The following is a 144179-nucleotide window of genomic DNA, read 5'->3' on the forward strand; positions in this document are numbered from 1 at the left end:
ACTACTGCATGGCATAATGTATTATAAGAGACGCTACTACTGCATGGCATAATGTATTATATGAGACGCTACTACTGCATGGCATAATGACGACAGCTACAGCCGGCCGAATGGTCATGCGGTATGACCGTTCGTACATGGCCCTGCTGCTCGGCGCTGCTATCTTGTAGATAGCAGCGCCGGTAATGACAGGGGCGCATAGCGCCCCTGTCATTTACCGCCCAGACCCCCGATCATACATCGGGGCAGAGCCGAATTTCCCACTATGCAACAAAGGCACCCGCCTAGGGCCGGCCGGCTTCTAGAGGGCCCGTTGCCAGGGTTGGACGGAGGGTATTACCTGGGGATCAGGCGGAGCGCCTGAAAGTGTCAGGTGGTTCACATTTACAGCACACTGTGTTGACTAGCTGAGAACTCCGGCAGGCGGAAGCAGCCTGACAGGTGCCGGCTCCAGGACCAGGGGAAAATGCTGTGTTGTGCATGTGACTAAAGGGGGTCGCGTGACGTCACAGGTCACGCTGCGTACCCTGTCCCACCCAGGCCCGAAGACAGGGGGGGTACAAAGGCTACTCCCATCCTGGGCCCAGAGATACAGAGGGGCCCCGAGGAGCCGCGGCAGCTACATGCACTTTTTATCAAACAAGGAAGCCACCAGAATAATCGCCCCGGTGACTTCTTCCCCGGCTACCCCCATCGCCTAGAGAGTACTGTTCTGTGCATGCGCGGTGTAGTAGTATTGAGTGACGCCGCGGTGTCTTTGAGTGTGATGTTCCGCCCGCACTGGACTTTCTGTCCCTTCCTCCCACCCTGCCACCGCGCCGGCCTCCAAGGACGAGCAGTAGGAGGAGGCAAGACAGTATGCGGAAGCTGAAGTAGCAGAACCATGGTGCTGTCTGCTCCAATGACTGCAGCCACCTTCCCCAGCCTAGAGGCAGCCGCAGCAGCTATTCACTGACTGGCTGACAGAATCATCAAAACAGGGAGTTCTGAGATACTGTAAGTGGATTTTTACTTTATATATACACACTCTTTGTGTGTGTGTATATATATATATATATATATATATATATACATAGTGTATGTGTGTGTGTATATATATATGTATATATATATATATGTGTGTATATAGTTATACACACACACACACACACATATATATACACATAGTGTATGTGTGTATATATATGTGGATATTGTTATACTCACACACACACATATATATACATATGACTGTGTATATGTATACTGTATATTTATAAACAGTATAAACAATATATCTGTATGTTTGTGTGTGTGTGTATATATATATATATATATATATATATTTGTATGTGTGTGATATAGTTGATAAATTTGTGAGATGTGGGTGCAGACTCTTGTATAGGGTCTAGGCCAGTCATCTATTAGGCAGAGCAGGCTACTTCCTAATATTCAGTGATACAGATCAAAGGGATATGTAAATGGGGGGCACATACATTTAGCCGTGGGACGTGCTGCATGTGCAGCTCTGCCATGAGCTATTCAATCACTGGAGCTAAACTGTGCGATAAGTTTTAGAAGTTACACTTAGGGGCATATTCAATTTGGAGCGAAAAGTCAGTTGCGGACTTTTCACCGTCATCGCTGGTTTCAGGGACAAAAAAGTATCGCGCTTGTACCCGCATATCCCCGTATTCAATTCCAAATTGGCGAAAACTAAATCAGCAAAAAGTCCTGTCATTTTTGGGGAAATCAGCCTGACAGCCCCCAAAAGATGCTCTGACATGGGGGATCACTATGGGTACCCCTGAATAGGCCTGCTAAAGGTATTTGAGGTCTTTAAATTATCTCATTGGCTGCTTTTTTGCGTCTTTGAGAAAGTGGTGAAGAATAGCATTTAGCAACTTTTTATGGAAAAATAAGTAGTCCCATCAAATTTGGGGTACATGAAAATGGGTGCAAGCATATTTTAAAGTTGCTAATGTGAAAAATCCACCTGCCGCAAGCACCTGCAATCCAAAAACACCTGGGGTGTACTTGGGAATCCCCCTGAGTCTATTTTGCTAGTTTTAAAGTTTGTCCCCCACCTTTTTTTTTTTGCCCCCAAAACAAAAGTACTGTTTTTGGGGTGTCCTGTGGAATTTTTTTTTTTGACACGATTACCTTTGGAGGACTGTCCAAGGGGTGCAGAGTGGTTATGCACTTATTTTCGCCACCTATTCATAGGTGATACTTTATCGCTGGGACTGAAGCATTAACTTTTCGCACCGGCGGAAAGTCGTAAAAATTGAATACGGGAATAAGTGAAAACTGTGAAAATGACGTCATCGGCAATAAAGTATCGCCGATAACGGCTTTTCGCAGCCTATTTGAATACAGCCCTTTAAGTCCTTCTGGGCCTTTACCGCGTGGGGTAAATCCATAATTGTGGGCACTATGGGTTCACACTCGTTATCAACGGGATAACCATGCATGAAAATTAGTAAGTGATTGAATAGCGCCTGTCATTAAATGTGGGGGTTCAAAGATTTTAGGTCGAGGGGGCTGGCAGGGGGAGTTTCAAGCGGGGGTCCCCAGAGACATCAGTGTGTCAGGCCCCAAGATTTCTTTTGCCGGCCCTGGTCCCACCCACGCACACATTGCAAACACAGCCAGTGCAGCTACTGCCTGGTAATCATTGAGGTTGCTGCTGCTGCATACCGGTGCTACAACGGGCTAAAGGCAAGTGAGGGTCATTACGGAGGTCCTCCTGAAACTTTCCCTGCAGCTCTGTGAGGTGAGGTGACGTATATTGTTTTCCTGTGACGGATGTAGTGTGTATATTTTTTTCCTGTGACGGATGTAGTTTGTATATTTTTTTCCTGTGACGGATGTAGTGTGTATATTTTTTTCCTGTGACCGACGTAGTGTGTATATTTTTTTCCTGTGACGGACGTAGTGTGTATATTTTTTTCCTGTGACGGATGTAGTGTGTATATTTTTTTCCTGTGACCGACGTAGTGTGTATATTTTTTTCCTGTGACGGACGTAGTGTGTATATTTTTTTCCTGTGACGGATGTAGTGTGTATATTTTTTACCTGTGACGGATGTAGTTTGTATATTTTTTTCCTGTGACGGATGTAGTGTGCATATTTTTTTCCTGTGACGGATGTAGTGTGTATATTTTTTTCCTGTGACCGACGTAGTGTGTATATTTTTTTCCTGTGACCGACGTAGTGTGTATATTTTTTTCCTGTGACGGACGTAGTGTGTATATTTTTTTCCTGTGACGGATGTAGTGTGTGTATTTTTTTCCTGTGACGGATGTAGTTTGTATATTTTTTTCCTGTGACGGATGTAGTGTGTATATTTTTTTCCTGTGACGGATGTAGTGTGTATATTTTTTTCCTGTGACGGATGTAGTGTGTATATTTTTTTCCTGTGGCGGACGTATTGTGTATATTTTTTCCCTGTGGCGGACGTATTGTGTATATTTTTTCCCTGTGGCGGACGTAGTGTGTATATTTTTTTCCTGTGACGGATGTAGTGTGTATATTTTTTTCCTGTGGCGGACGCAGTGTGTATATTTTTTTGCTGTGACGGACATAGTGTATATGTTTTTTTCCTGTGACGGACATAGTGTGTATATATTTTATCCTGTGATGGACGTAGTGTGTATATTTTTTCCTGTGACGGACGTAGTGTGTATATTATTTCTCTGTGGTTGACATAGGGCCTGATTCAGACCCGCTCGGAAGCGGGTCGATGGCCAGCGCTCACATCCAAAAGGGGCGGCTGTCAATGTTGATCGACAGCTCGCCCCGTTTGCAAGGCGGGCAAGGGGGGTGGCTGGCCAAACGGAGGCATTCCCGAAGGAACGCCTGCCATTTGGGGGCAGCCCCACTGACATCACAAGTGATGTCAATGGTGAGCTTCCGGCTCTATTAGAGCCGTAAGCTCACTGGGGATTGCCGCAGACAAGACCCTACCACAAGGGTCTTGTCGCAAGCCCCGATGGTCGCGACCATCGCGACCATCACCTGGCCGCTCACTAAAGCTGTGGGTGGTCACCAAAAAAAAAAAAATGCCCATCAGACCTGCGAGCTGCCTGCGGCAGCAAGCGGGTCTGAATTAGGGCCTTAGTCTGTATTTTTTTTCTGGAGCAGATATTGTGCACATTTTTTTCTGTAGCGGACAATGGGCCTGATTCAGACCCACTCGCAAGCGGCTGTCCGCTCGCAAGTGGGTCGATGTTGTGCACTGCGCATGCGCACGACGGTGGGAGCCCTGTCGTGCGCATGCGCCAGACGCGACGAGCGAAGGAAAGTCCTTCGCTCGTTGTGTCTGATCAAAGGGGGCGTGCTGTCGATGTTGATTGACAGCACGCCCCCTTTGGTGGGCGTGCCTCCCTGACGGGGGCGTTCCCAAGGGAACGCCTACCGTCAGAAGCCGGCCCACTGACATCACTATCAGTGGGAGTGATTTTGGCTCTGATAGAGCCAAAATCACTCTGGGCCTTGCGGTTGAAAACCTCAACCGCAGGCTCCGGCTCGCAGTTTCGATGGTCGCGATGGTCACGACTATCGCGGCCATCAAACTGCACGCTCGTATAGGCTGTGGGTGGTGACCCACAGCTATACGAGCGTACAGGAGGGCGCTCCATTTTTATGGAGGGCGGCCCTCATTCAGAGCGTGCGCTCTGCTCAGAGCGTACGGCTCTGAATGAGGGCCAATGTGTATATATTTTTTTTCCTGTGGAGGAAAATGTGTGTATTTCTTTTTCTGAGGTGGACACTATATATTGACTACTTGGTATTTCTCTACTTGTCTTCTGTGGAATAACTTGTTATATTAAAAAAAATGGATTGTTTGGGGGAGGGGGCCCCAAACTGGTATCTTGCCTAGGGCCCCATAAGGTCTAAATCCGGCTCTGCATCGGGGAGAAGCGGTATCTGCTTCTAGGCTTCGTACATCTACCCCAATGTCTTATAAGAGGCACTACTACTGCATGGCATAATGTGTTATATAAGTACTGTTGTGTGGCATAATTTATAGGGTACTACGGTGTGCTACACTAATACAGACTCACAGAGGCTGAGCTGCATTCAGGATCTAAATAAAAATAGTATGGATGTAAGAATGATGAGTGAATGGGGCCGGGGACTAAGAGCCCGTAAAAGGAAACTGGTGGTGACGTCATGCCCCCCCCTGTGTCACGTGGTAATAGCTCCCTCCCTCCTGGTGCCAGTCGCAGCGCTCCGGATGTCGGTGACGCAGCAGGTTGCCGGTAACCAATCAGAGGGCGGGGCGTGTGAGTCTGTGACCGGGCGGCTCCGCCCATGGAAGGTGCCCGCTGCAGGTGAGGTCGGGCTCGGAGTCAGGTGAGTGACCCGGGCTGGGTGTGAGTATTCCGGTACCCTTCTAACCTGCTGCTACTGCTTGTCCCACTTCTTTTCTACTCTGCTGCTGCCGGGGCCTGGGCGGGGTCACTCTGATTACTGTCACATAATCTCTGCCTGTCTTTCTGACACATAAAGGAAAATACTGTTTATGCCTCTTTCTAAACTGACTTAGGAAAATAAGTGGGCAAAGCAGAAGCAGACCTGACTGTGCTAATACCTTCTCATTGCTATGGCCACAGTCTCTGATCAGCCCTGTGCTCTATAATAATCCTAATCATGCCTGCCAGGGCTGGGTCTGTTATTGGTGTGGGAGTAAATTGCCTTGTTCCTATATATTGGGGAGGGGGTGGGGGGTAGGTGGTAGGTGGGCTGGTAACTGATTGGAGGGGTTATTTCATATAGGGATCTAGGAGAATTCCTCTTGGTGGTGGGCAGCGAGGCTCCCCAGGTATCACTGTAATGTGGGGATGGGGTACTTTGTGGATAAAGGGTCTGTAGGATCAGCTTTGGAGCAGGTAGCAGGAGTAGAATGCTGAGTATTACTCTGCATACAGGAGTGTGCGTCTGTGTGGGATATGGCAGGAGCCTATTACCTTCTGGGTTGGCATATTACTAAGTTATTCCTTTTGATGGGAGTACCTGCAGGGTCTCCTCAGTGCACCAGTAACTATATACAGGGATTCCTCATAGCCTGGACCGTGGCAGCGTCTTACTTCCTGGCTCTCTCTGTCCCAGGCACATATAAAGTATATGGTATGCGCCTGTGTCGTTGAGTCAGGTTACCTGTCGTTGAGTCAGGTTACCTGTTACCAGCTGCCCCATTGGACTTCGGTCAGGAACATGAAATAAAAATAATAGAGGTTAATGCAGTTTTCTGCAAACCCCTGATATGAATGTACCAGGCCTAGGCGGGTGTCAGGATGGCAGGAAGTGATGGCACGTTCCGCCTGCAACTAGGTCAGCAAGTGTTCTCAGGTTGCAGCAGCATATTTATAAATATGGATTTGGTGGATCAAATGTATTTGGATGTTTCTCTTAATATGTGTCTGCGTGTTCAGTGGCGTAAGCCATAAGCGTGCTCCATTTTCAAGGAATGGCCTAAAATAATGACTACATTACTTCCAATTATTAACCTAATTCTAACTAAAAAATTAGTGACTTCTGTGTTTACAGGGAGTACTGACATTTGCTTTCATTATTAGGGGTAAATTTACTAAAGTGTGAGTTTTAAAAGTGATGTTGCCCATAGCAACCAATCAGATTCTACTTAACATTTAACTAGCACCTTCTAGAAGATAATAGCTAGAATCTGATTGGTTGCTATGGGCAACATCACTTTTAAAACTCACTTCTAAAAACTCTCACTTTAGTAAATTTACCCCTTAGAGTGATGGTCACCATATGTTAGTCAGTGGTATGAATGCTGGGCCCAGAGCACCTTACTGTATTCAGTCTCCTGCTTGCCTGGAACTATCCCCAATTTATTAACCAAAACCCATTACTGGAGTTCACAGCAGCACAAAGTATCACAGCAGATGTGGGTGCTCACACTGTCCACAGTTTTGAGCCCCAGACCGGTCTGGCAAACTGGTTTCTACATTTTATTGGAATTACTTGTCGAACTAGAACGTCAAACTAGCTTGGAGATGTTACAGCCGCTTCTCGCAGGCTGGAGTCACATTTGAAACTTTTTTTTATTATTTACTTCAAACAGTATAGTGTTCCCTGTTCAATAATTAAAAAAAAAAAAAGTCTAAATAAATGTATTTAAAATTATTTTAACATGAGTGAAGGGTGTAACGAAGGCAAGCAGGCGCCCACAGACTTAGTAATGGAGGGAGCAGGGTCCCCAAGCTACATAACGATGTGGGGCTTCTATCACACTAATGCAGGGAGTGTGAAAGGTAAGCCGTAAGGTCTAGCCTGACTGACCGTGAGATGGTTTGAAGTGTAGACATTTCTATTTCCGGTGTAGCGAGTGAGAAAACACAATGAGCTGTGCGCAGTACAGTTATTGTAGCGCTCACTACGGGTTGTTTAGTAACAAAGTGCAACCAATCAGACACCTTGTTTCATTGTATAACTTAAGGTACATAGAAATACTGTCACGTAAAGTAGAATGTCAGTGGTGTAAATCTTGCTCCAAATGACTTCCTTACATACTGTAAAATAGGAATCCACCCATCTGTCATCCTAACCCTCTGTCCACCCCTGTGTCACCACTGTCTGTCTGCCCTCCCCATTAGAATGTAAGCTCTCACGAGCAGGGCCTTCTCCCTCATGTGATTTTTCTTCCTTATATTATCTACTCTATACTCCTTACAACAGCACCTAACTCTTGACACCCTGCTACTGTTGCAGCAATGTTTATATGCCATGTACTTGTCTTGTACTGTATGTCACTGTTTTCTTGTTCTGTTCAACTGTTTCTGTACTTTGTTTCTGTACTTTGTTTGGCGCTGCGGAACCCTTGTGGCGCCATATAAATAAAGGATAATAATAATCATACACACTTGCCGATTTTTTTGAACAAATGAATGATAAAGATATTGTTATCGTTCAGTCATTCACTATATCGGCCAGTGTGTACGCTAAAAAGATGAACGATAACGACCAACGTTGCGGGTTCCCGCGAGTCGTTGATCATTGTCGTTCATCGCCCGAACATGCAGGCCAACCTGACGATGACAGGTTGTTGCATGCTCAGGGATGAGGGAGGGAGCCCGGCAATATCGTTCTTGATATCGTTGTGTGTGTGGTCAGTGTCGTTAACAACATTGAGGACACCCCTGCCGGGAACACACTATAGACGATATCCACATCAATGAAAGCTATTTGATAGGTTGTGATGAATTGCTTTGCGTTTTCTCTGTAAGTAACCCCCACTGAATTCTACTCAGTGAAATTGGCCATGTTACTCATTATTATTATTAATGGATGACCACTCTCTGTCCCTTATCTGTAAAACGAATTGCAGCGCTTGGGTGCCAGCGAAGCTTCGGTGCCCAGAATGCACACGCTGCGTACTGTTCGCAATAACATATTGTAAATAATATGTGAAGTGGGCAGACCTGGGGGTCGATGGTGCTATGCGCTGCGAATCGCACCACCTCCCCCAAAGCACAGTGCCACAAATTATGGCATTGTAAAGTGGAAGGCCACCCGTGATGTCACCATTGACTGGGCTACCCCCCCTCCCTCCCAACACCTGTACCTTCCCCCTCCGGGATCTCTTTCAGATGGGGCAAGGGAAATGTTAGCGAGCGTAAACGAATAACTCTGCATGCAACAGCTCCCACGTATTTTATTAGATACAAATGTCCTGAAAAATGCAGTTGTCAGGCCGGAATATATTGCTTTTTTGTATACACAGCGTAATTTGCTGCAGGCCAGCATGAAGGTTGTTGTGATTCAGTTAGCACCATCGTGTTCCACGGCGAAGCTGTTTATAACCCCAGCAGGAAGGAGGTGTAATGTTACTGTACTCATGCTGTAATCAGCGTCACTGAAGATGTTGTACCAGCGATCGCTCTATGGCAGTGCAGGCGTTCAGTAGAACGACTGTAAAATAATACTGCCTAGATCCTGGGAGAACTTGTGTCTGACATACAGAGCTGAGCAGCTCAAATCCTGTCCTGCTAGAACAGAGTCATTCGTCCCATTAACCAAATTACTAAGTCCAAAGTTGCGCCTGTGTGTCCTGACCTGATTCTGTAACATGATAAACTGGAATTTCTGGTTGTAGACGTCAAAGGGCCTCAGAACTATTTATAAGATAAGAAAATCCGTATGTGAGTCAGTAATAGAGGCCCTTGTTATGTGTATTACTGTTGCGGTTTGCCAGGCGCTGGGCTGTGGTTTGATGTGATCGGTTGCAGCTCTAGCACCAGCAGATTATACTATACTTCTTATTGTGTGGTTAGGAAGATCTGCAAATCTTTCTGGATGGTATGCAGTCACCATGTCTTCCAATTCGGAGTTCTGTGCCACTCTGTTTTGCGGACAGGTCCTGTATTAAGATGCACCATCGGAGATTGCACCAGCCTTATGTAGGCACAGAATCTCCGTCTCAACCTGGCCGCAGTCACTGACCGCAACACACCTGTTTCTGGCTAGCCCCCCCCCCCCCCCCCTCGTTACCTCGCAGGAATGGCCACTGAAATCCCCAGCTCTTGCATTTAAAATTGGTTCTGTAGCTTAGGGCGGCAAACCATTGGGACGGATGCACAGTGATACTCGGACGCATGCCCAGACTGAAAACACCGGCCGCTTGCGTGCGGCATCGACATAGCCAGGCCCTAAGTGTTCCGAGGGCGAGTAAGCTGAACTGAGAGCTATTCAGAGGGGTACATGATGCAGATTCCATGGGCGCCGATAGTGATGACGGCTACTCTCACAAGCGGATGGCAGGTGGGGTACGGCCGCATAAATGTACCTGCGAAGATCTGCATTTATTACCGCGCATGCAATGCGGCTGACTGGCGAGCAACTCTGAACCTGCCCCAATGTAATATGAGTGTATATAAAGTGTGTCCTTTACTTTAGGGACAGTTTATATAGGCAAAACGTGTGGTGGTTCTTATCTTCTGTTTCTTGTGATCACACTTTGATTAGTTTCTAGTTAGAATGTTCCTCAGTTAGAAAAGACAGCAACCGTCTGTTTGCAGTAACTAGAGCTGCTGACCTGAGCTAGCTCCTATGCAGACTGCACCGTGTTCTATTGAACGCTGGCTGCCATGTGTATGTGGCTTAAATACACAGTAAGCCATTACCTACAAAAAGCATTGGTTAAGTATAATGGGGTTAATTAAAAATGGTAATAAAATAAATGTAAGCGTATAGGTGCTGTGTATATACGATGCACTTTATCATACTCTTGGCTGAATTAGATGGCGGTTGCAGCCCATTAAGCCAAGTGTGCCAGATCATCCGGTGACCACATCGCTATAATTAGTAAAGCTAACAAGTTTCCTCTGTACATTTTTATTAATATACTTTATATTCATTCGTAGATATTCTGCACTGGAAGATCTTGCAAGATGTATGCAGCGGCCTTTGCACTAACCGTTCTGCACGGACTTGCGCTCTGCAGCGGAGAGACCTCGGGGAACAGCTCCACACCCAGACTAATCCTCCTATCGTTTGATGGATTCAGGGCAGACTATTTGGGAAACTACTCGCTGCCTAATCTCCAGGACTTTATCAGCGATGGCGTATTAGTGACTGAAGTGGAAAATGTCTTCATTACAAAGACGTTCCCCAATCATTACTCACTGGTGACGGGTTTGTATGAGGAGAGCCATGGGATTGTTGCCAATGCCATGTATGACCCAGACACCAACATGACCTTTCAATTATCCAACTTTACTTCTAAGACAGACCCGGTGTGGTGGAATGAAGCCACGCCCATCTGGGTGACCAACCAACGCGCAGGACGAAGGAGTGGTTCTGCGATGTGGCCGGGCAGTGATGTGCGCATTAAAAATACCAGCCTCAGCGAATTTATGATGTATGACAGCGAAGTAACCTTTGCCGAACGGGTAAACAACATCACCGCTTGGTTTACAAGAGCCGATGACCCAATCAACTTTGCAACGCTTTATTTTGAGGAACCTGATGCTAGTGGGCACCGCTTTGGTCCTGAGGACACAGGAAACATGAATAAAGTGCTCAGCGCTGTGGATAGAAATATCGGATACTTGGTGTCGAAACTAAAGGATGCAAAACTTTGGGATACAGTCAACGTCATCATTACCAGTGACCATGGAATGGCTCAGTGCTCCAAGGAAAGGGTTATTGATTTGGACGAGTGTATCGGTCGCGGAAATTACACCCTTGTGGATTCAACGCCTGTTGCAGCAATATTGCCCCATAAAGGTTTGTATAATCTGCTGCCTAGAGTCAAACACATTATACCTTGTTGTACAATGCAGCGCTGACCATTATCCAATGTTTTTTTTTTTTTTTCTCTCCTCTTTTGAAATCGGGCAGGGGGCGCGGCACCCCACTAAAACAGCCTAGCGGAAACTCTAAAAGGGTCCCTAAAGGCTGCCGCCAAGTATAGGGTATGGAACGTTTTCAGTCTGCGCCGATATACCAGATCACGGGTGCAATTGCACATACCTGCTTGCACCTTAGGAATAGAAATAGTGACTAGGTGGGTTGTACCCAGTGTCCTTTCAGATGTCACAACATTAAAGGTCATTTTTTGCATTTTGACAAACTCCAGAAAAGAGAAAAGGCATGAGATGCAGTCTGTACAAGGGGTGTGCTATAAAAGATCGATAGTGTAGAGGCAGACCATCGATTGTCAATAAAAGCCTGTGACACTTATGAAATGCTTGTAATTTTAAGTCAGTATACCATAGTAACATATGACAAAAAGGTCTAAAAACACTGAAGCAGCAAACTTTGTGAAAACTAATACTTGTGTCATTCTCAACTTTTGGCCATGACTGTAATAGATTTTCATGCCTCATCTAGATCTCTAACTTCTGGGGCAGCTGGAGCCACATTAAATATTTATAGTGTTAATTTAGATGGGTGTTTCTGCAGAGACTTTTTCCTGCAAGTTGGTAATGGAGTCTTTCAGGATCTGTTATCCAGGTCCTCCGAGTGTGACGTCACTTGGTTATTAACGTGTTACAGCTCCGATGTCTGACTTTCCAGGTATTTCTATGGGGTTCAGATGTGTCCACACATATACACTGCAGAGATCCCTGGCCACTGTAGATTTAGGATGGTGGTTTTTTTATGCTATTTGTTAGTATAGAAAAACATTTACAAAAGCTAATTGTAACCAGCAACTTGCTCTGCACTACTGTATTCTGATATAGACTGTAAGATGCGGTGGGACTGAGAGATTGTCCCCGGGATGGATTGAGCACTGTGGGCCTGTGTGACTGATGCCAGTATTCTAGTAACACATGGGGATGACTCTATAGCATGGGATGGAGTGAGCACTGTGGGCCTGTGTGACGGACGCCAGCGTTCCAGTAAATTATGGGGATGACGCTATATAACATGGGATGGAGTGAGCACTGAGGACCTGTGTGACGGGCGCCAGCGTTCCAGTACATTATGGGGATGACGCTATATAGCATGGGATGGAGTGAGCACTGTGGACCTGTGTGACGGGCGCCAGCGTTTCAGTAACTCATGGGGATGACACTATTTATCATGGAATGGAGTGAGTACTGCGGGCCTGTGTGACTGATGCCAGCGTACCAGTAACACATGGGGATGACTCTATAGCATGGAATGGAGTGAGTACTGCGGGCCTGTGTGACTGATGCCAGCGTGCCAGTAACACATGGGGATGACTCTATAGCATGGAATGGAGTGAGTACTGCGGGCCTGTGTGACGGGCTCCTGCTTGCCAGTAACTCATGGGGATGACTCTACATATAAAGGGATGGAGTGAGCACTGAGGGCCTGTGTGACAAGCTCATGGGGATGACGCTATATAGCATGGGATGGAGTGAGCACTGTGGGCCTGTGTGAAGGGCGCCAGTATTCCAGTAACACATAGGGATGACACTATATAGCATGGGACGGAGTGAGCACTGTGAGCCTGTGTGACTGCTCCTGCGTACCAGTAACTCATGGGGATGACACTATATAGCATGGGACGGAGTGAGCGCTGTGGGCCTGTGTGACGGCTCCTGCGTACCAGTAACTCATGGGGATGACGCTATATAGCATGGGATGGAGTGAGCACTCTGGCCTGTGTGACGGGCGCCAGCGTTCCAATAACTCATGGGGATGACGCTATATAGCATGGGATGGAGTGAGCACTCTGGGCCTGTGTGACGGGCGCCAGCATTCCAGTAACTCATGGGGATGATGCTATAGCATGGGATGGAGTGGGTACTGTTTGCCTGTATGATGGGCTCCAGCGTACCAGTAGTTCATGGGGATGACGCTATATAGCATGGGATGGAGTGAGCACTGCGGGCCTGTGTGACAGGCTCATGGGGATGACCCTATATAGCATGGGATGGAGTGAGCACTGCGGGCCTGTGTGACAGGCTCATGGGGATGACGCTATATAGCATGGGATGGAGTGAGCACTGAGGGCCTGTGTGACAGGCTCATGGGGATGACGCTATATAGCATGGGATGGAGTGAGCACTGAGGGCCTGTGTGACAGGCTCATGGGGATGACGCTATATAGCATGGGATGGAGTGAGAACTGAGGGCCTGTGTGACAGGCTCATGGGGATGACGCTATATAGCATGGGATGGAGTGAGCACTGAGGGCCTGTGTGACAGGCTCATGGGGATGACGCTATATAGCAAGGGATGGAGTGAGCACTGAGGGCCTGTGTGACGGGCTCCTGCTTGCCAGTAACTCATGGGGATGACTCTATATATAAATGGATGGAGTGAGCACTGAGGACCTGTGTGACAGGCTCATGGGGATGACGCTATATAGCATGGGATGGAGTGAGCACTGCGGGCCTGTGTGAAGGGCGCCAGTATTCCAGTAACACATAGGGATGACGCTATATAGCATGGGACGGAGTGAGCACTGTGAGCCTGTGTGACGGCTCCTGCGTACCAGTAACTCATGGGGATGACGCTATATAACATGGGACGGAGTGAGCACTGCGGGCCTGTGTGACGGGCGTCAGCGTTCCAGTAACTCATGGGGATGACGCTATATAGCATGGGATGGAGTGAGCACTGCGGACCTGTGTGAATGGCGCCAGCGTACCAGTAACTCATGGGGATGACGCTATATAGCATGGGATGGAGTGAGCACTGTGGGCCTGTGTGATGGGCTCCAGCGTACCAGTAACTTATGGGGATGACGCTATAGAGTGAGCACCGAGGACCTGTGTGACGGGCGCCTGCATTCCAGTAAGTTATTGGGATGACGCTATATAGCATGGGATGGAGTGAGCACTGTGGACCTGTGTGACGGGCGCCAGCGTTCCAGTAACTCATGAGGATGACGCTATATAGCATGGGATGGAGTGAGCACTGCGGCCTGTGTGACGGGCGCCAACATTTCAGTAACTTATGGGGAAGACGCTATATAGCATGGGATGGAGTGAGCACTGTGAGTCTGTGTGACGGCTCCTGCGTACCAGTAACTCATGGGGATGACTCTATATATAAATGGATGGAGTGAGCACTGAGTGCCTTTGTGACAGGCTCATGGGGATGACGCTATATAGCATGGGATGGAGTGAGCACTGCGGGCCTGTGTGAAGGGCGCTAGTATTCCAGTAACACATAGGGATGACGCTATATAGCATGGGATGGAGTGAGCACTGTGAGCATGTGTGACGGCTCCTGCGTACCAGTAACTCATGGGGATGACACTATATAGCATGGGACTGAGTGAGCACTGTGAGCCTGTGTGACGGCTCCTGCATACAAGTAACTCATGGGGATGACACTATATAACATGGGACGGAGTGAGCACTGCGGGCCTGTGTGACGGGCGCCAGCGTTCCAGTAACTCATGGGGATGACGCTATATAGCATGGGATGGAGTGAGCACTGTGGGCCTGTGTGACGGGCGCCAGCGTTCCAGTAAATTATGGGGATGACGCTATATAGCATGGGGTGGAGTGAGCACTCTGGGCCTGTGTGACGGGCGCCAGCATTCCAGTAACTCATGGGGATGATGCTATAGCATGGGACGGAGTGGGTACTGTTTGCCTGTGTGATGGGCGCCAGCGTACCAGTAACTTATGGGGATGACGCTATAGAGTGAGCACCGAGGACCTGTGTGACGGGCGCCAGCGTTCCAGTAAGTTATGGGGATGACGCTATATAACATGGGATGGAGTGAGCACTGCGGGCCTGTGTGACGGGCGCCAGCGTTCCAGTAACTCATGGGGATGACTCTATAGCATGGGATAGAGTGAGTACTCTATCCCATGCAGCCTGTGTGACGGACTGCTGCTTGCCAGTAACTCATGGGAATGACTCTATATATAAAGGGATGGAGTGAGCACTGAGGGCCTGTGTGACAGGCTCATGGGAATGACGCTATATAGCATGGGATGGAGTGAGCACTGAGGGCCTGTGTGACGGGCGCCAGCATTCCAGTAACTCATGGGGATGATGCTATAGCATGGGACGGAGTGGTTACTGTTTGCCTGTGTGATGGGCGCCAGCGTACCAGTAGCTCATGGGGATGACGCTATATAGCATGGGATGGAGTGAGCACTGTGGGCCTGCGTGACGGGCGCCAGCGTTCCAGTAAATTATGGGGATGACTCTATATAACATGGGATGGAGTGAGCACTGCGGGCCTGTATGATGGGCTCCAGCGTACCAGTAGTTCATGGGGATGACGCTATAGAGCTTGGGATGGAGTGAGCACTGTGGGCCTGTGTGACGGGCGCCAGCGTTCCAGTAAATTATGGGGATGACGCTATATAACATGGGATGGAGTGAGCACTGCAGGCCTGTGTGATGGGCTCCAGCGTACCAGTAACTTATGGGGATGACGCTATAGAGTGAGCACCGAGGACCTGTGTGACGGGCGCCAGCGTTCCAGTAAGTTATGGGGATGACGCTATATAGCATGGGATGGAGTGAGCACTGTGGACCTGTGTGACTGATGCCAGCGTACCAGTAACACATGGGAATGACTCTATATATAAAGGGATGGAGTGAGCACTGAGGGCCTGTGTGACGGACTCCTGCTTGCAGTAACTCATGGGAATGACTCTATATATAAAGGGATGGAGTGAGCACTGAGGGCCTGTGTGACAGGCTCATGGTGATGACGCTATATAGCATGGGATGGAGTGAGCACTGCGGGCCTGTGTGACAGGCTCATGGGGATGACGCTATATAGCATGGGATGGAGTGAGCACTGCGGGCCTGTGTGAAGGGCGCCAGTATTCCAGTAACACATAGGGATGACGCTATATAGCATGGGACGGAGTGAGCACTGTGAGCCTGTGTGACGGCTTCTGCGTACCAGTAACTCATGGGGATGACGCTATATAACATGGGATGGAGTGAGCACTGCGGCCTGTGTGACGGGCGCCAACATTTCAGTAGCTCATGGGGATGACGCTGTATAGCATGGGATGGAGTGAGCACTGTGGGCCTGTGTGACGGGCGCCAAAGTTCCAGTAAATTATGGGGATGACGCTATATAGCATGGGACGGAGTGAGCACTGTGGGCCTGTGTGACGGGTGCCAACATTTCAGTAGCTCATGGGGATAACGCTATATAGCATGGGATGGAGTGAGCACTGTGGGCCTGTGTGACGGGCGCCAGCGTTCCTGTAAATTATGGGGATGACGCTATATAACATGGGATGGAGTGAGCACTGCGGGCCTGTGTGACGGGCGCCAGCGTTCCAGTAACTCATGGGGATGACGCTATTTAGCATGGGATGGAGTGAGCACTGCCGGCCTGTGTGACTGATGCCAGCGTACCAGTAACACGTGGTGATGACTCTATAGCATGGGATAGAGTGAGTACTGCGGCCTGTGTGACGGACTGCTGCTTGCCAGTAACTCATGGGAATGACTCTATATATAAAGGGATGGAGTGAGCACTGAGGGCCTGTGTGACAGGCTCATGGGGATGACGCTATATAGCATGGGATGGAGTGAGCACTGAAGGCCTGTGTGAAGGGCGCCAGTATTCCACTAACACATAGGGATGACGCTATATAGCATGGGACGGAGTGAGCACTGTGAGCCTGTGTGACGGGCGCCAACATTTCATTAACTCATGGGGATGACGCTATATAGCATGGGATGGAGTGAGCACTGTGGGCCTGTGTGACGGGCGCCAGCGTTCCAGTAAATTATGGGGATGACTCTATATAACATGGGATGGAGTGAGCACTGCGGGCCTGTGTGATGGGCTCCAGCGTACCAGTAACTTATGGGGATGACGCTATATAGCATGGGATGGAGTGAGCACTCTGGGCCTCTGTGACGGGCGCCAGCATTCCAGTAACTCATGGGGATGATGCTATAGCATGGGACGGAGTGGGTACTGTTTGCCTGTGTGATGGGCGCCAACATTTCAGTAGCTCATGGGGATGACGCTATATTGCATGGGATGGAGTGAGCACCGAGGACCTGTGTGACGGGCGCGTGCGTTCCAGTAAGTTATGGGGATGACGCTATATAGCATGGGATGGAGTGAGCACTGTGGACCTGTGTGACGGGCGCCAGCGTTCCAGTAACTCATGGGGATGACGCTATTTAGCATGGGATGGAGTGAGCACTGCCGGCCTGTGTGACTGATGCCAGCGTACCAGTAACACATGGGGATGACTCTATAGCATGGGATGGAGTGAGCACTGAGGGCCTGTGTGACGGGCTCCTGCTTGCCTGTAACTCATGGGGATGACTCTATATATAAATGGAGTGAGCACTGAGGGCCTGTGTGACAGGCTCATGGGGATGACACTATATAGCATGGGATGGAGTGTGCACTGCGGGCCTGTGTGAAGAGCGCCAGTATTCCAGTAACACATAGGGATGACGCTATATAGCATGGGACAGAGTGAGCCTGTGTGACGGCTCCTGCGTACTAGTAACTCATGGGGATGACGCTATATAACATGGACGAAGTGAGCACTGCGGGCCTGTGTGACGGGCGCCAGCGTTCCAGTAACTCATGGGGATGACGCTATATATAAATGGAGTGAGCACTGAGGGCCTGTGTGACAGGCTCATGGGGATGACACTATATAGCATGGGACGGAGTGAGCACTGCGGGCCAGTGTGACGGCTCCTGCATGCAAGTAACTCATGGGGATGACACTATATAGCATGGGACGGAGTGAGCACTGTGGGCCTGTGTGACGGCTCCTGCGTACCAGTAACTCATGGGGATGACGCTATATAACATGGGACGGAGTGAGCACTGCGGGCCTGTGTGACTGATGCCAGGTTACCAGTAACACATGGGGATGTCTCTATAGCATGGGATGGAGTGAGTACTGCGGGCCTGTGTGACGGACTCCTGCTTGCCAGTAACTCATGGGAATGACTCTATATATAAAGGGATGGAGTGAGCACTGAGGGCCTGTGTATCAGGCACATGGGGATGACGCTATATAGCATGGGATGGAGTGTGCACTGCGGGCCTGTGTGAAGAGCGCCAGTATTCCAGTAACCCATAGGGATGACGCTATTTAGCATGGGACAGAGTGAGCCTGTGTGACGGCTCCTGCGTACTAGTAACTCATGGGGATGAAGCTATATAGCATGGGACGGAGTGAGCACTGTGAGCCTGTGTGACGGCTCCTGCGTACCAGTAACTCATGGGGATGACACTATATAGCATGGGACGGAGTGAGCACTGTGGGCCTGTGTGACGGCTCCTGCGTTCCAGTAACTCATGGGGATGACGCTATATAGCATGGGATGGAGTGAGCACTGCGGACCTGTGTGAATGGCGCCAGCGTACCAGTAACTCATGGGGATGACGCTATATAACATTGGGATGGAGTGAGCACTGCGGGCCTGTATGATGGGCTCCAGCGTTCCAGTAGTTTATGGGGATGACGCTATATAGCATGGGATGGAGTGAGCACTGTGAGCCTGTGTGACGGGCGCCAGCGGTCCAGTAAGTTATGGGGATGACGCTATATAGCATGGGATGGAGTGAGCACTGTGGACCTGTGTGACTGGCGCCAGCGTTCCAGTAACTCATGGGGATGACACTATATAGCATGGGATGGAGTGAGCACTGTGGGCCTGTGTGACGGGCGCCAACATTTCAGTAGCTCATGGGGATGACGCTATATAGCATGGGATGGAGTGAGCACTGTGGGTCTGTGTGATGGGCGCCAAAGTTCCAGTAAATTATGGGGATGACGCTATATAGCATGGGATGGAGTGAGCACTGTGGGCCTGTGTGACGGGCGCCAACATTTCAGTAGCTCATGGGGATGACGCTATATAACATGGATGGAGTGAGCACTGCGGGCCTGTGTGACGGGCGCCAGCGTTCCAGTAACTCATGGGGATGATGCTATAGCATGGGACGGAGTGGGTACTGTTTGCCTGTGTGATGGGCTCCAGCGTACCAGTAACTTATGGGGATGACGCTATAGAGTGAGCACCGAGGACCTGTGTGACGGGCGCCTGCGTTCCAGTAACTCATGGGGATGACGCTATTTAGCATGGGATGGAGTGAGCACTGCCGGCCTGTGTGACTGATGCCAGCGTACCAGTAACTTATGGGGATGATGCTATAGCATGGGACGGAGTGAGCACTGTGGACCTGTGTGACGGGCGCCAGCGTTCCAGTAACTCATGGGGATGACGCTATTTAGCATGGGATGGAGTGAGCACTGCGGGCCTGTGTGATGAGCTCCAGCGTACCGGTAACTTATGGGGATGACGCTATATAGTATGGAATGGAGTAAGCACTGTGGACCTGTGTGACGGGAGCCAGCGTTCCAGTAACTCATGGGGATGACTCTATAGCATGGGATGGAGTGAGTACTGCGGGCCTGTGTGACGGACTCCTGCTTGCCAGTAACTCATGGGAATGACTCTATATATAAAGGGATGGAGTGAGCACTGAGGGCCTGCGTACCAGTAACTCATCGGGATGACGCTATATAACATGGGACGGAGTGAGCACTGCAGGCCTGTGTGATGGGCTCCAGCGTACCTGTAACTTATGGGGATGACGCTATAGAGTGAGCACCGAGGACCTGTGTGACGGGCGCCAGCGTTCCAGTAAGTTATGGGGATGACGCTATATAGCATGGGATGGAGAGAGCACTGTGGACCTGTGTGACTGATGCCAGCGTACCAGTAACACATGGGAATGACTCTATAGCATGGGATGGAGTGAGTACTGCGGGCCTGTGTGACGGACTCCTGCTTGCCAGTAACTCATGGGAATGACTCTATATATAAAGGGATGGAGTGAGCACTGAGGGCCTGTGTGACGGGCTCCTGCTTGCCAGTAACTCATGGGAATGACTCTATATATAAAGGGATGGAGTGAGCACTGAGGGCCTGTGTGACGGACTCCTGCTTGCCAGTAACTCATGGGAATGACTCTATATATAAAGGGATGGAGTGAGCACTGAGGGCCTGTGTGACAGGCTCATGGGGATGACGCTATATAGCATGAGATGGAGTGAGCACTGCGGGCCTGTGTGAAGGGCGCCAGTATTCCAGTAACACATAGGGATGACGCTCTATAGCATGGGACGGAGTGAGCACTGTGAGCCTGTGTGACGGCTTCTGCGTTCCAGTAACTCATGGGGATGACTCTATATAACATGGGACGGAGTGAGCACTGCAGCCTGTGTGACGGGCGCCAACATTTCAGTAGCTCATGGGGATGACGCTATATAGCATGGGATGGAGTGAGCACTGTGAGCCTGTGTGACGGCTCCTGCGTACCAGTAACTCATGGGGATGACTCTATATATAAATGGATGGAGTGAGCACTGAGTGCCTGTGTGACAGGCTCATGGGGATGACGCTATATAGCATGGGATGGAGTGAGCACTGCGGGCCTGTGTGAAGGGCGCTAGTATTCCAGTAACACATAGGGATGACGCTATATAGCATGGGATGGAGTGAGCACTGTGAGCATGTGTGACGGCTCCTGCGTACCAGTAACTCATGGGGATGACTCTATATAACATGGGACGGAGTGAGCACTGCGGGCCTGTATGACGGGCGCCAGCGTTCCAGTAACTCATGGGGATGACGCTATATAGCATGGGATGGAGTGAGCACTGCAGCCTGTGTGACGGGCGCCAACATTTCAGTAGCTCATGGGGATGACGCTATATAGCATGGGATGGAGTGAGCACTGTGAGCCTGTGTGACGGCTCCTGCGTACCAGTAACTCATGGGGATGACTCTATATATAAATGGATGGAGTGAGCACTGAGTGCCTGTGTGACAGGCTCATGGGGATGACGCTATATAGCATGGGATGGAGTGAGCACTGCGGGCCTGTGTGAAGGGCGCTAGTATTCCAGTAACACATAGGGATGACGCTATATAGCATGGGATGGAGTGAGCACTGTGAGCATGTGTGACGGCTCCTGCGTACCAGTAACTCATGGGGATGACACTATATAGCATGGGACGGAGTGAGCACTGTGAGCCTGTGTGACGGCTCCTGCATACAAGTAACTCATGGGGATGACACTATATAACATGGGACGGAGTGAGCACTGTGGGCCTGTGTGACGGCTCCTGCGTACCAGTAACTCATGGGGATGACGCTATATAACATGGGACGGAGTGAGCACTGCGGGCCTGTGTGACGGGCGCCAGCGTTCCAGTAACTCATGGGGATGACGCTATTTAGCATGGGATGGAGTGAGCACTGCCGGCCTGTGTGACTGATGCCAGCGTACCAGTAACTTATGGGGATGACTCTATAGCATGGGATGGAGTGAGCACTGAGGGCCTGTGTGACGGCTCCTGCTTGCCAGTAACTCATGGGGATGACTCTATATATAAATGGAGTGAGCACTGAGGGCCTGTGTGACAGGCTCATGGGGATGACGCTATATTGCATGGGATGGAGTGAGCACTGAGGGCCTGTGTGAAGGGCGACAGTATTCCAGTAACACATAGGGATGACGCTATATAGCATGGGACGGAGTGAGCCTGTGTGACTGCTCCTGCGTACCAGTAACTCATGGGGATGACGCTATATAACATGCGACGGAGTGAGCACTGCGGGCCTCTGTGACGGGCTCCAGCTTTCCAGTAACTCATGGGGATGACGCTATATAGCATGGGATGGAGTGAGCACTGCGTGCCTGTGTGACTGATGCCAGCGTACCAGTAACTTATGGGGATGATGCTATAGCATGGGACGGAGTGAGCACTGTGGACCTGTGTGACGGGCGCCAGCGTTCCAGTAACTCATGGGTATGACGCTATTTAGCATGGGATGGAGTGAGCACTGCGGGCCTGTATGATGAGCTCCAGCGTACCAGTAACTTATGGGGATGACGCTATATAGCATGGGATGGAGTGAGCACTGTGGACCTGTGTGACGGGAGCCAGCGTTCCAGTAACTCATGGGGATGACTCTATAGCATGGGATGGAGTGAGTACTGCGGGCCTGTGTGACGGACTCCTGCTTGCCAGTAACTCATGGGAATGACTCTATATATAAAGGGATGGAGTGAGCACTGAGGGCCTGCGTACCAGTAACTCATGGGGATGACGCTATATAACATGGGACGGAGTGAGCACTGCAGGCCTGTGTGATGGGCTCCAGCGTACCTGTAACTTATGGGGATGACGCTATAGAGTGAGCACCGAGGACCTGTGTGACGGGCGCCAGCGTTCCAGTAAGTTATGGGGATGACGCTATATAGCATGGGATGGAGAGAGCACTGTGGACCTGTGTGACTGATGCCAGCGTACCAGTAACACATGGGAATGACTCTATATATAAAGGGATGGAGTGAGCACTGAGGGCCTGTGTGACGGGCTCCTGCTTGCCAGTAACTCATGGGAATGACTCTATATATAAAGGGATGGAGTGAGCACTGAGGGCCTGTGTCACGGGCTCCTGCTTGCCAGTAACTCATGGGAATGACTCTATATATAAAGGGATGGAGTGAGCACTGAGGGCCTGTGTGACGGACTCCTGCTTGCCAGTAACTCATGGGAATGACTCTATATATAAAGGGATGGAGTGAGCACTGAGGGCCTGTGTGACAGGCTCATGGGGATGACGCTATATAGCATAGGATGGAGTGAGCACTGCGGGCCTGTGTGACAGGCTCATGGGGATGACGCTATATAGCATGGGATGGAGTTAGCACCGCGGGCCTGTGTGAAGGGCGCCAGTATTCCAGTAACACATAGGGATGACGCTCTATAGCATGGGACGGAGTGAGCACTGTGAGCCTGTGTGACGGCTTCTGCGTTCCAGTAACTCATGGGGATGACTCTATATAACATGGGACGGAGTGAGCACTGCGGGCCTGTATGACGGGCGCCAGCGTTCCAGTAACTCATGGGGATGACGCTATATAGCATGGGATGGAGTGAGCACTGCAGCCTGTGTGACGGGCGCCAACATTTCAGTAGCTCATGGGGATGACGCTATATAGCATGGGATGGAGTGAGCACTGTGAGCCTGTGTGACGGCTCCTGCGTACCAGTAACTCATGGGGATGACTCTATATATATAAATGGATGGAGTGAGCACTGAGTGCCTGTGTGACAGGCTCATGGGGATGACGCTATATAGCATGGGATGGAGTGAGCACTGCGGGCCTGTGTGAAGGGCGCTAGTATTCCAGTAACACATAGGGATGACGCTATATAGCATGGGATGGAGTGAGCACTGTGAGCATGTGTGACGGCTCCTGCGTACCAGTAACTCATGGGGATGACACTATATAGCATGGGACGGAGTGAGCACTGTGAGCCTGTGTGACGGCTCCTGCATACAAGTAACTCATGGGGATGACACTATATAACATGGGACGGAGTGAGCACTGTGGGCCTGTGTGACGGCTCCTGCGTACCAGTAACTCATGGGGATGACGCTATATAACATGGGACGGAGTGAGCACTGCGGGCCTGTGTGACGGGCGCCAGCGTTCCAGTAACTCATGGGAATGACGCTATATAGTATGGGATGGAGTGAGCACTGTGGGCCTGTGTGACGGGCGCCAGCGTTCCAGTAAATTATGGGGATGACGCTATATAGCATGGGGTGGAGTGAGCACTCTGGGCCTGTGTGACGGGCGCCTGCATTCCAGTAACTCATGGGGATGATACTATAGCATGGGACGGAGTGGGTACTGTTTGCCTGTGTGATGGGCGCCAGCGTACCAGTAACTCATGGGGATGACGCTATATAACATTGGGATGGAGTGAGCACTGCGGGCCTGTATGATGGGCTCCAGCGTACCAGTAGTTCATGGGGATGACGCTATATAGCATGGGATGGAGTGAGCACTGTGGGCCTGTGTGACGGGCTCCAGCGTTCCAGTAAATTATGGGGATGACGCTATATAACATGGGATGGAGTGAGCACTGCAGGCCTGTGTGATGGGCTCCAGCGTACCAGTAACTTATGGGGATGACGCTATAGAGTGAGCACCGAGGACCTGTGTGACGGGCGCCAGCGTTCCAGTAAGTTATGGGGATGACGCTATATAGCATGGGATGGAGTGAGCACTGTGGACCTGTGTGACTGATGCCAGCGTACCAGTAACACATGGGAATGACTCTATATATAAAGGGATGGAGTGAGCACTGAGGGCCTGTGTGACAGGCTCATGGGGATGACGCTATATAGCATGGGATGGAGTGAGCACTGCGGGCCTGTGACAGGCTCATGGGGATGACGCTATATAGCATGGGATGGAGTGAGCACTGCGGGCCTGTGTGAAGGGCGCCAGTATTCCAGTAACACATAGGGATGACGCTATATAGCATGGGACGGAGTGAGCACTGTGAGCCTGTGTGACGGCTTCTGCGTACCAGTAACTCATGGGGATGACGCTATATAACATGGGACGGAGTGAGCACTGCGGGCCTGTGTGACGGGCGCCAGCGTTCCAGTAAATTATGGGGATGACACTATATAGCATGGGATGGAGTGAGCACTGCGGCCTGTGTGACGGGCGCCAACATTTCAGTAGCTCATGGGGATGACGCTGTATAGCATGGGATGGAGTGAGCACTGTGGGTCTGTGTGACGGGCGCCAGCGTTCCAGTAAATTATGGGGATGACGCTATATAACATGGGATGGAGTGAGCACTGCGGGCCTGTGTGACGGGCGCCAGTGTACCAGTAACACGTGGTGATGACTCTATAGCATGGGTTAGAGTGAGTACTGCGGCCTGTGTGACGGACTGCTGCTTGCCAGTAACTCATGGGAATGACTCTATATATAAAGGGATGGAGTGAGCACTGAGGGCCTGTGTGAGGCTCATGGGGATGACGCTATATAGCATGGGATGGAGTGAGCACTGTGAGCCTGTGTGACGGCTTCTGCGTACCAGTAACTCATGGGGATGACTGTATATAGCATGGGATGGAGTGAGCACTGAGGGCCTGTGTGACGGGCGCCAGCATTCCAGTAACTCATGGGGATGATGCTATAGCATGGGACGGAGTGGTTACTGTTTGCCTGTGTGATGGGCGCCAGCGTACCAGTAGCTCATGGGGATGACGCTATATAGCATGGGATGGAGTGAGCACTGTGGGCCTGTGTGACGGGCGGCAGCGTTCCAGTAAATTATGGGGATGACTCTATATAACATGGGATGGAGTGAGCACTGCGGGCCTGTGTGATGGGCTCCAGCGTACCAGTAACTTATGGGGATGACGCTATATAGCATGGGATGGAGTGAGCACTCTGGGCCCCTGTGACGGGCGCCAGCATTCCAGTAACTCATGGGGATGATGCTATAGCATGGGACGGAGTGGGTACTGTTTGCCTGTGTGATGGGCGCCAACATTTCAGTAGCTCATGGGGATGACGCTATATAGCATGGGATGGAGTGAGCACTGAGGGCCTGTGTGATGGGCTCCAGCGTACCAGTAACTCATGGGGATGACGCTATAGAGTGAGCACCGAGGACTTGTGTGACAGGCGCCTGCGTTCCAGGAACTCATGGGGATGACGCTATTTTGCATGGGATGGAGTGAGCACTGCCGGCCTGTGTGACTGATGCCAGCGTACCAGTAACACATGGGGATGACTCTATAGCATGGGATGGAGTGAGCACTGCGGGCCTGTGTGATGGGCTCCAGCGTACCAGTAACTTATGGGGATGACGATATAGAGTGAGCACTGAGGACCTGTGTGACGGGCGCCTGCGTTCCAGTAAGTTATGGGGATGACGCTATATAGCATGGGATGGAGTGAGCACTGTGGACCTGTGTGACGGGCGCCAGCGTTCCAGTAACTCATGGGAATGACGCTATTTAGCATGGGATGGAGTGAGCACTGCCGGCCTGTGTGACTGATGCCAGCGTACCAGTAACACATGGGGATGACTCTATAGCATGGGATGGAGTGAGCACTGAGGGCCTGTGTGACGGGCTCCTGCTTGCCAGTAACTCATGGGGATGACTCTATATATAAATGGAGTGAGCACTGAGGGCCTGTGTGACAGGCTCATGGGGATGACGCTATATAGCATGGGATGGAGTGAGCACTGCGGGCGTGTGTGAAGAGCGCCAGTATTCCAGTAACACATAGGGATGACGCTATATAGCATGGGACAGAGTGAGCCTGTGTGACGGCTCCTGCGTACTAGTAACTCATGGGGATGACGCTATATAACATGGACGAAGTGAGCACTGCGGGCCTGTGTGACTGGCGCCAGCGTTCCAGTAACTCATGGGGATGACGCTATAGAGTGAGCACTGAGGGCCTGTGTGACAGGCTCATGGGGATGACACTATATAGCATGGGACGGAGTGAGCACTGTGGGCCTGTGTGACGGCTCCTGCGTACCAGTAACTCATGGGCATGACGCTATATAACATGGGATGGAGTGAGCACTGCGGGCCTGTGTGACGGGAGCCAGCGTTCCAGTAACTCATGGGGATGACGCTATGTAGCATGGGATGGAGTGAGCACTGCGGACCTGTGTGAATGGCGCCAGCGTTCCAGTAGTTCATGGGGATGATGCTATATAGCATGGGATGGAGTGAGCACTGAGGGCCTGTGTCAAGGGCGCCAGCGTTCCAGTAAGTTATGGGGATGACGCTATATAGCATGGGATGGAGTGAGCACTGTGGACCTGTGTGACGGGCGCCAGCGTTCCAGTAAATTATGGGGATGACGCTATATAGCATGGGATGGAGTGAGCACTGTGGGCCTGTGTGACGGGTGCCAACATTTCAGTAGCTCATGGGGATGACACTATATAGCATGGGATGGAGTGAGCACTGTGGGCCTGTGTGACGGGCGCCAGCGTTCCAGTAAATTATGGGGATGACGCTATATAACATGGGATGGAGTGAGCACTGCGGGCCTGTGTGACGGGCGCCAGCGTTCCAGTAACTCATGGGGATGACGCTATTTAGCATGGGATGGAGTGAGCACTCTGGGCCTGGGTGACTGATGCCAGCGTACCTGTAACACGTGTGGATGACGCTATAGCATGGGATAGAGTGAGTACTGCGGCCTGTGTGACGGACTCCTGCTTGCCAGTAACTCATGGGAATGACTCTATATATAAAGGGATGGAGTGAGCACTGAGGGCCTGTGTGACAGGCTCATGGGGATGACGCTATATAGCATGGGATGGAGTGAGCACTGAGGGCCTGTGTGAAGGGCGCCAGTATTCCAGTAACACATAGGGATGACGCTATATAGCATGGGACGGAGTGAGCACTGTGAGCCTGTGTGACGGCTTCTGCGTACCAGTAACTTATGGGGATGACGCTATATAGCATGGGATGGAGTGAGCACTGAGGGCCTGTGTGACGGGCGCCAGCATTCCAGTAACTCATGGGGATGATGCTATAGCATGGGACGGAGTTGTTACTATTTGCCTGTGTGATGGCCGCCAGCGTACCAGTAGCTCATGGGGATGACGCTATATAGCATGGGATGGAGTGAGCACTGTGGGCCTGTGTGACGGGCGCCAGCGTTCCTGTAAATTTTGGGGATGACGCTATATAACATGGGATGGAGTGAGCACTGCGGGCCTGTGTGATGGGCTCCAGCGTACCAGTAACTTATGGGGATGACGCTATATAGCATGTGATGGAGTGAGCACTCTGGGCCTGTGTGACGGGCGCCAGCATTCCAGTAACTCTTGGGGATGATGCTATAGCATGGGACGGAGTGGGTACTGTTTGCCTGTGTGATGGGCTCCAGCGTACCAGTAACTTATGGGGATGACGCTATAGAGTGAGCACCGAGGACCTGTGTGACGGGCGCCTGCGTTCCAGTAACTCATGGGGATGACGCTATTTTGCATGGGATGGAGTGAGCACTGCCGGCCTGTGTGACTGATGCCAGCGTACCAGTAACACATGGGGATGACTCTATAGCATGGGATGGAGTGAGCACTGCGGGCCTGTGTGATGGGCTCCAGCGTACCAGTAACTTATGGGGATGACGATATAGAGTGAGCACTGAGGACCTGTGTGACGGGCGCCTGCGTTCCAGTAAGTTATGGGGATGACGCTATATAGCATGGGATGGAGTGAGCACTGTGGACCTGTGTGACGGGCGCCAGCGTTCCAGTAACTCATGGGGATGACGATATTTAGCATGGGATGGAGTGAGCACTGCCGGCCTGTGTGACTGATGCCAGCGTACCAGTAACACATGGGGATGACTCTATAGCATGGGATGGAGTGAGCACTGAGGGCCTGTGTGACGGGCTCCTGCTTGCCAGTAACTCATGGGGATGACTCTATATATAAATGGAGTGAGCACTGAGTGCCTGTGTGACAGGCTCATGGGGATGACGCTATATAGCATGGGATGGAGTGAGCACTGCGGGCGTGTGTGAAGAGCGCCAGTATTCCAGTAACACATAGGGATGACGCTATATAGCATGGGACAGAGTGAGCCTGTGTGACGGCTCCTGCGTACTAGTAACTAATGGGGATGACGCTATATAACATGGACGAAGTGAGCACTGCGGGCCTGTGTGACGGGCGCCAGCGTTCCAGTAACTCATGGGGATGACGCTATATAGCATGGGATGGAGTGAGCACTGCGGACCTGTGTGAATGGCGCCAGCGTTCCAGTAGTTCATGGGGATGACGCTATATAGCATGGGATGGAGTGAGCACTGAGGGCCTGTGTGACAGGCTCATGGGGATGACGCTATATAGCATGGGATGGAGTGAGCACTGCGGGCGTGTGTGAAGAGCGCCAGTATTCCAGTAACACATAGGGATGACGCTATATAGCATGGGACAGAGTGAGCCTGTGTGACGGCTCCTGCGTACCAGTAACTCATGGGCATGACGCTATATAACATGGGATGGAGTGAGCACTGTGGGCCTGTGTGATGGGCGCCAGCGTTCCAGTAACTCATGGGGATGACGCTATATAGCATGGGATGGAGTGAGCACTGCGGACCTGTGTGAATGGCGCCAGCGTTCCAGTAGTTCATGGGGATGACGCTATATAGCATGGGATGGAGTGAGCACTGAGGGCCTGTGTCAAGGGCGCCAGCGTTCCAGTAAGTTATGGGGATGACGCTATATAGCATGGGATGGAGTGAGCACTGTGGACCTGTGTGACGGGCGCCAGCGTTCCAGTAAATTATGGGGATGACGCTATATAGCATGGGATGGAGTGAGCACTGTGGGCCTGTGTGACGGGCGCCAACATTTCAGTAGCTCATGGGGATGACGCTATATAGCATGGGATGGAGTGAGCACTGTGGGCCTGTGTGACGGGCGCCAGCGTTCCAGTAAATTATGGGGATGACGCTATATAACATGGGATGGAGTGAGCACTGCGGGCCTGTGTGACGGGCGCCAGCGTTCCAGTAACTCATGGGGATGACACTATTTAGCATGGGATGGAGTGAGCACTCTGGGCCTGGGTGACTGATGCCAGCGTACCTGTAACACGTGGGGATGACTCTATAGCATGGGATAGAGTGAGTACTGCGGCCTGTGTGACGGACTCCTGCTTGCCAGTAACTCATGGGAATGACTCTATATATAAAGGGATGGAGTGAGCACTGAGGGCCTGTGTGACAGGCTCATGGGGATGACGCTATATAGCATGGGATGGAGTGAGCACTGAGGGCCTGTGTGACGGGCGCCAGCATTCCAGTAACTCATGGGGATGATGCTATAGCATGGGACGGAGTGGTTACTATTTGCCTGTGTGATGGCCGCCAGCGTACCAGTAGCTCATGGGGATGCCGCTATATAGCATGGGATGGAGTGAGCACTGTGGGCCTGTGTGACGGGCGCCAGCGTTCCTGTAAATTTTGGGGATGACGCTATATAACATGGGATGGAGTGAGCACTGCGGGCCTGTGTGATGGGCTCCAGCGTACCAGTAACTTATGGGGATGACGCTATATAGCATGTGATGGAGTGAGCACTCTGGGCCTGTGTGACGGGCGCCAGCATTCCAGTAACTCATGGGGATGATGCTATAGCATGGGACGGAGTGGGTACTGTTTGCCTGTGTGATGGGCTCCAGCGTACCAGTAACTTATGGGGATGACGCTATAGAGTGAGCACCGAGGACCTGTGTTACGGGCGCCTGCGTTCCAGTAACTCATGGGGATGACGCTATTTTGCATGGGATGGAGTGAGCACTGCCGGCCTGTGTGACTGATGTCAGCGTACCAGTAACACATGGGGATGACTCTATAGCATGGGATGGAGTGAGCACTGTGGGCCTGTGTGACGGCTCCTGCTTGCCAGTAACTCATGGGGATGACTCTATATATAAATGGAGTGAGCACTGAGGGCCTGTGTGACAGGCTCATGGGGATGCCGCTATATAGCATGGGATGGAGTGAGCACTGAGGGCCTGTGTGAAGGGCGCCAGTATTCCAGTAACACATAGGGATGACGCTATATAGCATGGGACGGAGTGAGCCTGTGTGACTGATGCCAGCGTTCCAGTAACTCATGGGGATGACGCTATATAGCATTGGGATGGAGTGAGCACTGCGGGCCTGTGTGACTGATGCCAGCGTACCAGTAACTCATGGGGATGACGCTATTTAGCATGGGATGGAGTGAGCACTGCCGGCCTGTGTGACTGATGCCAGCGTACCAATAACACATGGGGATGACTGTATAGCATGGGATGGAGTGAGTACTGCGGGCCTGTGTGACGGACTCCTGCTTGCCAGTAACTCATGGGGATGACGCTATTTAGCATGGGATGGAGTGAGCACTGCGGGCCTGTGTGATGAGCTCCAGCGTACCAGTAACTTATGGGGATGACGCTATATAGCATGGGATGGAGTGAGCACTGTGGACCTGTGTGACGTGAGCCAGCGTTCCAGTAACTCATGGGGATGACGCTATTTAGCATGGGATGGAGTGAGCACTGCCGGCCTGTGTGACTGATGCCAGCGTACCAGTAACACATGGGGTGACTCTATAGCATGGGATGGAGTGAGTACTGCATGCCTGTGTGACGGACTCCTGCTTGCCAGTAACTCATGGGAATGACTCTATATATAAAGGGATGGAGTGAGCACTGAGGGCCTGTGTGACAGGCTCATGGGGATGACGCTATATACCATGGGATAGAGTGAGCACTGAGGGCCTGTGTGACAGGCTCATGGGGATGACGCTATATAGCATGGGATGGAGTGAGCACTGCGGGCCTGTGTGAAGGGCGTCAGTATTCCAGTAACACATAGGGATGACGCTATATAGCATGGGACGGAGTGAGCACTGTGAGCCTGTGTGACGGCTTCTGCGTACCAGTAACTCATGGGGATGACGCTATATAACATGGGACGGAGTGAGCACTGCGGGCCTGTGACGGGCGCCAGCGTTCCAGTAACTCATGGGGATAACGCTATATAGCATGGGATGGAGTGAGCACTGCGGCCTGTGTGACGGGCGCCAACATTTCAGTAGCTCATGGGGAAGACGCTATATAGCATGGGATGGAGTGAGCACTGTGAGCCTGTGTGACGGCTCCTGCGTTACCAGTAACTCATGGGGATGACTCTATATATAAATGGATGGAGTGAGCACTGAGTGCCTGTGTGACAGGCTCATGGGGATGACGCTATATAGCATGGGATGGAGTGAGCACTGCGGGCCTGTGTGAAGGGCGCTAGTATTCCAGTAACACATAGGGATGACGCTATATAGCATGGGACGGAGTGAGTACTGTGGGCCTGTGTGACGGGCGCCAACATTTCAGTAGCTCATGGGGATGACGCTATATAGCATAGGATGGAGTGAGCACTGAGGGCCTGTGTGACAGGCTCATGGGGATGACGCTATATAGCATGGGATGGAGTGAGCACTGAGGGCCTGTGTGAAGGGCGCCAGTATTCCAGTAACACATAGGGATGACGCTATATAGCATGGGACGGAGTGAGCCTGTGTGACTGCTCCTGCGTACCAGTAACTCATGGGGATGACGCTATATATCATTGGGATGGAGTGAGCCCTGCGGGCCTGTGTGACTGATGCCAGCGTACCAGTAACACATGGGGATGACTCTATAGCATGGGAAGGAGTGAGCACTGAGGGCCTGTGTGACGGCTCCTGCTTGCCAGTAACTCATGGGGATGACTCTATATATAAATGGAGTGAGCACTGAGGGCCTGTGTGACAGGCTCATGGGGATGACGCTATATAGCATGGGATGGAGTGAGCACTGTGAGCCTGTGTGAAGGGCGCCAGTATTCCAGTAACACATAGGGATGACGCTATATAGCATGGGACGGAGTGAGCACTGTGAGCCTGTGTGACGGGCGCCAGCGTACCAGTAACTTATGGGGATGACGCTATATAGCATTGGGATGGAGTGAGCACTGCGGGCCTGTATGATGGGCTCCAGCGTACCAGTATCTCATGGGGATGACGCTATATAGCATGGGATGGAGTGAGCACTGCGGCCTGTGTGACGGGCGCCAACATTTCAGTAGCTCATGGGGATGACGCAATATAGCATGGGATGGAGTGAGCACTGTGGGCCTGTGTGACGGGCGCCAGCGTTCCAGTAAATTATGGGGATGACGCTATTTAGCATGGGATGGAGTGAGCACTGCGGGCCTGTGTGACGGGCGCCAGCGTACCAGTAGCTTATGGGGATGACGCTATATAGCATGGAATGGAGTGAGCACTCTGGGCCTGTGTGACGGGCGCCAGCATTCCAGTAACTCATGGGGATGATGCTATAGCATGGGACGGAGTGGGTACTGTTTGCCTGTGTGATGGGCGCCAGCGTACCAGTAACTCATGGGGATGACGCTATATAGCATTGGGATGGAGTGAGCACTGCGGGCCTGTATGATGGGCTCCAGCATACCAGTAGCTCATGGGGATGACGCTATATAGCATGGGATGGAGTGAGCACTGCGGCCTGTGTGACGGGCGCCAACATTTCAGTAGCTCATGGGGATGACGCTATATAGCATGGGATGGAGTGAGCACTGTGGGCCTGTGTGACTGGCGCCAGCGTTCCAGTAAATTATGGGGATGACGCTATATAACATGGGATGGAGTGCGCACTGCGGGTCTGTGTGATGTGCTCCAGCGTACCAGTAACTTATGGGGATGACGCTATAGAGTGAGCACCGAGGACCTGTGTGACGGGCGCCAGCGTTCCAGTAAGTTATGGGGATGACTCTATATAGCATGGGATGGAGTGAGCACTGTGGACCTGTGTGACGGGCGCCAGCGTTCCAGTAACTCATGGGGATGACGCTATTTAGCATGGAATGGAGTGAGCACTGCCGGCCTGTGTGACTGATGCCAGCGTACCAGTAACACATGGGGATGGCTCTATAGCATGGGATGGAGTGAGTACTGCGGGCCTGTGTGACCACCTCCTGCTTGCCAGTAACTCATGGGAATGACTCTATATATAAAGGGATGGAGTGAGCACTGAGGGCCTGTGTGACAGGCTCATGGGGATGACGCTATATACCATGGGATAGAGTGAGCACTGAGGGCCTGTGTGACAGGCTCATGGGGATGACGCTATATAGCATGGGATGGAGTGAGCACTGCGGGCCTGTGTGAAGGGCGCCAGTATTCCAGTAACACATAGGGATGACGCTATATAGCATGGGACGGAGTGAGCACTGTGAGCATGTGTGACGGCTCCTGCGTACCAGTAACTCATGGGGATGACACTATATAGCATGGGACGGAGTGAGCACTGTGAGCCTGTGTGACGGCTCCTGCATACAAGTAACTCATGGGGATGACACTATATAGCATGGGACGGAGTGAGCACTGTGGGCGTGTGTGACGGCTCCTGCGTACCAGTAAATTATGGGGCTGACGCTATATAACATGGGATGGAGTGAGCACTGCAGGCCTGTGTGATGGGCTCCAGCGTACCAGTAACTTATGGGGATGACGCTATAGAGTGAGCACCGAGGACCTGTGTGACGGGCGCCAGCGTTCCAGTAAGTTATGGGGATGACGCTATATAGCATGGGATGGAGTGAGCACTGTGGACCTGTGTGACTGATGCCAGCGTACCAGTAACACATGGGAATGACTCTATATATAAAGGGATGGAGTGAGCACTGAGGGCCTGTGTGACGGGCTCCTGCTTGCCAGTAACTCATGGGAATGACTCTATATATAAAGGGATGGACTGAGCACTGAGGGCCTGTGTGACGGACTCCTGCTTGCCAGTAACTCATGGGAATGACTCTATATATAAAGGGATGGAGTGAGCACTGAGTGCCTGTGTGACAGGCTCATGGGGATGACGCTATATAGCATGGGATGGAGTGAGCACTGCGGGCCTGTGTGACAGGCTCATGGGGATGACGCTATATAGCATGGGATGGAGTGAGCACTGAGGACCTGTGTGACGGGCGCCAGCGTTCCAGTAAATTATGGGGATGACGCTTTAGAGTGAGCACCGAGGACCTGTGTGACGGGCGCCAGCGTTCCAGTAAGTTATGGGGATGGCGCTATATAGCATGGGATAGAGTGAGCACTGTGGGCCTGTGTGACGGGCGCCAGCGTTCCAGTAACTCATGGGGATGACGCTATTTATCATGGGATGGAGTGAGCACTGCCGGGCTGTGTGACTGATGCCAGCGTACCAGTAACACATGGGGATGACTCTATAGCATGGGATGGAGTGAGTACTGCGGGCCTGTGTGACGGGCGCCAGCGTTCCAGTAACTCATGGGGATGACTCTATATATAAATGGAGTGAGCACTGAGGGCCTTTGTGACAGGCTCATGGGGATGACGCTATATAGCATGGGACGGAGTGAGCACTGAGGGCCTGTGTGAAGGGCGCCAGTATTCTAGTAACTCATGGGGATGACGCTATATAGCATGGGACGGAGTGAGCCTGTGTGACTGCTCCTGCGTACCAGTAACTCATGGGGATGACGCTATATAACATGCGGCGGAGTGAGCACTGCGGGCCTGTGTGACGGGCTCCAGCGTTCCAGTAACTCATGGGGATGACGCTATAGAGTGAGCACTGAGGGCCTGTGTGACGGCTCCTGCATACCAGTAGCTCATGGGGATGACGCTATATAGCATGGGATAGAGTGAGCACTGCCGGCCTGTGTGACGGGTGCCAGCATTCCAGTAACTCATGGGGATGATGCTATAGCATGGGACGGAGTGGTTACTGTTTGACTGTGTGACGGCGCCAGCGTTCCTGTAAATTATGGGGATGACGCTATATAGCATGGGATGGAGTGAGCACTGAGGACCTGTGTGACGGCGCCAGCGTTCCAGTAAATTATGGGGATGACGCTATATAGCATGGGATGGAGTGAGCACTGAGGACCTGTGTGACGGGCGCCAGTGTTCCAGTAAGTTATGGGGATGATGCTATGGCAAAGTTTTATCCTGACCATTTGTTTTTTCCCCCTAGATGTGAAATACGTCTATAATCTGCTGAAGAACTGCAGCGATCACATGAAGGTCTACCTAAAAGAAGACATTCCAGATCGCTACCACTACAAGCACAACAGCCGCATCCAGCCCATAATCCTGGTGGCTCACGAGGGTTGGACGATCGTGCAGAATAGGTCGTCCTCTATCAGATGTAAGACCTATGCTCTGAGACGCACGCACAGTGAACGCAGCAGCGCGTATTGGCGGTGACCCGTCTGCGAGTTTATGCGAATGCCGCTACAAGCTCCTTCCTCTGCGTACATCCATGCTGCCGAATGGGCCAGGACTGAGAAGCCCACTTTTAGCGCCCGTGCCCACTGTAATACTGATTTGGGCGCCCATATACCCCACCATCGTTCACACAATCGAAAACTGCATCTGTGGCAGGTGCAATTACCCCATCTGAGTACGGCCTCCTATGCAACATCGACACATCGATGACACTCCCATAGTACTCCTACGCCACGGCCCATTTTTGCGTGCTCTAGTAGCCACCGCCCAGGAACACATCATTTTACCGCCACATTTCTGATACCATCTCTTCCAAATAATCGGGAGGATCAGCAGTGGCGGATTTTGCCTAGGGCTGCAGGGCACCTCAGTGAAGTAAGTGCGGTCCGTGACTGCACTGGCTACACTGTGACTGGCAGTGGCTTGCTATTGGAAGCGCCACCTGCCAGTCAGATATACAACAGGCAGTCTCGGGCGGAGGTGTCTCCTCCCCCTGAGACTGCCAGTCCGGGCTGCCATTACCAGTAGGAAGCCGCTTCTCTGCCTTTCCGCCAGCCCTAACCGGCTCCTAGAGGCTGCATACATTGTGCGGCTCTCCGCTGCTAGTGTGCATGCCCCAGGCCCGGCGCCTGACAGATCGATTGCACAGGTGCTGGGACCCGGCCAGGAGAAGCCGGTGAGTGACCATCTAGTTCTCAGCGGCGGCAGCCCCCTCATCTAAGAGGGTAGCAGCCCTTTGTGTATTTTTCTGTTTGTAGCTTAGCTTGCAGCTTGGAAATTAGTCCTGTATATTGGATGCACTTCTGCCATCTCAGAGCTGTTCCTTCCCCTTTGTGGCTTAGCAATCACACACTAGGCTTCTGCAATCGTAATGTTACTATTTAGGTCTCGCTCCATTGTTCCTCAATTCCACGGGTGAGTTTTCAGCTAACAGCTCTCAGCACATAACTTCTGACAACTTCTCGCTCTCTTCAGGCTGTTGGGACCTATTATCTGGCATAACCAGCTTAAAGCTGGGTACACACTGATACAATTGTCGGGCCGTACTTTCGATATGGAGAGACTGGCTGTTGGATTGTATAGGTGTGTAGGCTGTCCCGATGCAGGGGCGTCAGCCGATTAAACTGCTTTTAACGTTCCTGCAACGATCTGGAGGTCGCATCTTATGTTCTGTTTAATATTTGTCGGCTTGGCCTCCCAATCCCATAGAGGCCCGTACACACTGTGCTATGTCTGCGCAGTGTGTACGGTGCTCTGCAGCAGCTGACAAGGGCTCACGTTGGGGGGACACACTGCACAGCTGATTGGGAGAGTTTTACCCAATCAGGCAGTGATCGCACAGGTGTGTACCCAGCTTTAGCTAGAGCGGTGCCTGCAGGAAATCTCCGGCTGGATAAGAATCTGCTGGCATTGGAGCAGTGATTCTGAGCTTGATAGCAGCCTGAAGACGTAGGGATTAGGGTAATATTTCTGGACTGGAGAGCTTTAACCTATGTGTTGTGGGCATAACTACAGTAGTACAGTAGGGGGAAACTGCTTGCAAGCATATGTTTAATTTTATATGGTTAGTAAATGCTTTGTAACCTGTATTGCAGTGGGAAATCACGGCTATGACAACAGCCTGGCCAGCATGCATCCTTTCCTAGCCGCCCGCGGTCCGGCTTTCCACAAGAATTACAAGACTCGCACCATGAACAGCGTAGACGTCTACCCAATGATGTGCCACATCCTCGGATTAAAAGCCGAACCAAACAACGGAACACTGGCCAACACGAAGTGCCTGCTGGCGGACCAGTGGTGCATCCGCCTCCCAGAAGCCATTGGGATAGTCATGGGCGTCATCATGGTACTCACCACTCTGACCTGCCTAATAATCCTTCTGAGGAAAAAATTGCCATCCGCACGTCAGTTTACACGGCTGCAGTTTCAGGACGACGATGATCCGTTAATCGGGTGATCTGCAGAGGATTTAAGGAGAGCACAAAAGGTGGCGCCGTCGCTGGTTGCCGTAAATGGTACCGACCCAGATAACCAGCACTTCATCAGTGAAGTTACTGGCATTTGCCCTCTTGCAAATAAGATTAGCGGGAATATTTATCTATCAGCTTTATTTCCAGCTGGATTTAAAGTGTTTTTTTTTTTTTTTAAGAGCAGTACATGGACTGTAATCACCAATTGATGAGCACATGTAAATCCCACAGTGACTGAAATTGTCTGTCACTTTAGTGTAAGCAAGTAATACCGTGGGTAACCTGTGGCTTGCTAACCGTTGTGGTACAACAAGTAACAGCATGCCCTGCCAGACGCAGGTCATCTACTTATATTACAGAGATGCTACAAACGGTAGCATCAGATACGACCTTGGTGCACTTTATAGCTATAACTATTTTTTGTCCCCACTATAATGTTAAATCTCTTACGTAAATTCTATATTTGTTACACAGAGATTTCTAAGCTGCAATACTGATATTGTTAAATCTACTGTACTTGAAAAAACTGTAAATTTCTTTGACTCTCAACTTATATACTTGTGACTAGAGCAGAGGTTTCTTTTCTGACAAACCGTTTAGCTAGATACTCGGAATTCTATTTGCTGGTAATGTGTGAAGAAGTCACAGGTTCTTGTGCAAATGTTATATTTTATATTCGCAGTAAATTCCAAAGCACAAAACACAAGGGACCGATATGCTGCTTAGAGCCATGTCCGACATTATTACGTCGTTATGCCCACCGCCTGTGTCTTACATCTCATTCACAATATCACCAGGCAGCCAATCCTGCACCTGTGGGAGGAATATTCTCTCTCTCTCACACTCTCTCTCTCCCCGTGTTGTGCTTATACCGGTGCTTTCTAGGATAAATGGCACAGTCAGGTACATACCTATGTCAGATTGGTAGCACGCTGGGCATGTATAGTACAAGGAGTACATTGCACTTTGTCTCGATGTAAAATGCCGGGGACCAGCTGGAGGGTCACCTTTCACCACCGATGCGCTGTGCGCAGAAGTCCCTGTCTCAGTACTTTCCCCTGCCAGTCACTACAGCGAGCGGAGATGTGCAGTGGAATTGCATATGGTGGATGCAGCGAGCGCCGTATTGCTGTCACTAATGCTGCGAGCGCCGTATTGCTGTCACTAATGCTGCGAGCGCCGTATTGCTGTCACTAATGCTGCGAGCGCCGTATTGCTGTCACTAATGCTGCGAGCGCCGTATTGCTGTCACTAATGCTGCGAGCGCCGTATTGCTGTCACTAATGCTGCGAGCGCCGTATTGCTGTCACTAATGCAGCGAGCGCCGTATTGCTGTCACTAATGCAGCGAGCGCCGTATTGCTGTCACTAATGCAGCGAGCGCCGTATTGCTGTCACTAATGCAGCGAGCGCCGTATTGCTGTCACTAATGCTGCGAGCGCCGTATTGCTGTCACTAATGCTGCGAGCGCCGTATTGCTGTCACTAATGCTGCGAGCGCCGTATTGCTGTCACTAATGCTGCGAGCGCCGTATTGCTGTCACTAATGCTGCGAGCGCCGTATTGCTGTCACTAACGCAGCGAGCGCCGTATTGCTGTCACTAACGCAGAGAGCGCCGTATTGCTGTCACTAACGCAGAGAGCGCCGTATTGCTGTCACTAACGCAGCGAGCGCCGTATTGCTGTCACTAACGCAGCGAGCGCCGTATTGCTGTCACTAACGCAGCGAGCGCCGTATTGCTGTCACTAATGCAGCGAGCGCCAACTCTATCAGCTGTAGGACACCCAGACACACTCACTTGCACTATGGATCATATTATATTTGTGTCACTGTTCTGTACCCTGTACACGTCTACGAATAGGCGACCAAGCTCCAATTTTAGCGCACTCCGTATTTATTATCACACTGTAACATAGCTCACAAAGGGAAACCTTTTTTTTTTTATTTCCCCCTTTTTGGTAAAGTGAATAGTTAGTATTTATGTGGGCTGTGCTCGGCCTCCTGCAACTTATCCCCAGTGTATTCTTATCCCTCTGCCTGGTGCGATTGTCAGCCATGTAGTTATATGATCAGATAGAGATGATGATGTGGCTCTGCATTGTATACAGAATATAAGGATCGCTGGCTCGTTATATACATATACATATACGTGGCTGTAGCTATAAAGGGAAGCCAGAAATATGAAGCCATGTATTTAGTTGGAGTTGCAGGAGAGAATGTACAATGCAATCAGCAGTAATGTGACGGTACAAAGAAGCCTCTATATACCGTTCCCATGATGTACAGTAAGAAGCCTCTATATACCGTTCCCATGATGTACAGTAAGAAGCCTCTATATACCGTTCCCATGATGTACAGTAAGAAGCCTCTATATACCGTACCCATGATGTACAGTAAGAAGCCTCTATATACCGTACCCATGATGTACAGTAAGAAGCCTCTATATACCGTACCCATGATGTACAGTAAGAAGCCTCTATATACCGTACCCATGATGTACAGTAAGAAGCCTCTATATACCGTACCCATGATGTACAGTAAGAAGCCTCTATATACCGTACCCATGATGTACAGTAAGAAGCCTCTATATACCGTACCCATGATGTACAGTAAGAAGCCTCTATACACCGTACCCATGATGTACAGTAAGAAGCCTCTATATACCATGATGTATAGTATGGGGGTTTCTTTTATTTAAATATAGTCCCAATGAAGAAGTGACCATATAAAGATAACCTGTATCAGCTGTAATATATAGGATATAGGGGTTATATCTGTATACAGGTGGTGACGCTGATTTTATGCCTTAGTTCTGTGTAATTATGTCTGTTCTTATCTATGTCTGGAAGCACAATTATGAAACCACTTTGGATGTGTGTGTGTGGGGGGGGGGGGGGGGGTGTTAGAGTCATACCTGTATTTCGAGGTAATTTATGTGTTTCTGTTCATTCTAATCTTTCTTGGTAAATAGAAAATCAAATATTGTCTTCAAATCCTCTATGGAGCTTTTATTGGTAGAAAAATAGATCTAAAAACTTAATATTTTTCTAATTATTCTCTTGCATTATTTTTGTGTAATAAAAAATTAAATCTACTGGTGTCTGTTTTTTAGTTTTTATACATTATGGGGGGGAGGGGAATTTACTGTGCGCAGTAAGCGCGGAGGGTGCACTTAACGCAAGTTTCTGTCCGTGCCCTCCTGGGGTGTAAACAGAAATTTACGTTAAGTTCACCCTCAGGGCTTACTGCGGGCATCAACTGAATAGCTCCGGGCTCTTGGGATGCTAAAAGCCTGCGGTAAGTCCCGAGGCTAATTTGAATTTATTATATGCATGTTGTGAAAGCATTGCAATAACACCCTATTTATCTAATTTGCAGATTGTCACCGGAAATCGCCATGGAACGTAGTATATACTGTCTTTAGCTCTGCATCAGGGCACATCTAAGTATGACATTCAGTTACCATGACTATTATCTTTCTAGCTAGTAGATTATGGAAGTGATGCTTAAGTCGGGTATGTCGTTAAATCAGCCGACAAACTACACATCGCAGAGTACATCGGCGGGTGTGTACAGAAGCCGACCACCCGTACACTTACTGCAGGGACCACCGGTGACTAACCTCTCAACTGGGGGGGGCAAATTTAAATGCCCGACCAGTTGCGATGTCAGCGCAGACACATTGAGCGGCAGATTGGTTAGTGTCCATTGACCAGAGGATTTGGGGATATACACCAGAAACGAGGCGAGCAACTCGGGTAGGTGCAAATACTGGAGGGTGATGGTGGACGGCAGCATATGACCTCAGTGATTCCCATTGGATGATTAACGAATCTCCGCCACAGCGGTCAGTAAGCACAATATATGACAGGTTCTGTCAGGCCATGCTTGTGGGTGTTTGCAGCAGAGGTTGCTGTCTATGCAGGAATCCTAATGTTCTATTATTTACCCTCGTACGTGTATGTCTCGTTAGGTGAGCGACTCTGCAAACATGTTTCATCGTGGGTTTTTTTTTTTTAATCCTTTCTTTTCCAGACTGTACAGGGATCATCACAAACATGGTACTGTTTGAGTATCTGGGGTACTCGCTGTATAATTTGCACATACGTGTCCTCTCTGTGTTGTGTGTCATAGCAGCAGGGCATGTGTTTATCACAAGGCATTGCTTCATTCCCAGTTAAAGCACGATGACGTTAGTAATGTAATACATTATAAGCTGTGAGTGAGAGTACTGATGGATGTTGCCTCAAAGACCATCCGCTATAACGACATCGACGCCCCAGGTCCCGCGTAACCCTCTTTGAGATTCCAGTTGATGTGTGCGGTGGTTTATTATTATTATTATCCTTTATTTATAGGGCGCCACAAGGGTATGCAGTCGGGATGCCAGTGGTCTAATCCCGACGAGGGTCTAATGACAGGCGTCGAAATCCCGACGCTTGTCATTTTGCCTGCGCCGGGAGCCTGGCATCCCGATCAAAGGTAAGCTGGGTGCAGACAGCTGCGGGGGGGGGGGGGGGGGGTTAGGTTAGGGGCTCCCAGGGGGGACTTAGGGTTAGACACCCCCCTGGGAGGGTTAGGTTAGGGGAAGGGGGGGTTAGGGTTAGGCACCCCCGGGGGAAGGTTAGGGTTAGGTACCCCACCCGGGAGACTTACGGTTAGGCACTTGGGAGGGAGGTTTGGGTTAGGCATCCCTAAGGGAGGGTTAGAAAGGTTACCTTAATTTACGATCGCGATTTTCACCCTTGCCGGGCTGGTGCTGTTGGGCGTACTGATTCCGCCACAAGAGCAGTTTAGAGCAGTGCTTCTCAAGCTCAGTCCTCAAGACACACTAACCGTCCAGGTTTTAAGGATATCTTTGCTTGGGCACAGCTAGTTAAATCAAAAATGACTGAGGTACAAATAAAAGGCCTTATTCAGCCTTACGAAAACCAGATGGTTTAGGTAGAACTGACGCGTACATGCTCTATACGGTGTATGGGCAGATCGGTGTCTGTGACCATGGTTGAGTTCCCCCTAAGCTGTAGCATGATTGAGATTCTGCAGCCTTTTGGGGGGGGGTCATGTTGGCCCCGTTTTCAAGGCGTGCTGAGCCCAGGATCTAAGGCTTCCGTTGCAGATTTCCTGGCCTCTGCAGCGTGATTACACCGGATCACAGAAGCCGGCAGGAGGTGGTTATTTACACAAGACGCCTCATGCGCCATTACCATACTGTTGTGCAGCTACTGGGTCCAGCTCTGAATCAGACCCCAAGTCATCTGTGCTCAATCATGGCTATCCTTAAACACCTGGACTGTTAGTGGGGTGCCTGGAGCGTAACTTGCCAAGGCAGAAGGATGAAGACATTGGAGGTGAGGCTGTAGAGCATCCTGCGGTTAGCATTGCTGCCTCTCAGTGCTGGGGTCATGAGCCTTATCTCTGTGGAGTTTTTATGTTCTTCCCTTGTTTGCCTGGGTTTCTGCTGTTTGCTCCCGTTTCCTCCCACACACCAAAAACATACCGGCAGGTTAACTGACTGCTGACTAAAATAGACAGAGGTATGTGTGTGTGTAATATAAATATATATTTATTAGGAATGTGCAGGCTCGGATAGGTTTTTGCCCAGGAATGATGATGTTCGTCCATGCAAGATGACGTTTTGCCTCTTTCTGAGTTCCGTTTTTTTTGAGGGAAAAATCCGAACTCAGCGTGCAAACTCGAACCTATCCGAGCCTGCACATCCCTAATATATAAAAAAAATATATATATATATATATTTATTGTGTGTGTGTTTGCCTAGTGCCTCCTCCACCCAAGTAGTCTTGTATTAAATAGAGGTGGATGGGGAAATCCCACACAGACCCACTCAGGACAGCAAAACACACATCACTTTGTAAAAGCCACCTGAGCACATTTATAAATGATAAAGTGTAATGGAGCATACACACGGTCAGATTTGTCAGATGAACGATTTTTGACTGCATTAAAATGAATGGAATCGTCCAAGTCTGACTGCAAACACATCAGATGTCAGATATTGTTATCTGACCATCGGGAACGCGCATCGTTCAGGCATGTCAGATTTTCCTTCAGATATGAACGATTTTTTAAATCGTTATCGTTCAGATCTGAAGAAAAATCTGACCAAGTATAGAGGTGAACGTGGTAAAGATACCACCTGCATCATTCGCTGTATGGCACCTCTGTTGTTCAACTGGCATCGGCACCTTCAGCCCACTCAGCAACTGCACGTTTTTCATCCTCCGTACCTGGATTAACCAGCCATCACGCCTCAGCGGTCAAACTGTGGTAAATCCCTGAAAATGCCGTTTTGGGGGCTTTCACCGCATTTTTCATATGCACTGAGCTCCAAAAAGCTTGGACCTATTAGGCAATGCCATCTATACATGTTGTTGCCTAATAAAAGCTTTTGGGCTTCTATCCCGGAGACTTCCCCGAGAAGGAGCCAGGGTCACTCGCGGCTCGCGTATGCTCTGGCCGAAAGCTGTGCAGGTGGAGAGTCATAAACCCGGAAGTCCCCACGCGCCACAAAGGACAGCGCTTATCGGGAGAGCTGTCCTTTGCCAAAATCATGTATCCGATGTCTTTAAACGCCGCTATGCATGTGATCATTGGCGGGATGCTGCTTGAGGCATCCGGCCCTGTAGCTGCTGCTATCCCGTTATATAAAGTATAGCACAGATTCTCAAACTCTGTCCTCAGGACCCCAAACAGTGCATGTTTTCCAAGTCGCCTGCCAGAATCACAAGTGAAATAATTTGCTCCATCTGTGGATCTTTTAAAATATGTCCGTAATGACTACACCTGTGCACCTGCAGGGTGACCTGGAAAACGTGACCTGTGTGGGGTCCCGAGGACCGAGTTTGAGAACTACTGCAGTATAGTATAGCCCAGAGGTTCCCAACCAAGGTCCTTAAGGCACACTAACAGTCCAGGTTTTAAGGATAGCCACACTTAAACACAGGTGTCTTAATTAGTACCTCAGTTATTTTGATTTAACCATCTATGCTCAAGCATGGATTTCACTAAAACCTGGACTGTTAGTGTGCCTTGAGGACTGAGTTTGGGAAACACTGGTACAGCCTTTATACCAGAGGTTTCCATACTCCGCCATTACAGTCCATATTTTAAGGATATCCATGCCTGAGCACAGGTGACTTAATTAGTACCTTGTTCAATTTGATGGACTCAAGCATGAATATCCTTAAAACCTGCACTGTCATGGCGGAGTTTGGGAACCTCTGCTTTATGCTATACTGTATATATTTATACATGTGACAGAGTGATTATTCTTACTTTCTAATGTGCTCAATTATTATTATTTGCATGTTAGTGAGGTTTTGTTTTGTTTTTTCTGTTAACATACAATCAGGTCCCTCTAGGTCAGTGTTTCCTAACCTCGGTCCTCAAGGCACACTAACAGTCCAGGTTTTAAGGATAGCCATGCTTGAGCACAGATGATTAAATAAAAATAACTGAGGTACTAATACACCTGTGCTTAAGCATGGCTAGCCTTAAAACCTGGACTGTTGGGGACTGTGGTTGGGAACCCCTGCTCTAGGTTAACTCAGCTGTATACCCTTCCTGGAGTCCAGTTAGGAGTTAAATGCAGGCTGGGACCTGTTGTCCCACGAGCTACCTTTCAGTAGCTCTTCCCGGGAGAAGCCCGGTAAGAGAAGCAGCAGGGGGTGACGGGGGGCGGGGCCTGACTAGTCGCGTCATTAAGCCCCGCCCCTCACGGTAAAATTGCTGCGATTGGTTAGAATTTGCATAGGGGGCGGGGCCAAATGACATGATTCGTGTAGATTCACGTCTTAAACCCCGCCCCCTACACGGAGACCCGCGATCGCCGTCGGAATTCTCCTCATTCTGCCCACTTCACTAGGAAGTGGGCAGAATGCGGGAGAAATGCCTACCCTTCCGGGGGTGCGGGGGATTACCCGAAAAATCGGGAGCCTCCCGCGAAAACCGGGAGGGTAGGCATGTATGGGCTCGAGCTGTCTATTCTTCAGTGACCGCTCATGCTGGGAGCAACATAGACTCTCCTGGTTGCGTTTGGAGTGGAGACTGGAGTTAGACTGCCACTACACCGACTCTAGCAGTCTCTCTCCAGGACTGAATCTTTCTCCGTCCTCTGATAAGCTCCGCCCTCGTTTTCAGTTTTCCAGCCCCTTGGGTTCCTGGGGAAAAGAGATTGGTCTCTCCGTCGGCCATCTTTGTGTAGCCCACTACGGGTGCAGCCATTTTCTGTTAGTCCCTGCTTTCCAGCCAGATGTTTTTTTGTTTTGATTTGTATTGGTTTTTTTTGCAGAATATATTTATATATATCTATATATAAGGTAGTACATTAATATGAATGAAATATATGTTCACAGAGAGCTGTTGCAAAGCAAAATAACACACATGCCTGGCTACAACACAAAAGCAGCCATGTGCAGATGCTGAGGTCATGTGGTCAGACAGCCACACAGGGTTGCAATTGAATTGTTCATCATAAGCTGCTTCAGTCAGTTGCAGCCAGCATGTACAGGGCAGCTGCTTTCACCAAAAAGGAGCTGCTGGTCTTGACTCAGACCCTGGATGAACAGATGAGCTGTTCAGTGCCCAACTTCAGCATTAAACAAAGGAGTGCCGCTTACAGAGCCGCTAGGCGGCGCATACGCCGGCAGTGCAGGATGGAACGCACAGTTTTGCAATTGCGGAGAAGATGGGGCCATCTAAGGCACAGGCAGCCGGAGCTCCTGGAAAAGCTCCGCAGGAAGATTCATCGCCGTAAGTGTGCCGATAGATGGCGTGTTATTCCATACTTGCCAACTCTCCCTGATTGTCAGAGAGACTCCCTGAAATAGCAGCAATCTCCCTGACACCCTGAAGAGTCTAGCAATCTCCCTGATTGCACCTTATCCCTATTATGAAGCTGTTATATATAAAAAAAAACAACAGAGATATATACATTCAAATAGGATCATTAGCATCTTTTTCCTGCATTGGTTATAAGACACAATGGGGTAGATCAGATGTATGCAGCAGTGAAAAGAGTGGAGAAGTTACCCATGGCAACCAATCTCCTCCATACTTACCTACTCTCCCGGAGCCTTGCGGAGGCTCCCAAAATGTTGGGTATTCTCCCACACCCCCGGTAGAGTAGGCACTTCTCCTGCGTGCTGCTCACTTCCAAGGGATGCGGGCAGAATGCCTGCCCTCCAACATGTCCCCTTCCATCCGATACAAAATGCTCTGCTCCTGGGCTTCCCACCTAATGAATGATTGCAGACACCTGTGTTGAGCTTGTTAATAGATGAGGAAGGTGTATCACCACAGGTGGCTGCAATCATCAATGAAGAGAGAAATCCAGGAGCAGAGCTTTTTGTTCCGGATGGAAGGGGTCATGTTGGAGAGTCTGAGAATGGGGAGAATATTCCCGAGGATCGGCGGTCCGGGAGTAGGGGGTGGAGCTTAATGACGCCATTCTATAAGAATGGTGTTATTGGCCCGGCCTTCTAATTAAATGTGCACAATTTGCGGCAGTTTCCCGTGAGGGCAGGGGCTTGATGACACAGAGCGTCCAGCCCCGTCCCGATTACCGCACACCAGCTTTCTTGGGGATGAAAAATAAGAGGTAGGCCGTTATGATCAGCTCCTACCTGTTATTTTATAGAATGTACTTGATAAATGCAACGTCAAAGCTGATTGGTTGCTATGGTCAACTTGTTCACTTGCACTCCACTCTTCATACATTTATCCCAATGATCCCTATGGCTACATGCATTTTCTGAAAAGTATCAGTGTGTTTTCATCACCAAGTAGATCTTACTAACTGCATTGGGGCTCATTTACGTTTGGATATGTCAGTGTTATGACACGCCTCCCAGATGTAACAGTACACGCCCACTTTACCGCCATGCTCATTGGTGTTGCTTTCACAATCTCCCTGAAATGATTTTTCAAAAGTAGGCAAGTATGTGTTAATCAGTCTTTGACACTAGTTTGCATAATCGGCAAAAAAAACTTTCTTAGCTTTGTGCAGCAGAAGCCACACACCAAACAGGTCCTAGAGCTCCAATGTTGCAGTGTGAGCAAATGTGCCCAATTCTGTGGCTTACGTGACATTGGATACGGCCACCCCTTGTGTAAGCGAGCAACGTGTGTAACGTCAGGTACCTACAAGTCCCTGACACCTACCGTGTGAGCATACTTGTCAAAGTTTAATTTCTCCCCTCCAGTAGAATGCCTGGAAGGACGAGTCAGCTGATCACTGAGGGGGCGGGACCAGATGTTTTGTGTCATTAAGTACCACCCCCTTGTAGCATAATGCTGCAAATCGCAGGTCCCAGAAAAGAGGTCGGGGCCAAGATGATACGATACTCTGAGAATCGCGCCTCCTAGTCCCACCTATTTCAGTGGGAAGTGGGAGGGTCACTTACTCTTCCTGGAGTCCGTGGGACTCCCTAAATATTTCATAGCTCCATGCCCTGCAATGCTTCCATCTCTGCATTGTGGAGCCCTGGACACCATTTAGCCTCAGAGTATAATGTATAAGAACCTACAGCGTCTCTCTTGTGTGTCACAGGAAAACGACGTGCCCAGGAGGAGGAGGAGGGGCCAGCAGAGGAGACTGAGCCAGAGAAGTCTGAGGGGGGCAGCAGTGTGGACGTCCAGGATGATCCTACCGGTACATAAATGTGTCATTTTCCCTTTATATTTGCTATTTTTGATGTTACATTACTTTACGGATAATGGTGCAGGCCTGAGATGAGTCAGTGCTGGTGGCATCTCGTGGGTGAGACACAAACACGCACACATACAAACACACAACCAGAGGAGTAGCGTGTAGCCAGGGTACCCGGAGCACGTGTGGGCTACGGCGCCTCCCCCTCAAGTGTTCCAGGGAGGAGGCGGGTCCATGTGGGATTAATGTAAAGTAAAAATAAAGATATGGGGCAGCCCCCTGTAGTGGTGCCCATATGCAGTGCCCCCCTGTGCCCCAGGAGAGGACCCCCTTATGCAGGCTCTAGTAGTGCCCCCAGTAGTGATCCCCCCTATGCAGTGCTCCTTATACAGTGCCCCCAATAGTGGTCCCCCCTGTGCAGTGCCCCCAGTAGTGATCCCCCCTATGCAGTGCCCCTTATACATGCCCCCAGTAGTGGTCCCCCCTGTGCAGTGCCCCCAGTAGTGGTACCCCCTGTGCAGTGCCCCTTATATAGTGCCCCCCATTAGCAGTCCCCCCCACCCATGCAGGGCCCCCAATAGTGGTAACCCTTATGCTGTGCCCAATAAATAGTGGCCCCAGTTGTAGTTCCCCTCCCCTACGCAGTACCCACAGTATTGTCCTTTATATAGAGCTCCCAGTAGTGGCTCCCGATGTAGTGCCCCCAGTAGCAGTCCCCCCCTTGTAGTGCCCCTAGTAGTAGTCCCCCCCTTGTAGTGCCCCTAGTAGTAGTCCCCCCCCCAGTAGTAGTCTCCCCCCGTTGTAGTGCCTCCAGTAGTAGTCTCCCCCCCTGGTAGTGCCCCTAGTAGTACTCCCCACCTTGTAGGCTCCCCAGTAGTGGTCTCCCCCCTTGTAGGGTCCCCAGTAGTGGTCTCCCCCCTTGTAGGGCCCCCAGTAGTGGTCTCCCCCTTGTAGTGCCCCCCCCCAGTAGACAGAAAAAAACACTTACCTGAATCCCCGCTCCCGCCGCCACCATCCGCTCCTCCGTCTGTCCTCCTGGGCCAGCCCGCTCTGCATTATGGGAGAGACGTCATGACGCCTCTCCCATTAATCACTGCAGGAGCCGGAAGATGGAGTGGCTCCTGCAGTGGGCGCAGCAGCAGCCAATGAGAGTCTGACAGACTCTCATTGACTGCTAATTAAAACAAACACGCGGCTGTGTGTTAGTCACTGTATTGTGCTGACCGAACTCCGTCCGGTCAGCGCTACACGCGCTGTGCAGCTGTGTCACAGACGGCCAGCATAGCGCAGCGGCCCGGGGGGTACATGGCACCCTGCCCCCTGGCCCAGCCCTCCTCTGCCCGGCAGGCTGTCAGCTTAGACAGCTGCCAGGTACACAGCGGCCGGCTCTTCCGGACACCTTCGCGCCTGGAGCTTGCGCTCCACTGGAACCGCCCTCCCTATGCCCCTGCGCACAACACATGCTAAAAAACACAAAAGCAGTCAGAAATAAGCCTTGATTTTATAATCACCTTCTGTAAGATCATGCCATAAAATATACACGTGTCCGAATACACTGTGGCGTCAGTTGCGCCAAAGCCAAACAGCCCCCCTCGGTGCGCCAGGTCCAGGCCAATTCGACTTCGCCGAGCGTCCTCTTCACTCAAAATGTGCACAAATAAAACAACTGGCCACAAAACGACTCCACTAGATTACACTGATCAATATGATGTGCGACACTGATACATCTGTGTGCGACTGAGTCTGACTCTGCGTAAGAAGGGCACCGATGCAGCGGCTTTTTCTCACGCCAAGTTCCCTTGCGCTTCGACTGCGACTTTGTACGTGTTTAATACTAATTCCTGTGAGGTTGAAGTTGCAGCCCAGCGTCAGTACTGCACTGTGAGTGGTGATTCGCTGCGTCTGTACTGCACTGTGAGTGGTGATTCGTACTGCACTGTGAGTGGTGATTCACTGCGTCTGTACTGCACTGTGAGTGGTGAGTCGCTGCGTCTGTACTGCACTGAGTGGTGAGTCGCTGCGTCTGTACTGCACTGAGTGGTGATTCGTACTGCACTGTGAGTGGTGATTCGCTGAGTCTGTACTGCACTGTGAGTGGTGATTCGCTGCGTCTGTACTGCACTGTGAGTGGTGATTCGCTGAGTCTGTACTGCACTGTGAGTGGTGATTCGCTGCGTCTGTACTGCACTGTGAGTGGTGATTCGCTGCGTCTGTACTGCACTGTGAGTGGTGATTCGCTGCGTCTGTAATGCACTGTGAGTGGTGAATCGCTGAGTCTGTACTGCACTGTGAGTGGTGATTCGCTGCGTCTGTACTGCACTGTGAGTGGTGATTCGCTGCGTCTGTAATGCACTGTGAGTGGTGATTCGCTGAGTCTGTACTGCACTGTGAGTGGTGATTCGCTGCGTCTGTACTGCACTGTGAGTGGTGATTTGCTGCGTCTGTACTGCACTGTGAGTGGTGATTCGCTGAGTCTGTACTGCACTGTGAGTGGTGATTCGCTGCGTCTGTACTGCACTGAGTGGTGATTCGCTGCGTCTGTACTGCACTGTGAGTGGTGATTCGCTGCGTCTGTACTGCACTGTGAGTGGTGATTCGCTGCGTCTGTACTGCACTGTGAGTGGTGATTCGCTGCGTCTGTACTGCACTGTGAGTGGTGAGTCGCTGCGACTGTACTGCACTGTGAGTGGTGAGTCGCTGCGTCTGTACTGCACTGAGTGGTGATTCGCTGCGTCTGTACTGCACTGTGAGTGGTGATTCGCTGCGTCTGTACTGCACTGTGAGTGGTGATTCGCTGCGTCTGTACTGCACTGTGAGTGGTGATTCGCTGCGTCTGTACTGCACTGTGAGTGGTGATTCGCTGCGTCTGTACTGCACTGTGAGTGGTGAGTCGCTGCGTCTGTACTGCACTGAGTGGTGATTCGCTGCGTCTGTACCGCACTGTGAGTGGTGATTCGCTGCGTCTGTACCGCACTGTGAGTGGTGATTCGCTGCGTCTGTACTGCACTGTGAGTGGTGATTCGCTGCGTCTGTACCGCACTGTGAGTGGTGATTCGCTGAGTCTGTACCGCACTGTGAGTGGTGATTCGCTGAGTCTGTACCGCACTGTGAGTGGTGATTCGCTGCGTCTGTACCGCACTGTGAGTGGTGATTCGCTGCGTCTGTACCGCACTGTGAGTGGTGATTCGCTGCGTCTGTACCGCACTGTGAGTGGTGATTCGCTGCGTCTGTACCGCACTGAGTGGTGATTCGCTGCGTCTGTTCTGCACTGTGAGTGGTGATTCGCTGCGTCTGTACCGCACTGTGAGTGGTGATTCGCTGCGTCTGTACCGCACTGTGAGTGGTGATTCGCTGCGTCTGTACTGCACTGTGAGTGGTGAGTCGCTGCGTCTGTACTGCACTGAGTGGTGATTCGCTGCGTCTGTACTGCACTGTGAGTGGTTATTCGCTGCGTCTGTACTGCACTGTGAGTGGTGATTCGCTGCGTCTGTACTGCACTGTGAGTGGTGAGTCGCTGCGTCTGTACTGCACTGTGAGTGGTGAGTCGCTGCGTCTACTGCACTGTGAGTGGTGAGTCGCTGCGTCTGTACTGCACTGTGAGTGGTGATTCGCTGCGTCTGTACTGCACTGTGAGTGGTGATTCGCTGCGTCTGTACTGCACTGTGAGTGGTGATTCGCTGCGTCTGTACTGCACTGTGAGTGGTGATTCGCTGCGTCTGTACTGCACTGAGTGGTGATTCGCTGCGTCTGTACTGCACTGTGAATGGTGATTCGCTGCGTCTGTACTGCACTGTGAGTGGTGATTTGCTGCGTCTGTACTGCACTGTGAGTGGTGAGTCGCTGTGTCTGTACTGCGAGTGGTGAGTCGCTACGTCTGTAATGCACTGTGAGTGGTGAGTCGCTGCGTCTGTACTGCACCGTGAGTGGTGAGTCGCTGCGTCTGTACTGCACTGTGAGTGGTGATTCGCTGCGTCTGTACTGCACTGTGAGTGGTGATTCGCTGCGTCTGTACTGCACTGTGAGTGGTGATTCGCTGCGTCTGTACTGCACTGTGAGTGGTGATTCGCTGCGTCTGTACTGCACTGTGAGTGGTGATTCGCTGCGTCTGTACTGCACTGTGAGTGGTGATTTGCTGCGTCTGTACTGCACTGTGAGTGGTGAGTCGCTGTGTCTGTACTGCGAGTGGTGAGTCGCTACGTCTGTAATGCACTGTGAGTGGTGAGTCGCTGCGTCTGTACTGCACTGTGAGTGGTGATTCGCTGCGTCTGTACTGCACTGTGAGTGGTGATTCGCTGCGTCTGTACTGCACTGAGTGGTGATTCCCTGCATCTGTACCGCACTGTGAGTGGTGATTTGCTGCGTCTGTACCGCACTGTGAGTGGTGATTCACTGCGTCTGTACTGCACTGTGAGTGGTGAGTCGCTGCGTCTGTACTGCACTGAGTGGTGATTCGTACTGCACTGTGAGTGGTGATTCGCTGCGTCTGTACTGCACTGAGTGGTGAGTCGCTGCGTCTGTACTGCACTGAGTGGTGATTCGTACTGCACTGTGAGTGGTGATTCGCTGCGTCTGTACTGCACTGTGAGTGGTGATTCGCTGAGTCTGTACTGCACTGTGAGTGGTGATTCGCTGCGTCTGTACTGCACTGTGAGTGGTGATTCGCTGCGTCTGTACTGCACTGTGAGTGGTGATTCGCTGCGTCTGTACTGCACTGTGAGTGGTGATTCGCTGAGTCTGTACTGCACTGAGTGGTGATTCGCTGCGTCTGTACTGCACTGAGTGGTGATTCGCTGCGTCTGTACTGCACTGAGTGGTGATTCGCTGCGTCTGTACTGCACTGTGAGTGGTGATTCGCTGCGTCTGTACTGCACTGTGAGTGGTGATTCGCTGCGTCTGTACTGCACTGTGAGTGGTGATTCGCTGCGTCTGTACTGCACTGTGAGTGGTGATTCGCTGCGTCTGTACTGCACTGTGAGTGGTGATTCGCTGCGTCTGTACTGCACTGTGAGTGGTGAGTCGCTGCGTCTGTACTGCACTGTGAGTGGTGATTCGCTGCGTCTGTACTGCACTGTGAGTGGTGATTCGCTGCGTCTGTACTGCACTGTGAGTGGTGATTCGCTGCGTCTGTACTGCACTGTGAGTGGTGAGTCGCTGCGTCTGTACTGCACTGTGAGTGGTGAGTCGCTGCGTCTGTACTGCACTGTGAGTGGTGAGTCGCTGCGTCTGTACTGCACTGTGAGTGGTGAGTCGCTGCGTCTGTAATGCACTGTGAGTGGTGAGTCGCTGCGTCTGTAATGCACTGTGAGTGGTGACTCGCTGCGTCTGTACTGCACTGTGAGTGGTGATTCGCTGAGTCTGTACTGCACTGTGAGTGGTGATTCGCTGAGTCTGTACTGCACTGTGAGTGGTGATTCGCTGCGTCTGTACTGCACTGTGAGTGGTGATTCGCTGCGTCTGTACTGCACTGTGAGTGGTGATTCGCTGCGTCTGTACTGCACTGTGAGTGGTGAGTCGCTGCGTCTGTACCGCACTGAGTGGTGATTCGCTGCGTCTGTACCGCACTGAGTGGTGATTCGCTGCGTCTGTACCACACTGTGAGTGGTGATTCGCTGCGTCTGTACCGCACTGTGAGTGGTGATTCGCTGCGTCGGTACTGCACTGTGAGTGGTGAGTCGCTGCGTCTGTACTGCACTGAGTGGTGAGTCGCTGCGTCTGTACTGCACTGAGTGGGGATTCGTACTGCACTGTGAGTGGTGATTCGCTGCGTCTGTACTGCACTGTGAGTGGTGATTCGCTGAATCTGTACTGCACTGTGAGTGGTGATACGCTGAATCTGTACTGCACTGTGAGTGGTGAGTCGCTGCGTCTGTACTGCACTGTGAGTGGTGAGTCGCTGCGTCTGTACTGCACTGAGTGGTGATTCGCTGCGTCTGTACTGCACTGTGAGTGGTGATTCGCTGCGTCTGTACTGCACTGTGAGTGGTGATTCGCTGCGTCTGTACTGCACTGTGAGTGGTGATTCGCTGCGTCTGTACTGCACTGTGAGTGGTGATTCGCTGCGTCAGTACTGCACTGTGAGTGGTGATTCGCTGCGTCTGTACTGCACTGTGAGTGGTGATTCGCTGAGTCTGTACTGCACTGTGAGTGGTGATTCGCTGAGTCTGTACTGCACTGTGAGTGGTGATTCGCTGCGTCTGTACTGCACTGTGAGTGGTGATTCGCTGCGTCTGTACCGCACTGTGAGTGGTGATTCGCTGCGTCTGTACTGCACTGTCAGTGGTGAGTCGCTGCGTCTGTACTGCACTGTGAGTGGTGAGTCGCTGCGTCTGTACTGCACTGTGAGTGGTGAGTCGCTGCATCTGTACTGCACTGTGAGTGGTGATTCGCTGCGTCTGCGTCTGTACTGCACTGTGAGTGGTGATTCGCTGCGTCTGTACTGCACTGTGAGTGGTGATTCGCTGCGTCAGTACTGCACTGTGAGTGGTGATTCGCTGCGTCTGTACTGCACTGTGAGTGGTGATTCGCTGAGTCTGTACTGCACTGTGAGTGGTGATTCGCTGAGTCTGTACTGCACTGTGAGTGGTGATTCGCTGCGTCTGTACTGCACTGTGAGTGGTGATTCGCTGCGTCTGTACCGCACTGTGAGTGGTGATTCGCTGCGTCTGTACTGCACTGTCAGTGGTGAGTCGCTGCGTCTGTACTGCACTGTGAGTGGTGAGTCGCTGCGTCTGTACTGCACTGTGAGTGGTGAGTCGCTGCATCTGTACTGCACTGTGAGTGGTGATTCGCTGCGTCTGCGTCTGTACTGCACTGTGAGTGGTGATTCGCTGCGTCTGTACTGCACTGTGAGTGGTGATTCGCTGCGTCAGTACTGCACTGTGAGTGGTGATTCGCTGCGTCTGTACTGCACTGTGAGTGGTGATTCGCTGAGTCTGTACTGCACTGTGAGTGGTGATTCGCTGAGTCTGTACTGCACTGTGAGTGGTGATTCGCTGCGTCTGTACTGCACTGTGAGTGGTGATTCGCTGCGTCTGTACCGCACTGTGAGTGGTGATTCGCTGCGTCTGTACTGCACTGTCAGTGGTGAGTCGCTGCGTCTGTACTGCACTGTGAGTGGTGAGTCGCTGCGTCTGTACTGCACTGTGAGTGGTGAGTCGCTGCATCTGTACTGCACTGTGAGTGGTGATTCGCTGCGTCTGCGTCTGTACTGCACTGTGAGTGGTGATTCGCTGCGTCTGTACTGCACTGTGAGTGGTGATTCGCTGCGTCTGTACTGCACTGTGAGTGGTGATTCGCTGCGTCTGTACTGCACTGTGAGTGGTGATTCGCTGCGTCCGTTCTGCACTGTGAGTGGTGATTCGCTGCGTCCGTACTGCACTGTGAGTGGTGATTCTCTGCGTCCGTACTGCACTGTGAGTGGTGAGTCGCTGCGTCCGTACTGCACTGTGAGTGGTGAGTCGCTGCGTCCGTACTGCACTGTGAGTGGTGAGTCGCTGCGTCTGTACTGCACTGTGAGTGGTGATTCGCTGCGTCTGTACTGCACTGTGAGTGGTGATTCGCTGCGTCCGTACTGCACTGTGAGTGGTGCTTCGCTGCGTCTGCACTGTGAGTGGTGATTCGCTGCGTCCGTACTGCACTGTGAGTGGTGATTCGCTGCGTCTGTACTGCACTGAGTGGTGATTCGCTGCGTCTGTACTGCACTGTGAGTGGTGATTCTCTGCGTCTGTACTGTACTGTGAGTGGTGATTCGCTGCGTCTGTACTGCACTGTGAGTGGTGATTCGCTGCGTCTGTACTGCACTGTGAGTGGTGATTCGCTGCGTCTGTACTGCACTGAGTGGTGATTCGCTGCGTCTGTACTGCACTGTGAGTGGTGATTCGCTGCGTCTGTACTGCACTGAGTGGTGATTCGCTGCGTCTGTACTGCACTGTGAGTGGTGATTCGCTGCGTCTGTACTGCACTGTGAGTGGTGATTCGCTGCGTCAGTACTGCACTGTGTGTGGTGATTCGCTGCGTCTGCAATACAAATAAAATGCTAAATTGAAAGAAAAATATGCTGCGCTGCAGCTTTCGGAGCGTCTCTCTGGCGCCGGGGTCTTTCGCCATTTGGCGTATATTAAGGATAGGTGTATGAGGACACATCTGTGTGTGCAGAAACCAACCCCTATTGCTGCGCCTGTAGTGTGTAATAATGATGTGTTGTTATTACATAGCTATGTCTGCTTTACGTGTGCCTTGTGGGTTTTTCATTTATCTTACAGCTGTGGAGGAACTTGAGCTGCCCGCGAACTTCTTACGGAAACGCCAGCAGGTCCATTTGCGGGTGATGGTGGAGGAGTTAAGTCGCATTCGTAGGAGCCTGGACTTTATAATAGAGAACCTCGCAACCCTCGTGGACACGCTCTAATATTCATAGTAAATGTATTTAAACAATGTCGTTTTGTTAAAAAAATAATAATAATAATATAAATGTATTTACGTGGTTGTTTGTTCATGTTTGTTTACATGATTGTGTTTTATTTTTGTAAAAGAGAAAGAGAATAACAAATAAAATAAATACTGTTTATATGTCCTTTTGCCATGAAAGTTGTTTACTTCAAGTGAAGAGAATGCCTATTATTTACTTATTAACCGTTATTTATAATGTACTTATTCCGTAGCCCCGTACAGAGAATAATCAGTCACTTACATCACTCCCTGCCCCAGTGGAGCTTACAATCTATATTCCGCACATACACACTAGGGATCATTTTTGTCAGAATCCAATTAACCTAACGGTGTGTTTTCGGAGTATGAAAAGAAACCGGAGCACCCGGAGGAAACCCATGCAAACATGGGAAGAACATACAAACTCCACACATATGTGTCCTTGATCACGAATTAAACTTGTGACCTCGAGGCAGTAATACCAACCACTACGCCAACTGTGCTTATATTTGGGATTGTGTGTTATAGGGTCTGTAGTTTACACCTATACCTCTGATGGTAATAGTATAAGTGTAAAGTCTAAATGTACATAAATGCAAATGCATGGGGAATGACCCTGGCCAGCTGCGTAACTCATGTACACAATAGCTGTAGTATACTGTATAATGCACTTTTACTAGCGATGTGGCCATAACATAAAGTATAAGGAATGGAACGGAGCTGCTGAGCATCCCCAGTGACAGCAGCTTCTCCTACCCAGTCTGCTGTGTGTGTGGGATCTGAGCGCTTAATCAGCACAGCGGATAAGAGAGCAGCTGTCAGGTAGAAGAGACAGGCGTCTCACCATGATGGTGGGAGAATGTGTACTTAGAAAGCTCAGTCCTGTCTCCTACTGGTTTGTGTATATATATTATGGGTGGTTTAACCTTCTCCTGGCCACTTATGTATATGAGATAGATATGTTTGTTTAACCTTTTCCTGGCCAATATGAGATAAATATGTTTGATATAGAAAATGTGTCTTTTAGACTCTCCCTTTCCGCCTTTACTATAGACCAGTAGCGGCTCCTGTCCTCTTACCTGACGGGGGCTGCCGCTGCTGCTAGTCTGGCCATGGCCGGCCGGGTCCCGGCGCAATGAAATTGGCAGGTGCCAGGACCAACGAATGCGCATGAGCGGCCGTGGCGCCGCACATGCGCATAACACCAGCTTCTGGGGACTGTATTGTCTGCAGTCCCGAAAAGCCCTGTAGGGCTACCCAAAAGGCAGAGCACGCTCTCTGATAATCGCAGCCCCTGGGGAAGGAGACACCTCCCCCTGGGGCTGCCTGGGAGTGACTGGCAGGTGGCGCTTCCAATGGGAAGCCACCTCCAGTCACAGTGTAGCCAGGGCTGTGACGGACTGCACTGGCTCACTGAAGAGGATTTTACTGGGGGGGGCTGCAGCCTCGCTGCCCATAGGTAAAATCCGCCACTACTATAGACCAACTTTTCCCAAACTTGGTCTTCAGGGAATCCCAACAGTGCATGTTTACAGGTTTCCTCAATATCACATTTTAAATAATTAGCACCACCTGCGGATTTAAAACAAATGTGTCAGCCAGTAATTGTTGCACCAACTAGGAGATCTGGAAAACATGCACTGTTAGGGGTCCCTGAGGATTGAGTTTGTGAAACACTGCTTTAGACCATCCACAGTGTTAATTATTTATATTGTATTACGTACACTTTCCAGCGTATGAGAAGACTAATGTGTACATATATGTCTAGGGCCGGTGCTAGGTTCTTCTGCCGCTCTTCAAGACTCCTGACCTTGCTCCAATAACTTCATACATGTTGGTGTTAAAACCTTCATAAAGTTTCTTTTACACAAAAAGTGCAAAGTGGTTAAAAAGGTCCTAATATTTTAATGGGTATAAGTTAGTAGGGGCAGGGTACGGGATGCCAGCGCTCTGGATCTCGGCAGTCATAATCCCGACCCCGGCATCCCGACAGGGTTAGGATACCAACACTTGCTAGTCAGTATCCTAATCCTCCCCCTCTCCCTGCCCCCAATCCTAACCCTCCTTTTCTAGTGTCTAAACCTAACCTCCCCCTCCACGCACCCTAAACCTAACCCTCCCCCCTTAGTGCCTAACCCACCCCCTAGTGCCTAACCCTGACCCTCCCCCTAACCGCAGTACTTACCATTGGGATGGCGTTGCCGGGATTCTGTCAGGTGTTGGGATTCCGGCACCGGCATTCTAAGCATCGGCATCCCGACTGTCGTTATTGTGACCGAATCCAGTTAGTAGACCTATATGTTCTGTAACAGCTGTACACATTTTACATTCTATATTTGGTGTTACACAGTGGTGTTTATTACGTAATGAGTATAATCACTGTTATTTACTTATTTATTAGCAGTTATTTATATGGCGCACACGTATACCGCAGCGCTTTTAGGGAATATTTCAGTCGTTCACTGCAGCCTGCCCCAGTGAAGCTTACAACCTATATTCCCTATAACTCTGACACACATGCACTGGGGTTCATTTCTGTCAGGAGCCAATTAACCTACATGTATGTTTGTGGAGGAAAATCCATGCAAACACGGAAAGAACATACAAACTCCACAGGAGCATTTGTGTATATCAGGGACGGGGAACCTCAGGCCCGCGGAATCATTTAGTCTGGCCCTCTAGAATGTCACCCTGCAGCCAGAATCTATGCAGCAGGGCCGCCTGGACCGTCCTTAGGACGCTTCAGATGGTCACACCGCTGCCCTTACAGCTCCCCGGAGCATCCTCAGGATGCTCCGGGCATTGCTGTAATCACCGGCGGTTGTGGCCCTTCCGTGTTATGTCACTTGGAGGTGGCGTGGCCTGCACAGGGCCCGCAAATGTTATATATATCAAAATGGCCTTTGGCAGAAAAAGGTTCCCCGCCCCGGGTGTATTTGTTTGGGTGAGGCCAGTCATGATGGTGAGTTATGTGCTGCCAGCGTGGCCTTATTCTCCATATGTGCAAATTTCCATATCAACGTGGCGCAATTGCTGCACGTGCAGAGTGACCCGTATCTTTCAGGTGTGATTCTGCATTATATATATATATATATATATATATATATATATATATATATATACACGCCACATTTGTGTTCGCTTTTTCGGAATGCAAGTTGCACCCATTTTGCTACTTATACCCTCCTTGGTGCTGATACTGCTACACGCAGTTAGTACTTGCTCAGCCTCCTTTGCAGGGGCGATTCTAGAGATGGGCCCATGTGTAGCGGGCCCCGATTGTGCAGCACCCACCCTATGCCAGCAGTAAGTGTCCCCCTATACTTGCTCTTGCGTCGCCATCTTTATGGTGAAATATTCAGATATATGATGCAGCAGTAGTAAGTATAGGGGGGGCCACAGGGGGCAGGAAGTCCGGTGCGGGGTCTCCCTTGTCCCATGGATCCCTGTGTACCGTAAGCCCTGAACCCATAATAGACACATGACTGCTCACAGTGAATGAGTATAGAGCTCTTTGTAGTGCAGCCAGCTACAGGTGTTACCATCCCATTATATAGCGAGGCCTCCTGCTATCTACACACACAGAACCCTGTCAGCCGGACATATGCAGCTTGCATAGTTGGAAACCATTGAAATCTAAGCACCAACAGTGAAGTGGAGCAGAACAAACACAGATGTCTCCTCCATCTGCTCAGAATTATTTCCCTGTTACGATCCAATGAAGGTTAGTTAAACAGAGAATCAGAGGCAGGGACATGACACCAGTGCGATATTGTGTATTAGCGTTACCGCTAATGTTTTGTATTTACACCTGTAGCGGACACACATATGGGCGGGAGAGTTGGTGCACAGAGCATACGTATTTATGTAACGCTGGTTTTATTCCAAATTCCCCCCATAGGTCTCAGAGTTGCTGCTAATAAACCCATCTAGATATTGTGGCTCGTTTTATGCAACGAGATCTGAATCTTTAGAAGTCATTGTTTCGTTAGATCCTGATTTTCAGCAAGTTTCCTTTTTTTTTCTAGTCTCTGACGAGTCGTAATAAGAGGTGCCCTGCACCCGGGGTAGATAGGCAGGTGCGTGAATCAGTGCAAACTATACTTTAGATGGCAGTTAACCTCCCTCTCTATAGCTCTGTAGCTGCCAATAGCTAAAGCTGGGTACACACTGGAAGGAGGCGACCCAGTGACACAATGTAACGATGCAATATATAATGTAACAGAACCGTGTCACCCGTGGAATCGCCCCATCTGATGTGCAGCACGTCAGATGGGACGATGCGACCACCCTATTCATGAAACAGTGAATTGGGTGGATTTGGGAGTACACTAAACCCAAGTTAATTTAAAGTTAAGGTTTAGTTATCCAGTGAGAGAGAGAATTGTTTTAAGTTGCTCAATGCACATTGCCATATTGTTAGAATAGCACCTCTGACACCTCATCATCTTGTCAGAAGATAAATGACTACCGTCATTAACTGGACACAAATTTTTGGACGATATTCACAAGGTGGCCGCTGGTCTTTGTATTCTGAGAGCAAAGGAGATTGTATAATGGGAATATGTTGCTCTAATCATCTAGTTTTATTAAAAAAAAGATAGTAAACAGGCAAAGTAATAATAATAATAATAATAAACAAATCTGCAGCATACATAATTGCTGGGAGGGTCGTCTGTTCGAGCCACTGAATATGGCAACACTCTGAATATGGCAACACTCTGAATATGGCAACACTCGGCAGCATGCAGCGAGTAATTTCTGCTTTATTTTCTGAGCTGTTGTAACTCTCCAGAAAAACAAGACCAGAAACCCTGCTGTATAAATGTTTGGATGTGTTTTGTTCCACATTAAAGTAGAAATGTGCAGTTTTGTTTTCCTGAAAGCTGAACACACTCAAACTTATGGTTTCCTAGTCGAAATGAGTCCCAGCTTTCATCACTTCTGGGGTTCTGAGGCTCAGGTCTGCTGCAAGTCCGGATCTCAGATTTAAAAAATCATAAGTGAGGGAGGGCTGAGGCAACAGAAGAGCCTCAAAGGTGATAAAGAGATACAGGACTCTGTGATACAGAGGTGCAGAGCTGTGATACAGAGGTGCAGAGCTGTGATAAAGAGGTGCAGAGCTGTGATACAGAGGTGCAGAGCTGTGATACAGAGGTGCAGAGCTGTGATAAAGAGATACAGGACTGTGATACAGAGGTGCAGAGCTGTGATAAAGAGATACAGGACTGTGATAAAGAGGTGCAGAGCTGTGATACAGAGGTGCAGAGCTGTGATACAGAGGTGCAGAGCTGTGATACAGAGATACAGGACTGTGATACAGAGGTGCAGAGCTGTGATAAAGAGATACAGGACTGTGATACAGAGGTGCAGAGCTGTGATACAGAGGTGCAGAGCTGTGATAAAGAGATACAGGACTGTGATACAGAGGTGCAGAGCTGTGATAAAGAGATACAGGACTGTGATAAAGAGGTGCAGAGCTGTGATACAGAGGTGCAGAGCTGTGATACAGAGATGCAGAGCTGTGATACAGAGGTGCAGAGCTGTGATACAGAGATGCAGAGCTGTGATACAGAGATGCAGAGCTGTGATACAGAGGTGCAGAGCTGTGATACAGAGGTGCAGAGCTGTGATACAGAGGTGCAGAGCTGTGATACAGAGGTGTAGAGTTGTGATACAGAGATGTAGAGCTGTGATACAGAGGTGCAGAGCTGTGATACAGAGGTGCAGAGCTGTGATAAAGAGGTGCAGAGCTGTGATACAGAGATGTAGAGCTGTGATACAGAGGTGCAGAGCTGTGATACAGAGGTGCAGAGCTGTGATACAGAGGTGCAGAGCTGTGATACAGAGATACAGGACTGTGATACAGAGGTGCAGAGCTGTGATATAGAGGTGCAGAGCTGTGATACAGAGATGCACGTAACGAAGGTCTGGAGCAGGGTTGAGCCCTGCAATGTGATGGGTTTCCAATGAGGATAGACTGTAACAGTGCAGTTGGCAACTGTAGAAGAAGTAACCCCAGTGTCCGTATGAGTCAATAATAACACGTAAACCAAATAGTGTAGCGTAGAATGGAATAGCAGTAATAGAGCAGGATAACAACGGAAAGACAATGGCAATGCTGAGCTCTGTAGTGCAGCTATTATACCAGATATTGCAACTGATTTTGATGCTTACGTGAATCCAGAATCTTATCAATCTCAAGGTGTCAGTTATACGTAGATGTACAAACCGATTAAGGAGTTAGGTACACACATAGTTGGAGTTAACTGTAACTTACTGTACAAGCCACCGGATTGATCATTTTTACAATACGGAAAGGCCCAATATACTGGGGGGGCAAATTTCATAGTGGGTACTGTAAGTCGAAGATTTCTAGTGGACAACCAGACACGATCACCGACAGAATATTTAGGAACAGCCGAAAGTTTTCGATCAGCAAAAATTGTATAATTATGAGAGGCTTTCCTAAGACACTTATGTACCTGTCTCCAAATTCTGGAAAAGGAGTAGCTTTGGCTGCCGAAACGTCCACTGTAGGAACTGATTGAAGCTCAGGAACTAGAGGATGCCGGCCACAGTTGGCGAAAAAGGGACTTACACCTGTAGCAGACGAATAGTGAAAATTATGGGCAAACTCAGCCCAAGGCACAAAATCCATCCAGTCGTCTTGAGAAGAGGAAATATACATTCTCAAGAAGGTCTCCAAATCCTGGTTCACTCTTTCGGTTTGTCCATTTGACTGAGGATGATATGCAGAAGAAAATTGTAATTTAATTTGTAATGACGAACATAACGCCCTCCAAAAACGAGCAACAAACTGAACACCACAATCAGACACTATGTCAGTCCATGAAGACGGAATATCTCCTTGATAAAAATTTGTGCTCGTTTGGGGGCTGATGGAATTCGTGCCAAAGGACAAACACGGGCCATTTTGGTAAAACGATCCACCACTACCCAAATAGCCGTACACCCCCTGGATTCGGGAAGATCTGTAATAAAATCCATGGAAAGATGGGTCCATGGTTGGGTAGGGATGGGTAGTGGATGCAGGGGACCATAGGAGACTGCCGGGAGGATTTATGTTGTACACATTTAGAACAAGAACGTTTAAACTCTTGAATATCTTTTTTCATGGAGGACCACCAATATGAACGTTGCAGGAATTAATACATTTTATGAACCCCTGGATGTCCAGAGAAACGAGAATTATGAGCCCAAGAAAGGAGTTTACCTCGTAATTCAGGTGCCACAAATATCCTTCCAGGAGGAGGATCAGGAGAGATGGAAGTTGAAGAAAAGGCCAGAGGGATTATTATAGGGCACCTTTGATCCTCATTTTATTGTTTCTCATCCAACATTGAGCGAGAAAGTGCGTCTGCCTTTTTATTCAATGAACCTGGACGATACCTGAGAATAAAATCAAAACGGGAGAAAAAGAAGAGAGCCCAAGGAGCCTGTCGTGGGTTCAAGCAATGAGCTGTCTTCAAATACAACAAATTCTTATGATCTGTAAAAATGGTAATTGGATGCTTTGCACCTTCTAGCAAATATCTCCATTCCTCTAACACTAATTTAATAGCTAATAATTCTTGGTCCCCGATGGAATAGTTACTCTCAGCACTGGAAACTTTCGTGAAAAGAAACCACAAGACACTGTTCTTCCATCTGCGGCCACTTGGGACAAAATGGCACCAACTCCATAAGTGGACGCATCCACTTCCAATATAAATGGGTTCTCAACATCAGGTTGAAAAATAGAAGCCGCAGAAAATGCATCTTTGAGAGTCTGGAAGGCATTCAATGCCTCTGGGGACCACACTTTGGGGTTAGACCCTTTTGTTGTCATAGCAGAAATTGGGGCCACAATCGTTGAAAATGCTTTGATAAACTTTCTATAATAATTGGCAAAGCCTAAAAATCTCTGAATAGACTTTAATGAAGTGGGCAAAACCCAATCTTGTATAGCCTTCAGCTTCTCGGGGTCCATCTGAAGTTCGGAACCAGAGATAATATACCCCAAAAAGGGTATAACCGGGACCTCAAAAACACACTTAGAGATCTTACCATAAAGCTTATTAGCTCGAAGACGACTTAGTACCTCCTCTTTGACATGAATACGATCAGAAAAAATTAAAATGTCACCAAGATAAACAAAAACAAACTGATAATGTATATCTCAGAAAATTTTGTTCACAAACTCCTGGAACACTGCGGGAGCATTACATAAGCCAAAAAGGCATAATGACCATCTCGCGTATTAAACGCAGTTTTCCACTCATCTCCTTAATTCTGATCAAATTATAAGCTCCCCCTAAGTCAAGTTTAGTAAACAGTCGAGACCCCTTGACTCTGTCGAACAGCTCTGTAACAAGAGGCAAAGGATATTTATTTTTTACCGTGATCTCATTTAGACCTCGAAAGTCGATACATGGACAAAGTCCGCCATCTTATTTCTTTACAAAAAAGAATCCCGCTCCAGCGGGAGACGAGGAAGGCCTGATGAACCCCTTCCGCAGGTTGTCTTGCAAATACTCCGACATGGCTTGAGTTTCGAGAGTATACTCGACCTTTGGGTGGCACTTTACCAGGAATAAGTTCAATAGGACAATCCCAAGGACGATGCGGTGGAAGTACGTCTGCCACCTGTTCAGAAGAGACATCGGCAAACTCATGATAAGGCTGTGGGAGAGAAGGTGGAACATCTACTTTTACTTCAGCCAATCGTACAACAGGAATCAAACAATTTAGCTGCATTTAGGACTCCAAGAAAGGATTTGAGAACAAGTCCAATCAATATGAGGGTTATGAAGCGTTAACCATGGTAAACCAAGTACTATATAATACATAGTAGTAGGTAATACCAACAACTCTAAACTTTCTTCATGCAAAGCTCCAAATCTCAGCTTCATAGACTTTGTTTGATGCGTAACATATCCATTAGAAATCCTAGTCCCATTCACTGCAGAGAGGGAAAGTGAACGGGATAATCTGACAACAGGAATCTGCAACTTTTGAACCAATGAAGACGAAATAAAGTTGCCAGCTGCTCCAGAATCTACCAAAGTAGAAAACACTCGACACGAAGAACCAAAATCAGGAATACAAACAGAGATTAAACGATCCTTTTTGGGGAAATTCTTTGAGAGAACCCCTAGTTTGACTTCCCCTCCATCAACTAGGGACGACTGTTTCCCGGCCTTATTAGACATTTAGCCAAAAAATGTTCAGAGGACACACAGTACAAACACAAATTAGAATGCCTCCTACGTTGCTTCTCTACTTCAGATAACTTACATTTATTAATTTGCATAGGTTCATCAGTTGTACCATGAGAGGAACGAGACTGGGGAAGAGAAATTTTAGTATGCTCGCTACGACTCCTCTGAACCCCTCTTTCTCGCATCCGCAAATCAATTTAATAGTCAATGAAATCAACTCATTCAAATTCTCAGGAAGATCCCGAGTCTCTAACTCATCTTTAAGTTTCTCAGAAAGACCATTCCAATAGGCTGCTCTTAATGCTTCATTATTCCACTTAAGTTCTGCTGCTATAGTTTGAAAATGAACCACATACTGACCAACTGGAGATGTTCCCTGTTTCAATCGCATAATGTCCACAAACGCGGCCACTGATCTTCCGGGTTCGTCAAATATCCTCTTAAAAGTAGAAATAAAAAGCTTGGTAATTAGACATTAAAGCATCATTTCTCTCCCATAAAGGAGAGGCCCATACGAGAGAAGTACCAGACAATAATGACATTATATAAGCCACTTTAATACGAGGGGTGGAAAAACTTTGCGGTAACAACTCAAAGTGAATCTCACATTGGTTGAGAAATCCTCTGCAGGTTTTTGGATTACCGTCATAAGAGGTTGGAGTCGGTAGACTTAAATGAGAAGCAGAAACCACTGATGCATTCGTAGCAGGAATCTTACATTTATCCAAACGTATAGAAAGATCCTGTAGACATTGCAAAACTTGAACTTGTGTATTTTCCTGTACTTCCAGACGGGCGGTCAAACCCTGGAGCACCTGTACCCCAGTAGCCTGTTCCAGATCCGGGTTCATTTTTATTTCTGTGCAAACTGTCACGGCTACAGACACTTGAGAATCCTGGGAAGAGTCAGGCTTACCAGGTAGTATGAACTGAGGTGGATTTAGGAATGACCTTTCCATGAAATATCACTAGCACAAAATAAAAGTAAATAGAATTTATTCAAGAACAAAAACTGTATGGCAAAGTTCCACATTAAATCTCAATAACACAAAGTTCATGACATACACTAACAGGTGCAGGGGTATGCTCATGTGAGAAACAAAGTTCAAAGTACACACTGAACTGGTGTGGGGTGAAACCCAGAGTCCGACATGAGGCTACGGCCTCAGGAAAGAATGGAGGTCAATAACAGGGTTGAGCCCTGTATCGCGATGGAGGTCCGGAACAGGGTTGAGCCATGAGATGTAACAAGATCCAGAAAGAGGTTAAGCCCTAAAACGTAATGAAGATCCGGAACAGGGTTGAACCCTGAAACGTAATGAGGGTCCAGAACATGGTTGAGCCCTGAGACGCGATGAGAGTCCGGAACAGGGTTGAGCCCTGCGATGTGATGAAGGTCCGGAGCAGGGTTGAGCCCTGTGGCGTAATGAAGGTCCAGAGCAGGGTTGAGCCCTGCGACGTAATGAAGGTCTGGAGCATGGTTGAGCCCTGTGGCAGGATGAAGGTCCGGAGCAGGGTTGAGCCCTGCAGCAGGATGAAGGTCTGGAGCAGGGTTGAGGCCTGCGATGTGATGGGGTTCTGATGAGGATAGACTGTAACGGTGCAGTTGACAACTGTAGAAGAAGTAACCCCAGTGTCCGTTTGAGTCAATTATAACAAGTAAACCAAATAGTGTAGAGTAGAATGGAATAGCAGTAATAGAGCAGGATAACAACGGAAAGACGATGGCAATGCTGAGCTCTGTAGTGCAGTTGATAACTTGTATCAGAACTTGAACCGGAACACGAGCAGGAATGTAGCGAGGTCCACAGCATACACCAGGCACAGCGGGGATCTGGCAGGAGTCCAAGGAAGACCTGAAAGTAACGTTGCACAGACAATGAGGCATAGATAGTAACAGGCTTTATACTAGAGGTCTGTGATCCATAGGAAGTTCAGTACATGTGACCCAAATAGAATCAGGTTTGGAATAATAAGCAATCAAGGAATCCAACAACCTGACGACACCTAAGAAACAGATGATCACTTTAACTCTCTGCACACTGCGTGTGATGAACGCCAGCAACCAGGATAGATCCTCCAACGACCACAATGGAACTTCGGCAAGTGTAGTTTATCTTTATGTACTGAAATAGTCAAAGTCCTGACAGATAGATAGATAGATAGACATGAGATAGATAGATAGATTTAAAATAGATAGATATGAGATAGATAGATAGATAGATAGATAGATAGATAGATAGATAGATAGATAGATAGATAGATAGATAGATAGATATGAGATAGATAGATTTAAGATAGATAGATATGAGGTAGATATATAGATAGATTTAAGATAGATAGATATGAGATAGATAGATAGATAGATAGATAGATATGAGATAGATAGATAGATAGATAGATAGATAGATATTAGATAGATAGATACACTAGCGCACGGAGGGGGGGTTTCTAAGTACCCAGAAACCCCCCCCTGACCAACCAATATTTTTTTTTCATTCAGAGATGGAGACAGCCTTGTCTCCCTCTCTGCACCATCCCCGGGCCACCCACGATCGGCTGCTCGGCGCTGCCTGGCCAGGCCTCTGCCAGTTCAGATGTCAGCGCTTCCGCGTCAGTGGCTTTCATACCACCTGACGCGGAAGTGCTGGCAGCTGAATCGGCAGTGGACGGGCTGTGCGCCATGCACACAGCCCTCCCAGAGGGAGCTAGACAGAAGGAAGCATTGCCGGAGCCGGGCTACACCATCTGGCTCACGGACGGAGGCGGGCACAGGAGCGGGGATTCGGGTAAGTGTTTTTTTTTTGTGTATTTTTCATTATATATGTAAGGGGCACTGCATAGGGGGGAATACTACTGGGGGTACAATATAAGTGGCACTGCATATGGGGGACCACTACTGGGGGCTCTGGCACTGCTGGGGGGGCACTACTGGGGCACTATATAAGGGGCACTGCAGAGGGGGGACCACCACATAAGGCACTGCATAGGTGGGTCTACTACTGGGGGCAGTATATAAGGGGCACTGCATAGGGAGAGGACTACTACTGGTGGCAGTATATAAGGGGCACTGCATAGGGAGGGGACTACTACTGGGGGCACTACATAAGGGAGGACTACTACTGGGGGCCTCTGTCGCGCGCACCTACTTATATATGTGTGTGTGTGTGTAGACATCTATAATGGAAACCCCTCCCTGAGAATCCTGCGTTTGGCCCTGAGATAGGTAGATAGATAGATATGAGATAGATAGATATGAGATAGATAGATAGATAGATATGAGAGAGAGAGATAGATAGACATGAGATAGATATAGGTAGATAGATATGAGATAGATAGATAGATAGATAGATAGATATGAGATAGATATATAGATAGATAGATAGATAGATAGATAGATACGAGATAGATAATGAGATAGATAATGAGATAGATAGATAGATATGAGATAGATAGATAGATACGAGATAGATAGATATGAGATAGATAGATAATGAGATAGATAGATCGATAGATATGAGATACATACGAGATAGATAATAGACTGTGGGGTCTATTTACTAAGCCTTAGATGGAGATACAGTGAACAGAGATAAAGCACCAACCAATCAGCTCCTAACTGCCATGTCACAGGCTGTGTTTGAAAAATGACAGTTAGGAGCTGGTTGGCTAGCACCTTATCTTCGTCGACTTTATCTCCATCCAAGGCTTAGTAAATAGACCCCTACCTTACATAAAGCCCTATGAGGAGAGCTGCAGAATGAGAGTGAGCAGCAGGTGTGAGTAACGCTATGTGGAGTGCAGTCACTACATATGAGCTTAGTGTATGCCGGGTGGTTGTACATGTGTGAGAGCTTGGTAAAAGGAGGATATGTTTGAAATGTAAGGAAAATGCTGCCGTATCTTATGCTCAGCACTAGGGAAGCCGCTGGGCTTGAGGTGGCATCACCACACCATAAAACCTGTATAAATGAGAAAATACAAGTCCAGAGCTTCACTGTTTAAATAACAAAGTTCACAGCACAGTCAAGACCCGGAGACCTGCTCATGCCAGAGCCTACAATGCCGCAGAGAGGAGGGGGCACAAATAGAGTCTGCACATGGGATCTCTCCTCTCACACCACCCCTGAGGGAGATATTATATTTTCATAACCCAAGTACTGTGCAGGAGGAGAGAAGGAGATGGAGATATTTTTCCCTTTTAATTTATGGTTTTGCAGCCAAGTAATGTGCAGGAGTCGTCGTTTAATAAAGGGAATATATTTTGGAATATTCTGGAATTATTGTATTTATACACACAGGGAAAAAATTGAGAAAAAAATCAATTTAAATGGAATCTAAGTGCACTTTTCCTGGTCATATGCTTACAGATAGGATAGCAGGCTAGCTTTTTTTTATCTATTTTTTATTTCTCTACAAAAATGGAACTAGACCTTCTTTCTTTTTCGATACGAGATTAAATAGGACGCTTAGCCAGAACTTATAGTCCTCTGCATATGTGTGGACCAGGCGGTAGGGTGAAGCATTGCCTAGGATGCCTAGGAACCTTGCATAGTGACAATCCTGGAATCTCCTCTGTTATGTCTTATAGCCACACAATGGCACAGTTTCTCCAATTCATGAGTTTGATAGGAAATGGCAGAATGTACAAGGTTTAGGGGTCTATTTACTAAGCCTTGGATGGAGATAAAGTAGATGGGGATAACGTACCAGCCAATCAGCTCCTAACTGTCACTTTTCAGACACAGCCTGTGACATGGTAGTTAAGAGCTGATTGGCTGGTACTTTATCTGCGTTCACTTTATCTCCATCCAAGCAGAGCTGACGCTACTACCATGAGGCAGCTGCCTAAGGGCGCCAGCCAATAGAGGGCGCTGCTGAGTCTACAAATGGCAAAACTAAACGAAAAATGTCATTGCATTGGCTACGGTCGTGTCTAATCAGCTGCAGTCGCCACTGTTCTGCCCCCAAAAAATACAGTTTAGCAAACTGTCAGGCTGGCTGGGCGTCGGGACTAAGAATATTGCAGCCGCCCTGGGTCCCTCCTCCTCCCCCATTGGCAGACAGCATGTTATACATGCACCGCATGGTGCATGTCACCACAATTTGGGCTGCGCCCGCGGCTACCAGATTGTATGTGAGCCCAGCCCTGCAGCTGTAGGAATGTAAATAATAAACCATACCCGGTCAGCAGCAGCGTATTCTAGAGGTGAGCAGGCTGGGGGTCTGCAAGTCTGGGAGTGTCAATTGCCTGTGTCTATCCATCCAGTAGTAGTGGAACTACATGACCCAGCACACCTTGTTAGCTGTATGTGATGTGACTTGTAGTACCATTGCAGCATGTCATGATTTTGTGATATATATATATATATACACATTTTTAAAACATTTGTGTATGTGCAATACTTATCGCTTATACATTTGTTTCGAATATATGTTACGTCTACGATGCCTGCTTTGTCTTCTTTTTTGATATGCTGTATTGCAAAGAATTGGAAGAGTCCGGGAATTTTGCACTGAAGACCTTGAAGATATTTGTGGTTCAGATCTGCCCAATGATCGGTGTAGTACGTCGTCATTTATTGTATTTATAGAATCACATTGGTGTTTTTTTTTATTTGCACTAGGAGACACCTATTTTATTTCTCTCTTGCTCTCTGTGCTATATGTACAGTGTGGCAGTCACTGGGATGCTATCTGTACAGTATGGCAGTCATTGGGATGCTATATGTACAGTATAGCCGTCACTGGGATGCTTTATGTACAGTATAATGGTCACTGGGATTCTATATGTACAGTATGGCAGTCACTGGGATGCTATCTGTACAGTATGGCAGTCACTGGGATGCTATATGTACAGTATGGCCATCACTGGGATGCTTTATGTACAGTATGACAGTCACTGTGATGTTATCTGTACAGTATGGCAGTCACTGGGATGCTATCTGTACAGTATGGCAGTCACTGGGATGCTATATGTACAGTATGGCAGTCACTGGGATGCTATATGTACAGTATAGCCGTCACTGGGATGCTTTATGTACAGTATAATGGTCACTGGGATTCTATATGTACAGTATGGCAGTCACTGGGATGCTATCTGTACAGTATGGCAGTCACTGGGATGCTATATGTACAGTATGGCCATCACTGGGATGCTTTATGTACAGTATGACAGTCACTGTGATGTTATCTGTACAGTGTGGCAGTCACTGGGATGCTATCTGTACAGTATGGCCGTCACTGGGATGCTATATGTACAGTATGGCAGTCACTAGGATGCTTTATTTACAGTATGGCAGTCACTGGGATGCTATATGTACAGTATGGCAGTCACTGGGATGCTATATGTACAGTATAATGGTCATTGGGATGCTATACGTACAGTATGCAGTCACTGGGATACAGTATGGCAGTCACTGGGATGCTATCTGTGTAGTATAATTGTCACTGTGATGCTCTCTGCATGCTATGGTGGACACTGGAATGCTGTCTGTACGATACAGGATTTGCGGCAATGCTATAAATGCTGTATATCATTGTGAATATCAGTATGTAAAACATGGTGGTTGTATGAGGGGCTCAGGGGTTGCCTTTTGCACGAATTTATTTTAATCTCTTTTGCTACAATATTATTTTATGGTAGGAGCCCCTATCTAAAGAAGGCAGCATTAGGTGTGTGCACCAGAACAGTACGGTCATGTATTCTATAATAAATTATCATAACTTTCTTCCAGCAAAACGATGGGCTGACGAGGATCCGTACCCCCAGGGGGCAAGGGGCGGCATTGTGTAGTTTTGCTTAGATAGATATCTGGCACCTGCTCTGCATCCAAAGCTTAGTAAATAGACTCCTTAAACCGGTCATGAACATATTATCTCAGAATAAGAATCAAACGCCGGGATCTGTTCAGAAACCTGTAAAATATAGTAAAGGTAAAGTGTGGAAGTTTAGTAGTGAGGGGGGGCTGGGGACAGTAATATTACAGTATGTAGTTTAGTAGAACAGGCAGCAGGGTTAGACAGCATAATGTCACATGTATGTAACTGTAGCCAGTTATACTATAATGTGTGGACATACTGTAATCCTGACCCCCATCTTGCACTGATTCCGTCACCATGTCTGGACTTGTGACCACATAAGACCTATTCCTATGGAGGCAGGGTAGCCGTGTGCCTCCTCTGCGCCTCATTTCTTATTTTATACAGAATATTTATAACATGCCATAAATATTCAACCATGGACTAAATCAGGCTAACAACATGATTAGTACTGTGCATTTTATCTTAATACAGACGAGATGGTTGAGACCATGGCGTGCTATTAGGTGGAGGAGGTCTAAGGGTGACCAGCTCTAGCACTAATTCCAACTTCATCCCTCCCTTTTCCCTCTGTGTGTGAGGGGCCGAGCACAGCGCCATGATGAGACTTCTCTCCAGACCAGCAATAGGGCAAGACTGGGTATAGAAGTGGGCGGGGCTTAGAATGACTCCGGTTTTCATTAGGAGGTGTGGGGGGGGGGGATGTAGTGGTGGGAGAAAGTGCATGTAACTGGATACCATACAGGTGAGTAACTAAGTGTCATGCCTGTGCGTATACTGTACATACCAACAATCAGATTTTTTTTTCAGGTGCCGTTTTTAAATGCACTTTGTTGGGCCACTTAGGTACACATTACATTTGCTATTGGCTCATCGGGACTGACAACCGTTGTGCAGCACTCCTAATGTTGGGAGCCAATCCAAATGGTTTGCAAACGAAGCGTCGACCTCGGGTGCTGTTCACACACTGTGCGAATATCAGACCGACCAGCCGAGAATTGGTTGATCAGGCTGATTATTGCACAGTGTGTACCCAGCTTTACTGTAATCATTGTGTTACTCCTGGAATAAGTTTGAATCTCGATAGGTTCTACCAGACAACCCCACTCAGCTTTGTAAATTACTCTTTGTAGCCTCGCAGAAATTTGCGATCTGCGGATTATGGGCCTGATTCAGAGGCCGCAATGGCGATATTTACGTATGCGTATAAGTCGCAGTGCGCACGCTCCGCAATCGCTATGCGATTTCGTTCCACTCACAAAGTGAGTGATAGATCGTCAACGCTTGGGGGTGGCAACAGGGAGGGGGGTCAGAAAAATGCAAGCGTGTCTGACCGCTTGAACGCCATTTCATGAGCGTGCATAAATTAGCCCTTGTGATTACATACACAGCATGAGAGCCCTCAGCGTGAGGGCTGCAGTGTTTGCGATTAGTCAGACCTGCCGCATGGCCAAGATGGCTGCTCGATGTATGTCGATGTTACCAATATTAACGCGGGTATGCAACGTTGTACTCAGTGGGCATCCCTATGCTCGGTGATCTTTGCAACCATTACAATATTTTGCAGTTGCGTTGTGTACTAAATCCTAGCTGCGATCGCAGTAGCGTTCCTCTCTGAATCAGGCCCTATGTATTTTTTTTTGTCATTAAAGTCAACTTCTCGGTTTGAAATAACTTGAGCCAAGCAGGCTAAATAATCAGAGTTTATTTTTTTTTTGTTCTACTGAAATTGTAACTAATTTATACAAAACACCATACTCAGGCGATTATACAAATGTACAAAAAAATGCATTTGCTTGAACTCATTTAGTCTGTATCTAATAACAATCTGCATTCTATTTAGGCTACGGTGAAATGCGTTGGTGCGTAATTAACAAAGACTTGTACTGTTGTAACAAAGATTGACCACTCGTTTTTCTTTTTACACAAAATGATTTCTGCCATGCTGAGAATCTGAAACATGCCAAATGTTAGGTGTGCGCATGACAGTATAATGGCGAAACAGAGAACGCTATCGTGTCTACCGAAGAAATACAGATAATGATTGTATCTCACCTCGTAATATAGACCAAATGCTAAAAGTTGCCTTTTATGCTTGGCTGGCCGCTATATTGAAGTCCGGTTACTACTTCAGACGCCCATAACCCCAGTGGTACAACTGAAATGAAAGTTTTAGCAAATCCACACTATTACTCGCTGCTCCTACGCTGAAACGTTGCGAACATGCTGCCTGTAATAGTATGATAATGACATTTTTTTTGTTGTTGTTGTTGTTGCTTTAGAAATGTTAATTTTTACTTTTATTTTTTGGAAGATTGTTACACAGCAAAGGAACTGGAATACTATTATTACTGTCAAATGATCAGCTTTTATCTGCTTTCAGAAGAAAGGCGAAAAGGACCAATTTTTTTCAGCTGCAAACTGTTTTGTGTGCGACCGCCAATAAAATGGCCGTATTGCTTTCATAATATGCCCGTTGTGCGCAATAGCCAAGTACGATTGTCTTAAAGGGCACCTGTCACTTACACACAGCGAACTCAGCCATTATGTGGGCCGAACCAATGTGTACAGGACTGCAGACAATCATTTCATTAGGAAACAGTGACATGGCTGAAATACAAAATGGCTTCACCGTGAAGTTGATCATTTGGTGGGCTGGGCCAATAGCGAATCATAATCCAGCCAATATTCTCAATAGTTCCCAGTGACACAGAGAAAGTCTGTGACCGCCATTTATGACCAAATGCTCCCTTGTCATTTTACTGTATTCTAATGTTTTTATATACCCACAAAATGGCTGTCCCCGCCGTGTGAGGTCCTTTAAATGCACCAGTTATGATCTATTTGAAAACAATTTGCGTCGCTTTACAACAATTTATTTCTACAAACAGATTTTTTTTTTTTTGTCATTTTACCTAATAAATAAAAGGTAATTAGAGTGGATGTGTTAATTAATATTGAATTAGTTTATTATCTTTATAATAATAATCGGTGTGAGACATTTGTTTCAGCAAAGCCGATTTGCTGGAGAGGAACAAGTTGACCAAGTTTGAGCTTCATGTTTAAAGGTGGCGTCACACGGGAGGGATAACGCGCCTAGGACACAGCACGCAATTTCTGCAGCGATACATTGTTCACATGTGACACAAGACAGGCTCCTCAGTACAGCAAACGGTCTAGTTCCTCACCAAGACAGGGCCGAAACTAGGATATCTGTCACCCGGTGCAAGGTAGCAATTTTGCGCCCCCTCCCTTCCCATGCCTGGATTTTGTCCTTGCTTCTCCATAAGGCAGTGCACTAGTCAAACGTCCCTGGAATAGTGACTTACATTATTCCACACACAATAATGCCCATTACACATTGTGCCACACACTGTAATGCCTATTACCAAAGTGCCACTTACATATTTGCCCGGCACCATTATATGCCCCACAGTAAGGCTTCTAATTACTTTAAAATTACCCACTCATTGTCAGGGGTTTTATGCTCGTTGTCAGGGGTTTTATGCTCATTGCCAGGGGGTTTCATGCTCGTTGCCAGAGGGTTTCATGCTCGTTGCCAGAGGGATTCATGCTCATTGCTATGGGGTTTATGCTCATTGCCAGGGGTTACATGCTCGTTGCCATGGGATTTATGCTCGTTGCCAGGGGTTTCACGGGAGAAGATGCAGCTTTCAGCATCTTCTCCCGGCACTTGCACTGGCCTAACAGACACTAGAGGTCCAGTAAAGACCTCTAGCATCTGTCTCCTCCTTGGCGACGGCCATTTTTGGATGGCCGTTTTCTGACTCTACAGCCCCCAAGCCACGGTGAGTCATCCCTTTTTCACACCCTGCATTCCGGCACCCGGTGCACGTGCACCTCTAGCCCCCCCCCTAGTTGCGGCCCTGACCAAGAGGCTATATGGGAGCAGACAATGGGGGGAACGTAATAGGGTACGTGTTTTGTGACGATTTTTCAGTTGGTCCTGGGCAGAGATCTTATGACTAAGAGCAAGCACCAGGCAAGAGGGTCAATATCAACGCGACTACCGCACACGTAAGTGACCCTATTGGATAAGATCTGCCCGATTTCACTTACTAACATGTCCGACAAAGATCCAAACAATTTCCTTTGGACTTACGTCGGGGGGCAGAGGTTGTTTCAATGCTGCAATATCTGCTCAATTGTCCAATATAGCCCCAATAGCGCTATGTGTGCCCTGCATGATCTATGTAATGATTGACTGTGATCTGTCCTGTTTCCGCCATGAGCACTGAGAGCGGGGGAGCAAGACAGGACAGACCACCAGGAGAGGAGATCTACTTACACCGGCAATAGGGGTAAGTATAGCTAGAAGGTGGCAAAAACTACCAAGGGTAAATTTACTAAAGTGAGCGATTTTAGAAGTCAGTTTTAAAAATGATGTTGCCCATAGCAACCAATCAGATTCTACTTAATATTTAACTAGCACCTTCTAGAAGATAATAGCTTGAATCAGATTGGTTGCTATGGGCAACATCACTTTTAAAACTCACTTCTAAAAACTATCACTTTAGTAAATTTACCCCCTAGTATACAAATTGTTTAGGAAATACAGAAAACACCTAGATTTTAAAATCATCTCATCTAAGCATATTGTAAGGTTAATTTTTAATTAGGATAAGACATTGGGTCAATGCTGACAATAAATGTCCACATTTAAAGAGGTACTACTTTATCTTTTGTGAAGTTTACAGGTCACCGTTTGTATTTTTTGGGAAGTGTATATTAAAATAATTCTTTGTGGATGTGGACGGTGCTTGTGCAGCAAGGTGACCCACGCGGTCTGACTCCCACTCAACTTTTAAAGTGAGTGCTGGATCATTTGACAAAGTGTACTGTACTTTTTATGTGGTGCACCACCAACCATACTTAAATTGGGTCTATTTGTAATACATACACCTCTCTACTAATTAGGTTGGTTTTATATCAAATTCTAAATAAAAATGTTTCCTGTGCGGATTCGACATACCTTTCCACAGGAATCCCACTCATCTTTGTGCTGATTAGTAAATAGATATATACAAGTGTTTCCCTACACAGAGAGTGAAACAGATGGTCTCATACATTTAATTACTACTGGAAAATAAAAATCAGACATTAAATATAACTGCTGGTATTTCCGCTGGGGCAGCCAGAACAACCACCCGGTTCTCTTTCTATCACCATTCAGTGATCGGTAAATTGGACTGGTAACCTCCCTGCTGCAGAGAAAGGCTTTTATGGACCAACATTTCAGCTTATCCATTTACTACACACTGAGGGCCTGATTCAGAGCCGCTCGTAAGCGGCCGCTCGTTCGCTCTGAGCGATGTTCGCACATCTGCACATGCGTATGGGTCGTAATGCGCCAACCAGTCATTGCGGTAGGAAATCGTGCGCTCGCAAAACAGCGAGGGCCTGCTATTTTGAGTGACAGAATGAGGCGTATGTGGGTGGTAACAGGGGAAGGTGCTTGAAAACGGGGAGTGGAGATCCGAACGCAGGCGTGCCAAATGGTCAAAACGGGCGTTTTAAGGGTGTGCATAATTAACAAAGCAGCGTCATCGACCACGTCACTTAGTTGTCTTTTAGCCTGAACTGCTCGCAGTGATTGCGGGAAGTAAAACCTACCACAAGCACTGCGAGCAGTTCAGACGCCTTTTGATGTACTCGATTAATCTAATAAATAGCGGAGATGACGTATGATGCGAATGGCCAGGGGGCGTCTTTACAAAATAGCGAGCGCATGTTTCGTTCACTCGCTCAGACATAGAGGCGTCAACAGACCGCAAAGAGCAAGCGCTCTATTTTCTGAACGACCGTTCACAAATAGCGTCCGGCTCTGAATCAGGCCCAGAGGCACGGTCACTAACTCCTAGCAAATGGATAGGTGGAGCACTGGTTCATACGAAGGCCACGTCCGCTGTGTACAGGGGGCCTGGTCCACTTTCAGGGCACGAAAAACACAATTTAACTTTACAAAACAATGGGTGTAACAATGGTTGTGTCTGCGCCTCACAACCTGGTGAGCAAACAATAAACACAACAATTAGGAAAGGCTCGTTTGCACCAATGCATTTGAATTCTCTAATTAGTGCTTAAACCACATCACTTTAGAATTCCCTGTCCTTAGCAGTGCTCGCTCCCCCCTGTGTTGGGAGTATAGAGGTGCTACAGTGCGTTAGCAAAAATGCTGCACTTTCTATCTGGCTCTGCAAGCTCTGCTAAGTGCATCAATAGCGCATCAAAGCATCAATAACGCATCAATGCATTGGTGTTAACGAGTGGTACCAATATTCTTTTTTTGCCTTTCTGATGCGTTACTGTATTTCAATACAGAAATCCCGTCCTGTAACAACACGTTCTGTACAGTAGCGGAAGGGACTTGTAAGATTGCGGTGTCTTCAGGCACAGAGCCCGTTCATGGTGATATAGCTACGGCTTCCATATGGTCATGTGCTCATATTACCGCGTGGCAATAACATCCCTATAAAAATGAGAAAATCCTACTTTCTAAAGGAAGAAAAGAGGAAAAACATCTGTGCCATAAGGATTAACATTGCTGGCTATGGAAACATATCACATGGACTTGGTTGGGGGCAAAGCCGGGCGCCGCGTTGGGATGATTCGAGGTTTGGGTAAAAGCTTTGGGTCTTCTTCCTCCTCCAAGTCACTGTCACACACATGGACGACAACACTGGGGGTGGACTCTGTTCCTGCATGAAGTTCGTACTTCTGGCCTGCAGAGAGAAAAGATACCAAAAATGAAAAAAAAAAAAACAACTCTCAAACATATTGACCACCATTGTCTCCTACAGGAGGCAGCCATTTTGTGGGATGAAGCAACATTTATGTGAGTGCAGCCGATCTACGCTCTAGGAGCCAGATGCATCACTGAGGCAGGCACGCCTAATGTTGATGAGGTACTGGTCTATAAGGCACAGGCAGGTATTTAATATTCATGAAAATTGGTTCAACCCACAAAATGGCTGCCTCCAATGTCACTGTAGTTAGGTGGCAAATACTCTGTGATAATCATGCCTAATAAAACTGAGCCCACAGCAATTTCATCAGGTCCGCAGGGGAGGACATGCACTGTTTGATTGCCTGTGACAATGGGGTTGCTGGTTGTCAGATGCTGCACCCCTGTAACTAGGCAGGCCGAGACAGAGGGCCCAGTGCACTGAGCCTCAGGAGACGAGGCCTCCTCAGTACAATAATAGTTCTGCTGCAGTCGATGGATTATCAGCCATGCTGGTAAACATGGTCAGAGTATGATTCTCATTTGGTTTATGTATGCGGACTTCTTCAGACAAGACGAACAGGCTCCACTAATGCTGAACGTCCAACAGCCATATCCAGAGATGGCCGCCAATGCCACCGTGCTTATGATTGTGTCTACGGAGCAGCTGAGCGAGAATATGTAAATGTCGTAGTCGCTGGGACTTTTATTGAGGCGACCACAGACGGCTTCACGCGGCGTACTTCATACTTCTGAGTAACCCTAAGGGACGCGCAAAATGGCTTCGGTAACCAAGATATTTACTGCATATGGGATGAAAAAAAAAACGCCTGCATTTTAGTCACCACCCTTCCTGTCGCCACCCACAAACACTCCCCTGCCTGTGAATCACTTTGCGAATGAATCCTCACTGCGAGCGACAACGAAAAAGCAACTTGAGGCGTGCGCAGTGCGGCACAGACACGTGCACAGACCACCGATAATTGCTGAACTGCGCAAACATCAACACTGCGTACAGTAGATCTCTGAATCAGGCCTTGCTTGCCGTCATATGGCAGTCAGGTCGGCACAGCAGGGGGGGAGCAGTGCCGAGTCATAGGGGGGGCATGGCAGGAGATATTACAGGTATTATCGTGGCCCCGACCCTGCTATGATGATGTGATTCAGCGTGAATCGCTTCATGCCCCCCACCCCTATGTTAGGAGGCTGGCAGTGAAACTTGCCTGTTTTTTCTCCTGCCCGCTCTGGGAGAGTAAGCAAGTGTGAACCAGGCCCTGACTATTAAGGCGATGGGTACGATGGGTACGGGTCGCCAGCGCTCAGGATCCCGGTGGTCAAAATCCCGACGCCAGCATCCCGACAAGGTTAGGATACGGATACCTGTCGGTCAGTATCCTAACCCTCTCCCTAAGCCTCCCCGCCCAGTTGCCTGAATCTAACTCTCCCCCTAGTGCCTAAACCTAACCTCCCCCTCCCTGTACCCTAAACGTAACCGTCCCCCTTTAATTGCCTAAACCTCCCCCTAGTGCCGAACCCCAACCCCTATCCCTAATCCTCCCCCTAACCCCACTACTTACCTTTGGGATGCCAGCGCTGGGATTCTGACAAGTGTCGGGATTCCAGCGTTGGCATTTTGACCACCGGCATCTCTTTTGTTGAGATACTGAATGTATCCCACTTGAAGACCTAGTTCAAATGCTATATATAATCATATAATCTTGTAGCATGAGATAGCGTCAGCATCCTGCCCATTAACATATGATTTTCTAATGTTTTCTTAGTGTTGAGCTATTTTAATTATATATATATATATGTCCATGTTCCTTTAAGACAATTGAGATTATTATTAGTACTATAGTAAATACAGACTGCGCCAATGTATATTTACTGTGAGCTCCTGAACGTATTTGCGTGCTACAATTCTGATAACGTGCAGATGCCTTGTTAATACTATGTTGTTGTTTTTTAGTAAAGCAGATTAACTGGCCCATAGTGTGATTGCTGGATGTCACCACGGAACCTTTAGTGATGTGATGTAATTGGCAGGATGGGTATTGTATATCCAAGTCTCCCGTACTTCATTGCCGTGCGGCTCCGGGTCTCCGCATGGAAATAATGACTGGGTTGTGTGTCACTAGCCAGCACTATATCCCACAGTAGATCATTGGAGCACGTAGGACTGAAAGCAGACGTCGCTATTGTGAGCTTCGTGTCGGCGTATCCCTGTGATTAGCCTGTTGTCAGGAACGCTGCCGGCTGAAAATCGCTTTCTGCCACTCAAAAGACTCCTGGAACATTTCATTTAGTCTTTGTACTTGTAAATGGCCCTTTAGTGGCTTCATGTTGAAACACAGAAAAAAAAAGAGTAGAAAATGTGTAACTACTACAAAACACAGAGATGGGAGACAGACCGGGGAACAGGATCATTTATACAGCGGAGCTGGAAAAGCCACCATGATATAGCAGAGCAGCCTTTACATTCACTGTGTGTAGATATTTCAGCTACATAGGTGTCAAGATGACAGTATTCAAAGTGCAGATCCGGCACGTGGATCTGGCGGAAGACCAGCGTTGTTCGCAGTTACTACTAAAATACATCAAGGTCACGGAAGTAGTCCCTAAAAACCAAACCCCAACAAAATGTGCGCAGGTCTTGGTTTTAACTAGCGGGAAAAGTCCAACGTGCGTCAATGTGTAAGTAGTGCGGAATATATACAGTCAGGTGCATAAATATTGGGACATTGACAGAATTTTCATATTTTGGCCTCTACTCACCACCACAATGGCTTTGAAATGAAACAAACAAGATGTGCTTTAACTGCAGACTTTCAGATTTAATTTGAGGGTAATTACATCCAAATCAGGTGAACGGTGTAGGAATTACAACGGTTTCTATATGTGCCTCCCACTTTTTAAGGGACCAAAAGTAATGGGACTATCAACTCAAAAGCTATTTCATGGACAGGTGTGTGCTATTCCCTCGTTATTTCATCATCAATTAAGCAGGTAAGGGTTTGGAGTTGATTCTAGGTGTGACATTTGCATTTGGAATCAGTTGCTGTCGACTCTCAATATGAGATCCAAAGAGCTGTCACTATCAGTGAAGCAAGCCATCATTAGGCTGAAAAATCAAAACAAACCCATCAGAGAGTTAGCAAAAACATTAGGTGTGGCCAAATCAACTGTTTGGAACATTCTTAAAAAGAAAGAACGCGCCAGAGAGCTCAGCAACACCAAAAGACCCGGAAGACCACGGAACACAACTGTGGTAGATGACAGAAGAATTATTTCCCTGGTGAAGAAAAACCCCTTCACAACAGTTGGCCAAATCAAGAACACTCTCCAGGAGGTAGGTGTATATGTGTCAAAGTCAACAATCAAGAGAAGGGTTCACAAGAGTGAATATAGAGGGTTCACCACAAGATGTAAACCATTGGTGAGCCACACAAACAGGAAGACCAGATTAGAGTTTGCCAAACAACATCTAAAAAAGCCATTACAGTTCTGGAACAACATCCTATGGACAGATGAGACAAAGATCAACTTGTACCAGAGTGATGGGAAGAGGAGTATGGAGAAGGGAAGGAACTGCTCATGATCCAAAACATACCACCTCATTAGTGAAGCATGGTGGTGGTACTGTCATGGCGTGGGCATGTATGGCTGCCAATGGAACTGGTTCCCTTGTATTTATTGATGATGTGACTGCTGACAAAAGCAGCAGAATGAATTCTGAAGTGTTTCGGGCAATAATATATGCTCATATTCAATCAAATGCTTCAGAACTCATTGGACGGTGCTTCACAGTGAAGATGGACAATGACCCGAAGCATACTGCAAAAGCAACCAAAGAGTTTTTTAAGGCTAAAAAGTGGAATGTTATGCAATGGCCAAGTCAATCCCCTGACCTGAATCCGATTGAGCATGCATTTCACTTGACAAAACTGAAGGGAAAATGCCCCAAGAACAAGCAGGAACTGAAGACATTTGCATTAGAGGCCTGGCAGAGCATCACCAGGGATGAAACCCAGCGTCTGGTGATGTCTATGCGTTCCAGACTTCAGGCTGTAATTGCCTGCAAAGGATTTGCAACAAAGTATTAAAAAGTGAAAGTTAGAATTAGGATTGTTTAGTTTGCCCCATTACTTTTGGCCCCTTAAAAAGTGGGAGGCACATATAGAAACCGTTGTAATTCCTACACCGTTCACCTGATTTAGATGTAATTACCCTCAAATTAAATCTGAAAGTCTGCAGTTAAAGCACATTTTGTTTGTTTCATTTCAAAGCCATTGTGGTGGTGAATAGAGGCCAAAATATGAAAATTCTGTCAATGTCCCAATATTTATGCACCTGACTGTATGGGCATAATGCAATGTGTTGTTACCAGGGCTGCCATCAGCCAGGGCACATGTAAGGGGCCTGAATAGTGAAGGGGGCCCGTGGCATGACCTGCGACCCGCGGCTATACTACGGACTACATCCTGCATGATTTACTTGTACTGAGCCCCACGATTCCTGATGGCAGCCCCATTACAGCTGGTTTCTATACAGTATATTTCCACACATAAGACAAGAGGACACGGAACCCTCTTACTTACAGGACAAGTACTGTAATAATGTACTGAGTGTAACGGGCAATATCTTAGAACAGGGGTGGCCGAACTCGGTCCTCGAGAGCTACCAGCAGTTCACATTTTCCAGGTCTCCTCACAGAATCACAAGTGAAATAATTAGCTCCACCTGTGGATCTTTCAAAATGTGTCAGTGAGTAATGACTACACCTGTGCACCTGCTGGGTGACCTGGAAAACGTGAACTGTTGGTAGATCTCGAGGACCGAGAAACGAAAGGACTGAGGGGACAATGTAAGCGTAGGCACAGTGCAATGACCATGTTATCGTTTGTGTACTACACAAGGAAATAAGCCAGTCCTAGTCCCTCATTTATTGTCATTGGAGCGCAGATGAATACAGAGAGCACAATTACCTAAACACATATATTTACCGCACCGTGCGTGTAACTGGTTAATAAATGACCTTCAAGAGGTGCAGACCCAAACACTAATGGGACATCAGGGGTTATTTTCTGGGGGATTGCAACTCAAGAACAGTTAATAAAAATCCTCAAAGAACGACTCAAAATCTTAGGGATGTAGTCAGTTTACTTATGATCGGGATGCCGGCGGGCAAAATCCCGACATCGGAATCCTGACCTGCGGCCTAAACACCAGCGCCGGAATCCCGACATCAGTTGAGATGCTGACGCTGGAATCCCGACAGCCGGCATCCCGATCGTAAGTATATTAGGGTTAGGCACCAAAGGGGGGAGGGTTAGGCTTAGGCACTAACTAGGGGGGTTAGAGTTCAGGATTAGGATGCAGTAAGGGAGGGTTAGTGTTAAAAGGAGAAGGGGGAGGGTTAGCAGGGGCGTATCTATAATGGGTGCAGGGTGTGCGAGGAACACGGGCCCCTGGGTCCAGGGGGGCCCCACACCGTACACCCTGCACCCATAATATTACTTACCTCTCCAGAGTCCCACGTCGGCGCGGGGGTCCGGCGCCATAAAACGATTGGAAAATGGTGGCGGCCATTTTCCCGTCGTTTGCGCATGCGCAGTACAGGGAAAATGGCAGTCGCGGCCATTTTCCCGGTGACCTGTGCATACATTATAGACTCTGGGCACACTCTAGTGCCCAGAGTCTATAACTCCGGCACTGGCTGCGCACAGCTCAGTGCGCTGCCGGCCAGAGAGGAGGGGGCCCATGTCGGAGACTGCACACGGGCCCCCTCCTCTCTAGAAACGCCCCTGAGGGTTAGGATACTTACCAAGCCCCTGTCGGGATTCTGAGCCGCTGTTGGTCTTTTTACAGCCGGCATCTCGACTGTCCCGTCTACCATACCCAACCCAAATCTTTTATAGGCGGTCATCATTATGGAAAAAGATTAACTCCATTTCATATAACACTGACCTCTGTGCAGCATATTATAGTTTTTCTCGCCCAGTTCCAGGAAACATGATGTAGTAATAAGAACAAGCACAATTATTATTATTACTATGGTAGATTTATATAGAACCATCATTTTATGCAGCACATTGCGGAGAATGTTAAATCGTGCATGACAGTCATTGCCCCGCTGGGGTCTGAATGCCCCAACACACAAACATTGAGGATCATTTTGTCAAAGATAATTGAGTTAATTGATGTGCATGACAAATATTCTCTTCACATCGCTGTGTAATCCATGGCGCTAACTAAGTAAATGGTAATAATGTATTAATAATGTTTTTTTACATTTTTTTTTTTGCTGTATCCGCGTCTTTATGCTAATGCCGCATCCAGTGGTATTCCTACTAAGATGCCCACTGGTTGTGGCGCTAATATGTCACACTATCGCAGACGGCACCAGCCAAATGGAGGCACAGATTATCCATCTGAACATGGCCGCCTATGCCAGTGCAACTGCGTCTTTACACACTGTCACTTGTCATGACATGCCCGCGACTGCCTAACAACCCCATTACTTAAAGGTGCCCACACACTAGACAATTATCTGCACGATTCGCACACATCGTAACGATAAATCGTTCAAATTTGTGCACATCGTGCAGTCTCCGGTCCTGCGGGTCGTTCATCGTATCTTCCTTCCGATCCTACCTGCTGCAGGTAAGATCTGGCAATCTCTCTAACGATACACTGGAAATCGTTAAGGACGCCCGATAGTAGATAGTTTGACAAAATTAAAACTTCATGCACGATGTCCAGGACTGCCAGATAGCTGTCGGGGAGTTCAAGGGAAATGGTTAATGACATTGCATCGTTTGCCAGTCGCTTAGTGTGTGGGCACTATTAGAGATGCCCGCAACTCGGACGTAGGCGCAGTACTTCCAACATAGGCCAACAGCGTGAATATCAGCATTGCGTAAATATATATCGCGAACCTCTAAATCAGGCCCTATGTTACATCACTGACAATGCTGCCTACGTCCACTTCATCAGTAAGGAAACAATTCATTTACATCCTGACGACTACGCCACATTTTACAGAGTTGTTGCAATGGATTAAACAGAGCCTCATGCACTCTGCGGGCTCTCAGGAGGGGGAGTGAGGTACAATGAAGAACACAGTGACTGAAGGAGATTATGGTACAGCAAGCTGGGCTGCTTTACAAGAGGAAATTATTTGATTCCTCCTTACCCCGCTGGCCTGCAGGGCTCAAGCTAATTTTTCAGCCACAAGCTGACGTCAGAACTGCCAGCCAGCACCACCGGCCAAGTGGTCTCTGATGGTTCCAAGCAGCTTAGTGGTTAGAGAGACACAAAGAGAACGATCCCTTAGCACAAGAAGTAAATCGCCTCCCTGTCCGCTCTCTGGCTGATAAAAGACAGCTAAATGTCACATAATTTCTGCAGTCTCAGAAAAACCTTTTATCCAGAAAGAATCCTCCTGCTGCTCTTTGTAACCGACAGTCAGGTGAATAGGCCTTTCCATTGTACGTTATTCCATTATAGAGTCATTTAAAGTACTAATCTTTAATGCATCCTCACCCACCACCAGCTACTAACAAAGTATAATATTTGCACAACTCCTGGTCTTATGTGCCAATCATGGGCCAGATATTGCGGTTCTCCAAAAATCACCGGTGTGGTCATAGGTGATAGGACTGTCCCCTACACAGTACAGGTAACTGCCTACTGCTGAGCAATATCTGCTTACATGCACAATATAGAGGTCAACAGTTTTACCTGATATTGGACCTGATTCAGACCCGATCGCTAAGCTGCGGACGCTCGCTTGCTAAAGGGGCCGGGTATGCAAATCAAGCGATCGCTCTTTGCGGTGTAAGGACGCCATCTATGTCTTAGAGAGCGATGGCTGTGAGCGTACTCTGGACTATAAAACCTCCCACCTGTCACTCGTTGCACACGTCATCTCCAGGAAGTGTGTGTTTAAATCGGGAACATCGAGGGCCATCGGAGCTGCTCGCAGCGCTTGTGATAGCCGCAAGCACTCCGAGCAGTTCAGGCCAAAAAATAAGCAAGTGACGTGTTCAATGACGCTACTTTGCTAATTATGCACACCATTAAACTCCGTTCTGACGCCCAGACACGCCTGCGTTCGCACATCCACACCCCCGTTCACAAGCACCTTCCCCTGTTACCACCCACAAACGGCGCTATCTGTCACTCAAAGTAGCGGCCAGTCTGTGTACAACGAGTGCTCGATTCCCGATCGCTGAGACTGGCATGCGCACACGCATTGCGAACCATATGCATGCGCAGATGTGCGATTATCGGCAAGAGCAAGCGAGCGCAGCTTAGCGATCAGGTCTGAATGAACTCCATAGTGCGAGCATATTCTGCAGTGCTGTACAAATCACATTTATTCACATATATCTGTCCTCACCCCACTGGATCAATCTTTTCCATACGGTCAGGCTGGCATTTGGAGATATGTCATATTCACCACTGATTTGCATAGTAAGCTGTCTGCTCCTGCCACTGGTGCACTGGCAGTGAAAGGTTGAACGGAGGGGTCCGGAGATAATTATTTTATCATTAACGGTTATTTATATAGCACACACATATTACGCAGCGCTTTACAAAGAATATTTCAGTCCTTCACATCGGTCCCTTGCCCCAGTGGACTATATAATGTATATAATCACATAGACACACACATACAGTCAGGTGCATAAATATTGGGACATTGACAGAATTTTCATATTTTGACCTCTATTCACCACCACAATGGCTTTGAAATGAAACAAACAAGATGTGATTTAACTGCAGACTTTCAGATTTAATTTGAGGGTACTTACATCCAAATCGGGTGACTGGTGTAGGAATTACAACGGTTTCTATATGTGCCTCCCACTTTTTAAGGGGCCAAAAGTAATGGGACAAACTAAACAATCCTAAATCTAACTTTCACTTTTTAATACTTTGTTGCAAATCCTTTGCAGGCAATTACAGCCTGAAGTCTGAAACGCATAGACATCACCAGACGCTGGATTTCATCCCTGGTGATGCTCTGCCAGGCCTCTACTGCAAATGTCTTCAGTTCCTGCTTGTTCTTGGGGCATTTTCCCTTCAGTTTTGTCTTCATCAAGTGAAATGCATGCTCAATCGGATTCAGGTCAGGGGATTGACTTGGCCATTCCATAACTTTCCACTTTTTAGCCTTAAAAAACTCTTTGGTTGCTTTTGCAGTATGCTTCGGGTTATTGTCCATCTGCACTGTGAAGCGCCGTCCAATGAGTTCTGAAGCATTTGACTGAATATGAGCATATAATATTGCCTGAACACTTCAGAATTCATTCTGCTGCTTTTGTCACCAGTCAAATCATCAATAAATACAAGGGAACCAGTTCCATTGGCAGCCATACATGCCCACGCCATGACACTACCACCACCATGCTTCACTGATGAGGTGGTATGTTTTGGATCATGAGCAGTTCCTTTCCTTCTCCATACTCTTCTCTTCCCATCACTCTGGTACAAGTTGATCTTTGTCTCATCTGTCCATAGGATGTTGTTCCAGAACTGTAATGGCTTTTTTAGATGAGGTATGGCAAACTCTAATCTGGTCTTCCTGTTTTTGAGGCTCACCACTGGTTTACATCTTGTGGTGAACCCTCTATATTCACTCTTGTGAAGTCTTCTCTTGATTGTTGACTTTGACACATATACACCTACCTCCTGGAGAGTGTTCTTGATTTGGCCAACTGTTGTGAAGGGGTTTTTCTTCACCAGGGAAATAATTCTTCTGTAATCCACCACAGTTGTTTTCCGTGGTCTTCCGGGTCTCTTGGTGTTGCTGAGCTCTCCGATGCGTTCTTTCTTTTTAAGAATGTTCCAAACAGTTGATTTGGCCACACCTAATGTTTTTGCTATCTCTCTGATGGGTTTGTTTTGATTTTTCAGCCTAATGATGGCTTGCTTCACTGATAGTGACAGCTCTTTGGATCTCATATTGAGAGTCGACAGCAACTGATTCCAAATGCAAATGTCACACCTAGAATCAACTCCAGACCTTTTACCTGCTTAATTGATAATGAAATAACAAGGGAATAGCCCACACCTGTCCATGAAATAGCTTTTGAGTTGATAGTCCCATTACTTTTGGCCCCTTAAAAAGTGGGAGGCACATATAGAAACCGTTGTAATTCCTACACCGTTCACCTGATTTGGATGTAATTACCCTCAAATTAAATCTGAAAGTTTGCAGTTAAAGCACATCTTGTTTGTTTCATTTCAAAGCCATTGTGGTGGTGAATAGAGGCCAAAATATGAAAATTCAGTCAATGTCCCAATATTTATGCACCTGACTGTATATACTAGGATAAATATTCTGTCAGAAGCCAATCAACCTACCAGCATGCTTATGGAGTCTGGGAGGAAACAAGAGCACCAGAAGGAAACTACAAAAACTTGGGGAGAACATACAAACTCTGCACAGATAGGGCCATGGTCAGGAATTGAACTTGTGACTTCAGGGAGATAAGAAGCAGACAAGCTGGGGGCATAGCCAGTCCTCTCCATAATGTGGTTACACTCCCTGGCCTGAAACTTCCGTCCGGTACCAATGAAAGCCGCTCTGCCATCCTGGCAAGAAATTATACCTTGGAAAAGTTGGTTACCACATTGTAAGACCGTCTCCAAAAATACAGCCCACGGCTCCTTATTTATTAGGTCACTTAGATCACATGCACTAACTTTGCATAAGGACCAATAGCTGGGACTGAAGATCCCTGTACGTCTCACACTCCACCTATGTCATACGTTCTCTACTGTTGCTGCGTCTTTACACATTGTCTACCTAATCCTCCCTAACCCCTGTCCCTGCTGCGTGTTTCCTTATTTCTAGACTGTAAGCTCACAGTCACTGTGACATATGTACAGAGTGATATCACTTTATGTAACCATAATTGTACACCACTGTGGAATGTTATGATTGTTTATAGCACCCCCGTATTACACAGTACAGCGAATATGAAATCAGTAACCTCACTTACTACCCCATTGGAGCTCAGGTGATACCCTTGCCTCTAATAAGGACCAATGGACACTTTAATGTGGTGGGCTATCACTAGGTGGAGATGCCAAGCTCCAGAAAGGGACAAGCTGGGAAAAGGGGTGGTGCTGGTTACACTGGGCCTGATTCAGAGCCGCTGGTAAGCGGCCGCTCGTTCGCTCTGAGCGATGTTCGCACAACTGCGCATGCGTATGGGTCGTAATGCGAATGCGCAAAACAGTCATTGCAGTCGGAAATTGTGCGCTCGTAAAACAGCGAGGGGCTGCTAATTTGAGTGACAGAATGTACCGTTTGTGGGTGGTAACAGGGGAAGGTGCTTGAAAACGGGGGAGTGGAGATCCGAACGCAGGCATGCCAAACGGTCAAAACGGGCGTTTAATGGGAGTGCACCATATAGTAAAGGAGCGTCATCAACCACGTCACTTGGTTGTCTTTTAGCCTGAACTACTCGCAGTGATAGCGGGAAGTAAATCCTACCACAAGCACTGCGAGCAGTTCAGATGCCTTTCGATGTACCCGATTAATCTAATAAATACCGGAGATGACATGTGATGCAAACGACAAAGGTGCGTCTTTACAAAATAGCGAGTGCATTTTTCGAACGCTCGCTCAGACATAGAGGCGTCAACACACCGCAAAGAGCGAGCGCAAATAGCGTCCGGCTCTGAATCAGGCCCACAGTGCAGTGAGTGAGAGGTACAAATATCCCTGCTTAGTAGATTGCAAAGAATGTTCAACCTTTACGAAGCTAACTACATACAGGATGTGTCATTGGAAGACTGCAGATTGCCGGTTCGCTCTATTACATTTTACGCTGCCATCTATTAGTTAATGAATGTATGGCTCTAAAGAGTAGTAAATAGCAGTGTACTCCGTGTGAAATAGGAGAAAAAATTATTTGCTACAAAATTTGCACTGGAGACCTGCAGATAAAGGCACACCTCCACTAGAAGACATCGAACCGACTGCACGATTACGACATTGTAACCGTGCAGTCGTTTGTCAGTCTGTGATGAGCCTGCACTGACCGAGCAGTCAGTGTAGGCTCATCAATCATCTGCAAACATGCTCAACCTGACGTTATCGCCAGGTTGTACGGGAGCGCGCTTCGCTGGTCGTTTTAGACTTTTTGTTTTTAACGATCTGCAAACGATTTTCAAATGATAATTGAATGATTGAACGATAACGATATCGTTATCGTTCAATTTAATAGTCTAGTGGATGTGTGCCCTAAGTACCTTACATGATTTTCCAGTAGGCTACTCCATAGGGTGCTCAGCAGAAATATGATTCATACGATGACACATCGCCATGGTGATTCGTGTTACGGACATTGTACTGACTAACAGAGTACGAATACTAACAAGAAAGGCGCAGAGAAGCCAGAATCTGCGCTGTATGAGCAATGACAGCTAAAACTATAGACCAAGTTAATTAAGCTCTATTTCTGTCTGAGTAAGGTGCGACTTTATATAGCGATGTATTTTCTATTCTAAAATAAACTACCATATGCACTATGGGCCTGATTCAGAGCCGCTCGTTCGCTCCGTGCGATGTTTGTCCAACTGCGCATGCGTACGGATCGTAATGCTCATGCGCGAACCAGTCAGTGCGGCTGAAAATCGTTTGTTCGCTAAATAGCGAGTGCCTGCTATTTTGAGTGACAGAATGAGGCGTATGTGGGTGGTAACAGGGGAAGGTGCTTGAAAACGGGGAGCGGAGATCCGAACGCAGGCGTGCTTAAAGGTCAAAACGGGCGTTTTATGGGTGTGCATAATTAATACAGCAGCGTCATTGGCCACGTCACTGGGTTATTTTATAGTCAGAACTGCTCGCAAGATTGTGGTAGCAAAAACCAACCACAAGAATAGCGAGCAGTTCATACGCTGGTCGATGTACTAGATTAATCTAATGAATAGCGGACATGACGTAGGATGCGAGCGGCCAGGGGGCGTATTTTTTCAAAAAACGACCGCAAGTTTTGTTCGCTCGTTCAGACCTAGAGGCGTGAACAGACCGCAAAGAGCGAACGGTTCATTTGAATAGCCACCCCTATTTTCTGGACGAGCGAGCGCAAATAGCGTCCGGCTCTGAATCAGGCCCTATGTCAGTAATCTACTGGGAAAGGGGAACAGCCCTCTGCATAATGTTCCACTGACTCAGTGCCCCATCCATTGTGAAGGAATCAGTATGATTTACCGCTGGCTGCATGGCCGGTGGTTCAAATCTCGACTGCGGCAGCCCGGCAAGGGTGAAAATCCTGATCATTAATTAAGGTAAGTATCGCTAACCTTTCTCCCCCCCTAACCCTTCCTTAGGGATGCCTAACCCTAACCTCCCCCCCAAGTGCCTAACCCCTAAGTGCCTAAACTTAACCCCCCTTCCCCGCAGCCTAACCCTAAGTCTCCCGGGGGAATGACTAACCCTAACCTCCCCCCGGGGGTGCCTAACCCTAAACCCCCCTCCCCCTAGCCTAACCCTAATCCTCCCGGGGGCTGCCTCACCCTAAGTCCCTCCCGGGAGCCCCTAACCTAACCCTCCCCCCCGCGGCTGTCTGCGCCCGGCTTACCTTCGATCGGGCTCCCGGCATGGGTGTAGTAGGTATACGTCCGGCGGTTCAAATCCCGACAGAGGCAGCCCGGCAAGGGTGAAAATCCCGATTGTCCCTAAGGTAAGTATCACTAACCTAATTCTCCCCCCTAACCCTCCCTTTGGAGTGCCTAACCTTAACCTCCTCCCCCAAGTGCCTAAACCTAATCCCCCCTCTAAGTGCCTAAACCGAACCCCCCCTTCCCTGCCGCCTAAACCTAAGTCCCCCGGGGGGGTGCCTAACCCTAACCTCCCCCCGGGGGTGCCTAACCCTAACCTCCCACCGGGGGTGCCTAACCCTAACCTTCCCAAGGGGTTGCCTAACCCAATCCTCCCTCCGGGGGGGCATCGGGATTTTGACGCCTGTCATTAGACCCTTGCCGGGATTAGACAGTAGGGATGTGAATTCACATCGCATCGCTTCGCAGGCCTTGTGCTGATGCAGAACAATTCTAGGGTGGGAAATAAGCGCCCCCCAGCTGTTAGAGAACTACACATCCCAGCATGCCTTGCTACAGTTTTGCTTCTCGGTGCAGAAGAGATCGTCACGGTTGTCATAGGAAGCGCTGCAGTGCAAGTCCCCATGAAGAGGGATAATGACATTTCCAAGCTACAGTCCCAAGTAACAATATGCAAATAAAACCAATGCAAAAGAATCACAGAATTCTGGGTAATCCCAAGGCACCGCTCAGGCATAAGATGTCATTTTAGGAGCTATACAAGACATAGGTAATATTCTTTTCAATCTACAGATAACTGGCAAAATAAAGCAGATAGGGCCTGATTCAGAGCCGGACGCAATTAGCGCTCGCTCGTCCAGAAAATAGGGGTGGCTATTCAAATGAACCGTTCGCTCTTTGCGGTCTGTTCATGCCTCTAGGTCTGAACGAGCGAACAAAACTTGCGGTCGTTTTTTGGGAAACTACGCCCCCTGGCCGCTCGCATCCTACGTCATGTCCGCTATTTATTAGATTAATCGAGTACATCGACCAGGGTCTGAACTGCTCGCTATTCTTGTGGTTGGTTTTGCTACCACAATCTTGCGAGCAGTTCTGGCTATAAAATAACCCAGTGACGTGGTCAATGACGCTGCTGTTTTAATTATGCACACCCATAAAACACCCGTTTTGACCTTTAAGCACGCCTGCAATCGGATCTCCACTCCCCGTTTTCAAGCACCTTCCCCTGTTACCACCCACATACGCCTCTTTCTGTCACTCAAATTATCAGGCATTCGCTATTTTGCGAGCACATGAATTTCGACCGCACTGACTGGTTCGCGCATGCGTATAACGATCCGTACGCATGCGCAGTTGGGCAAACATCGCTGGGAGCGAACGAGCGGCCGCTTACGAGCGGCTCTGAATCAGGCCCATAGTTCAATAAATGAGGGATACAAGTTCTAGTACAATTAAAATGTCCTTACTTAGAGCACTCTGGAGCAAGTTCTAAGGCTCGTCATGAAGAGAAATTCGGACAACAGGATGCACCAGCCATTTATTGAAAAGTGAAATATTTGTAACAAATGAATTCGTCCTTTGACTGGGATTTTTCTTTTTTTTAAGAACAAGGTGTATCAGGAAAGGATGTCATATATACGGTCAGCCGTAAGAAAAGCAAGTATGCAAATGCCGCGATCTCATGCTTAGAGATTAGTACACCCCTTATGTCTTATCGTGCAATTGCAGTCTGAAGTTAGATGCCTACCAGCCTGGACTTAAACGCTCACTTTCAGACGTCATATCCAGGAAGTGTATGAGAACATTGGTACCATCGGGCGACATCGAACCTGCACGCAGTGCTTGATGTAGACCTTAGGCTACCGCAAGCACTGCGAGTGCTGCTGTCTTTATTCTCTCGTATTACCTGTATGCTGACGCTGCGTCTTAATTATGCACGCCCTTATAATGGTGTTAAAACGCACATTTCCTTTGTCCATCCTCTGTCACCACCCACAAACGGCCCACCCTGTCACTGAAATTAGCGGGCTGGCTGTATGCTGAGAGCGATCATCTCCCGATCGCTGTGACTGGTTCGCACACGCGCACTGCGTCTTTTACGCATGCGCAGTTTGCAATAATCGTCCGGCTACGAGCGAACGCAGCCTAGCGAGCAGGTCTGTATTGGGTCCTCAGTACTCCCCATATCCTGCTGAACTGTTACTGTTCGCTTTCACCCATCGATGCACATCCATGTGATTTTGGACGGCTAATTTGATGCATGCGCAGAGCGATATCTCAGAAAATAAATCATGGGCAGTAGAGTAAAAATTGCTCATTCCTTCTGCAATCTTTGTGACTGCCAGACAAAATGCATTTTAGTGACACTAGACTATAGAGAGAGCATTTTAGTGACCTCCAGACAATACTATCAATACTGATAGCAATTTACTGGCTACCTTACACCACTGAATGCATTTTTGTGACCGCTAGACAATATGGAGGGCATTTTGGTGACCATCATAAAATGCAGAGAATATCACAGCAACCACCATATAATGCAAAGGACGTCGTAGTGACCGCCATATCATGCAGAGCATCAGTGACCGCCATATAATGCAGAGAGCATTGCAGTTCCTACCATATAATCTAGGGAGCATCATTGCCCACCATATGCAGAGAGTGTTGCAGTGCCCACCATATAATGCAGAGTGTAGCAGGGCCTTCCATGTAATAAAGGGATTGTCACAACAATCCCCATATAATGCAGTGTGTTGCAGTGCCCCCATATAATGCAGGGAGTGTAGCAGTGCCCGGTATGTAATGCAGAGGGTATCACAGTGACCCTATATAATGCAGAGAACATCACAGCAACCACCATACAATTCAGAGGACGTACTGTAGCAGTGACTGCCATATAATGCAGAAAGCATCAGTGACCGCCATATAATGCACAGACCATCCATGCTCACCATATGCAGAGAGCGTTTTGTGCCCACCATATATTTTAGAAAGTGTTGTAGTGCCCACTATATAATAGTGTCGCAGTGACCCCCATATAATGCAGTGTTGCAGTGCCCTCCATGTAATGCAGAGTAGGTCGCAGTGACCTCCAAATAATGCAGTGTCGCAGTGGCCGCCATATAATGTAGAGAGAGCATTACAGTTCCCGCCACATAATGCAGTGGGCAGTGCCAACCATATATTGCAGAGTGTCGTACTGTTCGCCATGTAATGCAGAGTGTTGCAGTGCCCGCCATGTAAAGCAGAGAGTGTCTCAGTGCCCCCATATAATGCACAGTGTCGCAGTGCCCATTATGTACTGTAGAGAGTCGCAGTGACAGCCATATAACACAGAGACTATCAGCAGTGACCCACACTTAACACAGATAATATGAATACACCACAAACACACACTATTTTACACCCCCCACACACAACATTAATAGATCACCCCACCACCACAGACAGTATTAAAATACATAAAATAAATATATAATGAAACACACACACACACATTTTATATACCACACACACACACATTTTATATTACACACAAACACACATTTTATATACCACAAACACACATTTTATATTACACACAAACACACACATTTAGATATATATTACATACCACAATGTAATTGCTATCAGGGGTGGAAATTATCCTGCAATTTGCGGGGAACCAAGAAAGGGGCGGAGTTAGACATATTGACTACTCCCCCTGCATGTGAGCCAGGGGGAGGGGGGGGGGGCTTGTCAGGAAGCCTGCCAGTGCCTGTGGCTGCAAAGAGCACTGAGCGTTCTGCACCTGTTTGTAGCCTCCCCCGTGAATCAGTGGTGGCTGCACTGCTGCACAATTTGCATATCCACTCACACAGATGAAGACCTGCCACCGGCAAACAACTGCACTGTGCCCGGCAGGCCAGTCTGACCCTGGTGCTGCGGGCAATTAGTAATAGGAGACAATGGAGAGGTGCCCCCTGCAGGGCTGGCGCCCGCCGGCGCCCGCCTCCATTGTCTCTGGCAGTTCCGCCCCTGGTTTTGCTATAGAAAATGCTGTTCTTTGATTGGAAACTGTTGTTGGCCACAATGGAGGACACACTGAACAACTGTAGAGTTCTTCAAGTGATTTGTGTCACTACATCGCCACCTGGTGATGAAATTTGTAACTTTTTTTTCAATAAATAGCTAGTGCGTCAACTCAAGTATCTGTTGTACAAATCTCTCTTCATTACGGACCTTACAACTCACTCCAGAGTGCTGTAAGTAGGGATACTTTAATTTTAACAGCCCTGAATGTTGTAAGTAGGTGTCTTCGCATAGGTGGGGCTCCCTGTGTTAATTAAGAGACTGATCATGCTTAAAAGCCAAATCAGCTCTATTTTCATGTCCCAAAATGCCACTTAACGTTCCCAAAGAAACCCTCCCTCCAGTCCAAGGTATTGCCTGCTTGCTAGACCTTGCACAAAAAGAGTGAAGCCTGGCAAGGACACATCTATGAGCAGCAATGGAATTTCTACCTATTGTCTGTCCCTCATCTCCCCATAAATAAAACCTTACCCAGACCCAGCTTAGACTGCTTTCTACTATAACAGGGAAAGGACCCTAATACTTCATGAGGAACAAGTATTACAAAGGAGGAAAACATTTCCTTTTCCCTGACCCCCCAACAATTATGTCTTTTTGCACCTGTTTGACGCAGACAAACAGGAGAACAGCTCTGAGACAATGAACTGCAAACATCAATAGTAAATGAAAAGACTATGGACAGCCTTGGAGTAAAGATGGCCTCGACCATCGATGTTTAACATCCTTCGATGGTTAAGCATCAATGACCAATGGTTTAGCTATCGATGGCGGAGATCCAATAGTTCTCCGCCAATGATAGCACAGAGCCACGCAATTTTTTTGTTCTCCCCATGTGCTGATACATGGAGCCCCGGACTTGACCCACAAAGCCCTGCCCCCATCCAGAAACAATTAAAGCAGAGATGACCATTGGTGGATGAAACCATTGATAGTTTCCAGACGACTGTTTCATACCATCAAGGTCAACCACCAATGGTGTTAACCCACCGATGTCCATACCTACTTCAGAGGCAAACTGGGGTCTGGTTGCAGTAAGTAACCTCTTTATTGCATCCAAAATAAGTGCAGTTCTGGGAGTAAAGAGATACAAAGGATGTACTGAGGAGAAGCCGAAATCAGATGGTCAGATGAGCCATCTGTCACTCTATACTCAAAAAGCAGATGAGTACATGCGTGGCACACGCCAAAAGAGCCTACAAGTTTATATTCCACAATTCCACAGTGAATGATTCTGTATGTACTATTGTGGAGTGGGTGCACCCCCCGCGGCGTGGTCACATCCATTCATCTCCAGAGCGGGCATGGCGAGTGCCACCAAATACCAAGCGAGCATGAGCGATTGAGCAACTCATCTGCCGGTGGAGCAGCGCTATCCGGGTGGGAATGGAAGGGTTTGAACTTTGAAGCTGCACGGGGATTGAAGGGTCAATCGTAACAAACCTAACCTAACAAACCAAGTAAAAAGCTGGACAAAAACCTATACTGTATGCCACGGACATCCCAGTCACCAGATCCCAGCCCAACTGAACACTTTTGGGAGATGGAAGAGCAACACCGACAAGTTTTCCACCATCATTGGCTGATAGAATTTCTCGTAGAAGACCGGTGTTGCACCCTTACAATATAGTCCCAGATACCTCTAGAATCTATACCAGGTACACTGAAGCTGTTTAGTAGTAGTTGTATTTGCTCAACCCCTTATGAAGGGACAAGAAATGCAAGTGAATAACACATGTTATTGAATACTGGGCCTGATTCAGACCCGGTCGCAAGCGCTGAGTGCTCGCAACCGGGTCGATGTTTGGCCACTGGGCATGCGCACGACGGAGCTGGCTCCGTCGTGCGCATGCGCGAGACCTGGCTAGCGACGGGTGCTCCGTCGCTCCGGGTCTCGCACCAAAGGGGGCGAGCTGTCGATGGTGATTGACAGCTCGTCCCGTTTGGTAGGCGTGGCCGGGGGGGTGGCTTCACAAACAGAGACGTTCCCAAGCGAACGCCTGCCGTTTGTGGGCAGCCCCACTGACATCACCAGTGATGTCAGTGATAGAGCTTCCAGCTCTGTTAGAGCCAGAAGCTCTCTAGGGGCTTGTGGCCACGAGACCCTACCACAAGGGTCTCGTCGCAAGCCCGATGGTCGCGATGGTCTTGACCATCGCGACCATCAACCTAGCCGCTCGCTATAGCTGTGGGTCGTCACCCACAGCTACGAGAGCGGAGGCCGCTCCAAAAAAAAAAAAAAACGCCCTGATTCAGAGCGAGCGCTCTTTCAGAGCGTCCGTCTCTGAATCAGGGCCACTGTCTTTTCCCAAATGATACCCATCAACAGCCGCGTAGCATTACAGCCCTATAACCTGCTTCTCACCCTGAGGATCACACACTGGAAGCGTGGCCAGTATTGTGACATGATGGCGTCACTGCAAGTAAACCGAGTCTTGGTAATGTCCTGTGGAACAGGGAGTTAGGAGAAAAGGGAAGTCATTTGCAGCGCAGGGTTCTCAATAAAGTGTTTTATTTCCTGTATATTACTGGTCCTGTAGACATAGGTTTTTATTGGTCTAATTTATTTTGGTTATTACTTGGAGTAAAACAAAAATAGGGTATTTACCAGCTCACAGCCATCTTCAACCAAAGCCAAAAGAGGCAGAGAATACAGGGTATAAACTACATTGGGCCTCATTTACTAATGAGTTTTATCACCAAAACGAGTGATAAATGTCACTGTGTATGATAAATGGTGCTCCAGCCAATCAGCTCCCAACTGTCAACTGTTAGAAAAATGACAGTTGGGAGCTGATTGGCTGGAGCACCATTTATCATACACAGTGACATTTATCATTAGTTTTGGTGATAAAACTCGTTAGCAAATGGGGGCCATTGTATGAGAAAACAGCCCATGTAGCAACACCCAGACAGTCATCCTCAGGGACTCATTAAAGAGCACGCTGAGTGTAAGAACTATAAAAGAAAAACATTCTATTCAAAAAAATATATATATATACTACGAATAAAAAAAACCCAAAAAAACAGACCTTACCTGCGAAAACCATCACCTGACAGCACTGCCCATACCGGTAACAGGTACCAGCTATGAGACCAGCCCCCTGCCTCTGTACCCTGTTATCTGAGCTGTACTAGACAGTAAGAACCAGCAGCCCGCTTCCAGGTAAGAGAGAGAGTAAAGGTGCCCATCCACTAGCAGACAGGAAAACGACTGCACGATTACGACATTGTAATCGTGCAGTCGTTTGTCAGTCGTTCTGTGCAGGCTCATCAATCATCTGCAAACATGCTGAACCTGACGTTATCGTCAGGTTGACCAGCATGTTTGCACGATGATAGATGTCTAAACGAACAGCGGGCAGGCGCAACGCTGGTCGCTTTAGACATTTTTGCAGACGATGTGCAAACAATTGAATGAACGTTATTGTTAAATCGCTCAACTTAATCGTCTAGTGGATGGGCAGCTTCAGTGTGCTATAAGTGTACAACAAATAAATAAACATATTAATAGGAAGCTGGTGAACTACTGACGAATTACTGACAATGAAGAGTGTTCATGGTCCAATTTTGCAACCTAAGGAAGTCTTACACCATCCGCGTGTCTGTGCTGATGTGGCCGTGTGGCAAGGACAGGATGGTGTGTACAGGAAAAGGCCGGGGTATATAATCTTGGAGGAAGAGACCGTTCCCGTCCCCAAAGTTTTGCAGCACTATGCAACCTTTCCATAAAGCCCATTGCACAATGACAGCGCACCAGCCCCTCGTACAGTCACATCATGTGGGAATAGGACTTTAATATTTCCGCCATGATTTCTCTGGACTGCAGTATTAAAATTACAAATATAATATAAAGGCGGCTGAGGACAGGTTCTAATGTGATAAATAGAGCTGATTTATAATGTAATAAAAGATGATACAATTCTCCCTATGTGCCCTCATGCTGACACGGCCATTACTGCACCCAGATGATTAATATGTCAGTGACTCCGGCCTGGGCTGCAGTGTTCTGCTGCCGGCATAGGGAGGCAATCACTTGCAGCGCAGTCACCATAATGACACTATAAATTATACCTGTCCACCAATACGCCAGCACAATCTACACACTGCACGTCATCCGATTACAGGCCTCAGACACCATTCATGTCGTCTGTACACATGATTAATATCATCTTATGTGTCCAGCGTGACACATTCTGTCTACACAGAACTAATAACCACATACTAGGAAACAAGGCACGCAACACGCATGTGGTTCTAGGCCAAAGGCCTGCGCAGTGTCTGTGAGGATCCATCTCGCATGAACAGATCGATGACTACATGTATCCATATCACATAACTAGTTCAATGTCTGCATCTACCATGTCACATGCCTCACACAATGTCTGCATGTATGTATGTATGTCACGTACCTCCTGCTACATACTGCACATATCCATATCACATGTCCTGTCAAATGCCAGCATGTATCAATATGGCATTAACTGCTCAATGTCTGCATATATCCATGTCACATGATCCGCTAAATGCTGGATGTACCTATGTCACATGCCCCACATGTAGCCATGTCACATGCCCTGCCTGCATGTAACTGTCACGTGCCATGATAAATGCCTGCATGTATCCATGTCACATGACCCACTAAATGCCTGCATGTATCCATGTCACATGACCCACTAAATGCCTGCATGTATCCATGTCACATGACCCACTAAATGCCTGCATGTATCCATGTCACATGACCTGCTAAATGCTGGATGTATCTATGTCACATGCCCCACATGTATCCATGTCACATGCCCTGCCTGCATGTAACTGTCACGTGCCATAATAAATGCCTGCATGTATCCATGTCACATGACCCACTAAATGCCTGCATGTATCCATGTCACATGACCCATTAAATGCCTGCATGTATCCATGTCACATGACCCACTAAATGCCTGCATGTATCCATGTCACATGACCCACTAAATGCCTACATGTATCCATGTCACATGACCCACTAAATGCATGCATGTATCCATGTCACATGACCCACTAAATGTTGCATGTATCCATGTCACATGACCCACTAAATGCTGGATGTATCTATGTCACATGCCCCACATGTATCCATGTCACATGCCCTGCCTGCATGTAACTGTCACGTGCCATAATAAATGCCTGCATGTATCCATGTCACATGACCCACTAAATGCCTGCATGTATCCATGTCACATGACCCACTAAATGCCTGCATGTATCCATGTCACATGACCCACTAAATGCCTGCATGTATCCATGTCACATGACCCACTAAATGCCTGCATGTATCCATGTCACATGACCCACTAAATGCCTACATGTATCCATGTCACATGACCCACTAAATGCATGCATGTATCCATGTCACATGACCCACTAAATGCATGCATGTATCCATGTCACATGACCCACTAAATGTTGTATGTATCCATGTCACATAACTCGCTCTATAAATTTGTTATACATGCCTACATACATCTGATACATTACATGCTAATGTAACACGCATTCAGAAAATACCATTAGTATTTTTGCTTCTTCTAACACAGAAAACAATCTACCCAAAATGGCCAAAAAAAAGTTTTGTTTTTTTTCTTAAATTGAAATGACAATAATAGTGAGCTAAAAGTAAATGTGTATATTATTTATAAACATCACAAAGAATTACTTTAAGGCTGTTGCTTCGGTATTCATCCTGCCTTTCTAAATAGCAAAAAGAAGAATTCTACACAAACATTTCATTATAAAATCCGCACTTGGAAATGTTTTTTTTTGGTACTTTTTGCCATTTTAAACTACATGCAAACAATGTGCAGGAATAATATGGAAGCCCCTGCTCATTAACAATGCACAGCACGGCGATCCTTCTGGGGCCTATGTTTTATGTGTGCTGAGCCCCCTCCAATCAGAGCTCAGCTCCTCTCCCTGACCTCTGGTGCAGTCTCCCCTGAGCAGGAAGAACAGCCACAAACCTCCCTCAGCCTGTCACCAGCCCCGAATAGGAGCTGCTCTGCCGGTATGTTAATGACTTAGGGGTTAATTCAGCATTGCCGGCATGCGAATGTGCACAACGGGCCCTGCGTGATCGCACGCTGCCCCTTCTATGCCTCTGCCTGATAGACAGGCAGAGGCATTTAAGGGGCGGGGACAGCTGGCGTTGCCGGAAACGGTGGCATGTTGGCCCCGCTTTCCGGGAGTGTCAAGGCCAGTGGCTGCGTCCACAGATGCAGTTACCTGGCCTCGCACACTGGCCAGCCTGAGTAAGCCGAGGCGTACACAGCTGGCTGGGGGCCCGGGCGCTGTCCACCATGGTTATCCCAGCCTGCCACCTTGGTCGCAGTGCTGAGATAGCAAATACAGCAGGGGGTGTCATACAGGCAGTGTCATACAGGGGGTGTCATACAGGGGGCGTCATACAGGGGGTGTCATACAGGCGGTGTCATACAGGGGGTGTCATACAGGGGGTGTCATACAGGGTTTGTCACATAGGGGGTGTCATACAGGCGGTGTCATACAGTGGGTGTCATACACCTCCTGCTGCATTTGCATATTTACAAGGACAGAATTGCAAAACTGCCTGCATGTACCTGTGCAATTCCGTCCCAAGCTGAATCACCCCCTTTATTTACCCTGTTCTAGTTCCCCTAATTCTTTCCCAGCATTCTCCTATAGATTACGGTACATAGTACCTGCCGCATGGCTTTGTGCTCTCAGCATTCTCCTATACATCACTGTACATAGTACCTGCCGCATGGCTTTGTGCTCTCAGCATTCTCCTATACATCACTCTACATAGTACCTGACGCATGGCTTTGTGCACTCAGCATTCTCCTATACATCACTGTACATAGTACCTGACGCATGGCTTTGTGCTCTCAGCATTCTCCTATAGATCACTGTACATAGTACCTGCCGCATGGCTTCTATACATCGCTGTACATAGTACCTGCCGCATGGCTTTGTGCTCTCAGCATTCTCCTATAGATCACTGTACATAGTACCTGCCGCATGGCATTGTGCTCTCAGCATTCTCCTATACATCACTATACATAGTACCTGACGCATGGCTTTGTGCTCTCAGCATTCTCCTATAGATCACTGTACATAGTACCTTCCGCATGGCTTTGTGCTCTCAGCATTCTCCTATAGATCACTGTACATAGTATCTGCCGCATGGCTTTGTGCTATCAGCATTCTCCTATAGATCACTGTACATAGCACCTGCCGCATGGCTTTGTGCTCTCACCATTCTCCTATACATCACTGTACATAGTACCTGCCGCATGGCTTTGTGCTCTCAGCATTCTCCTATAGATCACTGTACATAGCACCTGCCGCATGGCTTTGTGCTCTCAGCATTCTCCTATAGATCACTGTACATAGTACCTGCCGCATGGCTTCTATACATCACTGTACATAGTACCTGCCGCATGGCTTTGTGCTCTCAGCATTCTCCTATAGATCACTGTACATAGTACCTGCCGCATGGCATTGTGCTCTCAGCATTCTCCTATACATCACTGTACATAGCACCTGATGCATGGCTTCTATACATCACTGTACATAGTACCTGCTGCATGGCTTTGTGCTCTCAGCATTCTCCTATAGATCACTGTACATAATACCTGCCGCATGTCTTCTATACATCACTGTACATAGTACCTGCCGCATGGCTTTGTGCTCTCAGCATTCTCCTATAGATCACTGTACATAGTACCTGCCGCATGGCATTGTGCTCTCAGCATTCTCCTATACATCACTGTACATAGCACCTGACGCATGGCTTTGTGCTCTCAGCATTCTCCTATAGATCACTGTACAAAGCACCTGCCGCATGGCTTTGTGCTCTCAGCATTCTCCTATACATCACTGTACATAGTACCTGACGCATGGCTTTGTGCTCTCAGCATTCTCCTATACATCACTGTACATAGTACCTGCCGCATGGCTTTGTGCTCTCAGCATTCTCCTATACATCACTGTACATAGCACCTGCCGCATGGCTTTGTGCTCTCAGCATTCTCCTATACATCACTGTACATAGTACCTGCCACATGGCTTTGTGCTCTCAGCATTCTCCTATAGATCACTGTACATAGCACCTGCCGCATGGCTTTGTGCTCTCAGCATTCTCCTATATATCACTGTACATAGCACCTGATGCATGGCTTTGTGCTCTCAGAATTCTCCTATAGATCACTGTACATAGTACCTGACGCATTGCTTTGTGCTCTCAGCATTCTCCTATAGATCACTGTACATAGCACCTGCCGCATGGCTTTGTGCTCTCAGCATTCTCCTATAGATCACTGTACATAGCACCTGCCGCATGGCTTTGTGCTCTCAGCATTCTCCTATACATCACTGTACATAGTACCTGCCGCATGGCTTTGTGCTCTCAGCATTCTCCTATAGATCACTGTACATAGTACCTACCGCATAGCTTTGTGCTCTCAGCATTCTCCTATAGATTACTGTACATAGCTAGCACCTGCCGCATGGCTTTGTGCTCTCAGCATTCTCCTATAGATCACTGTACATAGTACCTGCCGCATGGCTTTGTGCTCCCAGCATTCTCCTATAGATCACTGTACATAGTACCTGACGCATGGCTTTGAGCTCTCAGCATTCTCCTATAGATCACTGTACATAGTACCTGCCGCATGGCTTTGTGCTCTCTGCATTCTCCTATACATCACTGTACATAGCACCTGCCGCATGGCTTTGTGCTCTCAGCATTCTCCTATAGATCACTGTACATAGTACCTGCCGCATGGCTTTGTGCTCTCAGCATTCTCCTATACATCACTGTACATAGCACCTGCCGCATGGCTTTGTGCTCTCAGCATTCTCCTATAGATCACTGTACAAAGCACCTGCCGCATGGCTTTGTGCTCTCAGCATTCTCCTATACATCACTGTACATAGTACCTGACGCATGGCTTTGTGCTCTCAGCATTCTCCTATACATCACTGTACATAGTACCTGCCGCATGGCTTTGTGCTCTCAGCATTCTCCTATACATCACTGTACATAGCACCTGCCGCATGGCTTTGTGCTCTCAGCATTCTCCTATACATCACTGTACATAGTACCTGCCACATGGCTTTGTGCTCTCAGCATTCTCCTATAGATCACTGTACATAGCACCTGCCGCATGGCTTTGTGCTCTCAGCATTCTCCTATATATCACTGTACATAGCACCTGACGCATGGCTTTGTGCTCTCAGAATTCTCCTATAGATCACTGTACATAGTACCTGACGCATGGCTTTGTGCTCTCAGCATTCTCCCATAGATCACTGTACATAGCACCTGCCGCATGGCTTTGTGCTCTCAGCATTCTCCTATAGATCACTGTACATAGCACCTGCCGCATGGCTTTGTGCTCTCAGCATTCTCCTATACATCACTGTACATAGTACCTGCCGCATGGCTTTGTGCTCTCAGCATTCTCCTATAGATCACTGTACATAGTACCTACCGCATGGCTTTGTGCTCTCAGCATTCTCCTATACATCACTGTACATAGCACCTGCCGCATGGCTTTGTGCTCTCAGCATTCTCCTATAGATCACTGTACATAGTACCTGCCGCATGGCTTTGTGCTCTCAGCATTCTCCTCTAGATCACTGTACATAGCACCTGACGCATGGCTTTGTGCTCTCAGCATTCTCCTATAGATCACTGTACATAGTACCTGTTGCATGGCTTTGTGCTCCCAGCATTCTCCTATAGATCACTGTACATAGTACCTGCCGCATGGCTTTGTGCTCTCAGCATTCTCCTATAGATCACTGTACATAGAATCTGCCGCATTGCTTTGTGCTCTCAGCATTCTCCTATAGATCACTGTACATAGCACCTGCCGCATGGCTTTGTGCTCTCAGCATTCTCCTATAGATCACTGTACATAGTACCTGCCGCATGGCTTTGTGCACTCAGCATTCTCCTATAGATCACTGTACATAGTACCTGACGCATGGCTTTGTGCTCTCAGCATTCTCCTATATATCACTGTACATAGCACCTGACGCATGGCTTTGTGCTCTCAGCATTCTCCTATAGATCACTGTACATAGTACCTGACGCATTACTTTGTGCTCTCAGCATTCTCCTATAGATCACTGTACATAGCACCTGCCGCATGGCTTTGTGCTCTCAGCATTCTCCTATACATCGCTGTACATAGCACCTGCCGCATGGCTTTGTGCTCTCAGCACAGCATTCTCCTATAGATAACTGTACATAGTATCTACCGCATGGCTTTGTGCTCTCAGCATTCTCCTATAGATTACTGTACATAGCTAGCACCTGCCGCATGGCTTTGTGCTCTCAGCATTCTCCTATAGATCACTGTACATAGTACCTGCCGCATGACTTTGTGCTATCAGCATTCTCCTATAGATCACTGTACATAGTACCTGCCGCATGGCTTTGTGCTCTCAGCATTCTCCTATACATCACTGTACATAGTACCTGCCGCATGGCTTTGTGCTCTCAGCATTCTCCTATAGATCACTGTACATAGTACCTGCCGCATGGCTTCTATACATCACTGTACATAGTACCTGCCGCATGGCTTTGTGCTATCAGCATTCTCCTATAGATCACTGTACATAGTACCTGCCGCATGGCATTGTGTTCTCAGCATTCTCCTATACATCACTGCACATAGCACCTGACGCATGGCTTTGTGCTCTCAGCATTCTCCTATAGATCACTGTACATAGCACCTGCCGCATGGCTTTGTGCTCTCAGCATTCTCCTATAGATCACTGTACATAGTACCTGACGCATTGCTTTGTGCTCTCAGCATTCTCCTATAGATCACTGTACATAGTACCTGACGCATTGCTTTGTACTCTCAGCATTCTCCTATAGATCACTGTACATAGTACCTGACGCATGGCTTTGTGCTCTCAGCATTCTCCTATATATCACTGTACATAGCACCTGACGCATGGCTTTGTGCTCTCAGCATTCTCCTATAGATCACTGTACATAGTACCTGACGCATTGCTTTGTGCTCTCAGCATTCTCCCATAGATCACTGTACATAGCACCTGCCGCATGGCTTTGTGCTCTCAGCATTCTCCTATATATCACTGTACATAGCACCTGACGCATGGCTTTGTGCTCTCAGCATTCTCCTATAGATGACTGTACATAGTACCTGCCGCATGTCTTCTATACATCACTGTACATAGTACCTGCCGCATGGCTTTGTGCTCTCAGCATTCTCCTATAGATCACTGTACATAGTACTTGCCGCATGGCATTGTGCTCTCAGCATTCTCCTATACATCACTGTACATAGCACTTGACGCATGGCTTTGTGCTCTCAGCATTCTCCTATAGATCACTGTACAAAGCACCTGCCGCATGGCTTTGTGCTCTCAGCATTCTCCTATACATCACTGTACATAGTACCTGACGCATGGCTTTGTGCTCTCAGCATTCTCCTATACATCACTGTACATAGTACCTGCCGCATGGCTTTGTGCTCTCAGCATTCTCCTATACATCACTGTACATAGCACCTGCCGCATGGCTTTGTGCTCTCAGCATTCTCCTATACATCACTGTACATAGTACCTGCCACATGGCTTTGTGCTCTCAGCATTCTCCTATAGATCACTGTACATAGCACCTGCCGCATGGCTTTGTGCACTCAGCATTCTCCTATATATCACTGTACATAGCACCTGATGCATGGCTTTGTGCTCTCAGCATTCTCCTATAGATCACTGTACATAGTACCTGCCGCATGGCTTTGTGCTCTCAGCATTCTCCTATACATCACTGTACATAGCACCTGCCGCATGGCTTTGTGCTCTCAGCATTCTCCTATAGATCACTGTACAAAGCACCTGCCGCATGGCTTTGTGCTCTCAGCATTCTCCTATACATCACTGTACATAGTACCTGACGCATGGCTTTGTGCTCTCAGCATTCTCCTATACATCACTGTACATAGTACCTGCCGCATGGCTTTGTGCTCTCAGCATTCTCCTATACATCACTGTACATAGCACCTGCCGCATGGCTTTGTGCTCTCTGCATTCTCCTATACATCACTGTACATAGTACCAGCCACATGGCTTTGTGCTCTCAGCATTCTCCTATAGATCACTGTACATAGCACCTGCCGCATGGCTTTGTGCTCTCAGCATTCTCCTATATATCACTGTACATAGTACCTGACGCATGGCTTTGTGCTCTCAGCATTCTCCTATAGATCACTGTACATAGCACCTGCCGCATGGCTTTGTGCTCTCAGCATTCTCCTATAGATCACTGTACATAGCACCTGCCGCATGGCTTTGTGCTCTCAGCATTCTCCTATACATCACTGTACATAGTACCTGCCGCATGGCTTTGTGCTCTCAGCATTCTCCTATAGATCACTGTACATAGTACCTACCGCATGGCTTTGTGCTCTCAGCATTCTCCTATAGATTACTGTACATAGCTAGCACCTGCCGCATGGCTTTGTGCTCTCAGCATTCTCCTATAGATCACTGTACATAGTACCTGACGCATGGCTTTGAGCTCTCAGCATTCTCCTATAGATCACTGTACATAGTACCTGCCGCATGGCTTTGTGCTCTCTGCATTCTCCTATACATCACTGTACATAGCACCTGCCGCATGGCTTTGTGCTCTCAGCATTCTCCTATAGATCACTGTACATAGTACCTGCCGCATGGCTTTGTGCTCTCAGCATTCTCCTATACATCACTGTACATAGCACCTGCCGCATGGCTTTGTGCTCTCAGCATTCTCCTATAGATCACTGTACATAGTACCTGCCGCATGGCTTTGTGCTCTCAGCATTCTCCTATAGATCACTGTACATAGCACCTGACGCATGGCTTTGTGCTCTCAGCATTCTCCTATAGATCACTGTACATAGTACCTGTTGCATGGCTTTGTGCTCCCAGCATTCTCCTATAGATCACTGTACATAGTACCTGCCGCATGGCTTTGTGCTCTCAGCATTCTCCTATAGATCACTGTACATAGAATCTGCCGCATTGCTTTGTGCTCTCAGCATTCTCCTATAGATCACTGTACATAGCACCTGCCGCATGGCTTTGTGCTCTCAGCATTCTCCTATAGATCACTGTACATAGCAAAGCTGCATGGCTTTGTGCACTCAGCATTCTCCTATAGATCACTGTACATAGTACCAGCCGCATGGCTTTGTACTCTCAGCATTCTCCTATAGATCACTGTACATAGTACCTGACGCATGGCTTTGTGCTCTCAGCATTCTCCAATATATCACTGTACATAGCACCTGACGCATGGCTTTGTGCTCTCAGCATTCTCCTATAGATCACTGTACATAGTACCTGACGCATTACTTTGTGCTCTCAGCATTCTCCTATAGATCACAGTACATAGCACCTGCCGCATGGCTTTGTGCTCTCAGCATTCTCCTATACATCGCTGTATATAGCACCTGCCGCATGGCTTTGTGCTCTCAGCACAGCATTCTCCTATAGATAACTGTACATAGTATCTACCGCATGGCTTTGTGCTCTCAGCATTCTCCTATAGATTACTGTACATAGCTAGCACCTGCCGCATGGCTTTGTGCTCTCAGCATTCTCCTATAGATCACTGTACATAGTACCTGCCGCATGACTTTGTGCTATCAGCATTCTCCTATAGATCACTGTACATAGTACCTGCCGCATGGCTTTGTGCTCTCAGCATTCTCCTATACATCACTGTAAGTACCTGCCGCATGGCTTTGTGCTCTCAGCATTCTCCTATAGATCACTGTACATAGTACCTGCCGCATGGCTTCTATACATCACTGTACATAGTACCTGCCGCATGGCTTTGTGCTCTCAGCATTCTCCTATAGATCACTGTACATAGTACCTGCCGCATGGCATTGTGTTCTCAGCATTCTCCTATACATCACTGCACATAGCACCTGACGCATGGCTTTGTGCTCTCAGCATTCTCCTATAGATCACTGTACATAGCACCTGCCGCATGGCTTTGTGCTCTCAGCATTCTCCTATAGATCACTGTACATAGTACCTGACGCATTGCTTTGTGCTCTCAGCATTCTCCTATAGATCACTGTACATAGTACCTGACGCATTGCTTTGTACTCTCAGCATTCTCCTATAGATCACTGTACATAGTACCTGACGCATGGCTTTGTGCTCTCAGCATTCTCCTATATATCACTGTACATAGCACCTGACGCATGGCTTTGTGCTCTCAGCATTCTCCTATAGATCACTGTACATAGTACCTGACGCATTGCTTTGTGCTCTCAGCATTCTCCCATAGATCACTGTACATAGCACCTGCCGCATGGCTTTGTGCTCTCAGCATTCTCCTATATATCACTGTACATAGCACCTGACGCATGGCTTTGTGCTTTCAGCATTCTCCTATAGATCACTGTACATAGTACCTGACGCATTACTTTGTGCTCTCAGCATTCTCCTATAGATCACTGTACATAGCACCTGCCGCATGGCTTTGTGCTCTCAGCATTCTCCTATACATCACTGTACATAGCACCTGCCGCATGGCTTTGTGCTCTCAGCATTCTCCTATAGATAACTGTACATAGTACCTACCGCATGGCTTTGTGCTCTCAGCATTCTCCTATAGATTACTGTACATAGCTAGCACCTGCCGCATGGCTTTGTGCTCTCAGCATTCTCCTATAGATCACTGTACATAGTACCTGCCGCATGGCTTTGTGCTCTCAGCATTCTCCTATAGATCACTGTACATAGTACCTGCCGCATGGCTTTGTGCTCTCAGCATTCTCCTATAGATCACTGTACATAGTACCTGCCGCATGGCTTCTATACATCACTGTACATAGTACCTGCCGCATGGCTTTGTGCTCTCAGCATTCTCCTATAGATCACTGTACATAGTACCTGCCGCATGGCATTGTGCTCTCAGCATTCTCCTATACATCACTGTACATAGCACCTGACGCATGGCTTTGTGCTCTCAGCATTCTCCTATAGATCACTGTACATAGCACCTGCCGCATGGCTTTGTGCTCTCAGCATTCTCCTATAGATCACTGTACATAGTACCTGACGCATTGCTTTGTGCTCTCAGCATTCTCCTATACATCACTGTACATAGTACCTGCCGCATGGCTTTGTGCTCTCAGCATTCTCCTATACATCGCTGTACATAGCACCTGCCGCATGGCTTTGTGCTCTCAGCACAGCATTCTCCTATAGATAACTGTACATAGTATCTACCGCATGGCTTTGTGCTCTCAGCATTCTCCTATAGATTACTGTACATAGCTAGCACCTGCCGCATGGCTTTGTGCTCTCAGCATTCTCCTATAGATCACTGTACATAGTACCTGCCGCATGACTTTGTGCTATCAGCATTCTCCTATAGATCACTGTACATAGTACCTGCCGCATGGCTTTGTGCTCTCAGCATTCTCCTATACATCACTGTAAGTACCTGCCGCGTGGCTTTGTGCTCTCAGCATTCTCCTATAGATCACTGTACATAGTACCTGCCGCATGGCTTCTATACATCACTGTACATAGTACCTGCCGCATGGCTTTGTGCTCTCAGCATTCTCCTATAGATCACTGTACATAGTACCTGCCGCATGGCATTGTGTTCTCAGCATTCTCCTATACATCACTGCACATAGCACCTGACGCATGGCTTTGTGCTCTCAGCATTCTCCTATAGATCACTGTACATAGCACCTGCCGCATGGCTTTGTGCTCTCAGCATTCTCCTATAGATCACTGTACATAGTACCTGACGCATTGCTTTGTGCTCTCAGCATTCTCCTATAGATCACTGTACATAGTACCTGACGCATTGCTTTGTACTCTCAGCATTCTCCTATAGATCACTGTACATAGTACCTGACGCATGGCTTTGTGCTCTCAGCATTCTCCTATATATCACTGTACATAGCACCTGACGCATGGCTTTGTGCTCTCAGCATTCTCCTATAGATCACTGTACATAGTACCTGACGCATTGCTTTGTGCTCTCAGCATTCTCCCATAGATCACTGTACATAGCACCTGCCGCATGGCTTTGTGCTCTCAGCATTCTCCTATATATCACTGTACATAGCACCTGACGCATGGCTTTGTGCTTTCAGCATTCTCCTATAGATCACTGTACATAGTACCTGACGCATTACTTTGTGCTCTCAGCATTCTCCTATAGATCACTGTACATAGCACCTGCCGCATGGCTTTGTGCTCTCAGCATTCTCCTATACATCACTGTACATAGCACCTGCCGCATGGCTTTGTGCTCTCAGCATTCTCCTATAGATAACTGTACATAGTACCTACCGCATGGCTTTGTGCTCTCAGCATTCTCCTATAGATTACTGTACATAGCTAGCACCTGCCGCATGGCTTTGTGCTCTCAGCATTCTCCTATAGATCACTGTACATAGTACCTGCCGCATGGCTTTGTGCTCTCAGCATTCTCCTATAGATCACTGTACATAGTACCTGCCGCATGGCTTTGTGCTCTCAGCATTCTCCTATAGATCACTGTACATAGTACCTGCCGCATGGCTTCTATACATCACTGTACATAGTACCTGCCGCATGGCTTTGTGCTCTCAGCATTCTCCTATAGATCACTGTACATAGTACCTGCCGCATGGCATTGTGCTCTCAGCATTCTCCTATACATCACTGTACATAGCACCTGACGCATGGCTTTGTGCTCTCAGCATTCTCCTATAGATCACTGTACATAGCACCTGCCGCATGGCTTTGTGCTCTCAGCATTCTCCTATAGATCACTGTACATAGTACCTGACGCATTGCTTTGTGCTCTCAGCATTCTCCTATACATCACTGTACATAGTACCTGCCGCATGGCTTTGTGCTCTCAGCATTCTCCCATACATCACTGTACATAGCACCTGCCGCATGGCTTTGTGCTCTCAGCATTCTCCTATAGATCACTGTACAGAGCACCTGCCGCATGGCTTTGTGCTCTCAGCATTCTCCTATATATCACTGTACATAGCACCTGACGCATGGCTTTGTGCTCTCAGCATTCTCCTATAGATCACTGTACATAGCACCTGCCGCATGGCTTTCTGCTCTCAGCATTCTCCTATAGATCACTGTACATAGCACCTGCCGCATGGCTTTGTGCTCTCAGCATTCTCCTATACATCACTGTACATAGCACCTGCCGCATGGCTTTGTGCTCTCAGCATTCTCCTATAGATCACTGTACATAGTACCTACCGCATGGCTTTGTGCTCTCAGCATTCTCCTATAGATTACTGTACATAGCTAGCACCTGCCGCATGGCTTTGTGCTCTCAGTATTCTCCTATAGATCACTGTACATAGTACCTGCCGCATGGCTTTGTGCTTTCAGCATTCTCCTATAGATCACTGTACATAGTACCTGCCGCATGGCTTTGTGCTCTCTGCATTCTCCTACACATCTCTGCACATAGTACCTGCCGCATGGCTTTGTGCTCTCAGCATTCTCCTATAGATCACTGTACATAGTACCTGCCGCATGGCTTTGTGCTCTCAGCATTCTCCTATAGATCACTGTACATAGTACCTGCCGCATGGCTTTGTGCTCTCAGCATTCTCCTATAGATCACTCTACATAGAATCTGCCGCATTGCTTTGTGCTCTCAGCATTCTCCTATAGATCACTGTACATAGCACCTGCCGCATGGCTTTGTGCTCTCAGCATTCTCCTATAGATCACTGTACATAGTACCTGCCGCATGGCTTTGTGCACTCAGCATTCTCCTATAGATCACTGTACATAGTACCTGCCGCATGGCTCTGTGCTCTCAGCATTCTCCTATACATCACTGTACATAGCACCTGCCGCATGGCTTTGTGCTCCCAGCATTCTCCTATAGATTACTGTACATAGCACCTGCCGCTTGGCTTTGTGCTCTCAGCATTCTCCTATAGATCACTGTACATAGTACCTGCCGCATGGCTTTGTGCTCTCAGCATTCTCCTATAGATCACTGTACATAGAATCTGCCGCATTGCTTTGTGCTCTCAGCATTCTCCTATAGATCACTGTACATAGCACCTGCCGCATGGCTTTGTGCTCTCAGCATTCTCCTATAGATCACTGTACATAGTACCTGCCGCATGGCTTTGTGCACTCAGCATTCTCCTATAGATCACTGTACATAGTACCTGCCGCATGGCTCTGTGCTCTCAGCATTCTCCTATACATCACTGTACATAGCACCTGCCGCATGGCTTTGTGCTCCCAGCATTCTCCTATAGATTACTGTACATAGCACCTGCCGCATGGCTTTGTGCTCTCAGCATTCTCCTATACATCACTGTACATAGTACCTGACGCATGGCTTTGTGCTCTCAGCATTCTCCTATAGATTACTGTACATAGCAACTGCCGCATTGCTTTGTGCTCTCAGCATTCTCCTATAGATTACTGTACATAGCACCTGCCGCATGGCTTTGTGCTCTCAGCATTCTCCTATAGATCATTGTACAAAGTATCTGCTGCATGGCTTTGTGCTCTCAGCATTCTCCTATAGATCACTGTACATAACACCTGCCGCATGGCTTTGTGCTCTCAGCATTCTCCTATAGATCACTGTACATAGTACCTGCCGCATGGCTTTATGCTCTCAGCATTCTCCTATAGATCACAGTACATAGCACCTGCCGCATGGCTTTGAGCCCTCAGCATTCTCCTATAGATCACTGTACATAGTACCTGACGCATGGCTCCTATACATCACTGTACATAGCACCTGCCGCATGGCTTTGTGCTCTCTGCATTCTCCTATAGATCACTGTACATAGCACCTGCCGCATGGCTTTGTGCTCTCAGCATTCTCCTATATATCACTGTACATAGCACCTGCCGCATGGCTTTGTGCTCTCAGCATTCTCCTATAGATCACTGTACATAGCACCTGCCGCATGGCTTTGTGCTCTCAGCATTCTCCTAGACATTTCTGTACATAGTACCTGCCGCATGGCTTCTATACATCACTGTACATAGTACCTGCCGCATGGCTTTGTGCTCTCAGCATTCTCCTATATATCACTGTACATAGCACCTGCCGCATGGCTTTGTGCTCTCTGCATTCTCCTAGACATTTCTGTACATAGTACCTGCCGCATGGCTTTGTGCTCTCAGCATTCTCCTATATATCACTGTACATAGTACCTGCCGCATGGCTTTGTGCTCTCTGCATTCTCCTATAGATCACTGTACATAGCACCTGCCGCATGGCTTTGTGCTCTCAGCATTCTCCTATAGATCACTGTACATAGCACCTGCCGCATGGCTTTGTGCTCTCAGCATTCTCCTATAGATCACTGTACATAGCACCTGCCGCATGGCTTTGTGCTCTCAGCATTCTCCTATATATCACTTTACATAGTACCTGCCGCATGGCTTTGTGCTCTCGGCATTCTCCTATAGATCACTGTACATAGTACCTGCCGCATGGCTTTGTGCTCTCTGCATTCTCCTATAGATCACTGTACATAGTACCTGCCGCATGGCTTCTATACATCACTGTACATAGTACCTGCCGCATGGCTTTGTGCTCTCAGCATTCTCCTATATATCACTGTACATAGCACCTGCCGCATGGCTTTGTGCTCTCAGCATTCTCCTATAGATCACTGTACATAGCACCTGCCGCATGGCTTTGTGCTCTCAGCATTCTCCTATACATCACTGTACATAGCACCTGCCGCATGGCTTTGTGCTCTCAGCATTCTCCTATATATCAATGTACATAGCACCTGCCGCATGGCTTTGTGCTCTCAGCATTCTCCTATAGATCACTGTACATAGCACCTGACGCATGGCTTTGTGCTCTCAGCATTCTCCTATAGATCACTGTACATAGCACCTGCCGCATGGCTTTGTGCTCTCAGCATTTTCCTATAGATCACTGTACATAGCACCTGCCGCATGGCTTTGTGCTCTCAGCATTCTCCTATAGATTACAGTACATAGCACCTGCCGCATGGCTTTGTGCTCTCAGCATTCTCCTATACATCACTGTACATAGCACCTGCCGCATGGCTTTGTGCTCTCAGCATTCTCCTATAGATCACTGTACATAGCACCTGCCGCATGGCTTTGTGCTCTCAGCATTCTCCTATAGATCACTGTACATAGTACCTGCCGCATGGCTTTGTGCTCTCAGCATTCTCCTATAGATCACTGTACATAGCACCTGCTGCATGGCTTTGTGCTCTCAGCATTCTCCTATATATCACTGTACATAGTACCTGCCGCATGGCTTTGTGCTCTCAGCATTCTCCTATAGATTACTGTACATAGCACCTGCCGCATGGCTTTGTGCTCTCTGCATTCTCCTATAGATCACTGTACATAGCACCTGCCGCATGGCTTTGTGCTCTCTGCATTCTCCTATAGATCACTGTACATAGCACCTGCCGCATGGCTTTGTGCTCTCAGCATTCTCCTATAGATCACTGTACATAGCACCTGCCGCATGGCTTTGTGCTCTCAGCATTCTCCTATAGATCACTGTACATAGTACCTGCCGCATGGCTTTGTGCTCTCAGCATTCTCCTATAGATCACTGTACATAGTATCTGCCGCATGGCTTTGTGCTCTCTGCATTCTCCTAGACATCTCTGTACATAGTACCTGCCGCATGGCTTTGTGCTCTCAGCATTCTCCTATATATCACTGTACATAGTACCTGCCGCATGGCTTTGTGCTCTCTGCATTCTCCTATAGATCACTGTACATAGCACCTGCCGCATGGCTTTGTGCTCTCAGCATTCTCCTATAGATCACAGTACATAGTACCTGCCGCATTGCTTTGTGCTCTCAGCATTTTCCTATATATCACTGTACATAGTACCTGCCGCATGGCTTTGTGCTCTCTGCATTCTCCTATAGATCACTGTATATAGCACCTGCCGCATGGCTTTGTGCTCTGAGCATTCTCCTATACATCACTGTACATAGTACCTGCCGCATGGCTTTGTGCTCTCAGCATTCTCCTATACATCACTGTACATAGTACCTGCCGCATGGCTTTGTGCTCTCGGCATTCTCCTATAGATCACTGTACATAGTACCTGCCGCATGGCTTTGTGCTCTCTGCATTCTCCTATATATCACTGTACATAGTACCTACCGCATGGCTTCTATACATCACTGTACATAGTACCTGCCGCATGGCTTCTATACATCACTGTACATAGTACCTGCCGCATGGCTTTGTGCTCTCAGCATTCTCCTATATATCACTGTACATAGTACCTACCGCATGGCTTCTATACATCACTGTACATAGTACCTGCCGCATGGCTTTGTGCTCTCAGCATTCTCCTATATATCACTGTACATAGCAACTGCCGCATGGCTTTGTGCTCTCAGCATTCTCCTATAGATCACTGTACATAGTACCTGCCGCATGGCTTTGTGCTCTCAGCATTCTCCTATAGATCACTGTACATAGTACCTGCCGCATGGCTTTGTGCTCTCAGCATTCTCCTATAGATCACTGTACATAGTACCTGCCGCATGGCTTTGTGCTCTCTGCATTCTCCTATACATCATTGTACATAGTACCTGCCGCATGGCTTTGTGCTCTCAGCATTCTCCTATAGATCACTGTACATAGTACCTGCCGCATGGCTTTGTGCTCTCTGCATTCTCCTATACATCTCTGTACATAGTACCTGCCGCATGGCTTTGTGCTCTCAGCATTCTCCTATACATCACTGTACATAGCACCTGCCGCATGGCTTTGTGCTCTCAGCATTCTCCTATAGATCACTGTACATAGTACCTGCCGCATGGCTTTGTGCTCTCAGCATTCTCCTATACATCACTGTACATAGCACCTGCCGCATGGCTTTGTGCTCTCAGCATTCTCCTATAGATCACTGTACATAGTACCTGCCGCATGGCTTTGTGCTCTTAGCATTCTCCTATAGATCACTGTACATAGTACCTGTCGCATGGCTTTGTGCTCTCAGCATTCTCCTATAGATCACTGTACATAGTACCTGCCGCATGGCTTTGTGCTCTCAGCATTCTCCTATAGATCACTGTACATAGTACCTGCCGCATGGCTTTGTGCTCTCAGCATTCTCCTATAGATCACTGTACATAGTACCTGCCGCATGGCTTTGTGCTCTCTGCATTCTCCTATACATCTCTGTACATAGTACCTGCCGCATGGCTTTGTGCTCCCAGCATTCTCCTATAGATCACTGTACATAGTACCTGCCGCATGGCTTTGTGCTGTCAGCATTCTCCTATAGATCACTGTACATAGCACCTGCCGCATGGCTTTGTGCTCTCAGCAATCTCCTATAGATCACTGTACATAGTACCTGACGCATGGCTTTGTGCTGTCAGAATTCTCCTATAGATCACTGTACATAGCACCTGCCGCATGGCTTTGTGCTCCCAGCATTCTCCTATAGATCACTGTACATAGTACCTGACGCATGGCTTTGTGCTCTCAGCATTCTCCTATAGATCACTGTACATAGTACCTGCCGCATGGCGTTGTGCTCTCTGCATTCTCCTATAGATTACTGTACATAGCACCTGCTACATGGCTTTGTGCTCTCAGCATTCTCCTATAGATCACTGTACATAGTACCTGCCGCATGGCTCTGTGCTCTCAGCATTCTCCTATACCTCACTGTACATAGCACCTGACGCATGGCTCCTATACATCACTGTACATAGTACCTTCCGCATGGCTTTGTGCTCTCAGCATTCTCCTATAGATCACTGTACATAGCACCTGCCGCATGGCTTTGTGCTCTCAGCATTCTCCTATAGATCACTGTACATAGCACCTGACGCATGGTTCCTATACATCACTGTACATAGTACCTTCCGCATGGCTTTGTGCTCTCAGCATTCTCCTATAGATCACTGTACATAGCACCTGCCGCATGGCTTTGTGCTCTCTGCATTCTCCTATAGATTACTGTACATAGCACCTGCCGCATGGCTTTGTGCTCTCAGCATTCTCCTATAGATCACTGTACATAGTACCTGACGCATGGCTTTGTGCTCTCAGCATTCTCCTATAGATCACTGTACATAGTATCTGCCGCATGGCTTTGTGCTCTCTGCATTCTCCTAGACATCTCTGTACATAGTACCTGCCGCATGGCTTTGTGCTCTCAGCATTCTCCTATAGATCACTGTACATAGTACCTGCCGCATGGCTTTGTGCTCTCTGCATTCTCCTATAGATCACTGTACATAGCACCTGCCGCATGGCTTTGTGCTCTCAGCATTCTCCTATAGATCACTGTACATAGCACCTGCCGCATGGCTTTGTGCTCTCAGCATTCTCCTATAGATCACTGTACATAGTACCTGCCGCATGGCTTTGTGCTCTCTGCATTCTCCTATACATCTCTGTACATAGTACCTGCCGCATGGCTTTGTGCTCCCAGCATTCTCCTATAGATCACTGTACATAGTACCTGACGCATGGCTTTGTGCTCTCTGCATTCTCCTATAGATCACTGTATATAGCACCTGCCGCATGGCTTTGTGCTCTGAGCATTCTCCTATACAACACTGTACATAGTACCTGCCGCATGGCTTTGTGCTCTCAGCATTCTCGTATACATCACTGTAGATAGCACCTGCCGCATGGCTTTGTGCTCTCAGCATTCTCCTATAGATCACTGTACATAGCACCTGACGCATGGCTTTGTGCTCTCAGCATTCTCCTATAGATCACTGTACATAGTACCTGCCGCATGGCTTTGTGCTCTCAGCATTCTCCTATAGATCACTGTACATAGTAGCTGCTGCATGGCTTTGTGCTCTCAGCATTCTCCTATAGATCACTGTACATAGTACCTGCAGCTTGGCTTTGTGCTCTCAGCATTCTCCTATAGATCACTGTACATAGTACCTGCCGCATGGCTTTGTGCTCTCTGCATTCTCCTATACATCTCTGTACATAGTACCTGCCGCATGGCTTTGTGCTCCCAGCATTCTCCTATAGATCACTGTACATAGTACCTGCCGCATGGCTTTGTGCTCTCAGCATTCTCCTATAGATCACTGTACATAGCACCTGCCGCATGGCTTTGTGCTCTCAGCAATCTCCTATAGATCACTGTACATAGTACCTGCCGCATGGCTTTGTGCTCCCAGCATTCTCCTATAGATCACTGTACATAGTACCTGACGCATGGCTTTGTGCTCTCAGCATTCTCCTATAGATCACTGTACATAGTACCTGCCGCATGGCGTTGTGCTCTCTGCATTCTCCTATAGATTACTGTACATAGCACCTGCTACATGGCTTTGTGCTCTCAGCATTCTCCTATAGATCACTGTACATAGTACCTGCCGCATGGCTCTGTGCTCTCAGCATTCTCCTATACCTCACTGTACATAGCACCTGATGCATGGCTCCTATACATCACTGTACATAGTACCTTCCGCATGGCTTTGTGCTCTCAGCATTCTCCTATAGATCACTGTACATAGTACCTTCCGCATGGCTTTGTGCTCTCAGCATTCTCCTATATATCACTGTACATAGTACCTGGCGCATGGCTTTGTGCTCTCTGCATTCTCCTATAGATCACTGTACATAGCACCTGCCGCATGGCTTTGTGCTCTCTGCATTCTCCTAGACATCTCTGTACATAGTACCTGCCGCATGGCTTTGTGCTCTCAGCATTCTCCTATATATCACTGTACATAGTACCTGCCGCATGGCTTTGTGCTCTCAGCATACTCGTATACATCACTGTACATAGTACCTGCCGCATGGCTTTGTGCTCTCGGCATTCTCCTATAGATCACTGTACATAGTACCTGCCGCATGGCTTTGTGCTCTCTGCATTCTCCTATAGATCACTGTACATAGTACCTGCCGCATGGCTTCTATACATCACTGTACATAGTACCTGCCGCATGGCTTGGTGCTCTCAGCATTCTCCTATATATCACTGTACATAGCACCTGCCGCATGGCTTTGTCCTCTCAGCATTCTCCTATAGATCACTGTACATAGCACCTGCCGCATGGCTTTGTGCTCTCAGCATTCTCCTATACATCACTGTACATAGCACCTGCCGCATGGCTTTGTGCTCTCAGCATTCTCCTATAGATCACTGTACATAGCACCTGACGCATGGCTTTGTGCTCTCAGCATTCTCCTATAGATCACTGTACATAGCACCTGCCGCATGGCTTTGTGCTCTCAGCATTTTCCTATAGATCACTGTACATAGCACCTGCCGCATGGCTTTGTGCTCTCAGCATTCTCCTATAGATTACAGTACATAGCACCTGCCGCATGGCTTTGTGCTCTCAGCATTCTCCTATACATCACTGTACATAGCACCTGCCGCATGGCTTTGTGCTCTCAGCATTCTCCTATAGATCACTGTACATAGCACCTGCCGCATGGCTTTGTGCTCTCAGCATTCTCCTATAGATCACTGTACATAGTACCTGCCGCATGGCTTTGTGCTCTCAGCATTCTCCTATAGATCACTGTACATAGCACCTGCTGCATGGCTTTGTGCTCTCAGCATTCTCCTATATATCACTGTACATAGTACCTGCCGCATGGCTTTGTGCTCTCAGCATTCTCCTATAGATTACTGTACATAGCACCTGCCGCATGGCTTTGTGCTCTCTGCATTCTCCTATAGATCACTGTACATAGCACCTGCCGCATGGCTTTGTGCTCTCTGCATTCTCCTATAGATCACTGTACATAGCACCTGCCGCATGGCTTTCTGCTCTCAGCATTCTCCTATAGATCACTGTACATAGCACCTGCCGCATGGCTTTGTGCTCTCAGCATTCTCCTATAGATCACTGTACATAGTACCTGCCGCATGGCTTTGTGCTCTCAGCATTCTCCTATAGATCACTGTACATAGTATCTGCCGCATGGCTTTGTGCTCTCTGCATTCTCCTAGACATCTCTGTACATAGTACCTGCCGCATGGCTTTGTGCTCTCAGCATTCTCCTATATATCACTGTACATAGTACCTGCCGCATGGCTTTGTGCTCTCTGCATTCTCCTATAGATCACTGTACATAGCACCTGCCGCATGGCTTTGTGCTCTCAGCATTCTCCTATAGATCACAGTACATAGTACCTGCCGCATTGCTTTGTGCTCTCAGCATTTTCCTATATATCACTGTACATAGTACCTGCCGCATGGCTTTGTGCTCTCTGCATTCTCCTATAGATCACTGTATATAGCACCTGCCGCATGGCTTTGTGCTCTGAGCATTCTCCTATACATCACTGTACATAGTACCTGCCGCATGGCTTTGTGCTCTCAGCATTCTCCTATACATCACTGTACATAGTACCTGCCGCATGGCTTTGTGCTCTCGGCATTCTCCTATAGATCACTGTACATAGTACCTGCCGCATGGCTTTGTGCTCTCTGCATTCTCCTATATATCACTGTACATAGTACCTACCGCATGGCTTCTATACATCACTGTACATAGTACCTGCCGCATGGCTTCTATACATCACTGTACATAGTACCTGCCGCATGGCTTTGTGCTCTCAGCATTCTCCTATATATCACTGTACATAGTACCTACCGCATGGCTTCTATACATCACTGTACATAGTACCTGCCGCATGGCTTTGTGCTCTCAGCATTCTCCTATATATCACTGTACATAGCAACTGCCGCATGGCTTTGTGCTCTCAGCATTCTCCTATAGATCACTGTACATAGTACCTGCCGCATGGCTTTGTGCTCTCAGCATTCTCCTATAGATCACTGTACATAGTACCTGCCGCATGGCTTTGTGCTCTCAGCATTCTCCTATAGATCACTGTACATAGTACCTGCCGCATGGCTTTGTGCTCTCTGCATTCTCCTATACATCATTGTACATAGTACCTGCCGCATGTCTTTGTGCTCTCAGCATTCTCCTATAGATCACTGTACATAGTACCTGCCGCATGGCTTTGTGCTCTCTGCATTCTCCTATACATCTCTGTACATAGTACCTGCCGCATGGCTTTGTGCTCTCAGCATTCTCCTATACATCACTGTACATAGCACCTGCCGCATGGCTTTGTGCTCTCAGCATTCTCCTATAGATCACTGTACATAGTACCTGCCGCATGGCTTTGTGCTCTCAGCATTCTCCTATACATCACTGTACATAGCACCTGCCGCATGGCTTTGTGCTCTCAGCATTCTCCTATAGATCACTGTACATAGTACCTGCCGCATGGCTTTGTGCTCTTAGCATTCTCCTATAGATCACTGTACATAGTACCTGTCGCATGGCTTTGTGCTCTCAGCATTCTCCTATAGATCACTGTACATAGTACCTGCCGCATGGCTTTGTGCTCTCAGCATTCTCCTATAGATCACTGTACATAGTACCTGCCGCATGGCTTTGTGCTCTCAGCATTCTCCTATAGATCACTGTACATAGTACCTGCCGCATGGCTTTGTGCTCTCTGCATTCTCCTATACATCTCTGTACATAGTACCTGCCGCATGGCTTTGTGCTCCCAGCATTCTCCTATAGATCACTGTACATAGTACCTGCCGCATGGCTTTGTGCTGTCAGCATTCTCCTATAGATCACTGTACATAGCACCTGCCGCATGGCTTTGTGCTCTCAGCAATCTCCTATAGATCACTGTACATAGTACCTGACGCATGGCTTTGTGCTGTCAGAATTCTCCTATAGATCACTGTACATAGCACCTGCCGCATGGCTTTGTGCTCCCAGCATTCTCCTATAGATCACTGTACATAGTACCTGACGCATGGCTTTGTGCTCTCAGCATTCTCCTATAGATCACTGTACATAGTACCTGCCGCATGGCGTTGTGCTCTCTGCATTCTCCTATAGATTACTGTACATAGCACCTGCTACATGGCTTTGTGCTCTCAGCATTCTCCTATAGATCACTGTACATAGTACCTGCCGCATGGCTCTGTGCTCTCAGCATTCTCCTATACCTCACTGTACATAGCACCTGACGCATGGCTCCTATACATCACTGTACATAGTACCTTCCGCATGGCTTTGTGCTCTCAGCATTCTCCTATAGATCACTGTACATAGCACCTGCCGCATGGCTTTGTGCTCTCAGCATTCTCCTATAGATCACTGTACATAGCACCTGACGCATGGTTCCTATACATCACTGTACATAGTACCTTCCGCATGGCTTTGTGCTCTCAGCATTCTCCTATAGATCACTGTACATAGCACCTGCCGCATGGCTTTGTGCTCTCTGCATTCTCCTATAGATTACTGTACATAGCACCTGCCGCATGGCTTTGTGCTCTCAGCATTCTCCTATAGATCACTGTACATAGTACCTGACGCATGGCTTTGTGCTCTCAGCATTCTCCTATAGATCACTGTACATAGTATCTGCCGCATGGCTTTGTGCTCTCTGCATTCTCCTAGACATCTCTGTACATAGTACCTGCCGCATGGCTTTGTGCTCTCAGCATTCTCCTATAGATCACTGTACATAGTACCTGCCGCATGGCTTTGTGCTCTCTGCATTCTCCTATAGATCACTGTACATAGCACCTGCCGCATGGCTTTGTGCTCTCAGCATTCTCCTATAGATCACTGTACATAGCACCTGCCGCATGGCTTTGTGCTCTCAGCATTCTCCTATAGATCACTGTACATAGTACCTGCCGCATGGCTTTGTGCTCTCTGCATTCTCCTATACATCTCTGTACATAGTACCTGCCGCATGGCTTTGTGCTCCCAGCATTCTCCTATAGATCACTGTACATAGTACCTGACGCATGGCTTTGTGCTCTCTGCATTCTCCTATAGATCACTGTATATAGCACCTGCCGCATGGCTTTGTGCTCTGAGCATTCTCCTATACAACACTGTACATAGTACCTGCCGCATGGCTTTGTGCTCTCAGCATTCTCGTATACATCACTGTAGATAGCACCTGCCGCATGGCTTTGTGCTCTCAGCATTCTCCTATAGATCACTGTACATAGCACCTGACGCATGGCTTTGTGCTCTCAGCATTCTCCTATAGATCACTGTACATAGTACCTGCCGCATGGCTTTGTGCTCTCAGCATTCTCCTATAGATCACTGTACATAGTAGCTGCTGCATGGCTTTGTGCTCTCAGCATTCTCCTATAGATCACTGTACATAGTACCTGCAGCTTGGCTTTGTGCTCTCAGCATTCTCCTATAGATCACTGTACATAGTACCTGCCGCATGGCTTTGTGCTCTCTGCATTCTCCTATACATCTCTGTACATAGTACCTGCCGCATGGCTTTGTGCTCCCAGCATTCTCCTATAGATCACTGTACATAGTACCTGCCGCATGGCTTTGTGCTCTCAGCATTCTCCTATAGATCACTGTACATAGCACCTGCCGCATGGCTTTGTGCTCTCAGCAATCTCCTATAGATCACTGTACATAGTACCTGCCGCATGGCTTTGTGCTCCCAGCATTCTCCTATAGATCACTGTACATAGTACCTGACGCATGGCTTTGTGCTCTCAGCATTCTCCTATAGATCACTGTACATAGTACCTGCCGCATGGCGTTGTGCTCTCTGCATTCTCCTATAGATTACTGTACATAGCACCTGCTACATGGCTTTGTGCTCTCAGCATTCTCCTATAGATCACTGTACATAGTACCTGCCGCATGGCTCTGTGCTCTCAGCATTCTCCTATACCTCACTGTACATAGCACCTGATGCATGGCTCCTATACATCACTGTACATAGTACCTTCCGCATGGCTTTGTGCTCTCAGCATTCTCCTATAGATCACTGTACATAGTACCTTCCGCATGGCTTTGTGCTCTCAGCATTCTCCTATATATCACTGTACATAGTACCTGGCGCATGGCTTTGTGCTCTCTGCATTCTCCTATAGATCACTGTACATAGCACCTGCCGCATGGCTTTGTGCTCTCTGCATTCTCCTAGACATCTCTGTACATAGTACCTGCCGCATGGCTTTGTGCTCTCAGCATTCTCCTATATATCACTGTACATAGTACCTGCCGCATGGCTTTGTGCTCTCTGCATTCTCCTATAGATCACTGTACATAGCACCTGCCGCATGGCTTTGTGCTCTCAGCATTCTCCTATAGATCACTGTACATAGCACCTGCCGCATGGCTTTGTGCTCTCAGCATTCTCCTATAGATCACTGTACATAGCACCTGACGCATGGCTTTGTGCTCTCAGCATTCTCCTATATATCACTGTACATAGTACCTGCCGCATGGCTTTGTGCTCTCTGCATTCTCCTATAGATCACTGTAAATAGCACCTGCCACATGGCTTTGTGCTCTGAGCATTCTCCTATACATCACTGTACATAGTACCTGCCGCATGGCTTTGTGCTCTCAGCATACTCGTATACATCACAGTACATAGTACCTGCCGCATGGCTTTGTGCTCTCGGCATTCTACCATAGATCACTGTACATAGTACCTGCCGCATGGCTTTGTGCTCTCGGCATTCTCCTATAGATCACTGTACATAGTACCTGCCGCATGGCTTTGTGCTCTCTGCATTCTCCTATAGATCACTGTACATAGTACCTGCCGCATGGCTTTGTGCTCTCAGCATTCTCCTATAGATCACTGAACATAGTACCTGCCGCATGGCTTTGTGCTCTCTGCATTCTCCTATACATCTCTGTACATAGTACCTGCCGCATGGCTTTGTGCTCTCAGCATTCTCCTATACATCACTGTACATAGCACCTGCCGCATGGCTTTGTGCTCTCAGCATTCTCCTATAGATCACTGTACATAGTACCTGCCGCATGGCTTTGTGCTCTCAGCATTCTCCTATACATCACTGTACATAGCACCTGACGCATGGCTCCTATACATCACTGTACATAGTACCTTCCGCATGGCTTTGTGCTCTCAGCATTCTCCTATAGATCACTGTACATAGCACCTGCCGCATGGCTCTGTGCTCTCAGCATTCTCCTATAGATCACTGTACATAGTACCTGCCGCATGGCTTTGTGCTCTCGGCATTCTCCTATAGATCACTGTACATAGTACGTGACGCATGGCTTTGTGCTCTCAGCATTCACCTATAGATCATTGTATATAGTACCTGCCGCATGGCTTTGTGCTCTCAGCATTCTCCTATACATCAGTGTACATAGTACCTGCCGCATGGCTTTGTGCTCTCAGCATTCTCCTATACATCACTGTACATAGCAACTGACGCATGGCTTTGTGCTCTCAGCATTCTCCTATAGATCACTGTACATAGTACCTGACGCATGGCTTTGTGCTCTCAGCATTCTCCTATAGATTACTGTACATAGCACCTGCCGCATGGCTTTGTGCTCTCAGCCTTCTCCTATAGATCACTGTACATAGTACCTTCCGCATGGCTTTGTGCTCTCAGCATTCTCCTATAGATTACTGTACATAGCACCTACCGCATGGCTTTGTGCTCTCAGCCTTCTCCTATAGATCACTGTACATAGTACCTTCCGCATGGCTTTGTGCTCTCAGCATTCTCCTATAGATCACTGTACATAGCACCTGACGCATGGCTTTGTGCTCTCAGCATTCTCCTATATATCACTGTACATAGTACCTGCCGCATGGCTTTGTGCTCTCTGCATTCTCCTATAGATCACTGTAAATAGCACCTGCCACATGGCTTTGTGCTCTGAGCATTCTCCTATACATCACTGTACATAGTACCTGCCGCATGGCTTTGTGCTCTCAGCATACTCGTATACATCACTGTACATAGTACCTGCCGCATGGCTTTGTGCTCTCGGCATTCTCCTATAGATCACTGTACATAGTACCTGCGGCATGGCTTTGTGCTCTCTGCATTCTCCTATAGATCACTGCACATAGTACCTGCCGCATGGCTTCTATACATCACTGTACATAGTACCTGCCGCATGGCTTGGTGCTCTCAGCATTCTCCTATATATCACTGTACATAGCACCTGCCGCATGGCTTTGTCCTCTCAGCATTCTCCTATAGATCACTGTACATAGCACCTGCCGCATGGCTTTGTGCTCTCAGCATTCTCCTATAGATAACTGTACATAGCACCTGCCGCATGGCTTTGTGCTCTCAGCATTCTCCTATAGATCACTGTACATAGTACCTGCCGCATGGCTTTGTGCTCTCAGCATTCTCCTATACATCACTGTACATAGCACCTGCCGCATGGCTTTGTGCTCTCAGCATTCTCCTATACATCACTGTACATAGCACCTGCCGCATGGCTTTGTGCTCTCAGCATTCTCCTATAGATCACTGTACATAGCACCTGCCGCATGGCTTTGTGCTCTCAGCATTCTCCTATAGATCACTGTACATAGCACCTGACGCATGGCTTTGTGCTCTCAGCATTCTCCTATAGATCACTGTACATAGCACCTGACGCATGGCTTTGTGCTCTCAGCATTCTCCTATAGATCACTGTACATAGCACCTGACGCATGGCTTTGTGCTCTCAGCATTCTCCTATAGATCACTGTACATAGTACCTGACGCATGGCGTTGTGCTCTCAGCATTCTCCTATAGATCACTGTACATAGCACCTGCCGCATTGCTTTGTGCTCTCAGCATTCTCCTATAGATCACTGTACATAGCACCTGCCGCATGGCTTTGTGCTCTCAGCATTCTCCAATAGATTACAGTACATAGCACCTGCCGCATGGCTTTGCGCTCTCAGCATTCTCCTATAGATCACTGTACATAGCACCTGCCGCATGGCTTTGTGCTCTCAGCATTCTCCTATAGATCACTGTACATAGTACCTGCCGCATGGCTTTGTGCTCTCAGCATTCTCCTATAGATCACTGTACATAGTACCTGACGCATGGCTCTGTGCTCTCAGCATTCTCCTATACATCACTGTACATAGCATCTGCCGCATGGCTTTGTGCTCTCAGCATTCTCCTACAGATCACTGTACATAGCACCTGCCGCATGGCTTTGTGCTCCCAGCATTCTCCTATAGATCACTGTACATAGCACCTGACGCATGGCTCCTATACATCACTGTACATAGTACCTTCCACATGGCTTTGTGCTCTCAGCATTCTCCTATAGATCACTGTACATAGCACCTGCCGCATGGCTCTGTGCTCTCAGCATTCTCCTATAGATCACTGTACATAGTACCTGCCGAATGGCTTTGTGCTCTCGGCATTCTCCTATAGATCACTGTACATAGTACCTGACGCATGGCTTTGTGCTCTCAGCATTCTCCTATAGATCACTGTATATAGTACCTGCCGCATGGCTTTGTGCTCTCAGCATTGTCCTATACATCAGTGTACATAGTACCTGCCGCATGGCTTTGTGCTCTCAGCATTCTCCTATACATCACTGTACATAGCACCTGACGCATGGCTTTGTGCTCTCAGCATTCTCCTATAGATTACTGTACATAGCACCTGACGCATGGCTTTGTGCTCTCAGCATTCTCCTATAGATCACTGTACATAGCACCTGACGCATGGCTTTGTGCTCTCAGCATTCTCCTATAGATTACTGTACATAGCACCTGCCGCATGGCTTTGTGCTCTCAGCATTCTCCTATAGATCACTGTACATAGTACCTGACGCATGGCTTTGTGCTCTCAGCATTCTCCTATAGATCACTGTACATAGCACCTGCCGCATGGCTTTGTGCTCTCAGCATTCTCCTATAGATCACTGTACATAGCACCTGCCGCATGGCTTTGTGCTGTCAGCATTCTCCTATAGATCACTGTACATAGCACCTGCCGCATGGCTTTGTGCTGTCAGCATTCTCCTATAGATCACTGTACATAGCACCTGCCGCATTGCTTTGTGCTCTCAGCATTCTCCTATAGATCACTATACATAGAACCTGCCGCATGGCTTTGTGCTCTCTGCATTCTCCTATAGATTACTATACATAGCACCTGCCGCATGGCTTTGTGCTCTCAGCATTCTCCTATACATCACTGTACATAGCACCTGCCGCATGGCTTTGTGCTCCCAGCATTCTCCTATAGATCACTGTACATAGCACCTGACGCATGGCTCCTATACATCACTGTACATAGTACCTTCCGCATGGCTTTGTGCTCTCAGTATTCTCCTATAGATCACTGTACATAGCAGCTGCCGCATGGCTCTGTGCTCTCAGCATTCTCCTATAGATCACTGTACATAGTACCTGCCGCATGGCTTTGTGCTCTCAGCATTCTCCTATAGATCACTGTACATAGTACCTGCTGCATGGCTTTGTGCTCTCAGCATTCTCCTATAGATCACTGTACATAGTACCTGCCGTATGGCTTTGTGTTCTCTGCATTCTCCTATACATCTCTGTACATAGTACCTGCCGCATGGCTTTGTGCTCCCAGCATTCTCCTATAGATCACTGTACATAGTACCTGCCGCATGGCTTTGTGCTCTCAGCATTCTCCTATAGATCACTGTACATAGCACCTGCCGCATGGCTTTGTGCTCTCAGCAATCTCCTATAGATCACTGTACATAGTACCTGCCGCATGGCTTTGTGCTCCCAGCATTCTCCTATAGATCACTGTACATAGTACCTGACGCATGGCTTTGTGCTCTCAGCATTCTCCTATAGATCACTGTACATAGTACCTGCCGCATGGCGTTGTGCTCTCTGCATTCTCCTATAGATTACTGTACATAGCACCTGCTACATGGCTTTGTGCTCTCAGCATTCTCCTATAGATCACTGTACATAGTACCTGTCGCATGGCTCTGTGCTCTCAGCATTCTCCTATACCTCACTGTACATAGCACCTGACGCATGGCTCCTATACATCACTGTACATAGTACCTTCCGCATGGCTTTGTGCTCTCAGCATTCTCCTATACATCACTGTACATAGTACCTTCCGCATGGCTTTGTGCTCTCAGCATTCTCCTATATATCACTGTACATAGTACCTGGCGCATGGCTTTGTGCTCTCTGCATTCTCCTATAGATCACTGTACATAGCACCTGCCGCATGGCTTTGTGCTCTCAGCATTCTCCTATAGATCACTGTACATAGCACCTGCCGCATGGCTTTGTGCTCTCAGCATTCTCCTATAGATCACTGTACATAGCACCTGACGCATGGCTTTGTGCTCTCAGCATTCTCCTATATATCACTGTACATAGTACCTGCCGCATGGCTTTGTGCTCTCTGCATTCTCCTATAGGTCACTGTAAATAGCACCTGCCACATGGCTTTGTGCTCTGAGCATTCTCCTATACATCACTGTACATAGTACCTGCCGCATGGCTTTGTGCTCTCAGCATACTCGTATACATCACTGTACATAGTACCTGCCGCATGGCTTTGTGCTCTCGGCATTCTCCTATAGATCACTGTACATAGTACCTGCCGCATGGCTTTGTGCTCTCTGCATTCTCCTATAGATCACTGTACATAGTACCTGCCGCATGGCTTCTATACATCACTGTACATAGTACCTGCCGCATGGCTTGGTGCTCTCAGCATTCTCCTATATATCACTGTACATAGCACCTTCCGCATGGCTTTGTCCTCTCAGCATTCTCCTATAGATCACTGTACATAGCACCTGCCGCATGGCTTTGTGCTCTCAGCATTCTCCTATAGATAACTGTACATAGTACCTGACGCATTGCTTTGTACTCTCAGCATTCTCCTATAGATCACTGTACATAGTACCTGACGCATGGCTTTGTGCTCTCAGCATTCTCCTATATATCACTGTACATAGCACCTGACGCATGGCTTTGTGCTCTCAGCATTCTCCTATAGATCACTGTACATAGTACCTGACGCATTGCTTTGTGCTCTCAGCATTCTCCCATAGATCACTGTACATAGCACCTGCCGCATGGCTTTGTGCTCTCAGCATTCTCCTATATATCACTGTACATAGCACCTGACGCATGGCTTTGTGCTCTCAGCATTCTCCTATAGATTACTGTACATAGTACCTGCCGCATGTCTTCTATACATCACTGTACATAGTACCTGCCGCATGGCTTTGTGCTCTCAGCATTCTCCTATAGATCACTGTACATAGTACTTGCCGCATGGCATTGTGCTCTCAGCATTCTCCTATACATCACTGTACATAGCACTTGACGCATGGCTTTGTGCTCTCAGCATTCTCCTATAGATCACTGTACAAAGCACCTGCCGCATGGCTTTGTGCTCTCAGCATTCTCCTATACATCACTGTACATAGTACCTGACGCATGGCTTTGTGCTCTCAGCATTCTCCTATACATCACTGTACATAGTACCTGCCGCATGGCTTTGTGCTCTCAGCATTCTCCTATACATCACTGTACATAGCACCTGCCGCATGGCTTTGTGCTCTCAGCATTCTCCTATACATCACTGTACATAGTACCTGCCACATGGCTTTGTGCTCTCAGCATTCTCCTATAGATCACTGTACATAGCACCTGCCGCATGGCTTTGTGCTCTCAGCATTCTCCTATATATCACTGTACATAGCACCTGATGCATGGCTTTGTGCTCTCAGAATTCTCCTATAGATCACTGTACATAGTACCTGACGCATTGCTTTGTGCTCTCAGCATTCTCCTATAGATCACTGTACATAGCACCTGCCGCATGGCTTTGTGCTCTCAGCATTCTCCTATAGATCACTGTACATAGCACCTGCCGCATGGCTTTGTGCTCTCAGCATTCTCCTATACATCACTGTACATAGTACCTGCCGCATGGCTTTGTGCTCTCAGCATTCTCCTATAGATCACTGTACATAGTACCTACCGCATGGCTTTGTGCTCTCAGCATTCTCCTATAGATTACTGTACATAGCTAGCACCTGCCGCATGGCTTTGTGCTCTCAGCATTCTCCTATAGATAACTGTACATAGTACCTGCCGCATGGCTTTGTGCTCCCAGCATTCTCCTATAGATCACTGTACATAGTACCTGACGCATGGCTTTGAGCTCTCAGCATTCTCCTATAGATCACTGTACATAGTACCTGCCGCATGGCTTTGTGCTCTCTGCATTCTCCTATACATCACTGTACATAGCACCTGCCGCATGGCTTTGTGCTCTCAGCATTCTCCTATAGATCACTGTACATAGTACCTGCCGCATGGCTTTGTGCTCTCAGCATTCTCCTATACATCACTGTACATAGCACCTGCCGCATGGCTTTGTGCTCTCAGCATTCTCCTATAGATCACTGTACAAAGCACCTGCCGCATGGCTTTGTGCTCTCAGCATTCTCCTATACATCACTGTACATAGTACCTGACGCATGGCTTTGTGCTCTCAGCATTCTCCTATACATCACTGTACATAGTACCTGCCGCATGGCTTTGTGCTCTCAGCATTCTCCTATACATCACTGTACATAGCACCTGCCGCATGGCTTTGTGCTCTCTGCATTCTCCTATACATCACTGTACATAGTACCAGCCACATGGCTTTGTGCTCTCAGCATTCTCCTATAGATCACTGTACATAGCACCTGCCGCATGGCTTTGTGCTCTCAGCATTCTCCTATATATCACTGTACATAGTACCTGACGCATGGCTTTGTGCTCTCAGCATTCTCCTATAGATCACTGTACATAGCACCTGCCGCATGGCTTTGTGCTCTCAGCATTCTCCTATAGATCACTGTACATAGCACCTGCCGCATGGCTTTGTGCTCTCAGCATTCTCCTATACATCACTGTACATAGTACCTGCCGCATGGCTTTGTGCTCTCAGCATTCTCCTATAGATCACTGTACATAGTACCTACCGCATGGCTTTGTGCTCTCAGCATTCTCCTATAGATTACTGTACATAGCTAGCACCTGCCGCATGGCTTTGTGCTCTCAGCATTCTCCTATAGATCACTGTACATAGCACCTGCCGCATGGCTTTGTGCTCTCAGCATTCTCCTATACATCACTGTACATAGTACCTGCCGCATGGCTTTGTGCTCTCAGCATTCTCCTATAGATCACTGTACATAGTACCTACCGCATGGCTTTGTGCTCTCAGCATTCTCCTATAGATTACTGTACATAGCTAGCACCTGCCGCATGGCTTTGTGCTCTCAGCATTCTCCTATAGATCACTGTACATAGTACCTGACGCATGGCTTTGAGCTCTCAGCATTCTCCTATAGATCACTGTACATAGTACCTGCCGCATGGCTTTGTGCTCTCTGCATTCTCCTATACATCACTGTACATAGCACCTGCCGCATGGCTTTGTGCTCTCAGCATTCTCCTATAGATCACTGTACATAGTACCTGCCGCATGGCTTTGTGCTCTCAGCATTCTCCTATACATCACTGTACATAGCACCTGCCGCATGGCTTTGTGCTCTCAGCATTCTCCTATAGATAACTGTACATAGTACCTACCGCATGGCTTTGTGCTCTCAGCATTCTCCTATAGATCACTGTACATAGTACCTGACGCATTGCTTTGTGCTCTCAGCATTCTCCTATACATCACTGTACATAGTACCTGCCGCATGGCTTTGTGCTCTCAGCATTCTCCCATACATCACTGTACATAGCACCTGCCGCATGGCTTTGTGCTCTCAGCATTCTCCTATAGATCACTGTACAGAGCACCTGCCGCATGGCTTTGTGCTCTCAGCATTCTCCTATATATCACTGTACATAGCACCTGACGCATGGCTTTGTGCTCTCAGCATTCTCCTATAGATCACTGTACATAGCACCTGCCGCATGGCTTTCTGCTCTCAGCATTCTCCTATAGATCACTGTACATAGCACCTGCCGCATGGCTTTGTGCTCTCAGCATTCTCCTATACATCACTGTACATAGCACCTGCCGCATGGCTTTGTGCTCTCAGCATTCTCCTATAGATCACTGTACATAGTACCTACCGCATGGCTTTGTGCTCTCAGCATTCTCCTATAGATTACTGTACATAGCTAGCACCTGCCGCATGGCTTTGTGCTCTCAGCATTCTCCTATAGATCACTGTACATAGTACCTGCCGCATGGCTTTGTGCTTTCAGCATTCTCCTATAGATCACTGTACATAGTACCTGCCGCATGGCTTTGTGCTCTCTGCATTCTCCTACACATCTCTGCACATAGTACCTGCCGCATGGCTTTGTGCTCTCAGCATTCTCCTATAGATCACTGTACATAGTACCTGCCGCATGGCTTTGTGCTCTCAGCATTCTCCTATAGATCACTGTACATAGTACCTGCCGCATGGCTTCTATACATCACTGTACATAGTACCTGCCGCATGGCTTTGTGCACTCAGCATTCTCCTATAGATCACTGTACATAGTACCTGCCGCATGGCTCTGTGCTCTCAGCATTCTCCTATACATCACTGTACATAGCACCTGCCGCATGGCTTTGTGCTCCCAGCATTCTCCTATAGATCACTGTACATAGCACCTGCCGCATGGCTTTGTGCTCTCAGCATTCTCCTATAGATCACTGTACATAGCACCTGCCGCATGGCTTTGTGCTCTCAGCATTCTCCTATAGATCACTGTACATAGCACCTGCCGCATGGCTTTGTGCTCTCAGCATTCTCCTATAGATCACTGTACATAGAATCTGCCGCATTGCTTTGTGCTCTCAGCATTCTCCTATAGATCACTGTACATAGCACCTGCCGCATGGCTTTGTGCTCTCAGCATTCTCCTATAGATCACTGTACATAGTACCTGCCGCATGGCTTTGTGCACTCAGCATTCTCCTATAGATCACTGTACATAGTACCTGCCGCATGGCTCTGTGCTCTCAGCATTCTCCTATACATCACTGTACATAGCACCTGCCGCATGGCTTTGTGCTCCCAGCATTCTCCTATAGATTACTGTACATAGCACCTGCCGCATGGCTTTGTGCTCTCAGCATTCTCCTATACATCACTGTACATAGTACCTGACGCATGGCTTTATGCTCTCAGCATTCTCCTATAGATCACAGTACATAGCACCTGCCGCATGGCTTTGAGCCCTCAGCATTCTCCTATAGATCACTGTACATAGTACCTGACGCATGGCTCCTATACATCACTGTACATAGCACCTGCCGCATGGCTTTGTGCTCTCTGCATTCTCCTATAGATCACTGTACATAGCACCTGCCGCATGGCTTTGTGCTCTCAGCATTCTCCTATATATCACTGTACATAGCACCTGCCGCATGGCTTTGTGCTCTCAGCATTCTCCTATAGATCACTGTACATAGCACCTGCCGCATGGCTTTGTGCTCTCAGCATTCTCCTATACATCACTGTACATAGCACCTGCCGCATGGCTTTGTGCTCTCAGCATTCTCCTATAGATCACTGTACATAGCACCTGCCGCATGGCTTTGTGCTCTCAGCATTCTCCTATAGATCACTGTACATAGCACCTGACGCATGGCTTTGTGCTCTCGGCATTCTCCTATAGATCACTGTACATAGTACCTGCCGCATGGCTTTGTGCTCTCTGCATTCTCCTATAGATCTCTGTACATAGTACCTGCCGCATGGCTTCTATACATCACTGTACATAGTACCTACCGCATGGCTTTGTGCTCTCAGCATTCTCCTATATATCACTGTACATAGCACCTGCCGCATGGCTTTGTGCTCTCTGCATTCTCCTAGACATTTCTGTACATAGTACCTGCCGCATGGCTTTGTGCTCTCAGCATTCTCCTATATATCACTGTACATAGCACCTGCCGCATGGCTTTGTGCTCTCTGCATTCTCCTATAGATCACTGTACATAGCACCTGCCGCATGGCTTTGTGCTCTCAGCATTCTCCTATAGATCACTGTACATAGCACCTGCCGCATGGCTTTGTGCTCTCAGCATTCTCCTATAGATCACTGTACATAGCACCTGCCGCATGGCTTTGTGCTCTCAGCATTCTCCTATATATCACTTTACATAGTACCTGCCGCATGGCTTTGTGCTCTCGGCATTCTCCTATAGATCACTGTACATAGTACCTGCCGCATGGCTTTGTGCTCTCTGCATTCTCCTATAGATCACTGTACATAGTACCTGCCGCATGGCTTCTATACATCACTGTACATAGTACCTGCCGCATGGCTTTGTGCTCTCAGCATTCTCCTATATATCACTGTACATAGCACCTGCCGCATGGCTTTGTGCTCTCAGCATTCTCCTATAGATCACTGTACATAGCACCTGCCGCATGGCTTTGTGCTCTCAGCATTCTCCTATACATCACTGTACATAGCACCTGCCGCATGGCTTTGTGCTCTCAGCATTCTCCTATATATCAATGTACATAGCACCTGCCGCATGGCTTTGTGCTCTCAGCATTCTCCTATAGATCACTGTACATAGCACCTGACGCATGGCTTTGTGCTCTCAGCATTCTCCTATAGATCACTGTACATAGCACCTGCCGCATGGCTTTGTGCTCTCAGCATTTTCCTATAGATCACTGTACATAGCACCTGCCGCATGGCTTTGTGCTCTCAGCATTCTCCTATAGATTACAGTACATAGCACCTGCCGCATGGCTTTGTGCTCTCAGCATTCTCCTATACATCACTGTACATAGCACCTGCCGCATGGCTTTGTGCTCTCAGCATTCTCCTATAGATCACTGTACATAGCACCTGCCGCATGGCTTTGTGCTCTCAGCATTCTCCTATAGATCACTGTACATAGTACCTGCCGCATGGCTTTGTGCTCTCAGCATTCTCCTATAGATCACTGTACATAGCACCTGCTGCATGGCTTTGTGCTCTCAGCATTCTCCTATATATCACTGTACATAGTACCTGCCGCATGGCTTTGTGCTCTCAGCATTCTCCTATAGATTACTGTACATAGCACCTGCCGCATGGCTTTGTGCTCTCTGCATTCTCCTATAGATCACTGTACATAGCACCTGCCGCATGGCTTTGTGCTCTCTGCATTCTCCTATAGATCACTGTACATAGCACCTGCCGCATGGCTTTGTGCTCTCAGCATTCTCCTATAGATCACTGTACATAGCACCTGCCGCATGGCTTTGTGCTCTCAGCATTCTCCTATAGATCACTGTACATAGTACCTGCCGCATGGCTTTGTGCTCTCAGCATTCTCCTATAGATCACTGTACATAGTATCTGCCGCATGGCTTTGTGCTCTCTGCATTCTCCTAGACATCTCTGTACATAGTACCTGCCGCATGGCTTTGTGCTCTCAGCATTCTCCTATATATCACTGTACATAGTACCTGCCGCATGGCTTTGTGCTCTCTGCATTCTCCTATAGATCACTGTACATAGCACCTGCCGCATGGCTTTGTGCTCTCAGCATTCTCCTATAGATCACAGTACATAGTACCTGCCGCATTGCTTTGTGCTCTCAGCATTTTCCTATATATCACTGTACATAGTACCTGCCGCATGGCTTTGTGCTCTCTGCATTCTCCTATAGATCACTGTATATAGCACCTGCCGCATGGCTTTGTGCTCTGAGCATTCTCCTATACATCACTGTACATAGTACCTGCCGCATGGCTTTGTGCTCTCAGCATTCTCCTATACATCACTGTACATAGTACCTGCCGCATGGCTTTGTGCTCTCGGCATTCTCCTATAGATCACTGTACATAGTACCTGCCGCATGGCTTTGTGCTCTCTGCATTCTCCTATATATCACTGTACATAGTACCTACCGCATGGCTTCTATACATCACTGTACATAGTACCTGCCGCATGGCTTCTATACATCACTGTACATAGTACCTGCCGCATGGCTTTGTGCTCTCAGCATTCTCCTATATATCACTGTACATAGTACCTACCGCATGGCTTCTATACATCACTGTACATAGTACCTGCCGCATGGCTTTGTGCTCTCAGCATTCTCCTATATATCACTGTACATAGCAACTGCCGCATGGCTTTGTGCTCTCAGCATTCTCCTATAGATCACTGTACATAGTACCTGCCGCATGGCTTTGTGCTCTCAGCATTCTCCTATAGATCACTGTACATAGTACCTGCCGCATGGCTTTGTGCTCTCAGCATTCTCCTATAGATCACTGTACATAGTACCTGCCGCATGGCTTTGTGCTCTCTGCATTCTCCTATACATCATTGTACATAGTACCTGCCGCATGGCTTTGTGCTCTCAGCATTCTCCTATAGATCACTGTACATAGTACCTGCCGCATGGCTTTGTGCTCTCTGCATTCTCCTATACATCTCTGTACATAGTACCTGCCGCATGGCTTTGTGCTCTCAGCATTCTCCTATACATCACTGTACATAGCACCTGCCGCATGGCTTTGTGCTCTCAGCATTCTCCTATAGATCACTGTACATAGTACCTGCCGCATGGCTTTGTGCTCTCAGCATTCTCCTATACATCACTGTACATAGCACCTGCCGCATGGCTTTGTGCTCTCAGCATTCTCCTATAGATCACTGTACATAGTACCTGCCGCATGGCTTTGTGCTCTTAGCATTCTCCTATAGATCACTGTACATAGTACCTGTCGCATGGCTTTGTGCTCTCAGCATTCTCCTATAGATCACTGTACATAGTACCTGCCGCATGGCTTTGTGCTCTCAGCATTCTCCTATAGATCACTGTACATAGTACCTGCCGCATGGCTTTGTGCTCTCAGCATTCTCCTATAGATCACTGTACATAGTACCTGCCGCATGGCTTTGTGCTCTCTGCATTCTCCTATACATCTCTGTACATAGTACCTGCCGCATGGCTTTGTGCTCCCAGCATTCTCCTATAGATCACTGTACATAGTACCTGCCGCATGGCTTTGTGCTGTCAGCATTCTCCTATAGATCACTGTACATAGCACCTGCCGCATGGCTTTGTGCTCTCAGCAATCTCCTATAGATCACTGTACATAGTACCTGACGCATGGCTTTGTGCTGTCAGAATTCTCCTATAGATCACTGTACATAGCACCTGCCGCATGGCTTTGTGCTCCCAGCATTCTCCTATAGATCACTGTACATAGTACCTGACGCATGGCTTTGTGCTCTCAGCATTCTCCTATAGATCACTGTACATAGTACCTGCCGCATGGCGTTGTGCTCTCTGCATTCTCCTATAGATTACTGTACATAGCACCTGCTACATGGCTTTGTGCTCTCAGCATTCTCCTATAGATCACTGTACATAGTACCTGCCGCATGGCTCTGTGCTCTCAGCATTCTCCTATACCTCACTGTACATAGCACCTGACGCATGGCTCCTATACATCACTGTACATAGTACCTTCCGCATGGCTTTGTGCTCTCAGCATTCTCCTATAGATCACTGTACATAGCACCTGCCGCATGGCTTTGTGCTCTCAGCATTCTCCTATAGATCACTGTACATAGCACCTGACGCATGGTTCCTATACATCACTGTACATAGTACCTTCCGCATGGCTTTGTGCTCTCAGCATTCTCCTATAGATCACTGTACATAGCACCTGCCGCATGGCTTTGTGCTCTCTGCATTCTCCTATAGATTACTGTACATAGCACCTGCCGCATGGCTTTGTGCTCTCAGCATTCTCCTATAGATCACTGTACATAGTACCTGACGCATGGCTTTGTGCTCTCAGCATTCTCCTATAGATCACTGTACATAGTATCTGCCGCATGGCTTTGTGCTCTCTGCATTCTCCTAGACATCTCTGTACATAGTACCTGCCGCATGGCTTTGTGCTCTCAGCATTCTCCTATAGATCACTGTACATAGTACCTGCCGCATGGCTTTGTGCTCTCTGCATTCTCCTATAGATCACTGTACATAGCACCTGCCGCATGGCTTTGTGCTCTCAGCATTCTCCTATAGATCACTGTACATAGCACCTGCCGCATGGCTTTGTGCTCTCAGCATTCTCCTATAGATCACTGTACATAGTACCTGCCGCATGGCTTTGTGCTCTCTGCATTCTCCTATACATCTCTGTACATAGTACCTGCCGCATGGCTTTGTGCTCCCAGCATTCTCCTATAGATCACTGTACATAGTACCTGACGCATGGCTTTGTGCTCTCTGCATTCTCCTATAGATCACTGTATATAGCACCTGCCGCATGGCTTTGTGCTCTGAGCATTCTCCTATACAACACTGTACATAGTACCTGCCGCATGGCTTTGTGCTCTCAGCATTCTCGTATACATCACTGTAGATAGCACCTGCCGCATGGCTTTGTGCTCTCAGCATTCTCCTATAGATCACTGTACATAGCACCTGACGCATGGCTTTGTGCTCTCAGCATTCTCCTATAGATCACTGTACATAGTACCTGCCGCATGGCTTTGTGCTCTCAGCATTCTCCTATAGATCACTGTACATAGTAGCTGCTGCATGGCTTTGTGCTCTCAGCATTCTCCTATAGATCACTGTACATAGTACCTGCAGCTTGGCTTTGTGCTCTCAGCATTCTCCTATAGATCACTGTACATAGTACCTGCCGCATGGCTTTGTGCTCTCTGCATTCTCCTATACATCTCTGTACATAGTACCTGCCGCATGGCTTTGTGCTCCCAGCATTCTCCTATAGATCACTGTACATAGTACCTGCCGCATGGCTTTGTGCTCTCAGCATTCTCCTATAGATCACTGTACATAGCACCTGCCGCATGGCTTTGTGCTCTCAGCAATCTCCTATAGATCACTGTACATAGTACCTGCCGCATGGCTTTGTGCTCCCAGCATTCTCCTATAGATCACTGTACATAGTACCTGACGCATGGCTTTGTGCTCTCAGCATTCTCCTATAGATCACTGTACATAGTACCTGCCGCATGGCGTTGTGCTCTCTGCATTCTCCTATAGATTACTGTACATAGCACCTGCTACATGGCTTTGTGCTCTCAGCATTCTCCTATAGATCACTGTACATAGTACCTGCCGCATGGCTCTGTGCTCTCAGCATTCTCCTATACCTCACTGTACATAGCACCTGATGCATGGCTCCTATACATCACTGTACATAGTACCTTCCGCATGGCTTTGTGCTCTCAGCATTCTCCTATAGATCACTGTACATAGTACCTTCCGCATGGCTTTGTGCTCTCAGCATTCTCCTATATATCACTGTACATAGTACCTGGCGCATGGCTTTGTGCTCTCTGCATTCTCCTATAGATCACTGTACATAGCACCTGCCGCATGGCTTTGTGCTCTCTGCATTCTCCTAGACATCTCTGTACATAGTACCTGCCGCATGGCTTTGTGCTCTCAGCATTCTCCTATATATCACTGTACATAGTACCTGCCGCATGGCTTTGTGCTCTCTGCATTCTCCTATAGATCACTGTACATAGCACCTGCCGCATGGCTTTGTGCTCTCAGCATTCTCCTATAGATCACTGTACATAGCACCTGCCGCATGGCTTTGTGCTCTCAGCATTCTCCTATAGATCACTGTACATAGCACCTGACGCATGGCTTTGTGCTCTCAGCATTCTCCTATATATCACTGTACATAGTACCTGCCGCATGGCTTTGTGCTCTCTGCATT

The 144179-nt window shown here is 48.0% G+C and overlaps 3 protein-coding genes across 5 annotated transcripts in view; 2 read left to right on the top strand and 1 right to left on the bottom strand.

Annotated features, from left to right (window-relative positions):
- Nucleotides 1-5224: 5224 nt before the first annotated feature.
- Nucleotides 5225-41172, top strand: ENPP4 (ectonucleotide pyrophosphatase/phosphodiesterase 4). Of its 2 annotated transcripts, none has more exons than XM_088467260.1 (4): nt 5225-5340; nt 10374-11238; nt 35856-36029; nt 37705-41172. In XM_088467260.1, the coding sequence occupies exons 2-4, from the start codon at nt 10401-10403 to the stop codon at nt 38064-38066; spliced, it is 1374 nt and encodes a 457-aa protein (XP_088323386.1). In that variant the 5' UTR covers nt 5225-5340; nt 10374-10400; the 3' UTR covers nt 38067-41172. The 2 variants fall into 2 exon arrangements, with proteins under 2 accessions (XP_088323386.1, XP_088323387.1); XM_088467261.1 differs by having other exon boundaries at nt 5268-5318.
- A 4875-nt stretch (nt 41173-46047) lies between these two features.
- Nucleotides 46048-57282, top strand: LOC148533779 (uncharacterized). Its single transcript, XM_088467357.1, has 3 exons — nt 46048-46850; nt 48649-48750; nt 57009-57282. Exons 1-3 carry the CDS (start codon nt 46601-46603, stop codon nt 57152-57154), a joined length of 498 nt encoding a protein of 165 aa, XP_088323483.1. The 5' UTR covers nt 46048-46600; the 3' UTR covers nt 57155-57282.
- A 17654-nt stretch (nt 57283-74936) lies between these two features.
- Nucleotides 74937-144179, bottom strand: part of RCAN2 (regulator of calcineurin 2) — a 285683-nt gene continuing 216440 nt past the window's right edge. For both annotated transcript variants that reach the window (XM_088467262.1, XM_088467263.1), the window contains one exon: nt 74937-79963. In XM_088467262.1, coding sequence (XP_088323388.1) covers nt 79803-79963 — 161 coding nt within the window. In that variant the 3' untranslated portion in view covers nt 74937-79802. The remainder of the gene's footprint in view (nt 79964-144179) is intronic.

The sequence above is a fragment of the Taudactylus pleione genome, unplaced genomic scaffold (genome assembly GCF_031769625.1).
Source record: "Taudactylus pleione unplaced genomic scaffold, aTauple2 ptg000070l, whole genome shotgun sequence".
NCBI classification, from domain to species: domain Eukaryota; kingdom Metazoa; phylum Chordata; class Amphibia; order Anura; family Myobatrachidae; genus Taudactylus; species Taudactylus pleione.

Excerpts from the sequence above, each read along its gene's own strand:
- ENPP4 (XM_088467260.1), top strand. The coding sequence starts at position 10,401 with ATGTATGCAGCGGCCTTTGCACTAACCGTTCTGCACGGACTTGCGCTC. Across the intron at positions 11,239-35,855 it reads AGCAATATTGCCCCATAAAG|ATGTGAAATACGTCTATAAT; the intron begins GTTTGTATAATC and ends TTTTCCCCCTAG. Across the intron at positions 36,030-37,704 it reads TAGGTCGTCCTCTATCAGAT|TGGGAAATCACGGCTATGAC; the intron begins GTAAGACCTATG and ends CCTGTATTGCAG.
- LOC148533779 (XM_088467357.1), top strand. The coding sequence starts at position 46,601 with ATGTACAGGGCAGCTGCTTTCACCAAAAAGGAGCTGCTGGTCTTGACT. Across the intron at positions 46,851-48,648 it reads CCGCAGGAAGATTCATCGCC|GAAAACGACGTGCCCAGGAG; the intron begins GTAAGTGTGCCG and ends TGTGTGTCACAG. Across the intron at positions 48,751-57,008 it reads CGTCCAGGATGATCCTACCG|CTGTGGAGGAACTTGAGCTG; the intron begins GTACATAAATGT and ends TTTATCTTACAG.